Genomic DNA, 144,179 nt, shown 5'->3' on the forward strand with positions numbered 1-144,179 from the left:
CAAAAATATATATGCTTGAAGCAAAATATGTTTGGGAGTATATGTTACAGAAGCGATTTTTTGTGAGCGTGTACAAAGTGGTGCAGGGTATAAATTAGTCGGTCCTGCCCGACTTTAGACTTTCCTTACTTGTTTTTTTTTTTTGAACATTTGCTTTTTGCATCGATATACTTTTAACCACTTAACCTATTACAGATATAATTATACACGATTGTTCGTCATCTCAATAGCTTTCATTTAAGTATTAACAATAATATAATCGGACATTTCTAACCTGAGATATAATTTGTTTAGCGAAAAAGGAGCGAAAAACTAAAAATAAAAACTGTTCCATAAAAAAATTAAATTTTTTTAATTCAGCAGATCAAAATGCATAAGAAAAGTCACAGCTTATCAAATGTACATGAAAAAAATTTTATTTTGTAAACTAGTGTAACCTGTCTGTATAAGTGGGTGTTATCATATTACAGGTCTATGTGTGTGTGTATCGTTTTGTTGTTATCATTCATTACGCTTACTACAAAAGCTATGTTCTTACACTTGATTGTTGCTGTGTTCTACAGAGATTTGCAGATGCAAACACCCCATCAGGGCTGCCAATAAAATTTCAAGAATAATCGTCACCGTCAAAAAATCTGCAATGTTAATAATATTAAAACCAATCTAATTTTTCGGTTATTTATATATTTATCTCATATAAAGAACAGAAAATTAACACAACTATGCATTTCAACAAAACAATCATAATGAATTCAGTCTTGTATAAAAATAAAATTTAGAAAAAAAAACATTTTTATGCAATATTTTTTTAATATATAGTTTTACTTCAGTAAGATTTTTATTTAAAAATAAAAATAAAGATCTTTAGTATTTACATACGTGTTGCCCGATTTTCCAAAATTTGACATTTTACAAACATTTTATTAAAAATAAAATTTTTAAAAATTTTCTTAGAAATACAATTTTACACAAATGTTCGTAGAAATACATTTTTGCAAGAATTTACTATAGAAAAAATTGCCAAAAATGTTCTATAGAAATACATTTTCTATTTCATTTTCAAATTTTCTACAGATATAAAGGCTTGGGAAAGTTTTCTATAGAAATAAAATTTTGACAAAATTCTCTATAGAAATAAAATGTTGACAACATTTTTTAAAGAAATACAATTTTAACAAAATGTTTTATAAAAATACAATTTTGACCAAATTTTCTATAGAAATAAAATTGTGACAAAATTTTCTATAGAAATAACATTTTGACAAAATTTTCTATAGAAATAAAATTTGGACAAAATTTGCTATACAAATAAAATTTTAAAATATTTTCTATAGAAATAAAATTTTGCGATTTTCCATAAAGATTTAACAAAATTTTCTATAGAAGTAAAATTTTGACAAAATTTTCTATAGAAATAAAATTTTGCCGAAATTTTCCATAGAAATAAAATTTTGACAACTTTTTCTGTAGTAATAAAATTTTAGCAAAATGTTCTATAACTCCATAAAAAACTTTTCTTTCTAATAATTTAATTAATTTTCTTTCTATTAATTTAATTTTTATATATACTAACCACTAACGCAAAAACTTGCAATTTCTCTATCTGACTATTGTCAAATGTATTCTCTCTTTTGATGGCTCTAAATGTGTAGACGAACTGCTTCTATTCCAAATTGTTGAACTGAGCTAATATCGTCATTTTTGGGGCAAAAATCGGAAAATCGGCATTTGCTATTTTTTGAGTAAAAAATCGTCAAAATGCCGATAAATCGTCAAAATTGGCAGCCCTGCACCCCATACATATATCAGAAAAACAGTCACACACCTTCAAAACTCTCATCCACCACTGAAACCATAATCGTGTATTAAGGTCAGAGAATGAAAGAGAGAGAGATAGTGATTTGTGTGGTTTTTGTTTCTTTTTTTTTGTTTCTGTATTTTTCAGATTATGGAAGGGGACCAGTCCACCCAAGAGTATATGATAGGCGGACTAATGTTCGTAGACTAATTGTTGGATGTAAGTGATTTATACGAAACCAAATGTCCACCATGTACGCAGTTCGCGGCCATTCATTCAAGGATACTCTGCGATGACCCCCCCGCATAACACACGAATGCTTTTCGAAGCAATCACATAAGGCACTCGTCATTGCACTTGCATCCAGGCCATATGATCACAATATTAAAAAAATGAAACTGGTTCTGGGTATTTGATAGATCACGCTTCAATGATTGTCATTGGTTGTGGGCAATGGTGATGACATTAGTAGTGAAGGACATGACAACCAATATATAAAGTTCAGAGATGATTTATGGCCCTGGGGTCGATTTATATAAAACCAGATAAAAAAAAATAAAAAAAAAAAAAACAAAACAAAATCTGCTATAAGGCCATGTACACAACTGGAATTTTTAACGTTCTTTAGCAATTTTCATTACAGATTTCTGACGCTCAAATGTTTACTCAAATCTAAAGCTAACGCATAAGAAACCAATAGTTAGTTTTTTTAGTAATAAAAATCAGCTTAAAGGCGAGTATTAAGTTTGTGATTAGTAGCTAAAATCAAAAATAAATCTTTAAAAGTGGAATAAATCTATAACGTTTTTGGCAAATTTTATTATAACCTGATGGGGAATGATCCAAAGTAACAATTGAGAAAGTTTATATTTTTAAAAGTAGTTATTAAAAAAAGTACCCATGAAAAAAATAGCTACTATTTTAGGGCAATAAAGTGAACTGAGTATCTTCCCCCATTTTCATGCAGATCCGCTAATGCTACGTTAACTAACGAACTTTTAATCGGTACTATGGATACATCTGCCAAATTTTTATATATTCCATATGTCAGTTAGGAACTTAACTGCTGAAGACTTTTCAGTTAAAGTTAACCGGAGGGAAGATATTTTCAATTTCTCTTAACTGGCAGTTAAAGCCTTACGGAGCTACTTGTAAATGGCCATTAAACTAAAAAAAACTAAACTAGAAAAAAAATTGCATATGTTAATTATTTTTTTTTTTTTGTTTTTCTTTGTAAACTAAACAGCATTTCAATACGCCCATAAACGATAGAGGGTGATACGGTCAAAATTTGGTCAATATAAACTTGACGTATTTCTTTCAATTTTGCATTTAAAAAACCTGAACACCCCTCATTTTGAAGGTGTGTGTGTGTGTAGAATGTTGCTCCTATTTTGATTTTGGAATTCACTCTTCAGTTGTCAAAATACCGTCCAAGCAAGAAGAGCAGCGTATCAAAATTTTGCTCGCGCATCGTGAAAATCCGAGCTACTCGCACGCAAAGCTGGCAAAATCACTAAAAGTTGTCAAATCAACCGTTACAAATGTAATTAAAGTGTTTGGGGAACGTTTGTCGACAGCCAGGAAGTCTGGATCGGGGGAAATCGAAAACCGGAAGCCGCTGAGACGACAAAGAGAGTTGCCGGTAGTTTCAAGCGAAACCCTAACCTCTCTCTCCGAGATGCCGCAAATAAGCTGGGTGTATCGTCTACAACCGTGCATCGAGCCAAAAAACGAGCCGGACTATCGACTTACAAGAAGGTAGTGACTCCAAATCGCGATGATAAACAAAATACGACGGCCAAAGCGCGATCCCGGAGGCTGTACACGACGATGCTGACGAAGTTTGACTGCGTGGTAATGGACGACGAAACCTACGTCAAAGCCGACTACAAGCAGCTTCCGGGACAGGAGTTTTATACGGCAAAAGGAAGGGGAAAGGTAGCAGATATTTTCAAGCACATAAAACTGTCAAAGTTCGCAAAGAAATATCTGGTTCGGCAAGCCATCTGTACATGTGGCTTGAAAAGCAGCATTTTCATAGCTTCCGGGACTGTCAACCAAGAAATTTACGTGAAAGAGTGTTTGAATAAATGTCTGCTGCCTTTCCTGAAGAAACACGGTTGTTCCGTACTGTTTTGGCCGGATTTGGCATCTTGCCATTACGGTAAAAAGGCCATGGAGTGGTACGCCGCCAACAACGTGCAGGTGGTTCCCAAGGACAAGAACCCTCCCAACACGCCAGAGCTCCGCCCAATTGAGAAATACTGGGCTATTGCCAAGCGGAACCTTAAGAAGACCAAAAAACTGCTAAGGACGAGCAGCAGTTCAAGGCAAACTGGCTTTCTGCGGCGAAGAAGGTGGACAAGGTGGCTGTACAAAATCTGATGGCAGGTGTCAAGCGTGAGGCCCGGCAATTCGGATTTGGAAAAGCGAAAGCCTAACTGAATATTTTTCCTGAATTTTATACTAATTGAACTTGAAAAAGAAATTTAATTTGGTTTTTTAAATAAACGATTTCACCGATTTACACGCGTTTTCCCTTGACCAAATTTTGAGCGTATCACCCTTTACTCAATTTTTATCTGTATGAACATTTGAGATTTGTAATTGGATTTTAGTGCTAAAAATCAATATTTCTTACCTAGAGTGAACATAATAAAAGATTTATACTAACTGTCATTGGTGAAATTAAACTTTCTTGGTTTTGTTGCGTTTTACACAAGACATAATACAAATGCCACGAAAATGAATCTACTAATTGATGATTTTTGATGTTTGTGTGTTTCTCATCCATTTCTCAATAGCGCAAGAGGATACTGGCGAACAATCTTCAATGTATGGAACATTACTGATATTCCTGTCGGTGGCTTTGTTGATTGTGATCTTTCTATTTAGTCTATTTGTTTGCATGAAAGTGAGTATTTATGTGGCCAATATGTAATGCAACAAAGTAAAACGCCATATATATATTTTTTGTTTCATGTTTGTACCCTAAACCACACTATGTGGTCAGGGTATATATATATTTGAAATATGCCTAGTAGAAATATTAATTTTATACCCCATAAAATTTATACCGATCAACTCAGAATCAGCTCCTCAGCCGATCTAGTCCTTGATTTCCATCCAATCGTCTGTCTATGTATTCGTTGTTCATAAGCTCCGGTTGCTATTACAAAACGTTTTAGATGAATTTTGGATTGATTTTTTGTTTATCATTTATTGTTCGCAAGATCTGCATGCAATTATTAAAGGATTTTTATGATTTTTGATATATAGACGAACGCTATTGATGTTTTGTGTATCGCTTTATTTCAACAAATGGCGTTATATTGTGCGATAGTCTTCAAATTTGACACAAAGTAGTATCCCTACGGGAAAAGTATCAACCCGAGGGCCGGTATAGGGTTAGTCCCTGGTGTGTATGGACCAGTCACAGTTCTGGTCCAAGCGTATGGAATGGACCGGTCACTTTAACATGGGCTTATCATTGGCTGGGAAAATTTACACATTAGGACACGACTTGGACTCATCCCAAAGGACACGCCCTGGAACAACTTAACAGGTTGGCTGATAAGTCCCCGGTCTGACACATAGATGGCGTCGCTAGTATTAAATGCATATTATTTTTATATAGTACCAACATTCAAATGATTCGTGTCAAAATTTGACGTCTGTAAGTCAATTAGTTTGTGAGATAGAGCGTCTTTTGTGAAGCAACTTTTGTTATTGTGAAAATAATGGAAAAAAGGAATTTCGTGTTTTGATAAAATACTGTTTTCTGAAGGGAAAAAATACGGTGGAAGAATTTCACCACGACCCAGAATATATATACTTTATGGGGTCTTAGAGCAATATTTCGATGTGTTACAAACGGAATGACAAAGTTAATATACCCCCCATCCTATGGTGGAGGGTATAAAAAGTGTTTTTCCACCAAGACAACGCACCGTGCCACAAGTCATTGAGAACGATGGCAAAAATTAATGAATTGGGCTTCGAATTGCTTCCCCACCTACCGTATTCCCCAGATGTGGCCCCCAGCGACTTTTTCTTGTTCCCAGACCTCAAAAAGATGCTCGCAGGGAAAAATTTGACTGCAATGAAGAGGTGATCGCCGAAACTAAGGCCTATTTTGAGGCAAAACCGAAGGAGTACTACCAAAATGGTATCAAAAAATTGGAAGGTCGTTATAACGTTGTAAATATCGATATTGAAGGGAACTATGTTGAATAATAAAAACGAATTTTGACAAAAAAATATGTACTTCTTTGTTAGACCGGGGACTTATCAGCCAACCTGTTAGTATGCCTACCCCATAGACAACTACTCATGAAACAGTCTTGGACAAACTTTTAGGACCCTGTTTCCATTCCTATCGCACATATGGAACAATAAACAATTCTGATAGTTGTATTGTAGTAAAAGTGTGGATTCAAAAAGATGACAATTAAAAATGTTGATAAACTGGAGCACTAGTACCAGTCCTGTAATGGGTCCATTAGTGGCAATTTGCACTAATTTCCCGTAGAGATATGTCAGCATTCTTTAAATCTGTCAAATATCATCGAAATCGGTTCAGATTTAGATAGAACATTGTTTATGGTAAAGTTAAATATCGCTTGTCTAAAATTTCGTTACATCAAATTTAACATTTTCATATATTAGCCGATCTTATTTAGACTTACATAAATATATTGCCCGATGCTCATAATATATTACCCATACTAATTTCCTCTTTTTAATAATGCACTCAATATTAGTGGCATACTACACCCAAAAGAAAATATACTTTCCTCCGGAATGACATTTTAGACAAACGAAATTCCCTTTGTTTATAAAGTATTTTCCTTATGAGCAAATAAACCCATTTGTATGACCAACGATGCACCGTTTGTCTACAACCTTGTTTATTTTCTTTAATAGAAAAATGTTTTGGGTCAAAAGAAAACTTCGGTTGTCTACTGTAGGCACTTTGTATAATAAAAATATTTTAAATATTATTTGTGGAAAAACAAGCCAAGAGAATTATATTACAATTTATGAATGATTGTAGAAAAATAATAAATTCATTCTGTTACTGACATTTCAATTAAACGGAAGTTTTATTAAAATAATCCTTATACTATAATTTCGTTCCTCAGAAAAGAAAATCCAATAATGCAAAATCAAATATAGATGCTACTATCAGGCATTTCTGTTCAGATTGAAATAAAGCTTCTGTAACACTGTGACGCAATATTAAACTTTTTTTCACCACTTTTCTTGATCTATTGAAAATTTTAACAAACAATCAAAGGAAGAAATGAAGCCTATAAAATTTGTGAACAACATACCAACACCATATGACCACTCCTTGGCAAATATTTTTGCAATTTTATTTTGTTTTTCGTTTTTATATACGAAATAACTAAATAAATGCTTAAAATGTTCAATAGTTTAAGAGCTGTAATCGAAGAACGGAAAAAATCGGTGAAAAAGGTGCCATTTTTAATTTTTTTTAGGTTTTGAGCATGAAGATGCAATTTTTCCAACTTAATATATTCAACATTCATGTTGGTCGAGTCAAGCTACAACTTTGCTGAAGACTGCAAAAAAATCACAAAATTTTTCGACCTATGGCCATGCGGGAAATAGAAGAAAATTGCAAAAAAAGTGCTCAAAATCGAATTTGCCGAATAAACTATAGAGGCTCATAAAAACCGAACGGCGACGAATCTAGCAAAATCCAGCTATGACTTTTCTTCTTTCATATACTACTATCGGCTGGGATAAGTGATTTTTGTTTGGAATTTTTGTGTTGCACTGCCAAGATAGGTGGTCAATTGTGGGGTTTGTGACAATATTTGTCCCCTTCGATCCGGAGCCTCATAAAAACCGAACGGCTGAGACGACAAAGAGAGTTGCCGGTAGTTTCAAGCGAAACCCTAACCTCTCTCTCCGAGATGCCGCAAATAAGCTGGGTGTATCGTCTACAACCGTGCATCGAGCCAAAAAACGAGCCAGACTATCGACTTACAAGAAGGTAGTGACTCCAAATCGCGATGATAAACAAAATACGACGGCCAAAGCGCGATCCCGGAGGCTGTACACGACGATGCTGACGAAGTTTGACTGCGTGGTAAGGGACGACGAAACCTACGTCAAAGCAGCTTCCGGGACAGGAGTTTTATACGGCAAAAGGAAGGGGAAAGGTAGCAGATATTTTCAAGCACATAAAACTGTCAAAGTTCGCAAAGAAATATCTGGTTTGGCAAGCCATCTGTACCAGTGGCTTGAAAAGCAGCATTTTCATAGCTTCCGGGACTGTCAACCAAGAAATTTACGTGAAAGAGTGTTTGAAAAAACGTCTGCTGCCTTTCCTGAAGGAACACGGTTGTTCCGTACTGTTTTGGCCGGATTTGGCGGGATTTGTTTTTGCACTCACTAAATATTTAGATCTACGGAATTTTAAGAGGATCGATTAATAAACACGCCAATTATGGCTAGATCGGTGATAACTATATATGACAGCTATATATATAAATCTGAACAGATATAGCTGCCAAAATCCATAGCGATTGCCGGAAATAAGATACTATGCCAAATTTGAGGACAATCGGACCTAAACTGCAAGCTGTATTTTGCACACAAAAATACATCAATAGACGGACATCGCTAAATCGACTCAGAATTTAATTCTAAGATGATCGGTATAATAAACGATGCTCCTTCTTGGCGTTACATGCAAATGCACGAACTTATTATACCCTGTACCACAGTAGTGGTGAAGGGTGTAATGGATGTAATTTAATTTTAATGAAATAAAGCTATTAATTGTTCAAAATTTCAATAAAAACTTTCAATTTCGATTCAAAAAATATTTAACTTTTTTATTTTTATTTTCTTTAGCTAATTTTTTATGGCAAACAAGCTGTTTTTGGTGAAACAATCCTGACATCGCTACACTCAAAAGAATTGAACCCTCAATATCACTAAAGCCCATTTAACTTTAGTTTAGTTCGTGGAATTATTATGTTTGGAGAAAATTCCTTTACTCTAATAATTTTTTGAGTACGTTAGTTAAATGAACTTCGTATGGCACTAAAGATATTTTTGCAATTTTGAACTCCAATTTTTTCCTTTAAACTTCAAAATTTCCTTTAATAAGTGAAAAAAAGTGAATTATGTCTAATACATTTTCTGGAATTTGTCAAAAAAGATTTACTTATTTTTGTGATATTGGCGTGATGTTAGTGTTTCTAATACTGTTAAAATTTTCTACAAATAATAACATTTTTTTAAAATGACCAAAATTGTTCTTCCTGGTGGGTTCACTGTTTTTTCAGTGTAGGTGGAGGGTACATAAGATTCGGCCCGGCCGAACTTACTGCTGTATATACTTGTTTTTCCTACAGATCACGTTAAAATTTCTTTAATTATAATTTTAATATGCCCATTCTCTTCTTGCATTTCTCAATAGGTGGCACATGAATACGAGAGAGCAGTTATCTTTCGACTAGGACGTTTAATGCCAGGCAGAGCCAAAGGACCGGGTAAATATTAAGCAAAGCAACTTTTTTTCTTTTCTGCAAAACCACATAAAATAACTTTGCTTTGAATTCCATGCAACAAAACAAGCAAACAAAGACAAAACAACAAACAAAAATATTTTCTGTATTATATTATCTAGTAATAGTCATAATAATATATCTATGCTATTATTATTATTAAATACGTTTTCCCAAACAATTTCTTCCGACAAACTAACCAATCTACACCACCCTCCCAAACCCCCCCACCCCACACACACAAATAACATGACGAAATAAAACGAACATGTACTACGATTGAATACACGAATATAAACGAAACGAACATGAACTTAAACCCGAATGCAACAATGACGACGACAAATAAACATACCGACATGAAATAATGTGGACATTGACGACATGGCAATGACGAAAACTCTAACGATGATGACGAATTTTAGGTATATTCTTCATTCTGCCGTTCATTGATTCATATGCTCGTGTGGACCTACGTACACGTACTTATGATGTACCACCACAAGAGGTAAACTTTGTCTGTGGCTGTGTACATATCTGGGTGTGTGCGTTTCTGTGTGAGCTTGCTGTTCTCATTTTGGTTTGGTTGTGTGTGTGTTTTTTTTTTGGTTTAGCCCAGTGCTGCCACTAGTGAAAAATTGAGTGAAGTAGATTTTGGAAAAAAGTGGAGTAGATTGAATAAAATTAAAGTAGCATTCATTTTTGAAAACAAAGCAATAGAATTCATTTTATTATACCCTCCACAATAGGATGGGGGTATATTAACTTTGTTATTCCGTTTGTAACACATCGAAATATTAGAAATATTATAGAAATTTGGTATATGGTCTCTAACAACTATGCAAAAATTGGTCCACATCGGTTAATAATTTTATATAGCCCCCATATAAACCGATCCCCAGATTTGATCTCCGGAGCCCCTTGGAAGAGCAAAATTCATCTGATTCGGTTGAAATTTGGTACGTGGTGTTAATATATTGTATCCAACAACCATGCAGGAATTGGTTCATATCAGTCCATAATTATATATAGCTCCCTTATAAACCGATCCCCAGATTTGACCTCCGGTGCCTTATGGAGATGCAAAATTCATCCGATTCGGTTGAAATTTGTTACGTGGTGGTAGTATATGATATTTAACAGCCATGCCAAAAGTGGTCCATATCAGTTCATAATCATATGTAGCCCCCATATAAACCGATCCCGAGATTTGGTTTTGGAGCCTCTTGGAGGAGCAAATTTCATCCGAGTCAGTTGAAATTTGGTACATTGTGCTATTATATGGCCGTTAACAACCATGTCTAACTAGGTCAATATAGGTCTATAGTTATATATAGCCCTCAGATAAATCGATCCCCAATCACACAAAATTGGTCCATATCAAGTTCATAATTGTATATAGCCCTCATACTTACCGATTCATCTTGCACATCACATATCCACACGTTATTTACTCATAATTTCACAGTTCACGCATTGACACTTGTACAAAGCAAAAATAAAGGGTTGCCATTCCAGCGATGAAAAATAGGGTTTGCATATGTTCAATGATTAAAACCGCTATGTTCATCGTATATGAGGAAAAATTTTAAAATTTGAAGCAGAACAAAAAGTGAAGCAGATTTTTGGAAGAAGGAGTGACGAAGTAAATTTTGTGAAAATGAAGCAAAATACTTCGATTGAAGTAGTAGCGGAAGCACTGGTTTAGCCTGTTTTGTGTTTCTCTTTGTTTGCCTATGCTATCTGTCATCATTATCACATGCACACACACTCATGCATATAATATATATTACGGCCAGGGCTGCCAATTTTGCCGATTTATCGGGGTTTTGACGATTTTTTACTCAAAAACAAGTAAGTAAAGTCTAAAGTCGGGCGGGGCCGACTATATCATACCCTTCACCACTATGTAGACCAAAAATTTGTGTTACCATTTCGACTCCTTCAAATTTGTTGGGAGTTATTATGAAGGCTTTTATTAGAAATATTTATATAATTTATATACAATATGGAGACAATTTTTTGTATTTGTATAAAACCTCTAGAATTAAAATTTAAATCGGCTAACACTCTGGGATAAAACACAATGTTAGTTACAAAATATGGCAAATATAAAGCTAGAGCAATTTTAATGCAATTGTACGAAATAATATTTACGAATTATCGAGATAATGGAAAATTTAAGTAATATTTAAATTTTTGCTACAGTGGCGCTTTTACAAGGATAGTGGTTAAATCTCGGCATTATGTGTGGTCAATTGTGGGTTGTGATATATTATTTGGCCTAGTTTATTTAAAACTCGACCGTTTTGTGGAAAGTGTGGTATTACAGTTGAAATTGGGTCTAAAATATGAAACATTCTACTCAACTCTGGCGTATATATACAAAATTTGAAGCAAATCAGGCTTCAACTCTGGCTTTTGTGCAAATCGGATGAAATATATATATTGGAGCTATATCTAAATTTGAACCGAGTTCAAACAAATTTGGCACAGTCCACCATACTATTAAACGTACTCCTTTTGCAAAATTTGAAGCAAATCAGGGTTAAATTCTGGCTTTTGAGGCCATATAAGTGCAAATCGGACGAAAGGTATATATGGGAGATATATCTAAATCTGAACCGATTTCAGCCAAATTTGGCACAGTTAATCATATTATTAAACGTACACTTTGTGCAAAATTTGAAGCAATTCTGGGCAAAAGAGAGTGATAACCCAACAAATAAATTGTTGAGGAATTTTAATGCAAATAAAAAGAGTAAAAGAGCGATTTTTGGTGACCGAAATAACGATGAGTTGGAAGTCATAGCAAGCAAGAAGTGGGTACACATTTCGTCTTTTAAGCCTACTGTTACTAAAGATGACATTGTAAATTATGTTGAAAAATACGCGAAAGTAAGCAGACATGATATTGAATGTTATAGTTTAGTTAAAAGAGATGTTGATGTACATAGTCTTTATAAGATATCATTTAAGCTAGGTATATCAGCTAGGTTTTATAATGAACTTTTCAAGCCTTCGTTATGGCCCTCTAATGTTCGTGTACGTCCATTTGATTTTTTAAAGAAACAACAAATGGAAAACAGAATCACTTAAATTCTGTTGGCGTTTGTAATGATCGATGTAAATTTCGTGACATTACTGTTTACTACCAAAACATGGGTGGTATGCGTTCGAAGGTATTGGATGTTTATAATGAGTCATTAAAATCTATGTATGATGTAATTGTGCTAGTTGAGACGTGGCTTAATGAAGATTTTAAGAGTGAAGAAATATTCAATCAGGAATTATATTCAATATATCGTCGAGATAGAGATTTTGTGAATTGTAATTGTTCAAGGGGAGGTGGAATATTAGTTGCTGTTAAACGACATTTATCTTCTTCTCTTTGCATTTTGCCTAATACGGACACGTTAATTGAACAATTGTGTGTATCTGTTGTAGGTATTGATTGTTTGTTGTATATTGTAGTATCTTATATTCCACCTAATAGTTCTGACCATGTATACAATATTCATGTTCAGAATGTACTTGATTTGGCATCAGAACTTAATGAAGGTAAATTTTTAATTTTGGGGGATTTTAACCTCAATAAAGTTATTTGGACTGTAGATTGCTATTCTGAAGCTACTATTGCTTCCAATATCAATAAGGTACATGAGATTAATTTAATTGATGGATTTTATTCATTGAATTTGATTCAAATTAACCATATTCGTAATGAATTAGCTAGAATCTTAGATTTGGTATTTATGGATAAGGATTTAAAATTTCATATCAGTGAGTGTTTATACCCATTTTGTAGAGCTGATATGCATCATAAAGCTCTAGAGATATCTGTTGGATTTTATGTTTTTCCTGAATATAAAAATGTTAATATAGGGTTTGATTTTAAAAATTGTAATTATGAATTAATTAATAATTTACTAGTTTCAGTTAATTGGGATCTTATTTTTAATGATTGTAATTTGAGTGAATGCTACGATAAATTTTTGGATGAGATTAAATCAATTTGTACTAGAAATGTTCCTTTGTTAAAGCCTAAATTGCACAAATTGCCGTGGTATACGAAAGGATTAAAAAATTTAAAGAATAAAAGAAATAAATTTTTTAAACTTTTTAAAAAAACGGGTAATGATCAGCATAAATCAATGTACGAAAGATATGTTCGAGAATTCAATTTCTTAAACAAGTTTTTGTATAAGCAATATATTTCCAACTTTGAATTGAATATAAAAACTGATCCCAAAGCTTTTTGGAGTTTCATAAATTCCAAGAAAAAATGTCTTGATTATCCTACTAGAATGTATCTTGGTAATCGGTCGTCAAACTCGATATCTGAATCAGTCAATTTATTTGCTGATTTTTTCAAGGAAAATTTTATTTCCGATACGAACTGTAATTCTTCGTTTATGTTACCTGACCACAATTCAACGATTAATTTTGGGTGCTTAAGTCTTTCTAAGGATGACATATGCTATGGTTTGTCTAAGCTGAAGAATACTCATAGGATAGATAGTGACGGTCTCAGTGCTTTCTTCTTAAAGAAATGTTCTGAATCTTTAATCACCCCTTTGCTATATCTTTTTAATAGATCTCTTAGTAGTGGCTTATTTTTAGATAAGTGGAAGGTTACGTCAATCACTCCCGTATATAAGAGTGGGTCGAAGGATAATATAATGAATTACCGTGCTATTTCTAAGTTGTGTAATGTGTCAAAGATTTTTGAGCATATCATCTTTGAGAAAGTTTATTTTGAAGTGAAAAATATTATATCCCCTTACCAACATGGGTTCGTGCGTGGTCGTTCTACTGTGACAAATTTGTCCTGTTTTTCCCAGTACTGCATTTCCAATTTTGAATTGGGTTATTCTATTGATGTCATTTATACTGACTTCTCAAAGGCTTTTGATAAAGTTTTACACAGAATTTTAATTAGTAAACTTTCTATGTTAGGATTTCACTCAATTTTTTTGGATTGGATATCTTCTTACTTGAATAATAGATTATGTTCTGTTAGTATTGATTCGTATAAGTCATATGTTTATAAAGCGATGTCTGGTATACCACAAGGAAGTATTTTGGGTCCTTTATTATTCATTTTGTTTATTAATGATATATCGGATTATGTTAAATGGGCAAATTTATTGTTATATGCTGATGATATGAAAGTTTATCTGCGTGTAAATTCAATCTGTGATTGTATTAAATTGCAAGAAGATTTGCGAAATATTTTCCGCTGGTGTGTTTTGAATTGTCTTGAGATCAATGTGTCTAAATGTTTTAATATTACATTTAGTAAGTGTCAAAGTCCAGTGTGTTTCGATTATTATTTGGACTCTAAGGCGCTGAGAAAGGTAGATGAGATTAGAGACCTTGGTGTTGTATTTGACTGCAAATTTACTTTTGCTTCACATCTAGATTTTATTATTCCAAAGGCTTATGCATTGTTAGCTTTTGTCAAAAGAAATTGTAAAGAATTCTCTGATCCGTATACCGTTAAACTTGTTTATATGTCTATCGTGAGATCCAAACTTGAATATGCTAGCTTCATTTGGAATCCTTTTTATGAGAAGTACATAAATAGAATAGAGCGTGTTCAAAAAAAGGCTTTGAAATTCATGTTGCGGTCAATAAATTTTAGTGCTCCTGAACCTTCGTACATTGATAGATGCAGATTGATATCTCTAAAAACTCTTGAGAATAGAAGACTTTACTTATCTCAATTATTTATCTTTAAATTAGTTAATAACATTGTGGATTGTATTAATTTATTGGGTAATTTAAACTTTAATGTTCCATCTCGTATGCTACGTCAACATAAAAGTTTTTATATAGCTATACACAGAAGTAAATATTCTATTAATGAGCCAGTGGAAAGAGCTTTGATAGAATTCAATCGAATTTCAAGTACAGATTTAGATTTTTCGATTCCATTACGTAATTTCCTAATGAAATTAGATTTAATATATTTTTAGATTTAAGTCATAGTCTGTAAGGATTTTTTATATCCATAGACCGAAATAAATAAATGAAATGAAATAAATGAAATAAAAAACTCCGGCCCTGGGCAATATAAGTCCAAATCGGACGAAAGATATATATGGAAGCTATATCTAAATCTGAACCGATTTTAACCAAATTTGGCACACATAACGACACCGTTAAACGTACCTCTCGTGCAAAATTTGAAGCAAGTCAGGGCAAACCTCTAGCTTTTGAGGCCATATAAATGCAAATCGGACGAAAGCTATATATGTGAGCTATATCTAAATCTGAACCGATTTCAATCAAATTTAGCAAGCTTTGGTAGAATGTCAATTCTACTCTCTGTGCAAAATTTCACGAAAATCGGTAATAAACTTTGGTCTCTGTTGCCATATGAGTCTAAATCGGACGAAAGATATATATGGGAGCTATATCTAAATCTGAACCGATTTGGATAATATTTTGCAAGTTTTTCGAGATTCATAAAATATTAGTATGTACGGAATTTGAAGAACATTGGTTGATAAACACGCCAATTATAACCAGATCGGAGATAAATATATATGACAGCTATATCTAAATCTGAACCGATTTTTTCTAAAATCAATAGCGATCGTCTTTGTTCCCCGAAACGACCCTGTGCCAAATTTGAGGACGATCAGACTTAAACTGCGACCTGTACTTTGCGCACAAAAATATATGAACAGACAGACAGACAGACAGACGGACAGACAGACGGACATGGCTAAATCGACCCAGAATTTAATTCTAAGACGATCGGTATACTAAACGATGGGTCTCAGACTTTTCCTTCTTGGCGTTACATACAAATGCACAAACTTATTATACCCTGTACCACAGTAGTGGTGAAGGGTATAAATAGCACATGCCGATTTTCTGATTTTTGCCCCAAAAATGACGATATTAGCTGAGTTCAACAATTTGGATTAGAAGTAGTTCGTTTACACATTTAGAGCCACCAAAAGAGAGAATACATTTGACAATAGTCAGATAGAGATATTGCAAGTTTTTGCTAGATATTTCATACATGTGGGAGCTATACCTCACTTTACATCTACAGTATTAGTATCACGGTTGCCACTCGTGCCAAAGATAATCCACCAAAATTTCAAGAAAATTTTATCAAAAATCGACCAAAATACAAAAATATCTTGAAGTTGTTGATCAAATTTTTGTGGTTAGTATATATAAAAATTAAATTAATAGAAAGAAAATTAATTATATGCTTTTTTATGGAATTTATAGAAAATTTTATTAAAATTTTATTACTACGGAAAAAGTTGTCAAAATTTTATTTCTATGGAAAATTTCGGCATAATTTTATTTATATAGAAAATTTTGTCAAAAATTTACTTCTATAGAAAATTTTGTTAAATCATTTTGAAAAATCGCAAAATTTTTTTTCTATAGCAAATTTTGTCAAAAATTTATTTTTATAGAAAATTTTGTCAAAATTTTATTTCTATAGAAAATTTTGTGAAAATTGTATTTCTATAAACATTTTGTCAAAATTGTATTTCTATAAAAAAATGTTGTCAACATTTTATTTCTATAGAACATTTTGTCGAAATTGTATTTCTATTAAAAATTTTGTCAACATTTTATTTCTATAGAGAATTTTGTCAAAATTTTATTTCTATAGAAAACTTTCTCAAGCCTTTATATCTGTAGAAAATTTGAAAATGAATTAGAAAATGTGTTTCGATAGAAAATTTTTGGCAATTTTTTCTATAGTAAATTCTTGCAAAAATGTATTTCTATGAACATTTTTGCAAAATTGTATTTCTAAGAAATTTTTTAAAAATTTTATTTTTAATAAAATGTTTGCAAACTGTCAAATTTTGGAAAATCGGGCAACACATGTGTGTGTAGATATTAAAGATCTTTATTTTTATTTTTAAATAAAAAAACTTACTAAAGTAAAACTATATATTAAAAAAAAATATTGCTTAAAATTTTTTTTTGTTAATTTTATTTTTATACAAGACTGAATTCATTATGATTGTTTTGTTGAAATGCATAGTTGTGTTAATTTTCTGTTCTTTATATGAAATAAATATGTTTGTTTTTAATCGAAAAATTAGTTTGGTTTTAATATTATTAACATTGCAGATTTTTTAACGACGATTTGTAAAATGGAAGTGACGATTATGACGATTTTTTCGGAAAAAAGTGACGATTATTCTTGAAATTTTATTGGCAGCCCTGATTACTCTAACACTCTGTGTGCATGCTTGTGTAGGTTGAGTTAGGTTAAATTGGCAGCCCGATTAAGTTTCAGGCTCGCTTAGACTATTCAGTGCATTGTGATACCACATTTAACTAAAAGTACCTATTACATATGGACACTTCTAGTTTTAACCACTGAACCTCCTCGATTATTTTCTTTTGATGAATCAACCAGATTGTTCCAAAAACATAACAGACTGCTTAAGTTAACGTTTTCCAGGTCCGCCAGTAATCTAAAACTATATGACCCTAAAATTCGCTTACGCCTTACACAAAATGCAGGACACTCCCACAAGTGGTGTTTAATTGTTTCTTTTTCCTCCGCATCATGACAGCTCATACAGTAGTCATTATACTTCGCACCAATAGCTTTTGATATCAGGAGTGATATCTAACGTCTTGAGAACACTAGCATATGTAGTGTGCGGTTCAAGATTAAATGGGGCCATATTTGCTTGATGTCGTTACAACCCTTGTAATTCTCCCATCGGACTATATTTTTATATACTTCACCACTACTGTGGTACAGGGTATAATAAGTTTGTGCATTTGTATGTAACGCCAAGAAATAATTGTCATAGACCCATCTTTTAGTATACCGATCGGCTTAGAATTAAATTCTGAGTCGATTTAGCGATGTCCGTCTGTCTGTCCGTCCGTCTGTATATGTTTTGTGCACAAAGTACAGGTCGCAGTTTAAGTCCAATCGTCCTCAAATTTGACATAACGTCTTTCTTCGGGTAGAAAACAATCGCTATTGATTTTGGAAAAATCGGTTCAGATTTAGATATAGCTGCCATATATAGTTATCACCGATTTGATCATAATTCACGTACTTATGAACCGACGTTCTTCAAATTTTGTACATCTGAATGTTTTGTCAGTCCCGTCAAAACTGCCAAATATCAGCTAAATCGGTTCAGATTTATATATAGCTCCCATATATATCTTTCGTCCGATTTGGACTTATATGGCCCCAAAAGCGAGAGTTTTGCCCTGATTTGCTTCAAATTGTGCACAACGAGTACGTTTAATAGTATCGTTAATTGTGCCAAATTTAGTTGAAATCGGTTCAGATTTAGATATTGCTCCCCTATATATCTTTCGTCCGATTTTGACTTATATGGCCTCAAAAGCCAGAGTTTTGCCCTGAGTTGCTTGAAATTTTGCACAAGGAGTACGTTTTATAGTATCGTTAATTGTGCAAAATTTAGTTGAAGTCGGTTCAGATTTAGATATAGCTCCCATATATATCATTCGCCCGATTTTGACTAATATGCCCACAGAGGCAAAAGTGCTACTCTGATTTACGTGAAATTTTGCAGAGGAAGTAGAATTGAACTTGAAACTTTGCACAGGCAGTAGAATTAAGGTTCTGCATTTGCGTGTTTATTTTGGTTGAAATCGGTTCAGATTTTGATATAGCTCCCATATATATCTTTAGCCCGATTTTCCGTCATATGACCACAGAGGCCAAAGTTGTCATCCGATTTACGTGAAATTTTGCACAGACAGTAGATTCAACATAGTAACTATGCATGTCTGACTGCAATCGGTTCAGATTTCGATATAGATTCCATATATATGTTTTTCCTATTTAGGCAAAACTGGCCGAAATACCTACATTTTCCTTATCAAATCGCCACTGCTAAGTCGAAAACTAATCAAAATGACTCACATTTTCCTTCTACTCAATTACACATCTCATCGAAGTTGCCTCAAAATTGGTTCATATTTAAATGTTTCCTATATCTTTTTACTAACATTGTGTTCCACCTCAGCGCATTAGCCGACTTAAATGTAAAATCTATAAGTATTGCAGAACTCTGTACAGATCTGCTCAGATATACAGAATATATGTGTATGGATTCATATAGCATCCAACACATTGGACGGATTTGATATTGTATTGAAAATGTGGACTTACAAAGTGGTGAAAGGTATAAAATAGTCGGCCCCGCCCGACTTTAGACTTTCCTCACTTGTTACTTATCGCATGTGAATGCGTTGAAAAATTTTGTTCTTTGGTTTTTTTTATTTTGTTGAATTCTATGGTCTACATTTGCTTTGTTCTTTGTATGTGGCATTTTGTTGCCCATCATATGTTTTATAAATGTTAAATTTGCTCTCTCTCCCTCTTTTTTTTTTTTTTGCACCCTTTATGATTTTAACTGTGGTTCTTCGTTCTTGTTTGGATTAAAAACAATGTACCAAACTATTAAATTTAAACAAGTGAGAAAGGCATAAAATTGGGAAGGATTGAATATATACTTCTAAATTCTTAATAGATTACCAACAATTTAGGAAATCTACACAAATAGCAATGGGGGAGCAAAGAATTATCTCTGGAGATCTATGCCATCCACCGCGGGAGCCACCGTGGTGCAATAGTTAGCATGCCCGCCTTGCATACACAAGATCGTTGGTTCGTTTCCTACTTCGACCGAACACCAAAAAGTTTTCCAGAGTGGGTTATTCCACCTTAGTAATGCTGGTGACATTTCTGTTTCAAAGCATCTCTAAGTAGCACTGCAATGTGGAACGCCGTTCGGACTCGGCTATAAAAAGGAGGTCCCTTGCCATTGAGCTTAACATGGAATCGGGCAGAACTCAGTAATATCACAATGGACTGAAAGACTATTCAGTGAGCCTGATACATCGGGCTGCCACCTAACCTAACATATTCGGAACATCTGTTCGTGTACCTAAAATACCTATATATTTGCAATTTCTTGCAATTTCCTGCAAGTAAGACAAAAATTGCGGTATATAAAAGTCCAAAAATTCAAATCAGGTGATCGGTTTATATTGGGGTTATACCAAACCATGGACCGCTATACAACATATTCGCCACACCTATTTTTGGTCATAAAATATCTTAAATTTCGAAATTTCGAAGCCCAAGATCCAAAATCGCAGGCTATATAAAAAACCTAGGCCGATATAGCCCATCTTAGTACTTGTCCTGTATGCAGACAAACAACGAATGTGTGTATATTTGCTTGTTTCGTATATAAAACAAACACACACACAAACAAAAAAAAAATTGCAAAAATGTTTGTCAAGGAGTGTTGGTGGGGAGATGTTATGCACCAAAAGTTGTTCATAATTGTATAGGCTACATTTCTTCCCTTGGTTGTTTGGTAAAATTTTCAATACCCAGCAAAAAAATTTGGAAGTTATTCCAAAGGCACAACTTTAAAATCACTTCCAGAAAACGTACTCGCAATGATGTTCTTTATTTTAACTACCAAGAAGTTCTTTTAATTCATTTTTTTATAACTTGGTTTTTTCATACTTTTAATGGGCAATTTTAACTTTTTTTGATTCAAATAGCTTAAAAACAGATTAAGAATTCATAAAATGGTACAAATCATTTAAATTTTGTCGAAAAAAATGCTAAATCCCATCTGAAAAAATTGTGAATTTTTAAAATTATTTGAGGTCAAACATTTCCAATAAGCTTAAAAATCCATTAAAAATTATAAAATATTATAAAAATTATTTATTCGACAAAATATCACAGAATTTTTTAATTTACATCCAAAACATTGAATTCGGAGCACACCTCTAAAAGTGATGCAAATTCAGTGCAACGACTGACTGGAGGACTTCCGTCCTATGACAAGCCCATGTTAAATTCATCGCTTCTGCACCACTTCTGGATCCAAAAAGAACATTTTCATTACTTTTTTGGCGAAGCTTTTTTTGCTGGGTAGTTCAAAACCTGCAGTCGAAATACAAAAAAATCGGTAGATAAAGTTATAATTTTTTCGACAGATTTAGAGTTTTGAGTATGAAGATGAAAATTTTCCATCTTAATATATTCAGCATTTTTGTTGCCGAGTCACAAGCTACAACTTTGCTGAAGACTGCAAAAAAAATACAGAGCAGTTTTCCAGCTATGACCATGCGAAAAATAGAAGAAAATTGCAAAAAAAATAGTAAAAATCCAATTTTGAGGAAATAATATAGAGGCTCGTAAAAAACGAACGGCAACCAATTACTTTTCTTTTCGCAGTGTTAATAGTCCCTACGGTGTTTTATATACAGTTAATTTCAGCAAGTATACATTTATTGCGAAAACTGCATAAAACGAAGGATTTCGTTTATACTTGTGTGGTGAAAATTAAGTCAATCTCTACTTTTGGATGTTCACTAAAAGTAATGACTTGGGGAGAACTTCCAAATTTTTTGCTAGTAATAGTGGTATTATAAGTTTGCCATTCCGTTTGTAACCAGAGATGATCTGAATGTCTTTTTTGTAGGTTTTCGACAGTCAAAAAGTTATAAACGTTAAAAATGTCATATACATGTATAAAACATAAAAAATGTATTATATGTTAGAACTCATTAACCCTTTCACTACCGAATTAAAAGTAGCCATTGCAAAATTATTTTTTCTTTAGAACTAGTGTATTCTATTGATATAGAGTACAAAACAACAAATTGTGGAAGTACAATTATGTAAACATGGATGTAGCAAAATGTCCTCCTAAGTGGACATTGGTAGTCAAAGGAGTCAATTCACCTAAATATACTTAAACACATTTTAATATGTGACCTTCAATTCTGTTAAAAAATTTTGTTTTTTTTTTTGCATGTATTTTCGTATGATATATATTTTGGAAAATAATAGTATGTAGATATTGTTTGGAAAATAAGTAACATTGTCAAAAACAATATTTTTGGAAATATTTTTCAAAACCTGACTTCTAAAATGTATCCATGTTTCCCAAATTCTCATTTATAATAAACATTTTATGTTTTGTGCTATGTTATTCAGCATTGAGTCCCATCCCTTTAAGCGTGACTATAATACACGATCTGATATGTAACCATCGATAGAATTGCTTGTTTCCTGAATAATCGAAAGCTTAGTTTTGATAACTTTTTTATCCGAGTTCTGGTTTACGAATTCAAAAACGCAAATTGGGTATTAAATCCTTTATTAAAACTCCTTAAGGTTTGAATTTTGTATTTAGGATACACATAGGATGAATATCTTTTTATTTTACGACCCGGTTAGCTAGAAAATTTAGTCTTTTCAGTGTTTGAATTATTTTTACTAAAATTGTGTCGAGTTCCTTAAAATCTCAAAGTCGTGAAAATATTTTTCCAGCTGCTATGGGATTTACAGAGCCCCATGCAATCTCTTATTTTATAATAATTTCGAATTTTGTACATTTTTAGTATAATACTATTCAAACGGTTTTATAAATTTTGCAACCTTTAGCTACCGATGTCCACTATAGAGGATATGACTTAATCGACTTACCCTGTATATACCGTACACCCAATTTTCAATTTTTTATGTCCTTTTAGTTAAATAACAGTTCCTCTCATACAGAAAAAATCAACAATTGCATACTGTAAATAGGTCACCTTAATTGCTCAAGGCCAATGAATCAGAAATGACAAAAAATGCGGATTTCACTTTTTCCATAGAAAAAACTTGCATAAAATTTACGAAACACACGTTCGACTATATAAAACTGTTAATATTAGAAGGACCCCCTTAAGATACTCCAATAAAATTTTTAAATAAAGCATATAAGGATAATCTATAATCAACGCTCAAAGTCATGTCCTCCCAGGTGGACATCGGTAGTGAAAGGGTTAATAAATTCGGGTCTGTACAAAAATAGGTATGGCGAATATCTTGTGTAGCGGTCCATGGTTTAGTATAACCCCAATATATACAGATATATTTTCGCATTACTTGAAAGAAATTGCAAATATATAGTTATTTTAGGTACACGAACAGATGTTCCGAATATGTTAGGTTAGGTGACAGCCCGATGTATCAGGCTCTTTTAGACTATCCAGTCCATTGTGATACCACAGAGGTGAACTTCTTTCTTATCACTGAGTGCTGCCCGATTCCATGTTAAGCTCAATGACAAGATACCTCCTTTTTATAGCCGAGTCCGAACGGCATTCCACATTGCAGTGAAACCACTTAGAGAAGCTTTGAAACCCTCAGAATTCACCAGCATTACTGAGGTGGTATAATCCACCACTCAAAAACTTTTTGGAATCGAACCCACGACTTTGTGTATGAAAGGCGGGCCTGCTAACCATTGCACCACAGTGGCTCCCTGTTCCGAATATGGTGTATATCGGACCATGTTTTGGAAATCTGGAGGTATTTTAGGACAACATATGGTGTGTATCGTCACAGGTTTTGGTTTAACTCCCATATAGACCAATCTTCTGGTTTCAGTTCTTTGGGTTTCTAGTAACCGTAACATTTATCCGATTTGCCTAGAATTGGAAATGTGGAAATAGATGGGCCGAATGTGGTGTGTACCGGTCCACAGTTGCATGTCAATTTCGGTTGAAATCGGTTCAACCTTAGATAAAGTTCCCATGTATATTTTTCGTTCGATTTTCACTCATATGACCACGGAGGTCAAATTTGTAGCCTGATTTTAGTGAAATTTTGCACTAGGAGTAGAATTAATATTGAAGCTATGCATGCCAAATGGTTCAAATTTAGGTATAGCTCCCAAATATATGTTTTCCTGATTTCGAAAAAATGACCACAATGCCAACATTTTCCTCGTAAAGTCGCCACTGCTAAGTCGAAAACTTGTACAAATTACTTCGATTTTCCTATACATCTAATAAATATCTATCGATAGATCGAGGATCGGTCCCTGAGTCGATATAGCCATGTCCGTCTGTCCGTCTGTCTGTCTGTAATCAAAGACCAGGTCGCAGTTTTAGTCCAATCGACTTCAAATTTGGCACAAGTTTCTGTTTTGGGTCAGAATAGAATCCTATTGATTTCGGAAGATATCCGTTCAGATTAGGTATAGCTCCAAATACATATATCTTTCGTCCGATATGGACTTATATGGTCCCAAAAGCCAGAGTTTTACCATGATTTGCTTGCAATTTTGCAGAACAAGTACAATTACTAATATAGTTAAGTGTGCTAAATTTCAATGAAATCGGTTCAGATTTAGATATAGCTCCATATATATCTTTCGCCCTATTTACACTAATATGACCACAGAGGCCCAAGTTGTAATCTGCTTCACGTGAAAATTTGCATAGGAAGTAGAATTAACATAGTTACAAATTTAGTTGAAATCGGTTCAGATTTAGATATAGCTTCCATATATATGTTTTTGGATCTTCAAAGTAGTGCAGGGTATAGTATACTCGTAGTCGGCCCAACCGACTTAAGACTTATTTTAATTGTTCGTTTTTTCATTTATGAAAAATTTGCTAATTTGCCTTGTTCGAAAATATCCTTCCAAGCTTTTGTTGCTCCCAATGGACTTAATTGTGAGTCTAAGATAGCCTAAATTATCAGGCTGTCATTATACTAAACCTAAACTAAACCACGATCATGTTGCCTCGATTACCAATATTTGTTGTGAAGAAGCTTGATTTTAAACCTTTCACATTGACTTGTGGTTAAAGCTAAAAGGTGGGTTAATATTATAATTTAACCAACTGATTCTAAACTTACAACATTTCCCCAACCTTCTATTTTTTTTTGTTGTTTTCTCATAAACTAACACATTCGTTCTTATTTTGTGTCTTAATAAATTTTAATTTTATTAGTTTTTCTTAGTTATATTTCTGTAATATTTCATTTATTTCATATTTTCCTTTAAAATGGAATGATGAAGAAAATTCTAAATGAAATTAAAAGCAGTGGACCTACAATAACGAACTTCTACGCAAAAATACAACAGAAACTTTTTGTAAATGTTTTTCTTATCTTTCGTAACCAAAAGAAAAAACAAAAATTCCAAACACCCAAACACACCTGACATAGAGTATGTGTGTATTAATAAACGCTTAATTTTGTATGAATGCAAGTAAGTAGCTATAGCATAGTTTCTTTCATGACAAACAACTTTATCTCACAAATATTTATAGTTTCATCTATAGAGTAGGTGTTTGTACTTCTACTACTCCACCTCTCCCTAAATACTGACACACACACACACATTTTCTCTCTTTTGCACTCGTTAACATTACCATCTATCTTTTAGTATTGTAATGCATTGGGTCTTCTGGTATTTTTATAGGTATGTGCACTCATTTGTCTTCAATTAGTAGTTGTTTACTCTTTTTGACTTGATCTCTACAAGAGTCCATATAAAAATACCCATAATAATGGTAGCTAGGGTATCTGCACACACACATTTGTGTGCGTATGTAGCAACTGTTATTAATATATAATATATTGAACATATAATAAGAGCTATAGAAAATTAGATTTGGCAAAAATTGAGTCAGATCGGTTGATAAACAAGGGACTTATGGGCAAATTTGGGAAAATCGGGCGATACATATATATGGGAGCTATACCTAAATCTGGACCAATTTCAATGAAACTTGGCACACTTAAAGGGTGGTCAATTGGATTACTTTGTGGAAAATTTGATGCCAATCGGTTAGTAAATGAGCGCAATCTGACGCCATCGAAATTGCGACCGGAATCCTGCGAACAACAAATACATGGATGAACGGACGGACGGACACCAAGCGCTAGATGGACTCAGGAGGTGATTCTGAGTCGATCGGTATATATTTTATCTAAAATCAATATTTCTGTTAGGCAGATTTTTTGGCAGATCAAAGTTATTATACCCTGACCACTACGTGGTTTAGGGTATAATAATATTGGTAGGATGTCTTCATTAGGTCCATACACTGACTGATATAAACTGTATAAACATGTACCTTTCTGACTCAAAAATTTAGAATAATCCAGTGATAACAGCAACTTATATACAAGCTTCAGTTCATTTCAAATTCCACCAACAGAATTAATAGAAAATCTGTTAAAAAATTGGTTCATTCAGTCCATAATTATATAGCATTTTCACTTCAAATGAAACCTTTTTCAAATCGAATAAATCCTTTTTCAAATCAAATGAAACCTTTTTTAAATCAAATGAAACTTTTTTCAAATCAAATGAAAACTTAGATATAGCTTCCATATATATCGTTCGCCCGATTTACACTCATATGACCACAGTGGCCAATCTTTTACTACGATTTAATTGAAATTTTGCACATTGAGTAGAATTAGCATTGTAGCTATGCGTGCCAAATTTGGTTGAAATCGGTTCAGATTTAGATATAGCTCCCGATTTACACTCATATGACCACACAGGCCAATTTTTTGCTCCGACTTAGTTGAAATGTTGCACAGGGAGTAGAATTAGCATTGTAGCTATGCGTGCGAAATTTGGTTGAAATCGGTTCAGATTTAGATATAGCTCACATATATATGTTTTTCTGATTTCGACAAAAATGGTCAAAATACCAGTCGAAAGGTTGTAAAAATGACTCTAATTTTCCTAAAATTCTAATACATATATATCGAGCGATAAATCATAAATAAACTTTTGCAAAGTTTCCTTAAAGTTGCTTCATATTTAAAAGTTTCCCATATTTATACCCTGCGCCACACTGTGGAACAGGGTATTATAAGTTAGTGCATATGTTTGTAACACCCAGAAGGAGACGAGATAGACACATGGTGTCTTTGGCAATAATGCTCAGGGTGGGTCCCTGAGTCGATATAACCATGTCCGTCTGTGCGTCTGTCCGTCCGTCCGTCCGTCCGTCCGTCCGTTGGTCTGTGAACACATTTTTGTGATCAAAGTCTAGGTCGCAATTTAAGTCCAATCGCCTTCAAATTTGGCACATGTTCCTAATTTGGGTCAGAATAGAACCCTATTGATTTTGGAAGAAATCGGTTCAGATTTAGATATAGCTCCCATATATATATATATATATATCTTTCGCCCGATATGCACTAATATGGACCCAGCAGCCAGAGTTTTATACCGATTTGCTTGAAATTTTGTACAAACATAACACTTAGTCGTACAGTAAAGTGTGCAAAATTTTATTGAAATCGGTTAAGATTTAGATATAGCTCTCATATATATCTTTCTCCCGATATGGACTTATATGGCCCCAGAAGCCAGAGTTTTACCCCAATTTGGTTGAAATTTTGCACTAGGAGTACAATTAGTAGTGTAGTCAAGTGTGCCAAATTTTATTGAAATCGGTTCCGATTTAGATATAGCTCCCTTATATATCGTTCGCCCGATGTACACTCATATGACCACAGAGGCCAATTGTTTGCTCCGATTTAGTTGAAATTTTGCACAGGGAGTAGAAATAGCATTGTATCTATGCGTGCCCAATTTGGTTGAAATCGGTTTTTTTACAAACATTGTGTTCCACCCTAGTGCATTAGCCGACTTAAATTTTGAGTCTATAGATTTTGTAGAAGTCTATCAAATTCTGTCCAGATGGAGTGATATTTAAATGTATGTATTTGGGACAAACATTTATATATAGCCCCCAACACATTTGACGGATGTGATATGGTATCGAAAATATAGATCTACAAAGTGGTGCAGGGTATAATATAGTCGGCCCCGCCCGACTTTAGACTTTCCTTACTGTTTTTTTACTAACATTGTGTTCCACCCTAGTGCATTAGCCGACTTAAATTTTGAGTCAATAGATTTTGTAGAAGTCTATCAAATTCTGTCCACATCGAGTGATATTCAAATGTATGTATTTGGGACAAACATTTATATATAGCCCCTAAGAAATTTGACGGATGTGATATGGTATCGAAAATTTAGAGCTACAAAGTGGTGCAGGGTATAATATAGTCGGCCCCGCCCGGCTTTAGACTTTCCTTACTTGTTTTTTTTTTTTGTTTGGTAACGGTCCTTATCAATATATTCCATAATTTGAGAAAATTATGAATTAATGTCATTATTACAATGTGTAGGAGAAGTAAAGTTTGGCATTTTTACTTTTAGTCACGAAAATTTTCGTGACCCACGCTGACTCACGACGGCGTGAGTGTGCGTAAGCGTGATTAACCAACCAAATGTCGTGCGTGAGCGTGAGTTACGAAAATAATATCTTGTGTAACGAATTTGAGTGAGTGACGAATTTCGGAAAAACACGCTCACGAAATAATCCCGCCTACGAACATAAAATGCTTACGAGTTCAATTCATTTATAATTTTAGTGACATCCTAAGTCTTAAAATTTTTATAACGCTTTCGATTTTTATCATACTCATATTTTCAGTCAGGTTGTATAGGTAAATTACTCATAAAATTAGAGAGAGAAACCTCGTGACTCACGACATTTTTCGTGGGTCACGATATTTTTCGTAGATCACGATATTTTTCGTGAGTGACGATATTAAAAAGATTTTCCTGCGTGCGTGAGTACAAATTTTCTTTTCGTGAGCGTGCGTGAGCGTGTGTTCTACTAAAAAAATATAGTGCGTGAGTGTGCGTGAATAAGAGTTCTCCGTCATGAGTGTGCGTGAGCGTGAGTAAAATATTACTCACGTGCACACCTCTAGTCTGTATGGGGGCTATACGAAAACATGGACCGATGCGCATCACCTCCGGCACCCTTATTTGTAGTCCTAAAATACTACTAGATTTCTAATTTCAGGAAAATCGGATAAAAACTATGTTTTTTGAAGCCCAAAGAGTCAAATCTGTCTATATGGTGGCTATTCTGAAACATGGACTTATTCACACCATATTTGGCACAACAACTTGTGATCCCAAAACTTCCAGGAAAATCAGATGAAAATAGGGAATACTAGGAGCCCAAGATGTTAAATCGGGGTGTCGGTTTATATGGGGGCTATATCAAAGCCTGAACCGATATAAACAATCTTCACAATTTTAGGATGAAAGCGGTATTATTGAAAGCTCTTGCGTGATTACAACAGACAGACGGACATATTTATATCGTCTTAGAATTTCTTTTTGATTAAGAATATATATATTTTATATAGTCGAAAATCGATATTTTGATGTGTTACAAACGAAGTGGCAAACTTTCTATACAACCATCACCATTCTATGGTGGTGTTACTGATACCCCTTACTTTCAGTTCCGATAGATCATACAGCTATTCTTTGAGTTCCAGGGGAGACGAAAAAAGCCTCCCATGGTCTTAACCAACACACTTGTTAAATAGATATTTTAACGGTGACTTTCTCAATTGACCAACATTTAGAGATTTCTTCAAAGCACTGTATATTAACACCAGCTTATTTTACGAGTATTCCACTTTTTGCAGTCACTCTCAATTCTTTAGAACATTCGTGCCATCCATGGCTGAAATGTTGCAGTATGTGATTTGTTGTACAGTTCTGGCTGGCGACTTAATATCTTAATCGAAGGATTTAACACCAACACGTAACAATGGCCACCATTGAAAGTCCATGGAAGTCCATAGATGCACTTGTATGTGCACCTACAAAGTGCTTTTAAATTGCAATTTTTCTTATTAAATATTTGTAAAGTTATTTCCATGAATATGCACATATGAATTTGACATTGAAAGTATATCAATTTGATATGGGCATATTCAATTTATTTGTAACAATCTTTTTTGTTCTTTGCGAGAATTATGCATTTTTCCATTATGTTTTTCTGAAGTGCAGGTTGACTTTTGCCAATTTATTGTGCTTAATTCAAACTAAAGAGAAAATAAATGCCTTTGAAAACATGGCTTTTTTTATCGTTTATTATTCTCAATTTGTTTTGCAGGTAAATTTAGTTTAGAAAGAATCTTTAAATTGAGAAAAATATTACAAATATTTAGCCACGTATGCAAAGGTTTGCTCATGGTAGGAGAAACAACGTCAGATATAAAAGTTATAATAGTAAAACTTTTTTCGAAACTATTTGAAATTGATATTTAAACAAGTATATAAAGCAGTAATTTCGGCCGGGCCGAATCTTAAATACCCACCACCATGAATCAAATATAATAGTTTACTTTGAAAAATTTTCGTTGTAGCGGGTTTCTTGATAATATATAGAATTTTAGGGGGTTTGATAACAAATTTTCTCCCAAGCAAATCAGTTCAACCAGATTGTACCTATGAAGACTAGACCACATTCTGGATTTATGAGAACCAATTTTAATTGTGCTTTAGAGAAATCATAAACATATGGTGTACATGATGAAATAACGCCTTGATTTGAAATCTTAAATCTGTAGATTTTTTTCGCCATTATTTAAGTGAATCTGGAAAATCTGGAATTTTACTTTCAGTTTCAAGCAATTTTCATGATCATTGTATAAAATTTCATTCGGAGGAAAATATTTTTTTCTTTGGGTGCACCCTCAAGAAGAGAAATCAGTATATATCGATGCCTTAACAAACGGACCGGTAACAAGTATATACAGCAGTAAGTTCGGCCGGGCCGAATCTTAAATACCCACCACCATGAACCAAATATTAGGGTTTCCTTTGAAATTTCAGGAGGGCTTGAGGACTTGAGGACACTTCCCGAAGATAATTTAAAGATTTCATCCATGAGGACTATATCAGATTCTGGATTTATAAGAACCATTTTTGTTTGAGTTTTAGAGGAATCATTAACATCTCTTGTAAGTGTGCAAGAAAATTATAAAATAACGTCTTGATTTGAAATCTTAAATCTGTAGAAGTAAAATCTGGAAATTTTACATTGAGTTTCAAGCAATTTTCATCATCAGTGCGCCTTCTACACCCTCAAGAAGTGAAGTCGGTCTATATGGAGGCATTACCAAATGGATCTATAAAAACCTAATCCGATACACGTTTTTGTGAGCCTAAAATACCAGAATATTTACAATTTCAGGCAAATCAGATAAAAACTACGGTTTCTAGAAACCCAAGGAGTTAAATCGAGAGATCGTTCTTATGGGGTCTATACTAAAATATGGACCGATACTCACCGTTTTCGGCACACCTCTTTATGACCCGAAAATACCTCTAGATTTCCAATTTCAGGCAAATAGGATAAAAACTTCGGATTCTAGAAGCCCAAGAAGTAAAATCGGGAAATCGGTCTATATGGGGGCTATACCAAAATATGGACCGATCCTCACCATTTTCGGCACACTTCTTTATGGTCCTAAAATACCTCTAGATTTCCAATTTCAGACAAATTGGATAAAAAATAAGGTTTCTAGAAGCCCAAGACCCCAAATCGGGAGGTCGTTTTATATGGAGAACATACCAAAACAGGGACCGATACTCACAATTTTTGGCACACGTATTTGTGGTCCTACAATACCTCTAGATTTCCAATTTCCGGTAAATTGAATAAAAACTGCGATTTCTATAAGCCAAAGAAGTAAAATCGGGAGGTGGGTCTTTATGGGGGCTATACCAAAATATGGACCGATACTCACAATTTTTGGCACACGTATTTGTGGTCCTACAATACCTCTAGATTTCCATTTTCAGGTAAATTGAATAAAAACTGCGGTTTCTATAAGCCCAAGAAGTAAAATCGGGAGATCGGTTTATATGGGGGCTATACCAAAATATGGACCGATACTCACAATTTTTTGCACACGTATTTGTGGTCATACAATACCTCTAGATTTCCAATTTCAGGTAAATTGAATAAAAACTGCGGTTTCTATAAGCCCAAGAAGTAAAATCGGGAGATCGGTCTATATGGGGGCTATGCCAAAACGTGGACCGATACTCACCATTTTTGGCACACCTCTTTACGGTCACAAAATACCTCCAGATTTCAAATTTCAGGCAAATTGGATAAAAACTACGGTTTCTATAAGCCCAAGACCCCAAATCGGGAGGTCGGTTTATATGGGGACTATATCAAAACCTGGACCGATACAGCCCATCTTCGAACTTGACCTGCCTGCAGACAAAAGACGAGTTTGTGCAAAATTTCAGCACGATTGCTTCATTATTGAAGACTGTAGCGTGATTACAACAGACAGACAGACAGACAGACAGACGGACAGACGGACATCGTTATATCGTCTTAGAATTTCTCCCTGATCAAGAATATATATACTTTATATAGTCGGAAATCGATATTTCGATGCGTTACAAACGGAATGACAAACTTATTATACCCCCGTCACCATTCTATGGTGGTGGGTATAAAAATAAATGCGATACAGAGTTTTGAGAGTCTAAAGTTGAAGTATATTTACATTTTTATGCAAATCGGATAAAAACTACGGTTTCTAGAAGCCCTAGGAGTTAAATCTGGAGATCGGTCTATGTGGAGGCTATACTAAAACATGGGTCGACACAAACCATATTCGTCTGACCTATTTGTGGTCAGCCGGATTCCAGAAGCCCTAGAAATAAATTCGGAAGTTGGGTCTAAAAGGGGGCTATACCAAAACATGGATCAATACTCACCACTTCTTAATGTTCCTCAAATACCTCTAGAATTCCACTTTCAGACGAATTGGGTGAAAACTACGAATTCTAGAAGCCCAAGAAGTAAAATCTGGAGATCAGTCTATATAGGGCTATACCAAAACATGGACCGATACGGACCATTTTCGACACACCTATTTATGGTCCTAAAATACCTCTAGATTGCTAATTTCCGGCAAATTTGATAAAAACTACGAATTCTAGAAGCCCCAGAAATAAAGTCGGGAGATAGGTCTATATGGGGTCTATATTAAAACATGGGGGCTATACCAAAACATGGACCGATACGGACCATTTTCGACACACCTCTTTATGGTCCCAAAATACCTCTAGATTTCCAATTTCAGGCAAATCGGATAGTAAATACAGTTTCTAGAAGCCGAGGAAGCAAAATCGGGAGATCGGTCTATATGGGGGTTATACTAAAACACGGACCGATGGGCGCCATTTTATTGTCCTCTAGTGCTTTTAGATTTTAAATTTCAGGCAAATTGGATAAAAACTACGGTTTTTATAAGCCCAAGACCCCAAATCGGGAAATCGGTTTATATGGGGACTATATCAAAACTTGGACCGATAGAAATATCGGAAATCGATATTTCGATGTGTTACACACGGAATGACTATAAGTCATAAGAATAAGTTTTATTATACCCCCATCACCATTCTATGGTGGTGGTGGGCCATTGGCGGAGTTAAGAAATTTCTCTTGGAGGGTAGCTAAACCTTCCCCCATCGCATTGATATTTTCGAACCACAAATTTTAAATGACAACAGTTGAAGTGATTATTAGTTGTGTTCATTTACCAACTACTAGTTACTACTTTTACTAGTTTTTACTAGAAAACGTTTCTCAAACCCAAAAAGTAAAAGCATTAAATAGTTTTAAGAGAACAAGGCCATCTCCCTTTAACAATTTTTCTACTAGAAATTATTCGACAAAAATGAAAATAAACTCTATAAATTTTACAACTCAGAGTGGTTCCATATCGCTTTTTTCTTGAAATAATCCTGCAACTTTTGAACGGATAAAGATATCAGCATAGCTTTTGCTTTGTATTAAAATACATAATTTTCCTCTAAATTTGAAGGTTTGTGGTTCCTAGTAGGTCCATGGACAGGTGTATATGCGTTGAAAGTTTGATAACCTCGGATGTATAAAATTTTAATTCCGCAATTATGATCCACTGGATAGAACTGTAAGCGCCTATAAAAATGATCGCTATGTATGGGCCTTAATATTTATGGTATGTATTAGACAAAGATATGGGCCTTAATATTTATGGTATGTATTAGACAAAAAAGTCTATAAATTCTTACGAACTGATATGGACTTTTGCGTGGTACTTAGAAAGCCAGAATTGATATATGGGGGCTATATGCAATTATGATCCGATATGGACCAATTTTTGTGTGATTGGGGATCGATTTATCTGAGGGCTATATATAACTATAGACCGATATGGACCTAGTTAGGCATGGTTGTTAACGGCCATATACTAGCACAATGCACTACGGCTGAAACCGCGATTTTAGCAGCAAAAAGTCAAATTTTCAACTTTAGATTTTTTATATGGGGTTTATTAACGAACATATTGATAGTAAAAATCGGAATAAATTGTTACTGTTGGCAACCCTGTTTATGCACAAATAGCCGTTAATATTGAGAAAACTTTTAATAGGTGGTAACAAGAGTAAAGCAGCGCAATTTTCTTAAAATTAAAAACTGTTTTTTAGATAAATATTTTTATAAAAAATATAAATATTTAAATATTAGTTCTAATACTCAAGGAGAGTAGTTTAACTATATACTATATTAATTAACAAATTCATTGATACAATTAATTATTTAATCAAAATTAGAAGACCAAGTCAGTTAAAACAAATGATGGAAAAATTTTCATTAAAAATTAATTTGAAACCATAATTATTTTTATTCAAACTAAATCAGGTAAAAAATAATTGAAAATAGTTACGTGTTTAATTAAAAAATCAGTTGAGTTTTGTGATCAATGTCAGTTAAATTTTTTATTGTAACAACTAAAAAATTTTTTGAAATTTGTTAACGAAATCAATTAATTTTTTAATCAAATAAAAAATAGTTTCGTGATTGACGACATTTCAATTAAAAGATTTATTGTATTGGATCGTGATTGAATCAAAACAAAATTTTTTATAAGGGCTATATCAAACCATGAACGGTTATATGCCAAATTTGGCAAACCTAAACTACCTCCAGATTTCAAATTTCAAGCAAATCATATTAAAACTGCGGCTTCAATGCAATTAAAACTTGAAATTGATGTTTAAATAATTGATGTTTAAATAATTGAAATAATTTATTTAAATAATTTAATTGGTTCAACAGGATCTCTTAACTGAAACAAAAATCAAATAATTTTTTAATTGGCTTTGGTGATTGATACTATCATTTCTGTAATTGAAGAAATTTCCTTTAAAAATTTATTGAATCAATTAATTTTGTGATTTTGTTCTCAATTAGTCAAATCGAGAGATCGGTCCATGTGGGGTCTATGCTAAAACATAGACCGATATTAAAAAAAATTGGATAAACGTAGCGGCATCTATATGACCAAATTGTCAAATCGGGAGGTCGGTTTATATGGAGTCGGTTTATATAGACCGATTTAGTTCCTCTTTGTATTTGACTTGCCTGTTGCTTATTCAAAATTTCATCACGATAGTTTCACTATTACGGGCTATAGCGTGATTACAACAAGCAGATAGACAGACAGACGGTCTTCGTCGAATTTCTCCCCGACCAAGAAAATATATACTTTATTTAGTCGGAAATCGATATTTCGATTAGACACCAACAGAATGGCAAACTTAATATCATTTTTACCCCAACATCATCCTATGATGATGCATATAAAAAGACATATATTCAAGGGCAATTATTTATTTTTGTCAACCCGTATTTTAGGTGGATTGTTGTATCAGCTAAACGTGAAAAATGTAATGCTTGCAAAGAAAAAATGTTACAAATAAATTGAATTTGCATATGCCAAATTGATATACATTCAATGTCATGGAAATTATTGTTCATAAATTTAATAAAACAAAAAATTGCAATGTAAAAGCACTTTGTAGATTGAAGTACACATACAATTGCAACAATTCTTCTATGGACTTTCAATGATCCCATTTTACGTGTTGGTGTTACATCCTTCGGCTATTAAGACGTCAATCAGGACTGTGCAGAAAGTCTCATACTCGTACTTCAACATCATGCACTCAGCATGTATGTTTTTCACAAATGTATGTGTACCGATTACTTAATTAGTGATAATTCTTATGAAAAATGGAAAATGATTAATATAAGTGTTTCTCGGTATGCAGTGTATACCTGAAATATTCTGAAGAATATTTTCTACATGAAATTTTGTTCATAAAACGAAAAGGGAATTATTTAAAATCTTAAAACTGAGTAAAATATTTATACTAATTTTTATACTAATTTTAATAGAAAAACAAAATTGTCTGATTTTGAATTATACTAATTGGGCATTGCAATCAGAAACAAAGTAGACATTCGACTTATAGACTTTTATCAAAATTTTGAAAAGTTGGTTCTAGTTAACTGTATGTTGGAGGTATAAAGATCTAACGGTGTCAATCTGCCTGTCTGGTGTAATCACGATACAAAATTCACTAATAGAAGCATCATTTTGGAAATTGGTCCAAGGTCCAGGTCCATCTATAGCGATTCCCCCATTTACTTCCGATTTATCTGAAATTGAAATGAAATGTTATTGTTCTCGAAAATTATATATATATATATATATATATATATATATATATATATATATATATATATATATATATATATATATATATATATATATATATATATATATATATATATATATATATATATATATATATATATATATGTCAAGGCTGTTATGTTTGGTGAGAAAACAATATTAATGCCACAAACATGTTACATGGTCACCATCCAAAAACAATACTTATTATACCCTCCAAAAGTTTGTCATTCCGTTTGTAACACACCATAGTATAGATTCCCAACTACAGAAAGTTTACATATATACATGGTCAGGAAGAAATTCTAAGACGAAATAACAATATCGGTCTGTCTGTCTGTTATAATCAAGCTACAGCCTTCGCATTATCCTCCTGAAATTTGGTACATATTTGTTATACCCTGCGCCACACTGTGGAGCAGGGTATTATAAGTTAGTGCATATGTTTGCAACACCGAGAAGGAGACGAGATAGACACATGGTGTCTTTGACAAAAATGCTCAAATGCAAATATACAGAAGCCAGATTTTTAGCCGAATTTGGTTGAAATTTTGCACTAGGAGTACAATTAGTAGTATAGTCAAGTGTGCAAAATTAGATTGAAATCGGTTCAGATTTAGATATAGCTCCCATATATAGCTTTCGCCCGATTTACACTCATATGACCACCGAAGCCAATTTTTTGCTCCGATTTAGTTGAAATTTTGCACAGGGAGTAGAATTACCATTGTAGCTATGCGTGCCAAATTTGGTTGAAATCGGTTCAGATTTAGATATAGCTCCCATATATATGTTTTTCTGATTTCGACAAAAATGGTCAAAATATCAACATTTTCCTTGTAAAATCGCCACTGCTTAGTCGAAAAGTTGTAAAAATGATTCTAATTTTCCTAAACTTCTAATACATATATATCGAGCGATAAATCATAAATAAACTTTTGCGAAGTTTCCTTAAAATTGCTTCAGATTTAAATGTCTCCCATATTTATATGCTGCGCCACACTGTGGAACAGGGTATTATAAGTTAGTGCATATGTTTGTAACCCCCAGAAGGAGACGAGATAGACACATGGTGTCTTTGGCAATAATGCTCAGGGTGGGTCCCTGAGTCGATATAACCATGTCCGTCTGTCCGTCAGTCTGTCCGTCCATCCGTCCGTCCGTCTGTCTGTGGACACATTTTTGTGATCAAAGCCTAGGTCGCAATTTAAGTCCAATCGCCTTAAAATTTGGCACATGTTCCTAATTTGGGTCAGAATAGAACCCTATTGATTTTGGAGAAAATCGGTTCAGATTTAGATATAGCTCCCATATATATCTTTCGCCCGATATGCACTAATATGGACCTAGCAGCCAGAGTTTTATACCGATTTGCTTGAAATGTTGTACAAACATAACACTTAGTCGTATAGTCAAGTGTGCAAAATGTGATTGAAATCGGTTCAGATTTAGATGTAGCTCCCATATATATCTTTCGCCCGATATGGACTTATATGGCTCCAGAAGCCAGATTTTTGGCCGAATTTGGTTGAAATTTTACACTAGGAGTACAATTAGTAGTATAGTCAAGTTTGCAAAATTTGATTGAAATCGGTTCAGATTTAGATATAGCTCCCATATATATCTTTCGCCCGATATGGACTAATATGGTCCTAAAAACCAGGTTTTGGTTCAATTTGGTTGAAATTTTGCACAGGAAGTAGATTCAGCATTGTAGCTATGCGTGCCAAATTTGGTTGAAATAGATTCATATTTAGATATAGCTCCCATATATATCTTTCGCCCGATATGGACTGATATGATCCTAGATGACAGAGTTTTGGCCCAATTTGTTTGAAATTTTGCACTAGGAGTACAATTAGTAGTCCAGTTAAGTGTGCAAAATTTAATTGAAATCGGTTCAGATTTAGATATAGCTCCCATATATATCTTTCGCCCGATATGGACTAATATGGTTCTAATAGCCAGAGTTTTGGCCCAATTTGGTTGAAACTTTGCACAGGGAGTAGATTTAGGATTGTAGATGTGCGTACTTAATTTGATTGAAATCGGTTCAGATTTAGATATAGCTCCCATATATATCTTTCGCCCGATTTACACTCATATGACCACAGAGGCCAATTTTTGCTCCGATTTAGTTGAAATTTTGCACAGGGAGTAGAATTAGCATTGCAGCTATGCGTGCCAAATTTGGTTGAAATCGGTTCAGATTTAGATATATCTCCCATATATAGTTTTCGCCCGATTTACACTCATATGACCACAGAGGCCAATTTTTAACTCCCATTTAGTTGAAATTTTGCACAGGGGGTAGAATTAGCACTGTAGCTATTCAGATTCAGATATAGCTCCCATATATATGTTTTTCTGATTTCGGCACAAATGGTCAAAATACCATCTTTTTCCTTGTAAAATCGCCACTGTTTAGTCGAAAAGTTGTAAAAATGACTCTAATTTTCCCAAACTTCTAATACATATATATCGAGCGATAAATCATAAATAAACTTTTGCGAAGTTTCCTTAAAATTGCTTCAGATTTAAATGTTTCCCATATTTTTTACTAACATTGTGTTCCACCCTAGTGCATTAGCCGACTTAAATTTCGAGTCTATAGATTTTATAGAAGTCTATCAAATTCTGTCCAGATCGAGTGATATTTAAATGTATGTATTTAGGACAAATGTAGTGCGCATCAGAGAACGGCTGCGATCTACCGCAACCGACCAGTGTATTTAGTAAACACCAACATTTGCAATCTTAAAACACCAATTGGTAAAAAAAAAATTAACCACGAATATCCAATGCAACCGACGACTGTCGGTGTTTGTTAGTATGAGTGTTGGTCTTTCGAAAACACCGTAGTAAAGCAATTACACAAATTGGTTACCCATATCTCAGCAGTTTTGTGTTCTCTTATTTGGTACTCTCTCAATTCTCTTGAGCTTATGCCAATTGCTAGTAATTGTTGTTGTTGAGTGCAATCACACTTAAGTGCCAACTTCGTTTTTTGTTTACCGAGCGTTGTTACGATGTCGATTGGTTTAAGATTGCAAGACACTGCATACGAACATTGTTATATACTATTGGTGTTTATACCATTGATGCCCATTCAGTGCCGTTAGCGGCATTTTCAACTCACACGTATTCTTACGCTCTTTTATTTTGATCGTCAATCAACCAATAGGAAAGCAGAAATATGAGTGGGAGAGACAAGCTGCACTACACTTAAAAAATATTTCGTCTGGTCGAGATGTGGTGATTTGTTTAAACATTGATCATTTTCATATAAATTTTGTATATATTAAATGGGCAAATGAAAAATATTTTCTACCAAAATGTTTTGGGTTGACGTATATAATTTTGAAATTTATTTCATGAAAAAAACTATAATTTTCCAATTCTTTTTTGTTATAATTACGTATGTTTGTATTATAAACATATACATTCATCAAGAGTATTACTAAAATAAATGCTATTATCAAGAGTATTACTAAAATGTGTACATTCATTAATTTTACATTACCCAGAAACAGAAAAAAATGACGACACCCGCCACACATGTGCTTTCGTCGCTATCTCGTTGACGACTGAATAAAATGAATAGAAAAATCTTTTCTTCAAGTGTTATTTCGTCGCTCTCACCAATACTATTGCATTGGGCATCACTGGTTTATACCCTGCTCCACACTGTGGAACAGGGTATTATTTTATTCTCGCATTTGTATCAATGTAAAAGATCGCATGGTAATTGGTGTCTTACTCACTGCCACCGACATTTTGTGGGTAAGATTGTAAAACGAGCCACCGGTTGCAGTTCTCTGGTGCGCATCGGTCCATGATTTGATATAGCTCCCATATAGACCAATCTCCGATTTGATGTCTTCAAAACCAGTAATTGTTATCCAATTTTCCTGAAACTAGAAACCTAGAACAATTTTAGGACCACAAAGACCTGGGTCGATTTAATTTTTATCGGTTAAAAACCTGCATATAGACCAATATCTCGGTTTCAAATCTTGAGGAGATAAAAGGTCATCCAAATTATTCGAAACTGAAAGTAAAAATTCCACATTTTACTTTCCGTACTCAATCAAATAGTGTAGGTAAAAATCTACGGAATTTGTATTTCAAATCAAGGCGTTTTTTTCATTATTTTCTTGTACGCTGACACGAGATACTTATGATTCCTATAAAACTCAAACAACAATTTTTCTTATAAATTAAACTTCGAGAAGCATTTCATTTGAACCGATATTCTTATGGTAGTACGTTTCTTCAATCCACCCGAAATGTTCTACAGTAACCCGCTACGACGAGAAGACTTTCCGAGAAAACGATTACATTTGGATCATGGTGGTAGGTATTTAAGATTCGGCCCGGCTGATTTAACGCTTTATATACTTGTTCGTTATACCCTCTACCATAGGCTGCACAAACTCGCCTTTTGTCGGCAGGCAGGTCAAGTTCGTAGATGAGTTATAGCGGTCCATGTTTCCATCGATTTGACTTCTGGTGCTTATAGACGCCGTAGAATTTCAAATCTAGGGTTATTTTAGGTTCATAAAGAGTTGAGTTGACGTTTCTTTATATATCGGTTCATATTATGATATAGCTCCCATATGGACTGATTAAAATTATTTATTTCGATCTATTACCATCCTATCTATAAATCTACAGAATTATGATATTTTATCTTACGAAAGACGGAATTTTAATTCGATCTCCTTGAACGCTTAGACGGAAATTTAAGAAGAAAATTGTATCAAACAAATAAATGTATTGTGTCAAAATTTTATTTCTATAGAAAATGTCTTCAAAATGTTATTTCTATAGATTTTCTCAAAATTTTATTTCTATAGAAATTTTTCTCAAACTTTTTTATATATTTCGATGCGTTACAAAAGGAATTACAAACTTAGTATAACTCTACACCATCCTATATGGGTGGCTATAAAAAAGTGGGGGAATGCAAACAAAAGTGATAAACATCACAAGTAACATTGAAATGAAATCAATGGCATATACATCGATGTCGTGGAATACGCACATAAATTTAATTAAATTGAATGTTTACAACTGTCAGAAATTTCCCATTTTGATGTATGCACGTGTACTTGTGTCCATCCTCCTAAAGTTTTTTTTTTTTTTATAAATCCAATGAAACCAAGATTTTCCAGGTGAAGTATGGGTGTTATAAACTTCGCATATCGATTATACGCCACCAAGGACAACAAAATAAGCCAAATACTGGATATAGGTATCTATCGTGTATAATAAATATGACTGGAATTTTGAAAATAATATCAGGGCTATCGTGCTGCAATTTTGCACAAACTCGTTTTTGATATAGCCCCCATGTAAATACTTCACCCGATTTTCTCAAAATATTAAATCTAGAGCTATATTAGGCAAAGACAAAACAAAAACGAATTTTACCAATTTTTTTCCGAAAAGGCACCTACATTCATTTTGTGGTAACAATTTGGTTTTACAAAATTTTCCCCAATTTTTTGCTTGTTTATTATAGAATACCAAATAAGGATACGTTTTAAGCCCTTATCAAAGTGAAACTGTGGCTTCTGGGTCCATATAAGTGAAGTAACACGGCATTTTGTCAGAATCTAATATGGTCACAGTTTGATTTGTTCAAAATTTTGCGAGAAAAATTTGGTGGACATCGGTTCAGATTTAGATATAGCCCCATACAAATCTTTCGCCCGAGTTAGACTCATATGGCATCCGGATATCTTTATTCGTTCAAAATCATTTCCGAAAAAGCGCTTTGGAACGGCTGTGAGCCGTTGCACTGAATTTGCATTACTTCTTACGGTCAGATGGACCAATTCTGGCACGGTTGTTAAAGATCATATACTAACACCATGTTCCAAATTACAACCGGATTGGATGAAATTTGCTTCTCTTGGAGACTTCGCAAGCCAAATCTGGGGATCGGTTTATATGGGCGCTATATATAATTATTAACCGACGTGGACCAATTTTTGCACGGTTGTTAGAGACCATATACCAACATCATGTACCAAATTTCAGGCGGATCGGAAGAAATTTGCTTCTCTTTGAGGCTCCGCAACCCAAATCTGGGAATCGGTTTATATGGGGGCTATATGTAATTATGAACCGATGTAGACCAATTTTTGCACGGTTGTTAGAGACCATATACCAACACCATGTACCAAATTTCAGGCGGATCGGATGAAATTTGCTTCTCTTTTATGGGGTCTTAGAGCAATATTGCGATGTGTTACAAACGGAATGACAAAGTTAATATACCCCCATCCTATGGTGGAGGGTATAAAAATAGGAAAAAAGAGAGTTATTAAAAAAATAAATTGAAAGAACTTCCTGTGTAGTTAAAATAAAGAACATCATTGGGAGGGCATTCTTGGAAGTGGTTTTAAAGTTGTGCCTTTAGAACAACTTCAATTATTTTGCTGGCTACAGTATTTTGATGTAGCCCGCATATAGATCGATCTCCAAAAATCGATTCATTGATCTTTGATAGTGCCTTTGATCTTTTATAGTGACTAATCGAATTTTAGTGAAAAAATCGAAAATCCAAAAATCACGACGTCAAAAATCGATTTTTTTAATAATTACGAAAGTCGAAGTCGACGTTTTCAATCAACCTTTTGATTCTCATAACAACTCCTATTACTTTGAAAAAATACTTTCTTCCGGAACGAAATTTTAGACAAACGAAATTCTGCTCTCTTATAAAATATTTTCTTTAAGAGCTCATAACTCCTTATTTATGACAACAGAAGCAACGATAATCTCTCATCTTTTTACGTGTGTTTAAAGAAATTTTTTTTCAGTCAAAAGAAAACTTCGCTGGTCTTAAATTTCGTTCCTCAGTAAAGAAAACTCTTCTTTCAGGGTATAAACCAAATTTTGGATTTTATTTGCATACCCTCATCCATACAAATTTAATTGCCTCAAAACAAAAACCCATATAGGAAATTAAAATTGTGAGTTTTTCAGAGTCGTAAGAGACTCTGTATAGTACACGTGTATATGTGTGTATGTGGGAATTGTAGAATTTCCTTTAGTACTTGCCTTCAGCCCATAACACTTTTCTCATTCTCTGCCTCTCTCGCTCACTCGTACACACTGTATTTCCTTTTGTGCCGTTTTCAATAGAAATGTTTGCTTGTTTAAGTGTTGCACACAAAAAACGACCACTTCCTTTGGTGGTGATTTACAATAATAGCCATGATTACGATAATAGACTCTTTGTAGCGACACGAAACTACCTTTACATCACCTAACACAAAGCATGTCTTTCAATCTCAGTATGATTTTTATGGTTATTCTATTTGTTCTATGTGTTGTTGCTGTTGTAGTTACCCATGGTTGTGTATTAATATGTGTAAAAAATTCATTTTTTCTCACCTAATTCTATATTATTTATTTATTTATTTATCTATTTATTACAATTTTAAAAACTATAATAAACATTAAAGCACTAGCTACAAAGGCTATCGGCTTAATTCTATATTATTGTTGCACCTAAAACGAATTGTTTTTTTTTAGTAATAGCACCCAATAATTCGACACCCATAAAACACTTAAAACACTTAAACCGCCTAATAACGCAAATGTATACCCAATTAATACTCTATGAAAAGTTTATGATATTGATTATTTTATTACTAAATATTTCTATTTTAAAACTTTATTGATTTTTATAATAACCTAAATTAATTTAAACAAAACAAGTAAGGAAGGTCTTTGTAGATCAAAATTTTCGATACCATATCACATCCGTCAAAAGTCTTGGGGGCTATATATAAAGTTTTTTCCCAAATACAAACATTTAAATATCACTCGATCTGGACAGAATTTGATACACAAAAACTATAGACTCAAAATTTAAGTCGGCTAATGCATTAGGGTGGAACACAATGTTAGTAAAAAACAAGTGAGGAAAGTCTAAAGTCGGGCGGGGCCGACTATATTATACCCTGCACCACTTTGTAGATCTAAATTTTCGATACCATATCACATACGTCAAATACGTTGGGTGCTATACATAAAGGTTTGTCCCAAATACATACATTTAAATATCACTCGATTTGGACAGAATTTGATAGACTTTTACAAAATCTATAGACTCTAAATTTAAGTTGGCTAATGCACTAGGGTGGAACACAATTTTAGTAAAAAATATGGGAAACATTTAAATCTGAAGCAATTTTAAGGAAACTTCGCAAAAGTTTATTTATGATTTATCGTTCGATATATATGTATTAGAAGTTTAAGGAAATTAGAGCCATTTTTATAACTTTTCGACTAAACAGTGGCGATTTAACAAGGAAAATGTTGGTATTTTGACCATTTTTGTCGAAATCAGAAAAACATATATATGGGAGCTATATCTAAATCTGAACCGATTTCAATCAAATTTGGCACACATGACTATACTACCAATTGTACTCCTTGTGCAAAATTTCAAGCTAATCGGGATAAAACTCTGGCTTCTGGGTCCATATAAGTGCATATCAGTCGAAAGATATATATGGGAGCTATATCCAAATCTGAATTTAGATATAGCTCCCAAATTCTGGCTTCTGGGGCCATATAAGTCCATATCGGGCGAAAGATATATATGGGAGCTATATCTAAATCTGAACCGATTTCAATCAAATTTTGCACACTTGACTATACTACTAATTGTACTCCTAGTACAAAATTTCAACCAAATTCTGGCTTCTGGGGCCATATAAGTCCATATCGGCCGAAAGATATATATGGGAGCTATATCTAAATCTGAACCGATTTCAATCAAATTATGAACACTTGACTATACTACTAATTGTACTCCTAGTGCAAAATTTAGACCAAATTCGGCCAAAACTCTGGCTGCTGGGTCCATATTAGTGCATATCGGGCGAAAGATATATATGGGAGCTATATCTAAATCTGAACCGATATCTTCCAAGATCAATAGGGTTCTATTCTGACCCAAATTAGGAACGTGTGCCAAATTTGAAGGTGATTGGACTTCAATTGCGACCTAGACTTTGATCACAAAACAGTGTTCACAGACAGACGGACGGACGGACAGACGGACATGGTTATATCTACTCAGGGACCCACCCTGAGCATTATTGCCAAAGACACCATGTGTCTATCTCGTCTCCTTCTGGGTGTTACAAACATATGCACTAACTTACAATACCCTGTTCCACAGTCTGGCGCAGGGTATAACAAGTAAGAAAAGTCTAAAGTCGGGCGGGGCCGACTATATTATACCCTTCACCCCTGAACAAACTTGGAGTAATTTCTAAAATGGACTGTATGTTAATGATTTGGTAAACTCCCAGAGTTGTTAATATCAGCCAATATCAGTGAACCCAAGAAATATAAAAAACAGAAACAAAGACAGAATTCAGTATTAACCAGAAGTCAGATTTATTGCTGCTGCGATCAATAGGCTTCTTACCGTCTTCGATGAAGATGTACAAGTGAGTTTTAAAGGGTTCGCGCGCAGGCGTTATAAAATTGAGTGAAGTTATTTACATTGGAATATTAATTCAAATATGGTGACTATCTATATCTCTTGAGTAAAAGCAATTATCGATAGTTGGTAAGAATAGATGGTTGCCATATGGAAACAATTCAAATTCAAAGAATATTCAAGTTATTCTAAGGGAAATTCATAATAGATAATAGAAAAGATAATTCATAATATTTTACTTCATAATTCATTAAATAATTCATTAAACATTTTAAAAGGAAATATTTGTTTGTGGAACGGAGTTCAACATTCCGCCCCCTTTGCAGGATTGCAATTCAACGACGACAAGCACCTGAGATGACCCAACCGAATATGGAACTTTGTGCTATTGGCATTGATGACGTTGTCTGTATTAGGCCGGCCAGAAGAATTTTCGAAAGTTGGTCGTTTCCAATTATAACTTCGATGTTCACAGGGTTGTAAAAATGAGGGTCTGCTAAATCCAAATGTCCATATACAGATTGAAATTGTTTGTCCTCCGTAGTTTCTGGAAGAGTCACATTAAGTCGTCGTTGTACTACTCCGGTTATTTGAATTTTGGCCGACGAGTCATAAAATGATTGCAGGCTTAGAGTGCAATATTCGTCTCCGTTCAAACGAGTGGTTTGCAGATTGTAGCGGTGCACCAGCGATTCAAGAATATAAGTTCGCAAGCCAGCCGAGTTAAACATCAATCTTGTTTTACCAGGACCGTCCGGAGAAAGAAGTCGTGCCAAAGCAGTGGGAAGGAACACATGTATCTTTGTCCTTTGACTCAGACGTTCGTGTACAAGAGGTGGGGATCGCTGTGAGTGAGTTAGTTGACGGCGTGGCTTCTTTTGATGCTTGGAAGATGATCTTCTTGAGTTTCTGCGATTGATTTCCTTACGTCGGCTTTGAGAATTACGGTGAGAGTTAGAAGATGATGATTGCTGAGTGTGTCGAACTTGTTTGTGGTCGTCAATGTGTAACATTGTGTGGTGGTTGTGGTTGCAAACCATGCATGTTTTGCGGGAGCGACACCAATCACGTGTGTGGGACGAGCACAAGCATTTATAGCAAAACCGTTTCTCCTTAACTTCTTGTCTGCGTTTGTGTACATCCATATTATAAAATGCTGGACAGTCTTTCAATGTGTGCCACTTGTAGCAGATGCGACACTTTGGTGTAGATGTATGGCTAAAATACGTAAGACTTATTTAATGTGTGAACATCGAAGTTATAATTGGAAACGACCAACTTTCGAAAATTCTTCTGGCCGGCCTAATACAGACAACGTCATCAATGCCAATAGCACAAAGTTCCATATTCGGTTGCATGTTTTGCGGGAGCGACACCAATCACGTGTGTGGGACGAGCACAAGCATTTATAGCAAAACCGTTTCTCCTTAACTTCTTGTCTGCGTTTGTGTACATCCATATTATAAAATGCTGGACAGTCTTTCAATGTGTGCCACTTGTAGCAGATGCGACACTTTGGTGTAGATGTATGGCTAAAATACGTAAGACTTATTTAATGTGTGAACATCGAAGTTATAATTGGAAACGACCAACTTTCGAAAATTCTTCTGGCCGGCCTAATACAGACAACGTCATCAATGCCAATAGCACAAAGTTCCATATTCGGTTGGGTCATCTCAGGTGCTTGTCGTCGTTGAATTGCAATCCTGCAAAGGGGGCGGAATGTTGAACTCCGTTCCACAAACAAATATTTCCTTTTAAAATGTTTAATGAATTATTTAATGAATTATGAAGTAAAATATTATGAATTATCTTTTCTATTATCTATTATGAATTTCCCTTAGAATAACTTGAATATTCTTTGAATTTGAATTGTTTCCATATGGCAACCATCTATTCTTACCAACTATCGATAATTGCTTTTACTCAAGAGATATAGATAGTCACCATATTTGAATTAATATTCCAATGTAAATAACTTCACTCAATTTTATAACGCCTGCGCGCGAACCCTTTAAAACTCACTTGTACATCTTCATCGAAGACGGTAAGAAGCCTATTGATCGCAGCAGCAATAAATCTGACTTCTGGTTAATACTGAATTCTGTCTTTGTTTCTGTTTTTTATATTTCTTGGGTTCACTGATATATATAGGCCAAAATTTGTGTTACCATCTCAACTATTTCACATTTGCTGAAAGCTATATAAAGGAGACAATTGTATACCCTTCACCACTACTGTGGTACAGGGTATAATAAGTTTGTACATTAGTATGTAACGCCAAGAAATAGTGGTCATAGGCCCATCTTTTAGTATACCGATTGGCTTAGAATTAAATTCTGAGTCGATTTAGCGATGTCCGTCTGTCTGTCTGTCTGTATATGTAATTTTGTGCACAAAGTACAGCTCGCAATTTAAGTCCGATCGTCCTCAAATTTGGCATAGGGCCGTTTCTTGGGACAGAGACAATCGCTTTTGGAAAAAATCGGTTCAGATTTAGATATAGCTGCCATATATATTTATCCCCGATGTGGTCATAGTTAGCGTGTTTATCAACCGATTTTCTTGAAATACCGTACATCCAAATATTTTATGAGTCTCGAAATGAGTCTCCGATTTAGACTCATATGACCACAGAGGCCAAAGTTTACTACCGATCTTCGTGAAATTTTGCACAGAGAGTAGTATTGACATTCTACCAATGCTAGGTAAATTTGATTGAAATCGGTTCAAATTTAGATATAGCTCCCATATATATCTTTCGTCCGATTTGAACTTATATGGCCACAAAAGCCAGAGTTTTGCCGTGATTTGCTTCAAATTTTGCACAAGGGGCACGTTTAATAGTATCGTTAAGTGTGTTGTTAAAATCAGTTCAGATTTATATATAGCTCCCATATATATATTTCGTCCGATTTGAACTTATATGCCTCAAAATCCAGGGTTTTGCCGTGATTTACTTCAAATTTCGCACAAGGAGTACGTTAGTAGTATAGGTAATTGTGGCAAATTTGGTTGAAATCGATTCAGATTTAGATATGGCTCCCATATATATCTCCCGTCGATTTGCACTCATATGACCAGGGGGGCCAAAGTTATACTCCCATTTACGTGAAATTTCGCATAGATAGCAGAATTATTATTCTAACTATCCATGTCAAATTTAGTCAAAATTGGTTCAGATTGTATATAGCTCCCATATATACGTACACCAGAGTTAGGGAAATATGGTAGACTTTTTCATATTTTAGACCCATTTTCAATGGGATTTTCCTCCAATTGACTGGATAGCGTTAGCCGATTTAAATTTTAATTCTAGAGATTTTGTAGAAGTAAAACAAGTAAGTAAAATCTAAAGTCGGGTGGCAAAACTCTAGCTTTTGTGGCCATATAAGTTAAAATCGGACGAAAGATATATATGGGAGCTATATCTAAATTTGAACCGATTTCAATCAAATTTACCAAGCATTGGTAGAATGTCATTTCTACCCTCTGTGCAAAATTCCACGAAGATCGGCAGTAAATTTTGGCCTCTTTGGTCATATGAGTCTAAATCGGACGAAAGATATATATATGGGAGCTATATCTAAATCTGAACCGATTTGGCTGATATTTTGCAAGATTTTTGAGATTCATAAAATATTTGGATGTACGATATTTCAAGAAAATTGGTTGATAAACACGCTAACTATGACCAAATCGGGGATAAATATATATGGCAGCTATATCTAAATCTGAACCGATTTTTTCCAAAACCAATAGCGATTGTCTCTGTCCCAAGGAACGGCCCTATGCCAAATTTGAGGACAATCGGACTTAAATTGCGAGCTGTACTTTGTGCACAAAATTACATATACAGACAGACGGACAGACAGACAGACGGACATCGCTAAATCGACTCAGAATTTAATTCTAAGCCGATCGGTATACTAAAAGATGGGTCTATGACCACCATTTCTTGGCGTTACATACAAATGCACAAACTTATACCCTGTACCACAGTAGCGGTGAAGGGTATAAATATGGGAAACATTTAAATCTGAAGCAATGTTAAGGAAACTTCGCAAAAGTTTATTTATGATTTATCGCTCGATATATATGTATTAGAAGTTTAGGAAAATTAGAGTCATTTTTGCAACTTTTCGACTAAGCAGTGGCGATTTTACAAGGAAAATGTTGGTATTTTGACCATTTTTATCGAAATCACAAAAACATATATATGGGAGCTATATCTAAATCTGAATCAATTTCAACCAAATTTGGCACGCATAGCTACAATGCTAATTCTACTCCCTGTGCAAAATTTCAACTAAATCGGAGTTAAAAATTTGCCTCTGTGGTCATATGAGTGTAAATCGGGCGAACGATATATATGGGAGCTATTTCTAAATCTGAACCGATGTCAATAAAATTTAGCACACTTGACTACACTACTAATTGTACTTCTAGTGCAAAATTTCAACCAAATTGGGGTAAAACTCTGGCTTCTGGGACCGTCTTAGTCCATATCAGGCGAAAGCTATATATGGGAGATATATCTAAATCTGAACCAATTTCTTCCAAAATCAATAGGGTTCTATTCTGAGCCAAAACACATATTTGTGCCAAATTTGAAGTCGATTGGACTAAAAGTGCGACCTAGACTTTGATTACAAAAATGTGTTCTCGGACAGGCGGACGGACAGACGGACATGGTTATATCGACTCAGGAGCCCACCCTGAGCATTTTTGCCAAAGACACCATATGCACTAACTTATAATACCCTGTTCCACAGTGTGGCGCAGGGTATAAAAACTTGTACATAAAAGATGCAAATCCTTAAAATAAGTCTTAGACCATATTTGAAGCGTTTTTATATTAAATCTAAAGATTCAATATATCAGATGATTTAAAGACAATTTCTTAAAATTAAAAACGTTTTTCTTTATGTTAAAGAAAATTTGCCTTACTTCAAAGATCTCCGATTTTAACAGAGGGACGCATATATCCAAGATTTGTGAAAAAAAATTGGAAGCAAAAAATTATAAACATCATTTGCAATGACAATTACATTATTTTAAAGAAATTTTTCCTTAATATTATGTAAATTGCGTGTACTAAAATTTAAATTGCACAATCTCCATATTAGGTCAAAATTTTTTTCAGTTCAGGATAAAATTTAAATTTTCTTATTTATATTAAAGAAAATTGTTCATAATATTGTATAAAATTGTCCTTAGGTTAGGTTAGGTATAGTGACAGCCCATCACCACAGTAGTGAACTTCTTCTTATCACTGAGTGCTGCTCGATTCTATGTTAAACTCAATGACAATGGACCTCCCTTTTATAGCCGAGTCCAAACGGCATTCCACAATGCAGTGAATTCACTTAGAGAAGCTTTGAAACACTCAGAAATGTCACCAGCATTACTGTGGTGGGATAATCCACAGCTGAAAAATTTGTTGGTGTTTGGTCGAAACTGGGTTTGAACTCAAGACCCTGTGTATGGAAGGCGGACATGCTAACCATTGCACCACGGTGGCTCCCATAAAATTGTCCTTAATATTGTATAATATAAGGATTCCAAAATCTTTCATCGTAGGTCAACAAGAGGGTTTCAAAGGAAATTATTACATTTGATCCATAGTGGTGCACCCAGAAGAAAATTTGGGTTTATATAAGAAAATTTTAGCTTAAATATTTTAGTAATTTCAACACGATACAAAGTTAATAATTTTTGCCAAATTGAAAAAAATGTATTAAAAACAAGTAAGTAAAGTAGAAAGTCGGGCGGGGCCGACTATATCATACCCTAAACCACCATTACAGAATTAGTACTCATAAGCATTTGTGGGGTAACATAGAGGTCTGGGAGATAAACCGCAGTTGCATATTTAAGAAAATTAAGGGGTACATGTCTATGAGTGCTTTGTGTCAATCTGACTGTAGTTCATAGTCAATGTTGCCACGGAAAATGTTCGGTTTACCCTACAAGGACAAAAAAAGTTCCCTACATTCCCATACATTCCCAAACAATTTTCCCTACTATATTTTTCGTTAAATTTAAAAAAATTTACAAAACAAAAATGGTTCTAAGTACTTTATTATCTTAAAACATGAATATGCAACGTATATAACTTAGAATATAAATTTGTATTACCACCACGGTTGCCACAGTTGGTAGAATTCTACCCAAATTAGTAATCTTTTTTGTTAAATCTCTATAAAAATAAAATTTTCGAAAAAGTTTCTATAAACAAATTTTTGTGAGAATTTTTCTATAGAAATAAAATTTTGAGAAAAAATTCCACAGAAATAAAATTTTGAGAAAAATTTTTATAGAAATAATATTTTGAAAAAAATTTCTATAGAAATACAATTTTGACAAAATGTTTTATAGAAATAAAATGTTGACAAAATTTTCTACAGGAATAAAGTTTACCACACATTGTTAAAGATCAAGCCTTGTCGGCTTCTAATTTCATCCTCTAGAGCCACCAAAATGTAAAAATTATTACAAATTGTGTTGAGTGATAATGTCCTACATTGTGGCCCTACGTCCCTACAAGAGGCTAAATATTAGAAAAACTCTACATACACACAAAAAATTTTTTTTCTGATTCAATCACGAAATTAATTGATCCAATTAATTTTTTAATTGAAATGTCTTCAATCACAGAATTGATAGTATCAATTAAAAAATTAATTGACAGTCAATTAAAAAATTAATTGATCCAATTAAATATTTAATTGATACTATTAATTTGTGTGATTGATTTTTATTTCAATTAAAAAATTTGTTGAATCAATTAAATTTTTAATTGAATATTTTTTAAAACTCAATTAAGATTTTAATTGGAAAAATTTTCGTGAAATTTTTTTCTGTGTATAGGGAATTTCCCCTACTTCTAGTAACACTGGATGTGTTGATATTGCACCTACGGAGTTAGTATGCCACTAATATTGAGCCCATTATTAAAAAAGAGAAAATCGTTAAATTAGTATGGGTAATAAACACAAATTTGTAAAAATCAGGCAATATTCTAATGTAAGAGCTACAAGGACGTATAAGTACGATCGGCTAGTACATCAAAATTTGAAATTTGAGTAACATTGGTTAATAAATTAGAGTATTATGGCCAAATTTGGGAAAATCGTGCGATGCATATATATGGAAGCTATATATAAATCTGAACCTATTGGCATAATATTTTGCGGGTTTGATTAATACCACAAAAGGTTACCTTGTGCAAGATTTAAGTAAGATCAGTTACGAAATGAGGCCTGTATGGTCAAACATAAGGTTATAAGGGCGAATTTTTCAAAATCGGGCGATACATATATGGGAGCTATATCTAAATTTGAACCGATTTCGATGAAATTTTGCACACATAGTTAGTACTATAGAGGACTGGATCTAGCCAACTTTTAGTAAGATCGGTTAATAAATAAGGGTTCTATGGCCAAATTTGGGAAAATCGCGCTATACATATATATGGGAGCTATAGGTAAATCTGAACCGATTTCGATGATTTTTTGCACATATAGTTAGTGCTATAGAAGATTATATTTAGCCAACTTTGAGTAAGATCGGTTGATAAATAAAGGTTTTGTGGCCAAATTTGGGAAAATCGGGCGATACATATATATGAGAGCTATATCTAGAGCTAGCAAAATATAAATAAAAATTAATGTTATATTGGCTAAACTGTCTTTTTTTCTGGAGGTGGGTATTTAATATTCGGTCACACCAATTTATACAATTAAAATAAACATTTTCTACAATTGCTGTTGTAATTGGCTGATTAAAGCGGCTCATATTAAAAAATTAACACAAAATTATTGGAATAATTTGAAATAAACATTTTTTATGGATATTTTGCTTTTTTCTATTATTGATAATACTTTTTTCGTATTCTCCTATTTGTTAAATTGGCCTTAATTTATATTATTTATAACTAAATATATATGAATGATAAAATTATACAAAATTAATTAAAACGTATATACAAAAATTAAACAAAACTTAAACCAAAACCAATCATTCAAAAATGTTTTATATATATATAGAGATCGGGGATAAATATATATGACAGCTATATCTAAATGTGAACCGTTTTTTTCCAAAATCAATAGCGATCGTCTTTGTTCCCCAAAACTACCCTGTGCCAAATTTGAGGACGATCGGACTTAAACTGCGACCTGTACTTTGCGCACAAAAATACATGAACAGACAGACGGACGGACAGACAGACAGACAGACGGACATCGCAAAATCGACTCAGAATTTAATTCTAAGACGATCGGTATACTACACGATGGGTCTCAGACTTTTCATTATTGGCGTTACATACAAATGCACAAAATTATTATACCCTGTACCACAGTAGTGGTCAAGGGTATAATTACATTATATCTGTGTGCATGTTTTTGTTATTGACATTATTTCTTGTTTGTTTTTTTTTCTATATATATATATATATATATATATATATATATATATATATATATATATATATATATATATATATATATATATATATATATATATATATATATATATATATATATATATATATATATATATATATATATATATATATATATATATATATATATATATATATATATATATATATATATATATATATATATATATATAGAAAAAAAAACAAACAAGAAATAATGTCAATAACAAAAACATGCACACAGATATAATGTAATTATACCCTTGACCACTACTGTGGTACAGGGTATAATAATTTTGTGCATTTGTATGTAACGCCAATAATGAAAAGTCTGAGACCCATCGTGTAGTATACCGATCGTCTTAGAATTAAATTCTGAGTCGATTTTGCGATGTCCGTCTGTCTGTCTGTCCGTCCGTCTGTCTGTTCATGTATTTTTGTGCGCAAAGTACAGGTCGCAGTTTAAGTCCGATCGTCCTCAAATTTGGCACAGGGTAGTTTTGGGGAACAAAGACGATCGCTATTGATTTTGGAAAAAAACGGTTCACATTTAGATATAGCTGTCATATATATTTATCCCCGATCTGGTTATAATTGGCGTTTTTATCAACCCATGTTCTTCAAATTCCGTACATCCAAATATTTTATGAGTCTCGGAAAACTTGCAAAATATTATCCAAATCGGTTAAGATTTAGATATAGCTTCCATATATATCTCTCGTCCGATTTAGACTCATATGACCACAGAAGCCAAAGTTTACTACCGATTTACGTGAAATTTTGCACAGAGATTTGAATTGTCATTCTACCAATCCTTGGTAAATTTGATTGAAATCGGTTCAGATTTAGATATAGCTCCCATATATATCTTTCGTCCGATTTGCACTTATATGGCCTCAAAAGCTAGGGTTTTGCCGTGAATTGGTTCAAATTTTGCACAAGGAGTACGTTTAATAGTATGGGTAAGTGTACCAAATTTGGTTGAAATCGGTTCAAATTTAGATATAGCTCCCATATATATCTTTCGTCCGATTTGAACTTACATGGCCTCAAAAGCTAGAGTTTTGCCGTAAATTGGTTCAAATTGTGCACAAGGACTACGTTTAAAAGTATCGCTAAGTGTACTAAATTTGGTTGAAATCGGTTCACATTAAGATATAGCTCCCATATATATCTTTCGTCCGATTTACACTTATATGGCCTCAAAAGCCATAGTTTTGCCGTGATTTAGTTCAAATATTGCACAAGGAGTACGTTTAATAGTATGGGTAAGTGTACCAAATTTGGTTGAAATCGGTTCAGATTTAGATATAGGTCCCATATATATCTTTCGTCCGATTTGAACTTATATGGCCTCAAAAGCCAGAGTTTTGCCGTGATTTATCAAATTTTGCACAAGGAGTACGTTTAATAGTGTGGGTAAGTGTACCAAATTTGGTTGAAATCGGTTCAAATTTATATATAGATCCCATATATATCTTTCGCCCGATTTACACTCATATGACCACGGGGGCTAAAGTTATACTCCCATTTACGTGGAATTTAGCAGAGATTGCAGAATTATTATTCTAACTATGCAGTTCAAATTTAGTCAAAATCGGTTCAGATTATATATAGCTCCCATACATACGTACACCAGAGTTGGGGAAATATGGTAGACTTTTTCATATTTTAGACCCATTTTCAATGGGATTTTCCTCCAATTGACTGGATAGTTTACACAGAGAATATATTTAATATGATATTTAAGTGTGTCAAGTTTGTTCTAATTTGGTTCAGTTTTAGATAAAGCCTCCATATATTCGTTTCTCCGGTTTATACAAATATGGCCAAAATTCCCACACTTTACACAAAATTCTGTGATGATTTCCCCATATTTTAGTCATATCCTATACACTGTAATGCCAGAATTTTCACAGAACGGTTGAATTTTAAATAAGGCTCCAAGTCGCCCGACTTGACCAAATAGTATATCACAACCCACACTTGACCACATATCATGGCGAGAACTAACCAATATCCTTGTAAAATCGCCACTGATAAGTAGCAAAAATTGTAAATATTACTAAAATTGTCCTATATCTCGAATACATATGTATCACCTGATAAATCATAAATGCTCCTTGAAAAACTGTTCCCAACTTAGTCTTCTTGCATCGCTTCCCCTCTGATAACTCATTGTCTTGTAAGTTATAGTGTTGCTAAAATTATATTTAAATAAATTTGATATTCCAATCTGAGTCTTTCAAACCGTATGGCAATTGTGTCATACCAACAATGGAGTAATTACCAACACGATTAACTTTAACCAATTTTAAGTATTTTGTTAATAATGGTTGATAAAAATTATCAGCTTTATCCCATACCCCGGAAGGGTAAGGGAAAATAAAAAGAAATAGGAATTTGCAAAAAAAAATCGAAAACCGTATCAACACTATAACCAGAAAGCTGATTGAGTTTTACCTCCACGTATCGCTATAGCGCAATTGGTCGAAATCATCCAATAGGCCCCTCGACCCCCAACATTCATAATGTTCTGGTATTTAAGTTATTTTGTTTTGTTCTTGTGCAACACTCTCAGTAGGGAGTTATAAATTCCTTGTCATTTTCTAAAAAATAAATTTTCCAAATATATCAGCATCAACTCAACTCAAAAAAAAAAAAAACTCAATGAAAACCAACTACAAACCAAAAAACATAACTGTAAAAGACAAGACAAAAATAACTTTGACAAGGATAACCACAAGGATTATGATGAGCATTACTAAAGACCCTGCAGTGTGGTTGTAATCATACTTGAGACTACAACAGCAGACATATTTTTTAAATATAGATGACAATGTGTGTTGATGTCGAAATTTCAAAACGAATAACTTTGCCTTATAGGCTATAGGTATCCTATCACATCATATTTAATCTATATGTAAAGGGTGGCTGATATATATTGAAACCAACTTTAAACCGATCTCTAAACCGATCTTATGCCAGCTGACAGATTTATTTTATACTGCAAAAAAAAAGGCATATCAAGCTCCAAAGATTTTGTCTTTACACTAATGCTTTTGGTATTGATTCCGAGCCAAAGATGCGGAGAATTTTAGGACACAATTGTTTTTTTAAATATGAGTTTTTCGTACTTGAATCTAGGAAACAATGTTTAGTGTATTCGTGTTATCAGTTCATGGTTGCCACAGTTGGTAGAAATTTAACAGAAATGGTATTTTTTTTACTACTTTGGTAGAATTCTGATGCTTTGGTAAATTTTGCAAAGTATTTTTTCCAACTAGGAGGTACTTCACAAACTTTTATAGAAATAAAATGTTGTTTGAATTTTCTATAGAAAAACAAGTATGTTATATACGGCCGTAAGTTCGGCCAGGCCGAATCTTAAATACCCACCACCATGAATCAAATATTAGGGTTTCCTTTGAAATTTCAGGGGGGTTTGAGGACAAATCAAGCAGAGCAATTCAACCAGTACACTTCCCGAAGATAAATTTATAGATTTTACCTATGAAGACTATATCAGATTCTGGATTTGTAAGAACCATTATTTATTTATTTATTTATCTATTTATTACAATTTTAAAAACTATAATAAACATTAAAGCACTAGCTACAAAGGCTATCGGCTTACTTTCTATATACTAGTAACCAATGAGTATTAAAAATTATATATTGTTATGTAAGTTTAAAATCAGCAAAAAATTATATATCTTTGCAATATTTTCAGTTGTTGGTAATTTTAATAAGTCAAATGCATCTGAAGTATTTAGATAGGACATGCGAGTATTGTGTAGGACAGGGCAGGTCGAAAGGAGATGTAGTATAGATATGGAGTGGCTGTTGCAAAAAAAGCATTGAGGAGGTGAATACCTTTTTGAAAAGGTGTTCGTGTGTGAGTTTACAATGTAGAAGTCGTAGTCGTACGAAGCATTTATTTTGAAGCACAGTAGTCGATGTGGGCAGGACTAGTGAGATTCTGGTTGGATTCAAGGACTGGTATGGGTGCTTATATTTTTCCCAACGATTTTTGATTTTTTCGTTAACCATTTTGTTGGCTTCTTCAATTATGTATTTTTTAGAAGGAGGGATATATGTGTAGGTTGGAAACTTAGTATGAACATCTTTAGCGACATTGTCGGCGAGTTCGTTTCTAGCTATACCAACGTGGCTGGGCACCCACATAACTTTGACTTTATTTGTCATTTCGGCAATTAGTTGTTGTATGGATAAAATAATTTCATTGGTATTCCAACCGTTTAATGCTGCCTTAAATACAGAATGACTATCGGTGCAAATTAGCGTCTTTGTACGCCGACCTTTGCAGAACTCCAGTGACTTTAGTAGAGCTAACGCTTCAGCTTCAAATATAGATGATGATTCGGGCAATAGTCCAGTGTGGAGAATACTGCCAGTTTTGTTAACAACAGCAAAGGAAGTGTTTGAAGTAGTTTTTGATCCATCCGTGTATAGTGATTCCCATCCATCTTCTTCAAAAGAGTTGATAATGTTATAGGTTAGTGATTTATAAACCAATGGGCATGTTATCGACTTGTTTAAACAAGTTAAAGCAGTAACAAAAGACAACGGGTTAACTGACCAGGGTGGATACTTTACGATCGGAACCTTAAATGTAGGGACTTTTACTTTTTTTGATATTTTATATATGCTGTATAGTGCAGATTTGTGTTTCAAAGCGGTCTTTCTCTTCAACAATAGTGAAATTTCTTTAGAAAGGATATTCTTTTTGCGACACATTATTTTATGTATAAGACGAGCTTTTAATTTGTATATCTGATCTTGCATTGAATCGAATCCTCCTTCGGCGAGAAGGTTCTTTATTGGAGTTGTTTTGTATGCGCGAAGGCTAGATCTGATGGCATTATGGAGTGTACATTCAACAGGTTTTAATGTAGATTTAGCTGCTTTTCCGTAAATAACCAAGCCATATCTTATTTTAGATGATACAATAGCTCTTACAGCTGCCAAAAGAAAGTTCGAATGCATTTGACTTTTGAACGAAGCTAAATATTTAATAACGTTAACTCTACTAGTGAGATATTTTTTAAGATATTTACAATGTTCTTTAAAATTATACTTAGAATCTATATATATAACAAGAGTTTTACAAACTTTTGTATTTTCAATGTTTTTATTTTCAAAAGTAATGTTTATTGGTTTGCAATTCCTTTTATGACAAATGTGCAAATGTTTTGTTTTTTCAAACGAAATATTTGCCCCTGATATCTTAGACCATTTATCTATACACCGAATACAATGTTCAAATGCGTTTGAAATATCGCTGTTATTCTGTTTCGTGGCTGCTATATACAAATCATCGGCGTATAGACAATGTTCGATTTTATTATTTTCAGCCAGCATTCGACTTAGATCATCAAAGGCGATTATAAATAAGGTGACAGACAATGGTGATCCCTGTGGGATGCCATTGTGAAGTGGAACTATTTCCGACTGTGAGTTGTTAAATCTAATTGTGAACTGCCTATTTGTCAAAAAAGATTTAATAAAATTGAACATTTTCGGACCGACCTTCCAGTCTATTAGTTTACGTAATACAATATGTATTCCAACCCGGTCGAAAGCTTTAATGAAGTCAATTGACAGAATAGATGTGTGTCTCCTTTTTGATCGGTTGTTGCAGATTATATGGTCCAAGTACAAGAGAGCATCTTCTGTACTAAAACCAACTTGAAATCCCACCTGACTATGAGAGAGGAGGTTGTGTCTACGAATGAACCACATTAAGCGTCTAGACATCATTTTCTCCAGAACTTTGCTCATGCAAGCGAGCAAGGAGATAGGTCGATAAGAGTCTAGATCTTCTTTCAGTTTTCCTGGTTTGACAATGGGGCTAACAGATGCGATCTTAAAAAATTGAGGTATCATTCCTGACTCGAGTATTTTATTAAAGTGGTCAAGTATTCTTCGAGCAAAAGATTCAGGTAGATTTCTTAGCATTGGGGATTTACCCTTGGAAGAGCGTAGGCTACAAGAAAATTCTTCAAATGTGAACTCTTTTTCAAGATATTTTGATTTAGCACAACCAGTGATGGAATCTGGCAAAACCGAGTGAACTTCGGACTTTTCTTGTTAAACTCATAGGAAAAGCAATCATCTTTTGAATTGTTAGACAAATGTTTGGCAAACAGATTTGATATCTCTTGGGGATCAGTATATAGAGTGTCGTTATGATCTATAGCGCAAGAAGCGGGTCTTGTGTAATTTCCAGTAAAAAGGCGGAGTTTTTGCCATATCTGGGCAGAAGAACATAATGGGTTTAAAGTCGAAGTGAATTTCGAAAAAGAATTCACTTTAGCTGTCTTTTTGGCTCTGTTAAATAAACTGTTTCTCCTCTTGTAATCAATCAAGTTTTCTTGAGTCATGTTTCTACAAGAACCATTTTTGTTTGAATTTTAGAGGAATTCTTAACATCTCTTTTAAGTGTGCAAGAAAATTATAAAATAACGTCTTGATTTGAAATCTTAAATCTGCAGATTTTCACCCGAGGAGCAATTTTCATTATCGGTGCGCCTTCTATACCCTCAAGAAGTGAAATTTCAGGCAAATCGCATAAAAACTACGGTTTCTAGAAACCCAAAGAGTTAAATCGGGAAATCGTTCTTATGGGGGCTATACTAAAATATGGACCGATACTCAGCATTTTCAGCACACCTCTTTATGGTCCTAAAATAATTCTAGATTTCAAATTTCATGCAAATTGGATAAAAACCAGCGGTGCCAACTCTGACGATTTTTCGTCATTTTGACGATTTTTGATGGTAAATTTTGCCTATGACGATTTGACGACGATTTTAAACAACGTAGTTATGAGTTGACGATTTTTTAAAATGCTCGACACAAATGTTTCTTTTTACCGTTTTTTATGACGATTTGACGATTTTTCAAAGTGATGTAGTTATAAATTGACAAATTTCATAAGGTGTAATGTAAACAAGCTGTTTAAATCTCAAAATATGACAATTTATATGTAGCGTGCTCCCAACCGTCTCCAATGTAGAAAGAAATTTCAAAGCAATCAATATAAATAAACTTAAAATGCGGAATTCCTTTGAAACTTAAACATTGCAATGTATTCTTTTGTCTTGGTTTAGTTAAATTCACTTTATTCATTACCGATAATAAAAATAAAAATTATACTCGAGCCAGTAATAAGGATTTAAATTCGCTTGGAGAATAGGACATTTTTCTGTCAAGAAAATTTTGTTAAACAATGTAGTACATGTAGTCACAATCAGAAATATTACTTTTAATTAATTAAAAATTTAATTTAATTAATCTTCGTTTAAAAAACTGGAAACTAAATGACTTATTTAGAGGGTTAAACGGAATTATTAATGTTTTTTTAATAAAACTTTTAATTTGTTCCTTTTTCAGCTATTTTATGGTTGACGAATTTTTTGGGACAAATTGACGATTTTGACGAAAAATATTTTAAAAATTGACGATTTTCAGCCCAAAACAGTTGGCACCACTGATAAAAACTACGATTTCTATAAGCCCAAGACCCCAAATCGGGAGGTCGGTTTATATGGGGACTATATCAAAACATGGACCGATACTCACCATTTTCGGCACGCCTATTTATGGTCCTAAAATACCTCTAGGTTTCCAATTTCTGGTAAATTGAATAAAAACTGCGGATTCTATAAGTTCAAGAAGTAAAATCGGGAGATCGGTCTATATGGGGACTATATCAAAACATGGACCGATACTCACCATTTTCATCACGCCTATTTATGGTCATAAAATACCTCTAGATTTCAAATTTCAGGCAAATTGGATAACAACTACGATTTCTATAAGCCCAAGACCCCAAATCGGGAGGTCGGTTTATATGGGGACTATATCAAAACCTGGACCGATATAGCCCATCTTCGAACTTGACCTGTCTGCAGACAAAAGACGAGCTTGTGCCAAATTTCAGCTTGATTGTTTCATTATTGAAGACTGTAGCGTGATTACAACAGACAGACGGACAGACAGACATGGTTATATCGTCTTAGAATTTCTCCCTGATCAAGAATATATATACTTTATATAGTCGGAAATCGATATTTCGATGTGTTACAAACGGAATGACAAACTTATTATACCCCAGTTACCATGGTGGTGGGTATAAAAATATGACAAAATTTTCTATAGAAATAAAATGTTGACAATATTTTCTATAGAAATAAAATTTTGACAAAATTTTCTATAGAAATAAAATTGTGACATAATTTCCTATAGATATAAAATTTTGACAAAATTTTTTATAAAAATAAAACTTTTACAAAATGTTATATAGAAATAAAATCTTGAAAAAAGTTTGCAGAGAAAAAAGAAATAAGAAATTTTCTAACGAAATAAAAAGTTGACAAAATTTTCTACAGAAATAAAAATTTGACAAAATTTTCTATAGATATAAAATTTTGACAAAATTTTCTATAGATATAAAATTTTGACAAAATTTTCTATAAAAATAAAATTTTGACAAAATTTTCTATGGAAATAAAATTTTGACAAAATTTTCTACAGAAATAAAATTTTGGCAATATTTTCTATAGAAATAAAATTTTGACAAAATTTTCTATAGAAATAAAATTGTGACATAATTATCTATATATATAAAATTCAAATTATGTTTGTTTATTTGTTTGTTTGTTTATTTGTATGTTCGATCGTGGGGGGCACTCATGTGCTGAAAATAGGGTACCTCATTTTTTGACATATGGTCGCGGAGAGGAACCTCCCCTTTGTCCGACTTTTTGAAAATTAGACCAAAGTTGACCGATTTGCTTGAAATTTTCATTGAAGATTGGGGTTGACATCTAGACAAAGATCCGCTACTTTTTATTTCGATATTTGGCGGCGGAGGGGGCCTCCCCTTTGTTCGACTTTTTTAAAGTACAGTGAAAAAACTAAAATTCTCTAAATTATCTGAGATTTACAGAAAACATGTGGTGAGGTTATGGAATTAATATGGGGTACCTGATGATTTCATATGTGGATGGGGAGGGGGACCTCCCCTTTGCCCTACTTTTTGAAACTTGGAACAAAATTATGCGATTTGCTTGAAATTTTCATTGAATGTTGGGGTTGGCATCTAGACAAAAACCCGCTACATTATTTTTCGGTATTTGGTCGGGGAGGGGGACCACCCCTTTGCCAATTTTTTTTTTTTTTTTGAAAGTACAAACAAAACTAAACTCCCCCGACTGAAATTTTACGGAAAAAAACGGGTTATGAAATTTATATCAGGTTCCTGATTTTTTAATAAAAATAAAAGGGCATAGGGAGACATCCGCTTCTCTTAAGTACATACAGAGAAACAATTAAACTTTACCGAGTTACTTGTGGACTGGGGAGAGGTTACGATATTAATAGTTGATACCTGATTTTGTGATATTTGGACGGAAGAGAGGCCGCCCCTTTAGGCTTATAATTTGTTTGACATTTTCCGGGACGTTTACAAAAGATACGCTACATCACTTTTCGATATTTGGTTGGGGAGGAGATCCTCCTCTAAAACTGCAAAAAAAAAATTAAGTTTTCTTGAAATTTACAAAAGCAGTGGGGGAAGGTTATGAACGAAGAGGCAACCTTCCTTGCCGCACACTTGAAGGAAAGTTTTAAGAATTTTCAGGGAAGGTTAGGGGTGCTATTCACTGTTTGTCGATATTGCATCGGGGAAAGTGACGTCCCTTTAAAACAATAGAGCAAAATTTAAACATCGCCGATCTACTTGAAATTTACAGGGAACGTGGGAGGAGGTGATAAATTTATACATGATTTTTAAATTGGTATATGATTTTTCGATATCTGGTTGGGGAAGGGGAAAATTGAAATAAACTTTATCGATTTACTTCGATAGAATTTATAGGGACCATTGAGTAGTTGCGAAAAGAATATAAGGTACGTGATAGTCCGATATCAGGTCGGAGTGGTGCGAAGGTGGGGAGGGTGCCCTTTTGTCCGTTTTTTTTTTTTCTTAAATTGAAAGTAGAGGGTTGTCCATAAATGGGAACTCGGTACATAATTTTATGATTTTTGCACAGGCTTCTGCCACACTTCTTTTTAGTAAAGAACTTAAATTTACATGAAATTGGTAGCCAAGGTATAGGGTACATCATTTTCCAACATTTTAGCAAATGTTAATGTGATAAAATTTTTTACTACGTTTGCTTTTTCCGATTTATTGGATAATATAGTGCTTAATTTTCAGATTTGTTGAGGAAAAGGATATCTTTCCTTGACAAACCACACTTAAAATTCACAAGAAATATAGAAGATTGTCCAAATACTTGAATACAGAACATTATTAAAAAAATTTGGAGGAAAGGGTACACCCTCTCCCGCCGTATTTATACCTATAAACGAAAAATCAAGTAGTCCGATTTGTTTAAAAGAATTCAAATCTTTTCGAATTTGTTTTCAGCACGAAGGATACAGTTGACTAAGTTAACGCAAAATGTTCCTCCAAATACGCTTCGGAAGGCGCAGCGAAGCGGGCCGGGTTACGCTAGTCTATAGAAATAAAAATTTGACAAAATTTTCTTTAGAAATAAAATATATCGTCACCATGCTTATTCCACTGTGAAAATTAATTTCCAATATAACTGAGTACTTAAACAATCCTAAAGTAATTCTGATTACCTTTTGCTGTCCATGAAAGAACATTATTTTGGTTTTCTTTCAGGGAATTATGGTAAATTCCATCATTTCTTATATGCCAGTGAAGCTCGTAGGTCAACAAAGTGGCAGTGGTAGTTGTTTTGCTCTTCTCTGAAAATGCCTATTTAGCTTCTTGTTGGTTTGGTGATTTCCACCTTGTGATGGTTTCTTGTCAAATGTACTAAATAGCAACTATCAGGCGTAGTAGTTGACCGTATGGACACCATGGAAAAGTATTGATTGTGTGCTAGGAGGATTTAAAAATGCATGGTCTTTCCAGGACATACATAATTGTAAATATCCTTGACAGAAAGTGTGTTCTTTACTGATAAAAAAAAGCATATTGATAAAAGAGAGAAAATTTTGGCAAAATTTTCTATAGAAATAAAATTTTGACAAAAATTTTCTATAGAAATAAAATTTTGACAAAAATTTTCTATAGAAATAAAATTTTGACAACATTTTCTACAGAAAGAAAATTTTGAAAAGATCCAATAGAAATAAAATTTGGAAAAATAAGATTTTTGTTTGGTAGTTTTTTGGTAAAATTTTCTCCAAATTTTGGTAGATTATTTTTGGCTCGAGTGGCAACCGTATATCAGTAAATCCTTTAAAGTCGTGTTAACGACTTGACTACAAGTAGAAACTAAGCTTTAATTCAAGTCCAAAAGCCCTTAAGATGAAGTGTTGGAAATTTTCATTAATTTATAAGAATTTTCGCAGATCATTAAAGCCAACTTGATTTTAGACAAACCAAATCTTCCTTCATTTTAACCCGAATCACTTAACCATAAGAACAAAACGACAAAGTTTATGGTCTTTTGGACAGGGATAAAAACTTTATATCAGCGTAATGCCTCTTCTATGCTAAGCAAAATAGGGATTCGTATTTTAAGGTCTTTGGACTCACGACAATATTTTTTTCAGTGCAGTGACAGTTAATTTTATTGTCTGCAAGCATACAAACATATTTTGCTTAGGATGTCCAAAACCGATACCGGTTAACAGATTAACCAAACCGGAATAGTGAAAACAGTGGAATTTTCGGTTAACTGCGAAACCCGGTTTTTGATCATCGGTTTTCGGGTATTTCAATGCAATTTCTATATGTCATATGTTTTTTCCGAAGGTAGATTTTTGTTAGAGCGATATAGAAGATGAAAACTCAATGACTACTTACAAATGTTTGCACTAAGTTGCACAAAATAATCTTTGACTATCTTGACCGCTCAACGATTTCACATATTTGCCTTCGAAACGAAATTTTAGTCAAACGAAATTTCGCTTTGTTGTGAATTCCTTTCCTTTCCGAATTTTAGTCCGACATATACTATCAGTAAACGAGTATTTTGATTGATATGTTTCGAAAAAAAACGATCGGTTTAGAATTTTGGATAAAACAAACATACAGTTAAACAAGTAAGGAAAGTCTAAAGTCGGGCGGGGCCGACTATATTATACGCTGCACCACTTTATATATCAAAATTTTCGATACCATATCACATCTGTCAAATGTGTTGGGTGCTATATATAAGGTATGTCCGAAATACATACATTTAAATATCACTCGATTTGGACAGAATTTGATAGACTTTTACAAAATCTATAGATTCCAAATTTAAGTCGGCTAATGGACTAGGGTGGAACACAATGTTAGTAAAAAAATATGGGAAACATTTAAATCTGAAGCAATCTTAAGGAAACTTCGCAAAAGTTTATTTATGATTTATCGCTCGATATATATGTATTAGAAGTTTAGGAAAATTAGAGTCATTTTTACAACTTTTCGACTAAGCAGTGGCGATTTTACAAGGAAAATGTTGGTATTTTGACCATTTTTGTCGAAATCAGAAAAACATATATATGGGAGCTATATCTAAATCTGAACCGATTTCAAATTTGGCACGCATAGCAACAATGCTTATTCTACTCCCTGTACAAAATTTCAACTAAATCGGAGTTAAAAATTGGCCTCTGTGGTCATATGAGTGTAAATCGGGCGAAAGATTTATATGGGAGCTATATCTAAATCTGAACCGATTTCAACCAAATTTGACACGCATAGCAATAATGCTAATTCAACTGCCTGTGCAAAATTTCAACTAAATCGGAGTAACAGATTGGCCTCTGTGGTCATATGAGTGTAAATCGGGCGAAAGCTATATATGGGAGCTATATCTAAATTTGAACCGATTTGGATGATATTTTGCAAGTTTTTCGAGACTCATAAAATATTGGGATGTTCGGAATTTGAGGAAGATCGGTTGATATACACGCCAATTATGACCAGATCGGTGAAAAATATATATGGCAACTATATCTAAATCTGAACCTATTTTTTCCAAAATCAATAGGGATCGTCTTTGAGCCGGAGCAGGACCCCATACCAAATTTTAGGACAATCGGACTAAAACTGCGAGTTGTACTTTGCACACAAAAATACATCAACAGACAGACAGACAGACGGACATCGCTAAATCGACTCAGAATTTAATTCTAAGACGATCGGTATACTAAACGATGGGTCTCAGACTTCTCCTTCTTGGCGTTACATACAAATGCACAAACTTATTATACCCTGACCACTATGTGGTTTAGGGTATAAAAACACGGCTATTTGAACTCCCTATTTTTGATCCATTAGAATTCAAGTGTGATTGTTTCATATTTGGCTGAAAAACCACAAGTGGCTATCGTTTAAATGTGATTAATTTTGTTGTTTTTCCTACCATTGGTCATCGCCGTGCCACTAGCACTATTGCATCGCGTCCAAAATTGGTTAAAAAATAACGCTAACAACTCCAGAAATTATCCAAATGAACAAGATTTCATCGATTTTGTCAGTGTCATCTACTAAGTTTAAATAGTTTAAAAAGCAAATTCCTCACCTAATTACGGCACTATGGTCACGGCCGATATCAATCGGTAACACTTTTGCAACAGACGTATTTCGGACAGTAAAGTTGACACTAAAACATACCAAAGTGTCGATCATCTCAAGATGGTACATTGCTGGAAATGGGCCAACAGAGCCTCTTTCGTTTAGCATGTGATGACTCTAACAGCCGTTTGAAATCCATAATTCGTGCCAAAAGTAGTCAATTCAAAAATATCAAAACTGATACTAAAATTGGGTGGTGGGTAATGCTGGTTTGCTGTTGACCAAAAGAAAATCGAATGAAGCATTTTACTTTGTTGCATTACGTATCAGCCATCCACCTTTTATATGCCTTAGCAAGAAATTACCTTACCAAGCCTACCATCCCTTTGTATTTACGGCTTTCATTTTGACATTTATCAGTAAAGAGCACACTTTCTGTCAAGGATAATTGTAAATTATCCTTGTCCTGGAAATACCATACATTTTTAAATCCTCCTAGTTACCTTGATGTCCATAAGGTCATCTACTACCAACGATAGTTGCCAGTTAGTGCATTTGACAAGAAACCATCAAAAGGTGCAAATCAACAAACAATCAAGAAGCTAACTAGGCATTTTCAGAGAAGAACCAAACCATTCCCACTGCTATATATATATACACATATATATACTCTGGGTCGTTGGGAAATTCTATGTCGATCCAGCGACGTCCGTCCGTCTGTTGAAATCTCAAACACAAAATCACACAATTGGCACAATTACATCCTATTGATGTAGGCCAGATGGTAATAAATATGGGTCATATCGGAGTTTTTTTAGGTAAAGCCGCCATATAAACTGAACCCCACATTTGGGTTGCGAACACCCCTGGAAGAGCTAATTTCATCCAAGCCGGTTGAAAAATTAAAAGGTTTATTCATGTTAAAAACATAATCAATTGTTTGATGAACCTTTTATTTAAATCTAACAAACTACACTGAAAAAAAATGTTGTCGTGAGGCCAAGGATTGCATGTTCTTGAAATAGGAATGCGAATTTTGCTTAGCATACAAGACGCATCTTCACGCAGAGAAGAAACATGATTGTCACAATCATATTCGAAGAGCAAAATAATATGATAGGAGCTATTTTTGCGGAGACCATGTAACATTTTAAACTGCAACCATGTTGGCTCAGTGAACATGGTTCTAAGAAAAATATAATTGTCCTCATCTAAAATGTTATTATATTGATAAAAAGAATTTCGTTTGAATGAAAAGACAATGGTCACGATTTAAAATGTTATGGTATTCATTAAAAATGTTTTACTCCTAGTTAAAAGAACATGGTCACAACCTAAAATGTTTTGATCTTTATGAAAAAACTTTTTTCATCGTCGAAAAAGGACGCCACTTGAGAAATGAAAACACAAAATTAACTTTATTTGTTTGTTTTTATTTATTTATAAACTAATTAATTGTTTATTTGTATTTATAATGCCGTTCAAGCTAACATCATATATTTTTACACACTCTATTTTATTTCAATTTCAACAATAAGTAATTATTTCATATTTACACCGTGCCCATCAAATGTACAAACGCAGGCATCATGGAACTGCAAATAAAAATAAATGATACCATATAGCAAAATGCAGGACAAACAAGTATGTACGGCCGTAAGTTCGGCCAGGCCGAAGCTTATGTACCCTCCATCATGGATTGCGTAGAGACTTCTTCTAAACACTGCCATCCACAATCGAATTACTTAAGTTGCGGTAACGTTTGCCGATGGCAAGGTATCTTAAAACCTCCTAACACCGTCTTCTAAATTGTGTGTAAGTCCATACGTGGTATATACTAAATCAAAAAAAAGATCGATCCAATACGTATATAATTCAGTTTGACAAAGTAGACATAAAATTTTGACAAAATTTTCTACAGAAATAAAATTTTAACAAAATTTTCTATAGAAATAAAATTTTCACAAAATTTTCTATAGAAATAAAAATTTTCACAAAATTTTCTATAGAAAGAAAATTTTGACAAAAATGTCTACAGAAATAAAATTTTAAGAAAATTTTCTATAGAAATAAACTTTTGACAAATTTTTCTATAGAAATAAAATCTTGGTAGATTATTTTTGGCTCGAGTGGCAACCATGATTATGAACCGAATAAAATTTGAGCAAAATTTTCTATAGAAATAAAATTTTGACAATGATGAAAATTTTATTATGAACCGAATAAAATTTTAACAAAATTTTCTCTAGAAATAAAATTTTGGTATATTATTTTTGGCTCAGTGGCAAACATGATTATGAACCGATATGGACCAATTTTTGTGTGATTGGACCAATTTTGGTATGGTTGTTAGCGACCATATACTAACACCACGTTCCTAATTTTAACCGTATCGGATGAATTTTGCTCCTCCAAGAGGCTCCGGAGGTCAAATCTGGAGAACGTTTTATATGGGGGCTATATATAATTATAGACCGATATGGACCAATTTTTGCACGGTTGCTAGAGACCATATACCAATACCATGTACCAAATTTCAGCCGGATCGGATGCAATTTGCTTCTCTTTGAGACTTCGCAAGCCAAATGTGGAGATCGGTTTATATAGGGGCTATATATAATTATGGACCGATGTGGACCACTTTTTGCATGATTGTTAGAGACCATATACCAACACCATGTAGCAAATTTCAGCCGGATCGGATGAAATATGCTTCTCTTAGAGGCTCCACAAGCCAAATCTGGGGATCGGTTTATATGGGGGCTATATATAATTATGGACCGATGTGGACCAATTTTTGCATGGTTGTTAGAGACCATATACCAACATCATGTACCAAATTTCAGCCGGATCGGATGAAATTTGCTTCTCTTTGAGGCTCCGCAAGCCAAATCTGGGGATCGGTTTATATGGGGGCTATATATAATTATGGACCGATGTGGACCAATTTTGGCATGATTGTTAGAGACCATATACCAACACCACGAACCAAATTTCAGCCGGATCGGATGAAATATGCTTCTCTTTGAGGCTCCACAAGCCAAATCTGGGGATTGGTTTATATGGGGGCTATATATAATTATGGACCGATGTGGACCAATTTTTGCTTGATTGTTAGAGACCATATACTAACACCATGTACCAAATTTCAGGCGGATCGGATGAAATTTGCTTCTCTTAGAGGCCTCGCAAGCCAAATCGGGGGATCGGTTTATATGGGGGCTATATATAATTATAGACCGATGTGGACCAATTTTTGCATGGTTGTTAGAGACCACAGACCAACATCATGTACCAAATTTCAGCTGGATCGGATGAAATATGCTTCTGTTAGAGGCTCCACAAGCCAAATATGAGGGCCCCTTTATATGGGGGCTATACGTAAAAGTGGACCGATATGGCCCATTTTCAATACCATCCGACCTACATCGATAACAACTACTTGTGCCAAGTTTCAAGTCGATAGCTTGTTTCGTTCGGAAGTTAGCGTGATTTCAACAGACGGACGGACGGACGGACGGACATGCTTAGATCGACTCAGAATTTCACCACGACCCAGAATATATATACTTTATGGGGTCTTAGAGCAATATTTCGATGTGTTACAAACGGAATGACAAAGTTAATATACCCCCATCCTATGATGGAGGGTATAAAAATTATTAATATAAATAATTGATTGCTTTCTATAAATATCGCCCGATTTCGCCAAATATTTTCCAAAAAGAAACCATTCACTACGTATCTTTGCGAGATCCATCCCATTCTCTTGTCAAATCGCCACTCCTAAGTCAGAAAAAATTATAAAAATGCCCCATTTTAAAATTTGTTGGCCTTCTATGTTAATTAACCAGCAGTTGTAAAGTTATGAAGTTTTTCCTGTACACTCAACTGGCATTGACTATTACCATACCTGTGATAAGGACATTTTCATTAGGTTGGATAAATCTTGGAAAAATATTGTTGTAAAATACAACTAAATCGGAGTATATTGTTTGCAATACATTGAAAATCACCTCAGTAATGCTGGTGACATATCTGAGGGTTTCAAAGCTTCTCTAAGTGGAGGTTTCAAAGCTTCTAAAAAGGAGGTCCCTTGTCTTTGAGCTTAACATGGAATCGGGCAGCACTCAGTGATAAGAGAGAAGTTCACCACTGTTGTATCACAATGGACTGAATAGTCTAAGTGAGCCTGCTCCATTGGGCTGCCACATAACCTAACCTAACCGTCACTACCGAAATAAACCTAATGTTAAAAACTTTTATTTTTCTTCTGTTTTTACTTGTACTAACAGCATGTAGAACAAAAATGGTAATTTTGAAAACCTTCCTCAAATACTTAAAGAGCTATATGAGCTTCTTCTGAAAATTTGATTCTTGAATTGTGACCAACTGGCCATAAAAAAATAAGCGCTATTTGGCCTATAATATCTTTCAAAGTGTGAGAAAAAATACAAAAAAGAACCCGAAAAAGTATCAGCTATAGTTTTTGCATAAATGTCCATTTACCAGAAATATACAGTAGAAAAATTGTCTCAAATTTGCGTATTTTTCGTTTATTGTTAAAGAAGTTAAAAAATGTATTTTAGACCTCACCAATATGGACAATATTTATAGCTTACTTAGACTAAAGTCTCTACTTTAAAATAAATCGAAACTAGGTGGGAAAATAGAATTTGGTGTCTTTTTCGAATGTCCTTCTAAGTGGACATAGTGAAAGGGTTAACAGTATTTGTATCTGGAAATGCAAACCTTTATATTGCTCCCATCAAATTTGAAGTAGTTGAGATGGTAACACAAATGTTTGTCTACATAGTGGTGAAGGGTATAATATAGTCGGCTCCGCCCGACTTTAGACTTTACTTACTTGTTTAATCTGCATATGTGGACATAATTAGGTTGGGTAAATATTCGAGAAAAAATGAAAAATTCTAAAAAAGAAAGATTTTTTTTCAAATACAGATAATTTCAAATTTTACATCACTAATACGATTTTTCTTTTCTATGTATAGAGGCTTTTCAGGTCCAACGAAAAAAAAAACAATAAACAGACAATTGATGGCGACAGAAACATTCCATATGAAAATCAAAATTGCATCCAAAACCCAATATTTTGAATGTGTTTTTCTCTCTTTTAATTTAATTGGACTTTATATCAATGTCCTTTTTCTCTGTGTGTATATGTGTTACTATATAAATGCATATGTATGCTTGTATCATAAATGTCATTGAAGAAATAGCCCCTGTACGAATGACACTATCAGGAGTTTAGATTCACATTTATACAAATTAATAAAAATGATCTCTCTCTAAATGTCTATGCATTGAGATAGAGAGCGCGAAAATGAGAATGTGAGAAACAAATGTACAAATGCATTTATACCACATACTTGAGTGTATTCGTACAAATCAACTCAAAAAGAGACAGCCAATATGATTCTATTAACAAACACAAAATTCCTCCCAAAAAAAAAATGCCACTGCGGTGCATTTTATAGGTTTTGACCAAGGATAACGTAACAGTATCAGTGGATGCAGTGGTTTACTATCGCGTTTCAAATGCGACAATTTCTATAACGAAGGTGGATAATGTTCATCACTCGACACAATTATTGGCGCAGACTACTCTACAAAACACAATGGCAACTCGGCATTTGCATGAAATACTAAGTGAGCGTGTATCTATATCTGGCTCAATGCAGGTAAGCTCAACCAAACCCAGTACCATCACAATCACATATCATACATATCTATCACATTGTTATATTTCATTGCCACATATCACTTGTAAACACCTTTGGCTACATATCACATACGAGTATTTGCTACACGGACGAAAAATACTGTTTTTCATATGTTTGGGTGTAAAAATTATATGTTTGAACTCAAATTTTTAAAAACAATATTTTTAAGTGCAAGCATATAATGTTCATAAACTAGCATAATATGTTTGGGACATATATGTTAATATGTTAGAACATATTATGTTTGGGACATAAAATGTTTGTAAATATAATATGCTTGGATGCAAACATATATTAATTTAGAAACATACTATAAACATATATGTGTTTAGAAAGAGAGACATAAAGTGTATGCTGGAAGTAAAATAATGAAAGTAACCAATTGGATTGGAAAAATACTATGTGTGAATATAAACAAGTATAAATTTACAAATTTGGAGTAAACATATATATGTTGTGATATAAGACCGCCAAAAATTGAATATGCTCATTCGGAACCAAGAGAAAAGACATTTAAAAAAAGCATGAGTTTTGTTTATCATTTTCGTATTACGGGCACTTTTTTTTGTTTCGTCAAAACAAATCGGAACGTAGACTGAAAAAACAGTGAACCCACCAGGAAGAAAACTTTCGGTTAATTTTAGAAAATTTTGAATATTTGTAGAAAATTTTAACTAAACAGTATTACAAACGTTGGCATCACGCCGATGTCATAAAAATAAGTAAATATTTTTCGACAAATACAAGAAAATTTATTAGACATAACTAAGTTTTTTCACTTGTTAAAGAAAATTTTGTAGTTTGAAGAAAAAACTTGGAGTTCAAAATTGCAAGAATGTCTTTAGTGACATACGAAGTTCACGATGGACGCATTTTTGGTAAAATTTACAAATTTAAAGAAATTCTGAACTATTTTGTTAAAGACACGAATTTAGTTAATCTTTATGCTTCATTTGAGTATACTTTTTTCCTCGGGTTTAGTTAATTTAACTAACGTACACAAAAAAGTATTAGAGTAAAGAAAACTTTCTCCAAACATAATATTTCTAAATATGTTTTAAGTAAAAACGTCTTTAAAATAAAGTGTTGAAAAACATGTCCTATTTTTTAACGATTTTTGCTTTGTAGTCAAGATGCAAAAATGCAACAAATTTAAAGACAATTTCATTTGTTTTAAAGATTTTTTCTGAATTATTAAGTCAAGTTGACCTTAGTTCAAAATTTTTTCTTTCATGTTATGATACCCATTTTCAAGTCAAATCACTTAATTATAAGGACATCACGACTTCATTGAAAAGTTTATCGACTTTTGAACATGGAAAAAACTTTATGTTAGAGAAATGCGTCGTCTAAGCTAAGCAAAATTTGTATTCTTATTTTAAGGACATCAAATCTTTGGCCACACGACAATATTTCATTCAGTGTACTTGTTACAGTAAAATGAAAACATTGGGAAACAGTGAAACAGTGAAACAGTAAGATCTATAAAAACAAGGTTTAGTTCCTCTTTATTATACCCTCCATCATAGGATGGGGGTATATTAACTTTGTCATTCCGTTTGTAACACATCGAAATATTGCTCTAAGACCCCATAAAGTATATATATTCTGGGTCGTGGTGAAATTCTGAGTCGATCTGAGCGTGTCCGTCCGTCCGTCCGTCTGTTGAAATCACGGTAACACGGAACGAAACAAGCTATCGACTTGAAACTTGACAAAAGTAGTTGTTATTGATGTAGGTCGGATGGTACTGCAAATGGGCCATATCGGTCCACTTTTACGTATAGTCCCCATATAAACGGACCCCCAAAATTTGGTTTTCGATTGCTCTAAGAGAAGCAAATTTCATCCGATCCGGTTGAAATTTGGTACATGATGTTAGTATATGGTCTCTAAAAACCATGCAAAAATTGGTCCACATCGGTCCATAATTACATATAGCCCCCATATAAACCGATCGCCCGATTTGGCTTGCGGAGCCTCTAAGAGAAGCAAATTTCATCCGATCCGGCTGATATATGGTACATGATATTAGTATATGGTCTTTAACAACCACGCAAAAATTGGTCCTCATCGGTCATTAATTGTATATAGCCCCCATATACACCGATCCCCCGATTTGGCTTGCGGAGCCTCTAAGAGAAACAAATTTTATCCGATCTGGTTGAAATTTGCAGCGAAAATAATTTTATAAAAACATTGAGCAGGTACACACGATTTTCATTTTGCGCGTCAGTCGTGTGTTGACTGTTTCTTGGAATGGACGGAGAATACGGAATTATTGTGTTAATTTATTTATTCAGAAGTGGCACGTGGTTTTATGTGAACACAAAAAGGAAAGTGTACCCTCCACCATGGATTGCGTAGAAACTTCTACCAAAGAATTTCATCCACAATCGAATTACTTGAGTTGTGGTATCTTAAAACTTCTTAACATCGTTTTCTAAATTGTGAGTTAGTCCATACGTGTTATATATTAGACAAAAAAGTTATGCATAGGTCAGTCTACAAATAATTACGAATCGACATAGACTTTTGCACGGTACGTAGAGACCCAGAATTGAAATATCGGGGTCGCTTATATGGGGGCTATATAGAATTATGAACTTGATATGGACCAATTTTTGTGTGATTGGGGATCGATTTATCTAAGGGCTATATATAACTATAGACCGATATGGACCTAGTTAGGCATGGTTGTTAACGGCCATATACTAGCACAATGTACCAAATTTATACTGACTCGGATGAAATTTGCTCCTCCAAGAGGCTCCAAAACCAAATCTCGGGATCGGTTTATATGGGGGCTATATGTGATTATGGACTGATATGGACCACTTTTGGCATGGTTGTTAAATATCATATACTACCACCACGTACCAAATTTCACCCAGATCGGATGAATTTTGCTTCTCAAAAGGCACCGGAGGTCAAATCTGGGGATCGGTTTATATGGGGGATCTATATAATTATGGACTGATATGAACCAATTCCTGCATGGTTATTGGATCCCATATACTAACATCACGTACCAAATTTCAACCGAATCGGATGAATTTTGCTCTTCCAAGAGGCTGCGGAGGTCAATTCTGGTGATCGATTTATATGGGGGCTATATATAATTATGGAACGATGTGGACCAATTTTTGCACGGTCATTAAAGACCATATACTAACACCATGTACCAAATTTCAGCCGGATCGGAAGAAATTTGCATCTCTTAGAGGCTCCGCAAGCCAAATCGGAGGATGGGTTTATCCGATTTGCGTGAAGTTGGAAATTTACCATCTCGTATTTAATTTCAACGTTCATCATCCATATTATCATTCATATATGCACTGAAAAAAATATTGTCGTGAAGTCAAAGATTTCATGTCATTAAAATACGAATGCAAATTTTGCTTAGCATAGAAGACGCATTTCTCTGATATAAAGTTTTTTTCCTTGTCCAAAAGTCGATCAACTTTTCAATGAAGTCGTATTGTCCTTATAATTAAATGATTTCACTTAAAAATGGGTATCATAACATAAAAGAAAAACTGTTTGGGCTAAGGTCGACTTGACTGTAATAATTCAGAAAAATTATTTTATATGGATGCTCCATATATGGTTTATATGGATCCTCCATATAATTATGAACCAATTTTTTCGACGTTGTTAGAAGACAACTACGTTCCAAATATCAATCAGATAGGATGAAATTTGCTCCTCAAAGAAGTTTAGGAAGTCAATGTGGGGATCGGTTATATGGAGACTCTATATAATTACAGACGGACAGACAGACGCTAGATCGACTCAGAATATCAGCACGACCCGGAATTTATATATACTTAATAGAGCCTGAAATAATTCAATGCATTGCATTTGGAATGACAAAGTTAGTATACCCCCACTCCATCCTATGTTAAGGGCATAAAAACTAATACTAAGAATAAAAGTAATTATTATATTTATCTAAAAACATAGAATTATTTTGATGGCAGAAAAAAAATTCAATACAAAACATATAAGGATATTTTGACCTTAAATTGTTCGAACAATTCATTTTTATACCCTCCACCATAGGATGGGGGATATATTAACTTTGTCATTCCGTTTGTAACACATCGAAATATTGCTCTAAGACCCCATAAAGTATATATATTCTGGGTCGTGGTGAAATTCTGAGTCGATCTGAGCATGTCCGTCCGTCCGTCCGTCTGTTGAAATCACGCTAACTTCCGAACGAATCAAGCTATCGACTTGAAACTTGGCACAAGTAGTTGTTATTGATGTAGGTCGGATGGTATTGCAAATGGGCCACATCGGTCCACTTTTACGTATAGCCCCCATATAAAGGGACCCTCAGATTTGGCTTGTGGAGCCTCTGACAGAAGCATATTTCATCCGATCTGGCTGAAATTTGGTACATGGTGTTGGTATATGGTCTCTAACAATCATGCAAAAATTGGTCCACATCGGTTCATAATTATATATAGCCCCCATATAAACCGATCCCCCGATTTGGCTTGCGGATCCTCTAAGAGAAGCAAATTTCATCCGATCCGGCTGAAATTTGGTACATAGTGTTAGTGTATGGTCTCTAACAACCATGCAAAAATTGGTCCATAGCGGTCCATAATTATATATAGCCCCCATATAAACCGATCACCAGATTTGACCTCCGGAGCCTCTTAGAAGACCCAAATTCATCTGATTCAGTTGAAATTTGGTACGTGATGTTAATATATGGCCTCAAACACCCATGCAAAAATTGGTCGATATCGGTCCATAATTATATATAGGCCCCATACAAACCGATCCCCAGATTTGACCTACGGAGCACCTTGGAAGAGCACATTCGGTTGAAATTTGGTACGTGATGTTAGTATAGGGTATCACACAACCATGCAGGAATTGGTTCCTATCAGTCCATAATAATATATAGCTCCCATATAAACCGATCCCCAGATTTGACCTCCGGTGCCTTTTGGAGAAGCAAAATTCATCCGATCTGGTTGAAATTTGGTACGTGGTGGTAGCATATGATATTTAACAACCATGTGAGTTGAAATTTGTGGATGACAGTCTTTCGTAGAAATTTCTACGCAATCCATGGTGGAGGGTACATAAGATTCGGCCTGGCCGAACTTACGGCCGTATATACTTGTTGAATTTCCTTTTTCGATGCATGGGCTAATTGTTTCGTTTCTCCTTAATTTGTATTCACCTAAAATGGCCTTGGTTTGACAATTAATGGGATACCACATGAATGACTTAGAAACATTTCCTAATAGAATATCATACAATCATCAATACCACATTTCTGCAAAACTGGGGGCTGCTATCACTAACTACATGGTTTTGCTAATTGGAATATGATATTGGTTTTTACTGTGAGTTTGGTAAATAGCCAAGGGGGTTTTTGATGACATTTCACATGTCATTCCGAATTTATATGAAATATGTCAAGTATAAATGAGGGACGGCTAATATATCTGATTTGCATTGATAATAATTTGCAGATTTTTTTTTTTGATTTTCCTTAATCTTATTGTTTCCAATACACTGAAAAAAACGATGGAGTTACACTAAATATTATGCAATCTAAAGTTTACGGCTCTAAATTTATAAAAAAACATTACGCTATTGAACTAAATTGTAGTCCACTTTTCTAGATTTCCATAAAGCATTGTTAAAATAGGAAAAATTGTATGCACCGGTGCATATTTTAACTGCAGTTCTCGAAATTACACCCTCTCAAAGAAGAAAAAATTAACTACAATTAAAGAAAAAATTGGCTCATTCTCGTACGAAAATTTTCTTCTGCTTTAGTTCACATTGAACTGATGTGTATGGCAATTGAACTCTATACCCTCTATAATAGAGGTGTGCACGTGAGTAATATATTACTCACGCTCACGCACGATATTTTTTGGTAGGTCTCACTCTCACGCACGCTCACGAAAATAAAATTTGTACTCACGCACGAAAATCTTTTAAATGTCGTGACTCACGCGTGTCACGTGCATACCTCTACTCTATAATTCCTACAATGTTTGATAAGGAAAATTTCGAATAAATATAATACAATTTAACTACAAACAAATACTAGTTTACAATAAAAATAAGTTCATTTTAGCGTTAGTATAACTACGGACTTTTTTCTGTGTAGCGTAGTCCTGATGGCATCCATGAAGTCTTTCCTGTATATCAGTTCTTTCCTTTTTTATACCCTGTGCCACACAGTGGATCAGGGTATTATAAGTTAGTGCATATGTTTGCAAAACCCAGAAGGAGACGAAATAGACATATGGTGTCTTTGGCAATATTGCTCAGGATCGGTCCCTGAGTCGATATAGCCATGTCCGTCTGTCTGTGAACACATTTTTGTAATCAAAGTCCAGATCGCAGTTTCAGTCCAATCAACTTCAAATTTGGCACAAGTTTCTGTTTTGGGTCAGAATAGAACCCTATTGATTTTGGAAAGAATCGGTTTAGATTTAGATATAGCTCCCATACATATCTTTCGTCCGATATTCACTTATATGGCTCCAGAAGCCAAAGTTTTACCCCGATTTACTTGAAATTTTGTACAAGGAGTACAATTAGTAGTATATTCATTGAAATCGGTTCAGATATGGATATATCTCCCATATACATCTTTCGCCCGATATGGACTTAAATGGGCCCAGAAGCCAGAGTTTTACCTTGATTTGCGTGAAATTTTGCACAAGGAGTACAATTAGTAGTATCGTCAAGTGTGCTAAATTAGATTGCAATCGCTTCAGATTTAGATATAGCTCCCATATATATCTTACGTCCGATTTACACTCATATGACCAATGAGATCAAATTTGTAATTCGATTTAAGGGAAATTTTGCATAGGGAGTAGAATTAACATTGTAACTATGGATGCCAAATTTGGTTGAAATCGATTCAAATTTAGATATAGCTTCCATGTATATATTTTTCAGATTGCGGCAAAAATGGGCAAAACACCAACATTTTGTTTGTAAAATCGAAATGACTCCAATTTTCCCACACTTCAATAGATATCGACCGATAAATCATAAATACACTTTTGCGAAGTTGCCTAAAAATTGCTCGAAATTTAAATGTTTCCCATATTTTTTACTAACATAGTGTTCCACCCAAAGACATTAGCCGACTTAAATTTTAAGTCTATAGATTCAGTAGAAGTCTAAGAAATTTTGTCCAGATCGAGTCAGATTTAAATGTATGTATATGGGAACAAAAACCTTTATGGACATCACGCAGCACCCTTGACGGATTTTTTCTGGTATCGAAAATGTCGATCTAACAAGTGGTGCAGGATATAATATAGTCGGTTCCGCCCGACCTTAGGCTTTCCTTACTTGTTATTGCATGTTTTAGTCTCATCACTTAACTAACAGAAAATTCGTTATATTAACGAAAAAATTCGTTATACCAACGAAGCAATGTCCTTGACAGAATATTAATGACACATTTCGTTATTACAATAAAGATTTTTTCTATTTTCCTAATTCCAAAAAAAATATCCTCATAACAAGGCCCAGCCTATATTTGAGGCGTTTCTATCTTTAATCCAAAGAATATATAAAACAAGTATATACGGCCGTAAGTTCGGCCAGGCCGAATCTTATGTACCCTGCACCATGCATTGCGTAGAAACTTCTACGGAAGACTGTCATATATCGGATGAATTTTGCTTCTCGAAAAGGCACCGGAGGTCAAATCTGGGGATGGGTTTATATGGGAGCTATATATAATTATGGACTGATAGGAGCCAATTCCTGAATGGTTGTTGGATACCCTATACTAACATCACGTACCAAATTTCAACCGAATGTGAAGAATTTTGCTCTTCCAAGGTGCTCCGGGGCCTATATATAATTACGGGCCGATATCGACCAATTTTTGCATGGGTGTTTGAGGCCATATATTATCATCACGTAACAAAGTTCAACTGAATCAGATGAATTTTGGGCTTCCAAGGGGCTCCGGAGGTCAAATCTGGTTTGTATGGGGGCTATATATAATTATGGACCGATATGGAGCAATTTTTGCATGGTTGTTAGAGACTATATACTAACACCATGTACCAAATTTCAGCCGGATCGGCTTCTCTTAGAGGCTCCGCAAGCCAAATCGGCGAATTGGTTTATATGAGGGCTATATATAATTATAGACTGATGTGAACCAATTTTTGCATGGTTGTTAGAGACCATATTCTAACACCATGTACCAAATTTGAACTGGATCGGATGAAATTTGCTTCTCTTAGAGGCCTCGCAAGCCAAATTTGGGGGTCCGTTTATATGGGGGCTTACGTAAAAGTGGACCGATATGGCCCATTTGCAATACCATCCGACCTACATCAATAACAACTACTTATGCCAAGTTTCAAGTCGATAGCTTGTTTCGTTCGGAAGTTAGCGTGATTTCAACAGGCGGACGGACGGACATACTTAGATCGACTCAGAATTTCACCACGACCCAGAATATATAAACTTTATGGGGTCTAAGAGCAATATTTCGATGTGTTACAAACGGAATGACATAGTTAATATACCCCCATCCAATGGTGGAGGGTATAAAAATATCAAAACTGATTCTAAAATTCGGGTAATTACCAGCATATTTTGCTTTTGACCAAGAAAATCGCATTTTACTTTGTTGCATTACATATCAGCCATGCACCTTTCATATGCCTTAGCAAGAAATTACCTTACCATTCTTTTGTATTTACGTCTTTCATATTGTCTTTTATCAGTAAAGAGCACACTTTCTTTCAAGGATAATTGTAAATTATCCTTGTCCTGGAAAGACCATACATTTTTAAATCCTCCTAGTCACCTTGATGTCCATAAGGTCATCTACTACCGAGGATAGTTGCCAGTTAGTGCATTTGACAAGAAACCATCAAAAGGTGCTAATCAACAAACAACCAAGAAGCTAACTAGGCATTTTTAGAGAAGAACAAAACAATTCTCACTGCTACTGTGATGCCCTAGATGATTCAATGACATATAAGAAACGATGCAATTTACCATAATTCCCTGAACTATAATGGGTGTTCTTGTCATAATAATGCCAACTCCCTCCCAATGTTCTTTCATGGAAAAAGGTAAAAGGTAATCGGAATTACTATAGGTTTGCTGAAGTACTAACTTATATTGGAAATTATTTCTTTACGGTCAGGTAAGCATCTTGACGATATTCCATGGCGATATAGTCATGAATATTAGACCGGATCTTGTATAGATTTGTTGAACTTCACAGTTATGAAAACAAAAATTTTAAATGATTTGTGTGGACATAATAGCAAAAAAAAACAAGTAAGGAAAGTCTAAAGTCGGGCGGTGCCGACTATATTATACCCTGCACTACTTTGTAGATGTAAATTTTCGATACCATATCACATCCGTCAAATGTGTTGGGTGCTATATATAAAGGTTTGTCCCAAATACATTCATTTAAATATCACTCGATTTGGACAGAATTTGATAGTCTTTTACAAAATCTATAGACTCAAAATTTAAGTTGGCTAATGCACTAGGGCGGAATACAATTTTAGTAAAAAAAAGTATGGGAAATATTTAAATCTTAAGCAATTTTGAGTAAACTTCGCAAAAGTTTATTTATGATTTATCGCTCGATATATATGTATTAGAAGTTTAGGAAAATTAGAGACATTTTTACAACTTTTCGACTAAGCAGTGGCGATTTAACAAGGAAAATGTTGGTATTTTGATCATTTTTGTCGAAATCAGAAAAACATATATATGGGAGCTATATCTAAAGCTGAACCGATTTCAACCATATTTGGCACGCATAGGTAACATACAATGCTGTGCAAAATTTCAACTAAATCGGAGCAAAAAATTGGCCTCTGTGGGCAAATGAGTGTGGGCAATGAGTGTAAAAACAAAGGATTATACGCTTTTTATACCCTTCACCACTACTGTGGTACAGGGTATATAAGTTTGTGCATTTGTATGTAACGCCAATAAGGAGTAATCATAGACCAACCTTTTAGTATACGGATCGGCTTAGAATTAAATTCTGAGTCGATTTAGCGATGTTCGTCTGTCTGTCTGTCTGTCCGTCTGTCTGTTGATGTATTTTTGTGTGCAAAGTACAGCTCGCAGTTTTAGTACGATTGTCCTAAAATTTGGTATAGGGTCCTGTTTCGGCTCAAAGACGATCCCTATTGATTTTGGAAAAAATCGGTTCAGATTTAGATATAGCTGCCATATATATTTTTCACCGATCTGGTCATAATTGGCATGTATATCAACCGATCTTCCTCAAATTCCGTACATCCGAATATTTTATGAGTCTCGAAAAACTTGCAAAATATCAGCAAAATCGGATCAGATTTAGATATAGCTCCCATATATACCTTTCGCCCGATTTACACTCATTTGCCCACAGAGGCCAATTTGTTGCTCCGATTTAGTTGAAATTTTGCATAGGGAGTAGAATTAGCACTGTAACTATGCGTGCCAAATTTGGTTGAAATCGGTTCAGATTTGGATATATCTCCCATATATAGCTTTCGCCCGATTTACACTCAATTTTTAACTCCGATTTAGTTGAAATTTTGCACAGGGAGTAGAATAGCAGAAGGAGACGAGGTAGACACATGGTGCCTTTGGCAAAAATGCTAAGGGTGGGCTCCTGAGTCGATATAGCGATGTCCGTCTGTCCGTGAACACATTTTTGTAATCAAAGTCTAGGTCGCAGTTTTAGTCCAATCGACCTCAAATTTGGCACAAGTATGTGTTTTGGCTCAGAATAGATCCCTATTGATTTTGGAAGAAATCGGTTCAGATTTAGATATAGCTCCCACATATATCTTTCGCCCGATATGGACTAATACGGTCCCAGAAGCCAGAGTTTTACCCCAATTTGGTTGAAATTTTGCAGAGGGAGTAGAATTAGCATTGTAGCTGTGCGTGCTAAATTTTGTTGAAATCGGTTCAGATTTAGATATAGCTCCCATATATAGCTTTCGCCCGATTTACACTCATATGGTCACAGAGGCCAATTTTTTGGTCCGATTTAGTTGAAATTTTGCACATGAAGTAGAATTAGCAATGTAGCTATGCGTGCCAAATTTGGTGGAAATCGGTTCAGATTTAGATATAGCTCCCATATATATGTTTTTCTGATTTCGACAAAAATGGTCAAAATACCAACATTTTCCTTGTAAAATCGCCACTGCTTAGTCGAAAAGTTGTAAAAATTACTCTAATTTTCCTAAACTTCTAATACATATATATCGAGCGATAAATCATAAATAAACTTTTTCGAAGTTTCCTTAAAATTGCTTCAGATTTAAACGTTTCCCATATTTTTTTACTAACATTGTGTTCCACCCTTGTGCATTAGCCGACTTAAATTTTGAGTCTATAGATTTTGTAGAAGTCTATCAAATTCTGTCCAGATCGAGTGATACTTAAATGTATGTATTTGGGACAAACCTTTATGTATAGCCCCCAACACATTTGACGGATGTGATATGGTATCGAAAATTTAGATCTACAAAGTGGTGCAGGGTATAATATAGTCGGCCCCTCCCGACTTTAGACTTTCCTTACTTGTTTAATTCAAATTTCGTTATTTTAAAGAAATTCGTCCTTAATCTTGTGTAAATTGCTTATCTTTAAAATTTAAGTGGCATAATTCTCCATATTAGGCCAATATTTTTTATTTCAGTATTAGAGATTTATAGTCGGCCAGCCTACACAGAAAAAAAAGTAAACTACATTATTGGAAAAATGAACTATCTCGTGCGAAAATTGAACTAAATTGTATTCGAAATTTTGAGATTCATTAAACTGATGAAAAGTTTCCGACATTTTTTGGATTTTTAATTACCATTTACAAAATACGAAAAGAAAAATTTACTAAAAATAAAGAAAAAATCTTATGCGCCAGATCACTCCCATTTTAACAACGCTGTAGTTCATTCTTACTATTTGTGAGAAGTGTACGAAAAACTTCTTCTGTTTTTTTAGAATTGAACTAATTTATATATCGTTGAAATTTTACTGCCATTTAGTTCATAACATTTTTGAGACATAGTTGGAATAAAGCAAAAGTCGTTGGGCTGGGGAAAATTTCTTACAAAATTTTAAAAATAAACTAAAACAAAATAACATTTGTGCAGTAAACATTAGTTCATTTTAGCATCAGTTTTACAACAAATTTTTTTCTGTGTATATTTGAATTTTTAAAATTAATCGTTAATCCAAGTTTCCATTGCAGAAATTACAGGTACAGATCCATTTCAACCAAAATTTTCATTTCGCCTGATGTTCTATGATCCATTAATATTTAATATACAATTTTTTATCACAATCAAATAATCTAAAATGGATGGTATGTCCACCTTACGCGTAGAGATTGTTTTCGAACAGCCCAAGAAGTTTCACTACCGAAATAAACCTAATGTTAAAAACTTTAATTTTTCTTCTGATTTTACTCATGTAGAACAGAAATTGTACCTTTGAGGACCTACTTCAGTTACTTCAAGAGATTGTTCTAAAAATTTGATTCTTGAATTGTAACCACATTTCCTTACGAATATCAGCGCTATTTGGCCTATAATATGTTTCGAGGTATGAGAAAAAATTCAACAAGTATATACGGCCGTAAGTTCGGCCAGGCCGAAGCTTATGTACCCTCCACAATGGATTGCGTACAAACTTCTACTGAAGACTGTCATCCACAATCGAATTACTTGGGTTGCGGTAACACTTGCCGATGGCAAGGTATCTTAAAACTTCCTAACACCGTAATATCTACCACATAGCCCATACGTGGTATATATTAAACTAAAAAATACGTATATAATTAAGTTTAAAGTTTCTATAGAAATAAAATTTTGACAACATTTTCTATAGAAGTAAAATTTGGAAAAAAAATTATATAGATATAAAATTTGGAAAAAATTTTCTATAGAAATAAAATTTTGACAAAATTTTCTATAGAAATAAAATTTTGACAAAAGTTTCTATAGAAACAAAATTTTAACAAAATTTTCTATAGAAATAAAATTTTGACAATGTTTTCCATAAAAATAAAATTTTGTTAAATTATTTTTGGCTCGAGTGGCAACCATGATTATGAACCGATATCATATGCTGACACCACGTACCAAATTTCAACTGGATCGGATGATATTTGCTTCTCTTAGAGGCTCCGCAAGCCAAATCTGGGGATCGATTTATATGGGGGCTATATATAATTATGAACCGATATGGACCAATTTTTGCATCGTTGTTAGAGACCATATACTAACACCATGTACCAAATTTCAGCCGGATCGGATGAAATTTGGTTTTCTTAGAGGCTCCGCAAGCCAAATCGGGGGATCGGTTTATATGGGGGCTATATGTAATTGTGGACCGATGTGGACCAATTTCTGCATGGTTATTAGAGACCATATACTAACAGCATGTACCAAATTTCAGCCGGATCGGAAGAAATTTGCATCTCTTAGAGCAATCGCAAGCCAAATTTGGGGGTCCGTTTATATGGGGGCTATACGTAAGAGTGGACCGATATGGACCAATTTTTGCATGGTTGTTAGAGACTATATACTAACACCATATACAAAATTTCAGCCGGGTCGGATGAGATTTGCTTCTCTTAGAGCAGTCGCAAGCCAAATTTTTGGGTCCGTTTATATGGGGACTATACGTAAAAGTGGACCGATATGGCCCATTTGCAATACCATCCGACCTACATCAATAGCAACTACTTTTGCCAAGTTTCAAGTCGATAGCTTGTTTCGTTCGGAAGTTAGCGTGATTTCAACAGACGGACGGACGGACGGACATGCTCAGGTCGACCCAGAATTTCACCACGACCAAGAATATATATACTTTATGGGGTCTTAGAGCAATATTTCGATGTGTTACAAACGGAATGACAAAGTTAATATACCCCCATCCAATGGTGGAGGGTATAAAAACGAACCCGAAACAATATCAATTATAGTTTTTGTATGAATGTTAATTTGTTTGTTAATTTGTTTGTTTTTTTTTATTTTATCATGCACAACAAGATTTAGATCTAATAAATTAAAGTACATGAATTATATGATACAATTACGATACTCTACATCTTAATATAAATAACAAGTAAGGAAAGTCTAAAGTCGGGCGGGGCCGACTATATTATACCCTGCACCACTTTGTAGATCTAAATTTTCGATACCATATCACATCCGTCAAATGTGTTGGATGCTATATATAAAGGTCTCTCCCAAATACATACATTTAAATATCACTCGATCTGGACAGAATTTGATAGACTGCTACAGATCTATAGACTCAAAATTTAAGTCGGCTAATGTACTAGGGTGGAACACAATGTTAGTAAAAAATATGGGAAACATTTAAATCTGAAGCAATCTTAAAGAAACTTCGCAAAAGTTTATTTATGATTTATCGCTCGATATATATGTATTAGAAGTTTAGGAAAATTAGAGTCATTTTTTCAACTATTCAACTAAGCAGTGGCGATTTTACAAGGAAAATGTTGGTATTTTGACCATTTTTGTCGAAATCAGAAAAACATATATATGGGAGCTATATCTAAATCTGAACCGATTTCAACCAAATTTGGCACGCATAGCATCAATGCTAATTCTACTCCCTGTGCAAAATTTCAACTAAATCGGAGCTAAAAATTAGCCTCTGTTGTCATATGAGTGTAAATCGGGCGAAAGCTATATATGGGAGCTATATCTAAATCTGAACCGATTTCAACCAAATTTTGCACGCATAGCTATAATGCTAATTCTACTCCCTGTGCAAAATTTCAACTAAATCGGAGCAAAAAATTGGCCTCTGTGGACAAAGGAGTGTAAATCGGGCGAAAGCTATATATGGGAGCTATATCTATTTTTGGATGATATTTTGCAAGTTTTTCGAGACCCCTAAAATATTCGGATGTACGGAATTTGGGGAATATCGGTTGATATACACGCCAATTATGACCAGATCGGTGAAAAATATATATGGCAGCTATATCTAAATCTGAACCGATTTTTTCCAAAATCAATAGAGATCGTCTTTGAGCCGAAACAGGACCCTATACCAAATTTTAGGACAATCGGACTAAAACTGCGAGCTGTACTTTGCACACAAAAATACATCAACAGACAGACAGACAGACGGACATCGCTAAATCGACTCAGAATTTAATTCTAAGACGATTGGTATACTAAACGATGGGTCTCAGACTTTTCCTTCTTGGCGTTACATACAAATGCACAAACTTATTATACCCTGTACCACAGTAGTGGTGAAGTGTATAAATATGGGAAACATTTAAATCTGAAGCAATTTTAAGGAAACTTCGCAAAAGTTTATTTATGATTTATCGCTCGATATATATATGTATTAGAAGTTTAGGAAAATTAGAGTCATTTTTACAACTTTTGGACTAAGCAGTGGCGATTTTACAAGGCAAATGTTGGTACTTTGACCATTTTTGTCGAAATCAGAAAAACATATATATGGGAGCTATATCTAAATCTGAACCGATTTCAACCAAATTTGGCACGCATAGCAACAATGCTAATTCTACTTTCTGTGCAAAATTTAAACTAAATCGGAGTTAAAATTTGGCCTCTGTGGTCATATGAGTGTAAATCGGGCGAAAGCTATATATGGGAGATATATCCAAATCTGAACCGATTTCAACCAAATTTGGCACGCATAGTTACAATGCTAATTCTACTCCCTATGCAAAATTTCAACTAAATCGGCGCAAAAAATTGGCCTCTGTGGGCAAATGAGTGTAAATCGGGCGAAAGCTATATATGGGAGCTTTATCTAAATCTGAACCGATTTGTCTGATATTTTGCAAGTTTTTCAAGACCCCTAAAATATTCGGATGTACGGAATTTGGGGAATATCGGTTGATATACACGCCAATTATGACCAGATCGGTGAAAAATATATATGGCAGCTATATCTAAATCTGAACCGATTTTTTCCAAAATCAATAAGGATCGTCTTTGAGCCGAAACAGGACCCTATACCAAATTTTAGGACAATCGGACTAAAACTGCGAGCTGTACTTTGCACACAAAAATACATCAACAGACAGACAGACAGACAAACAGACAGACAGACAGACGGACATCGCTAAATCGACTCAGAATTGAATTCTAAGCCGATCCGTATACTAAAAGGTTGGTCTATGATTACTCCTTCTTGGCGTTACATACAAATGCACAAACTTATTATACCCTGTACCACAGTAGTGGTGAAGGGTATAAACATGTATAAGTATTAAAAAGATTCCAAATAATATAAAAAGGTAATTAATACAATTAAATTAAATTAATGGAATAAATAAAAAAGAAAAAAAAAATAATAAAACATAAATAAATAATTAAATAAACAAAGTTTAATTAAAATAAAATTTTGAATAGAGATATAAAATTATGATAATTATTATGTATAAAATAATAAGTAAAAAAAAAATAAACATAAGTAAAAGTTAGAATAGACCTGTATATTATATTAGATCTGGTTTAGATAAGTAATAAGTTTTTCCTTAAACACATTTGCGTTGCTGTTAAGCTGTAGACTATGTGGAAGAACATTCCAGAGTCGCACTGCATTTAAAAAGAAGTGTCATTCCGAAAACATGGATCGATACCGAAATGGAGTCAATGTCTTGCCCCGATTGAATCTCCCAAACTGAAGCCTCTCGTAGAGATAAGGAGGTTTCCGAGTATATATAATTTTATGAAGAAACAAAATATTCCTGTATGTAAGCAGATTTTCCAAAGACATTCCGTAGAGCAAGCTACTGTACCGGGAGATATGTTCGAAACGATTGTCCATTTACTAGAGACCGTAAGGTAAAATAGCGGTCTCAAAATTTCGTATTTTCGTTTATTTTTAAAGAAATTTATAAAAATGCAGTAGCTTATTAGGTTAAAGACTCTACGAGTACTTTAAAATAACATTGAGAAATAGATCGAAACTAAGTGGGTGTTGTTTTCGAACGTCTTCCTTAGTGGAAATTGGAGTCAAAGGGTTAATGCCAAAAATATTTCGGGCTTTTCAGCTTTGTGGAACTTTAAAATAATTGATTCTATGATATTCGGACTTGATTATAAAACGGATTAAATTTAATTCGATTGAATTCGATTTAACTCAATTGAATGTTCAATTCAATAAACTTTGAATTTGCACCACAAAATTTTTAAGTTCGTGAATTTGTCGTAAATAGTGGAAATTAAATGCAATTCAACTCGACTAAATTCTATGCATTTCAATTCGTTTCAACTCGATTCAATTAAATTTCAATTCAATTCCATTCAGTTCAAGTCAATTCGATTCGAGTTAATTCAGTAAACGTAGAATTAAGAATACCAAATTTTGTGGATTTGCCGGGAATAGTAGAATTGTAGTGGATTAAACTAAATTTAATTCGATTTAATTCGATCCAATACAATTCAATTCCATTCAGTTCAATAACGTGGACCAAAAAATTTTTACGTTCGTAAATTTATCGCTATTAGTGGAAATTGTAGTGTATTAAATTAAATTCAATTCGATTCAATTCTGTTCGTTGCAATTCATGTCGATTCGATTGAAATCTATTCAATTTAATTTAAAAAAATAAATCAATTCATTTCAATTCAATTCAATCAATCCATCAATAAATTCAACAAACGTGGAATTTAGAACAACAAGTTCTTTAATTTGTCGTAAATAGTGGAAATTAGTCGTTTCAATTCTATTCAACTCAATTTAATTTGGAATTTTGAATACCAAATGTTTATGTTCGTAGATTTGCCGGGAATTGTAGAAATTCCTTTCAATTCAACTACATTCAGTTCAATTCAATAACTGTGGAACGTTCGTGGATTTGTCGTGAATAATGGAAATTGTAGTGAATCAAATTAAAATCAATTCATTAATATCCGATTTAATTAAAACAAGTATATACGGCCGTAAGTTCGGCCAGGCCGAATTTTATGTACCCTCCACCATGGATTGCATAGAAACTTGTACTAAAGACTGTCATCCACAATCGAAATACTTGGGTTGCGGTAACACTTGCCGACAAGGTATCTTAAAACTTCTTAACTCCGTCTTCTCAATTGTAAGTTAGTCCACACGAGGTATATATTAAACAAAAAAGGCCGATTAAATACGTAAATAATTCAGTTTGACAAAATTTTCTATAGAAATAAAATTTCGACAAAATTTTCTATAGAAATAAAATTTCGACAAAATTTTCTATAGAAATAAAATTTCGACAAAATTTTCTATAGAAATAAAATATTGACAAAATTTTCTATAGAAATAAAATCTTGACAAAATTTTCTATAGCAATAAAATTTTGACAAAATTTTCTATAGTAATAAAATTTTGACAAGATTTTCTATGGAAATAAAATTTTGACAAAATTTTCTATAGAAATAAAATTTTGACAAAATTTTGTATAGTGATAAAATTTTGGTAGATTACACTAGCCAACAACCATTTTGTGAATTGTTTCTAGCATATTTTTTCTTATTGATTATGACCTACTAAACACGAAAATGATTTTTAAAAAATTTTCTGTCGGTTGGTTTTCGAGATATAATTTTTTTAATTTTTTTTTTTAATTTTTGGAGGTACACCTACAATTTTGAGCATATCTTTCGGCTTCTTTGACCTTTTTGATCCTAATACTACTCAAATTAAAGAAAATTGAGCCGTCTACAACTCATTCTCAGAAAATTTTCATGGTACATGGTCGGATCGGATAAAATTTGCTTCTCTTAGAGGCTCTGCAAGCCAAATCGGAGATCGGTTTATATGGGGGTATATATAATTATGGACCGATGTGAACCAATTTTTGCATGTTTGTTAAAAACCATTTCAGTCGGATGGGTTAAAATTTGCTTCTTTTAGAGGCTCCGCAAGCCAATTCTGGAGATCGGTTTATATGGGGGCTATACGTAAAAGTGGTCCGATATGGCCCATTTTCAATACCAACCGACCTACATCAATAACAACTACTAGTGCCAAGTTTCAAGTCGATAGCTTGTTTCGTTCGGAAGTTAGCGTGATTTCAACAGACGGACGGACATGCTTAGTTCGACTCAGAATTTCACCATGACCAAGAATATATATACTATATATATATATATACTATATATATTCAAAGTATGGCTTTATTATATCCTGAATAAAGCCATACTTTTAATTCTTAGTCATAAAACTTGTCTTTTGCTTTCTTTTTTTTTTTCGTTACAAAAAACCTTTACATTTCTGAGAGCTAATCTTTATATACAGTCCACTAAAGGAAACACCTCAAGGATTTGTACTAATTTTAATTCAATAATCGAGGAACGTGCGTGGATATGTCGCGAATAGTGGAAATTGTAGTGGTTTAAATGAAATTCAATTCGATTCAATTCACTTCAATTTAAAAAATAATAATCAGTTCGATTGGACTCAATTCAATTCGAGCAGCTTTCTTGGTCTATGTACCCATATTGTATACAATGTAAATATTCAGTTTGTTTTTCTAGCCCATACTCACACTCTCCCAAGTAAATTTCAATGCACCCACGGATAGACTCGTCTCAATCAAAAAAAAAAAAAAAAAAAACAAATGTACAAAAGCAATGAAATAAAACACAAACTTAAATTTCTCCTCTGCACAAATGTCTCATGGCCAATTTCACATAAAATGAAAACAATTGCACTTTAATTTCAACCATCTTGTATTGATGCAAATGTTTGGCCAGAAACGGATGTTGATTTCTTAACCGTTAACCGCCATCGCTTAACCATGATGGTTGGTCAAACATTTGCATCCTTTGCAAAAGGTACTAAAACCAAACACTTGCTATTTTTCTTTAACAAAAAATCTACAAATCAGGTGCAACTGGATGAAGCAACCGATGCCTGGGGTATTAAAGTTGAACGTGTTGAAATGTAAGAGAAATTGAAACCCAATCTCATTTGTCCTTAGAATTGCAAGTTCTAAATGAAATGTTATCTATTTCAATTGCTACACAACTCGTATCACATTGACAAAACCACCACACACACAAACATACTCAAACTTAAACGACCGCAACTACCATGACAATTGCCATTTGGGCAATGACATGGACGAGAACTAATTTTGACCATTATCACAAAACCTACTCCCTTCACAAAACACCACACCATACCATACCCAAATCAAATGACAAACCACAGCAAGAATGTCCGTTTGCCAGTTGAATTGCAAAGAGCCATGGCAGCGGTAGCAGAGGCCGAACGAGAGGCCAGGGCCAAAGTTATAGCTGCAGAGGGAGAACAGAAAGCCTCGATAGCTTTAAGAGAAGCATCTGAAGTCATTGGTGGTTCACCGGCCGCATTACAATTGAGATATTTACAGGTACGTATATGAAAACAAAAAATTTGTATTGTGCGCCAATTGCCTACATTCATGTGTCAGAGGTAATTTTATAACAGCCTAGCCGAACCCACTTCATTGCGTCTATTTCTTGAAAAATATCACATTTACTTTGATGTAAATTTTTAAGGAACATTTTGAGTTTACTTCCTCATGATCCTCACGTGAAGTTATCAAACCAAAAAGAATGGAGAACTCTTTTAACGATTATAGCCAGGGGAAGTACCCTTATTGGTACAAAAAAAATTAAATACTCCTATCTTACCCCATTGTTTCCTTACAGGTGTCCTTTACATTAAAACTAAATCGGAAATTTTCCTTTTTCATTTTTTTAAGGGATGCGTTTGAGCTAAAAAAAAATGGAAATATTTTTATTAATATATTCTTAACAGACAGTCGGGAAGAGAGTCGTTGCTACCCACACTGAAAAACATATTGTCGTGAGGACAAAGATATCATGCCCTTAAAATACGAATGCGAATTTTGCATAGCGTAGACGACAATAAACTTATCAATAAAGTTGTTTTGTCCTCATGTTAAGAGATTCTTTATATGAAAGAAATTTTTGTTTAACTAAGGTCAACTTGACTTTAATAATTCTGAAAAATAATTCAAAATTAATGAAGTTGTCTTCAAATTTGTTGTCTTTGTGCATTTTGACTACAAAGAAAAATCCTTAGATTATGTTTTCCAACACTTTATTTCAAAGACAATTTTTACCTGAAACATAGCATAATTTCTACTTGAAATTGAGTTTGAATTTAGAAAAATTAAGTAGTCGTTAACACACTTTTAAAAGATTTTGACAGTATATGAAGAAGAAACAAGTATATACGGCCGTAAGTTCGGCCAGGCCGAAGCTTATGTACCCTCCACCATGGATTGCGTAGAAACTTCTTCTAAACACTGCCATCCACAATCGAATTACTTAAGTTGCGGTAACGCTTGCCGATGGCAAGGTATCTTAAAACCTCCTAACACCGTCTTCTAAATTGTATGTAAGTCCATACGTAGTATATATTAAATCAAAAAAGATCTATCAAATACGTATATAATTCAGATTGACAAAATTTTCTATAGATATAAAATTTTGACAAAATTTTCTATGGAAATAAAATTTTAACAAAATTTTCTATACAAATAAAATTTTGGTAGATTATTTTTGGCTCGAGTGGCAGCCATGATTATGAACTGATATGGACCAATTTTTGTGTGATTGGAGATCGGCTATATATGACTATAGACCGATAAGGACCAATTTTGGTATGGTTGTTAGCGGCCATATACCAGCACGACGTTCCAAATTCGGATCGGATGAATTTTGCTCCTCCAAGACGCTCCGGAGGTCAAATCTGGAGAACGGTTTATATGGGGGCTATATATAATTATGGACCGATGTGGACCAATTTTTGCATGGTTTTTAGAGACCATATACCAACACCATGTACCAAATTTCAGCCAGATCGGATGATATATGCTTCTGTTAGAGGCTCCACAAGCCAAATCTGAGGGTCCCTTTATATGGGGGCTATACGTAAAAGTGGACCGATATGGCCCATTTGTAATACCCTCCGACCTACATTAATAACAACTACTTGTGCCAAGTTTCAAGTCGATAGCTTGTTTCGTTCGGAAGTTAGCGTGATTTCAACAGACGGACGGACGGACATGCTTAGATCGACTTAGAATTTCACCACGACCCAGAATATATATACTTTATGGGGTCTTAGAGCAATATTTCGATGTGTTACAAACGGAATGACAAAGTTAATATACCCCCATCCTATGGTGGAGGGTATAAAAAAGCAGCAAAAAGCTACTAAATTAAAACTTATTTTCTAAAATCAAGTACGTAAAATTCAAATTTAAACCAGTAAGGAAAGTCTAAAGTCGGGCGGGGACGACTATATTATACCCTGCACCACTTTGTAGATCTAAATTTTCGATACCATATCACATCCGTCAAATGTGTTGAGTGCTATATATAAAGGTTTGTCCCAAATACATACATTTAAATATCACTCGATCTGGAAGAATTTGATAGACTTCTACAAAATCTCTAGACTCAAAATTTAAGTCGGCTAATGCACTAGGGTGGAACACAATGTTAGTAAAAAACTATGGGAAACGTTTAAATCTGAAGCAATTTTAAGGAAACTTCGAAAAAGTTTATTTATGATTTATCGCTCGATATATATGTATTAGAAGTTTAGGAAAATTAGAGTCATTTTTACAACTTTTCGACTAAGCAGTGGCGATTTTACAAGGAAAATGTTGGTATTTTGACCATTTTTGTCGAAATCAGAAAAACATATATATGGGAGCTATATCTAAATCTGAACCGATTTCAACCAAATTTGGCACGCATAGCAACAATGCTAATTCTACTCCCTGTGCAAAATTTCAACTAAATCGAAGTTAAAAATTGGCGTCCGTGGTCATATGAGTGTAAATCGGGCGAAAGCTATATATGGGAGCTATATCTAAATCTGAACCGATTTCAACCAAATTTGGCAACAATGCTAATTCTACTCCCTGTGCAAAATTTCAACTAAATCGGAGTTAAAAATTGGCCTCTGTGGCCATATGAGTGTAAATTGGGCGAAAGCTATATATGGGAGCTATATCTAAATCTGAACCGATTTCCACCAAATTTGGCACGCATAGCAACAATATATGGGAGCTATATCTAAATCTGAACCGATTTCCACCAAATTTGGCACGCATAGCAACAATATTAATTCTACTCCCTGTGCAAAATTTCAACTAAATCGGACCAAAAAATTGGCCTCTGTGGCCATATGAGTGTAAATCGGGCGAAAGCTATATATGGGAGCTATATCTAAATCTGAACCGATTTCAACAAAATTTGGCACGGACAGCTACAATGCTAATTCTACTCCGTCTGCAAAATTTCAACCAAATTGGGGTAAAACTCTGGCTTCTGGGACCGTATTAGTCCATATCGGGCGAAAGATATATGTGGGAGCTATATCTAAATCTGAACCGATTTCTTCCAAAATCAATAGGGATCTATTCTGAGCCAAAACACATACTTGTGCCAAATTTGAAGTCGATTGGACTAAAACTGCGACCTAGACTTTGATTACAAAAATGTGTTCACGGACAGACGGACATCGCTATATCGACTCAGGAGCCCACTCTTAGCATTTTTGCCAAAGACACCATGTGTCTATCTCGTCTCCTTCTGGGTGTTGCAAACATATGCACTAACTAATAATACCCTGTTCCACAGTGTGGAGCAGGGTAAAAAAATTAATGTGGAAAGAAAAATTCCTTTTGCAGTATGTACATACACAACACGATCAGCCTTCGATTGGCCACCAGAACTCAAGCGCCGTCGATAGTATTGTTTGTGGGACGCCGTAACGGCCGATGGTTGCCCCCGCTAATATTCATCGATCGTTGTTCAAAATAAATGCCGAATATTATCGGGAAAATGTCCTAAAGACAGTAATGAAGCCCTGGGCAGACGAATATATAAAAAGTCAGCAAATATAAAGACGATTAATATTTGCAAAATATCAAAATCCTTAAAGGAAGGTCAAAGTCTTTGGATCCAAATAAACTTTTTTTTTTTAGTGTAGCTAGATCGACTCAGAGACCGGCCCTGAGCAATATTGCCAAAGACACCCTATGTCTACCTCGTCTCCTTCAGGGTGCAAACATATGCACTAACTTATAATACCCTGTTCCACAGTGTGGCGCAGGGTATAAAAATCCAAATTATATTATAAATTCCAAAATTTGACCTCCGTGGTCATATGAGTGCAAATCGGACGAAAGATATATATGGGAACTTTATCTAAATTTGAAACCATTTCAATCAAAATTGACATGCATTGGGAGATTGGTATATATAAGGGCTATACCCAACTGTGGACCGTTACATATCACATTCGGCCCACCTATTTCCACATTTCCAATTCTAGGCAAATTGGATAAAAGCTACGGTTTTTGGAAACCCATAGAACTGAAACCAGAAGATTGGTCTATATGGGGGTTAAACCAGAACCTGGGCCGATACACATCATATTCGACCGACCTAATTGTTGTCCTAAAATGCCTCCAGATTTCCAAAACATGGACCGATAGACACCATATTCGGAACAAGGAGCCACCGCGGTGCAATGGTTAGCATGCCCGCCTTGCATACACAAGGTCGTGGGTTCGATTCCAAAAAGTTTTTGAGTGGTGGATTTTCCCACCTCAGTAATGCTGGTGAATTCTGAGTGTTTCAACGCTTCTCTAAGTGGTTTCACTGCAATGTGGATCGCCGTTCGGACTCGGTTATAAACAGGAGGTCTCTTGTCATTGAGCTTAACATGGAATCGGGCAGCACTCAGTGATAAGAAAGAAGTTCACCACTGTGGTATCACAATGGACTGAATAGTCTAAGAGAGTCTTATACATCGGGCTGTCACCTAACCTAACATATTCGGAACATTTGTTCGTGTACCTAAAATAACTATATATTTGCAATTTCTTTCAAGTAATACAAAAATATATTGGGGTTATACCAAACCATGGACCGCTACACAAGTTATTCGCCATACCTATTTTTGTACAGACCCGACTTTATTGAGGAGTTCAGACATTTAATACAGTTTTTATCTTTTATACAGGTGTGTGCCATTTTTGACGTTTATAACTTTTTGACTGTCGAAAACCTACAAAAAGGACATTCAGACCATCTCTGGTTACAAACGGAATGGCAAACTTATTACAAGGGCAGTTCGGAAACTTCTTAGCCTAGCACAAAAAGCGCGGTATAAACAAAAAAAAGTTAAGTGTTTTGGAAACTTCCATATCTGTTATGAACACATGTTACATATAGAAACAGGTATTCAAAAAATACGCATCCGCAATTTTTTTACAATGGAAAAATTAGAAATGCGTGCTGTCATTAAATATTTACATAAAAAAAGGTTTATCGGTACAAGAAATTCATAATGATATGGTGAATGTGTTAGGTGAAAGTGCTCTTTCATATGCAACAGTAAAAAATTGGGTTGCTGAATTTAAACGTGGTCGTACAAGCATTGAAGATGAACCACGTAGTGGACGTCCAAAAACAGCAACAACAACAGAAATTGTAGCCAAAGTGCATGATATGGTATTAAATATTCGACGAATAAAAGTGCGTGAAATCGCTAATATCATGGGCATCTCAAATGATCGAATCCATTTAATTTTGGACTGAAGCTGGAGGAAGTGCCCCAAAGAAGGCAAAAACAATTCAATCGGCTGATAAGGTTATGGCAACGATTTTTTGGGACTTCAAAGGTATTTTATTGATTGACTATCTGCAAAAGGGTAAAACAATAAATTCAGAGTAATATTGCAAGCTTTTGGATCAATTAAATATACAAATTCGAGAAAAACGTCCTGCCTTACAACACAAAAAATAATTTTTCATCAAGACAACGCACTACCGCACAAGAGTGTTTTAACAATGGCTAAAATCAACGAATTAAAGTACGAGTTGCTTGACCACCCACCTTATTCTCCTGATTTAGCTCCCAGTGACTTTTACTTGTTCCCAAATCTAAAAAAAAAAAAAACCCTTGCTAGCAAGCGTTTTACCTCAAATGAAGATGCAATTACAGTTGTAAACCACTATTTCGAAGACCTTGAGGAAAACTATTTTAATCAAGGGATAGAATTGCTAGAAAAGCGTTGGACTAAGTGTACTGAAGTTTCAGGAGATTATATTGAAAAATAAAAATATTTTTGAAAAACTAACCATTCTCTTTCATTGATAGGCTAAGAAGTTTCCGAACCGCCCTCGTATACACGATTGTTTGTCATCTCAATACCTTTCATTTAAGTATCAATAACGATATTATCGGACATTTCTAACTCGAGATACTAAATTCGATTTGTTTAGTAAAAAAAGAGCGAAAAACTACAAATAACGGGATATCTCAAAAACTGTTCCATAAAACAAATTTTTCGAATTCAGCAGATCAAAATATATAAGAAAAGTCACATCTCATCAAGTGTACATGAAAAAAAAATATATTTTGTAAATTAGTTATACTTCTTGATATGGATCAATAAAGAAAGAAAGAAAAGCAAAAAAAAAAAAACAAATATTTTTTCCAACAAAAAAAGTTATATTTAGTTATATTTAATTACGGAAGAAGAAAGCTTTGGCCTCACGACCAGTGATGCCAGGAAGTTTTTTGAAAATTCCCTTTTTTCCCTACGCCCAAAAATTTTTTCCCCACATTTTTCCCTACGCAACTAAATTCAAACAATTTTGGCAAGAAAATGACAAATATTTTATATTGAATTCAATTTCTTTAAAATTAATAGTCCGGGATTATATCCTTCAATAAAGGGACCAAATGTTCAATAATATGAATATTCACATTTTTATTCGGATTTCGAACATTGCAACATCATTGCTCATTTTTAACACTTCCAACATTTTTCTTGTGGACTTTAATGCAGGGCTGTGGAGTCGAGCCAATTTTGCTCGACTCCGACTCCGACTCCAGCATTTTGCATCAGCTCGACTCCGGAGTCGACTCCGGGTAATATAACTAAATCTCATTTTATTACCACTAATTTGTAGTTCTATTGTGGGGGTACCGTAAGTGGATCGATATAAAGTATCGTATTTATTTATGTGTGCAAAAAAATGTCTTAATTTCACATTAGATGCCAATTGAACTCTATATTTCAAATTTAGGGCAATGTTTAATAAATAAAATAATGACATAAATACCCATCATAATATGAGAAGATACCAACAGTATATGTATTTGTGGACCAAAATTATTGATACTATCTCAAATCCTTTAAATTTGTTGCGGGCTATATAAAGGTTTATATTCCCATATGCATGAATTTGAATCTGAATCGATTTAGACAAAATTGTATATACTTCTACAAAATCTATGTACTTAAAATTTAAATCTAACGTTATGGGACCTAACACAATTTTAACTAAAAATAAAAATGCAAGGAAAGTCTAAAGTCGGACGGGCCGATTATAATATACTCTGCACAACTTTGTATTTAGATCTACATTTTGATAAAATCTCAAATCAGACTTCTACAAAATCTCGGGCAATATTTGGGAAATATTTATAATTGTTTAGACAATTTCGCATAAATGCATTTATGATTCATTCATTGAAAAATTTTGAAAATTTGAGTCATTTCTACAAGTTTTCGACTTAGCAGTGAGTATCAGTGAGCATACAATTTTGGAAAAATTTTTGTCTAGTAAATAAAAATGTTGACTAAATTTTCTATAGAAATAAAATTTTGAAAAAATTTTCTATAGAAATCAAATTTTGACCAAATATATAGAAATAAAATTTTGAATAAAATTTTTATAGAAATAAAATTTGGCAAAATTTTTGATAGAAATAAAAGTTTGAAAAAATTATCAACAGAAATACAATTTAAAAAAAATTGTGTAACAAACAAAATTTTGCAAAATTTTCTATAGAAATAAAATTTTGCAAACTATTCTATAGAGACAAAATTTTCTATAGAAATACAATTTTGACTAAATTTTATATAGAAAAAATTATCTCTACAGTAATAAAATTTTGAATACATTTTTTATAGCAGTGGGTATCAATGAGCATCAGTAAGAAAAAAAATGTTGAGAAAATTTGCTATAGAAATAAAATTTGACAATTTTTTCTTATAGAAATAAAATTTTGAAAAAATTATCAATAAAAAAACAATTTTAGAAAAATTTTTGTGTAGTAAATAAAATTCTGCAAAATATTCTACAGAAACAAAATTTTGACCAAATTTTTTAATAAAAAAATCTATTACTATAAAATTTTGGCAAAATTTTCTAAAGAAATTAAATTTTGACTTTAATTTTTATAGAAATAAAATTTTGAAAAAATTTTTGTGTAACAAACAAAATTTTGCAAAATTTTCTATAGAAATAAAATTTTGACTAAAATTTCTATAGTAACAACATTTTGAAAAAATTTTTTATAGAAATAAAATTTTGACAAAATTTGCTATAGAAATAAAATGTTGACAAAATTTTTTGTAGAAATAACATTTTGCAAAATTTTCTATAAAAAACAATAAAAAAACAAAATTTTCTATAGAAATACAATTTTGACTCAATTTTATATAGAAAAAATTATCTCTACAGTAATAAAATTTTGAATACATTTTTTATAGCAGTGGGTATCAATGAGCATCAGTAAGAAAAAAAATGTTGAGAAAATTTGCTATAGAAATAAAATTTGACAATTTTTTCTTATAGAAATAAAATTTTGAAAAAATTATCAATAAAAAAACAATTTTAGAAAAATTTTTGTGTAGTAAATAAAATTCTGCAAAATATTCTACAGAAACAAAATTTTGACCAAATTTTCTAATAAAAAAATCTATTACTATAAAATTTTGGCAAAATTTTCTAAAGAAATTAAATTTTGACTTAAATTTTTATAGAAATAAAATTTTGAAAAAATGTTTGTGTAACAAACAAAATTTTGCAAAATTTTCTATAGAAATAAAATTTTGACTAAAATTTCTATAGAAAAAAATATTTCTATAGTAACAACATTTTGAATAAATTTTTTATAGAAATAAAATTTTGACAAAATTTGCTATAGAAATAAAATGTTGACAAAATTTTTTATAGAAATAACATTTTGACAAAATTTTCTATAAAAAACAACTTTGAAAAAAATTTCTGTCAATATTCCACATATGTATATGCCCTTAAAATAAAATTTAAAAAAAAAATAATTTCGATTGTTCGAAATATTTCAAATAAATTGATATGGGCATTAAAATGGATCGATCCAGCCCATCTGCTAGTCTAACATTCTAGGAAACATAATAAGATAGCCGTAATTGGAAGTTGATTTTCATTTACAATCATGCTGTACATTGATCGAATGAATAACGCAATGGAAACTAATTTGCGTAAAAACTTGCTTAGTTACAAAAATGTGAAGTGTTTTAAAAAAATTGGTTTAGCCGCAGTCGGAGTCGAGCAAAATTTTTACGACTCCGACTCCAGCAAAATCTTCAGACTCCGACTCCGGCTCCGGCTCCACAGCCCTGCTTTAATGGCCGCGTGTTTCTTCAGGTCAGATTTCTACAATTTACGAACTTTCCACAAGCAATGCATTGGTATTTAAAATCGTCATTTTCGACCGCCTCTAGCCACCGCTTTAATTCAACAATGAGCCAATTTGGTCAAAAGGGCTATTTTCTAAATTTTGTTGGAATGGTTTTATTTTCTTCACTAGACGAGATTTTTCTAAAACATTAAAAACTGTTGTGAAGGTAACAGTTGTAAAACATTTTTTGAAGATATTCCGGAATAAACATCCTACATTTACTATTTTTATGTTAGCCTGACACCAATGCAGGCCGGTTTAATGTCCAAGTCATTTAAACTATATATTATTACAATACTTATTCGAGCTTATTGGACAAGTTCTTTTCAGTAATAGTACTAATTCCCTTAATCTTCTTGCCCAATAGGCTCAAATCAGTATTGTAATAATATTTAATCCTACATTTATGTACACGAATCCGCGTATGCACTGCAAGTGATCTTTGTATTAGATAATATTGAGAGACACCAAGTTGAGGAAGCCATCACCTGTTTATGAACCTTAATGGAAGCCTTCATTCCTGGAAATGAAATCTATTTACGCATTTGTAATTAAATACCAATGCAAAACATCTTTTAACGTTACCGCTGAACTTTTCTAAATAAAATCATAAAATCATAGCATCGTTAACGGTGAATTGCGTATTCCATTCGTTGAAGCTTTAACTACCATATATTTTGGATCTTCAAATATCTGGAATATTAAGGAAAAGTGTTCTTCTTGTTGCAAAATGTAGTAAACTCTGGAAATTGGAAAAATTCCCTACATTTGTAGAAAAAATGAAAAATCTGTCCTTTTTTTCCTACAGATGTAATTTTAGGAAAAAAATCCCTACAAAAAAGGATATTCCCTACGCATGGCATCACTGCTCACGACAATATTTTTTTGCAGAGTGGGTAATACCATTATGTTAAAAATGTTTTTATTTGTTTTTGCTTTCTCATTTACAGATCTTAAGCACAATATCAGCAGAGAAAAACTCAACAATTATTTTCCCATTACCCATCGATTTGATAACATATTTTCTGAAGACAAACGATGAGAATACCAAACAGCAGGCTAAGGCAGCTGCCGCAGCAATAGCAAGATCAACTGTGGAAGCTATAGCTCAACAGCAACAGTCTACAGCCATGTGAATCCATCCCCACTCAGCTGATGGGGTGAGACTGCCAATAGAAAATAAAAACTATATTGGTTGTTCGTCTGCCCCCATCATAACCATTTTGTAAAGTTTTAGAGGCGGAATATTATATCCTCGTAAAAGGAAACTGAAAATTCAGTTAAAAAAAACACAAAAACAAGAACCCAATGAACAAAAAAATTTATTAAAACAAAAAAAAACAATGTTGTTGGTGTATGAAGACAAATGAAAAATTATTTTTTCTAAATGTGAATAAATGTTTACTTTAAAGAATAAAGTTTAAAAAATATATATTATATGTATATCTATATCAAAAATTAAAAACAATACAAAAAAAACCAAATCCTCACAAACCTAAATGGTTTAAAAGTAATGTAACAATTAAAAAAAATCTTTACAAACACATAAAGGTTGTAATTAATTGGTATTCTTTTTAAATGGTATATATTCAATTCTAGGCTAGGATCTATTAACAAGAACTAATTGAAAACAAAACACACACATATACAAAACACTTATATAGAAATTCCAAAGAATCATAGGATGTAGCTATATAAAAGTAATTAAGGAAATTCCACAGAGATAAGGTGAAAGGGTCAAAAAATCCAGATTAAAATACAGGGAGGTCTCATAAACATCTTGAGTCACTCGATTACCCATTATCCATCGATTTTCTGAAGACAAATGATGAGAATACCAACCAGCTGGCTAAGGCGGCTGCCGCAGCAATAGCAAGATCAATTGTGGAAGCTATAGCTTAACAGCAACAGTCTACAGCCATGTAAATCCATTCTCACTCAGCTGATGGGTTGAGACTGCCAAGAAAAACTATAGTGGTTGTTCGTCTGCCCCCATCATAACCATTTTGTAAAGTTTTAGAGGCAGAATATTATATCCTCGTAAGAGGAAACTGAAAATTCAGTTAAAAAACACACACAAAAACCCAATGAACAAAAAATTTATTAAAACAAAAAAAATGTTGTTGGTAGATGAAGACAAATGAAAAATTATCCTTTTCTAAATGTGAATAAATGTTTACTTTAAAAAATAAAGTTTAAAAAATATATATTATATGTATATCTATATCAAAAATTAAAAACAATACAAAAAAAACCCAAATCCTCACAAACCTACATGGTTTAAAAGCCATGTGACTTTACAAAATGGTTATGATGCCCCCATCATAACCATTTTGTAAAGTTTTAGAGGCAGAATATTATATCCTCGTAAGAGGAAACTGAAAATTCAGTTAAAAAAACACACAAAAACAAAAACCAAATGAACAAAAAATTTATTAAAACAAAAAAAATGTTGTTGGTGGATGAAGACAAATGAAAAATTATTTTTTTTAACTGTGAATAAATGTTTACTTTATCCACTTAAAAAATAAAATTTAAAAAATCTATATTATATGTATATCTATATCAAAAATTAAAAACAATACAAAAAACTCAAATCCTCACATACCTAAATGGTTTAAAAGTCATGTGACAATTGGAAAAAAAAAACTTTACAAAAACATAAAAGTTGTAATTAATTGGTATTCTTTTTAAATGGTATATATTCAATTCTAGGCTTGGATCTATTTACAAAAACTACCCTTCAGTTTTTTTGGTGCCAATTGACCCCTTTTTCCAAGCAATTGGAATTTTAAACCGGTCATGGGACTGGTTGTATTTAGCCAATTGGTAGCCACTTCATGCATTTTTCTCTAGACCACTATGAACCCAACCCCTAACCGGTTCAAATGTCACAGGGTTAATTAACACATTTCTGGCCCTTTTGCATCTATAACAGGGACAGTTCTATTTTTAGATTTTTTTTTTCAGTTATATTTTCCCTACATTTGTTCATTTTCTACCAATATCACAAACATTTAAATTGACGTTTCAACGCTGTGTGTTCAATGGCGTTTGTGGCTGAATGCGTTAAGGCGTTCTGTTATGCTGCCAGTAAACCCAGGTTCAAAACCTGGTCGGAGAGAAAAAGTTTTTCAAATTGTAAAAATTAGATAATAAGACAAATAAAAGTAAAAAACAACATTGATAGAAATAAGAAGTAAAATTGGTGGAAAAATTTATTTTTTTAGAACTGTCTCTCTAACATGTCTATTTGAACTGGTTAATTGATGGGTTGAAAACAACCGGTTAAAGGATTGGTTTGTAGGTATCTATGTGGGGGTCAATTGACCCTTCCTATGACAACCCCATGTTAATTTCACCGGTCACCTAACCAGTTAAAGGACCTGTACCGGCTATAAAGGACAGGTGAATCGACCGGTTTGGGACCAGTCCCAAGAACTGAAGGGTAATGGAAAAGAAAACACACACATATACAAAACACTTATACAGAAATTCCAAAAAATCATAGGATGTAACTATATAAAAGTAATTAAGGAAATTCCACAGAGATAAGGTGAAAGGGTCGAAAAATCCTGATTAAAATAGAGGAAGGTCTCATAAATATCTTGAGTCACTCGATTACCCATCGATTACCCATTACCCATCGATTTGATAACATATTTTCTGAAGACAAACGATGAGAATACCAAACAGCAGACTAAGGCAGCTGCCGCAGCAATAGCAAGATCAACTGTGGAAGCTATAGCTCAACAGCAACAGTCTACAGCCATGTACATCCATCCTCACTCAGCTGATGGGATGAGTCTGGCAAGAAAAACTATATTGGTTGTTCGTCTGCCCCCATCATAACCATTTTGTAAAGTTTTAAAGGCGGAATATTATATCCTCGTAAAAGGAAACTGAAAATTCAGTTAAAAAAAAAAAACACAAAAACAAAAACCCAATGAACAAAAAATTTATTAAAACAAAAAATAAATGTTTTTGGTAGATGAAGACAAATGAAAAATTATCTTTTTCTAAATGTGAATAAATGTTTACTTTAAAAAATAAAGTTTAAAAAATATATATTATATGTATATCTATATCAAAAATTAAAAACAATACAAAAAACCCAAATCCTCACAGACCTAAATGGTTTAAAAGTCATGTGACTTTAGAAAATGGTTATGATGCCCCCATCATAACCATTTTGTAAAGTTTTAGAGCCAGAATATTATATCCTCGTAAGAGGAAACTGAAAATTCAGTTAAAAAACACACAAAAACTAAAACCAAATGAACAAAAAATTTATTAAAACAAAAAAAATGTTGTTGGTGGATGAAGACAAATGAAAAATTATTTTTTTTAACTGTGAATAAATGTTTACTTTATCCACTTAAAAAATAAAATTTAAAAAATCTATATTATATGTATATCTATATCAAAAATTAAAAACAATACAAAAAAACCCAAATCCTCACATACCTAAATGGTTTAAAAGTCATGTGACAATTGGAAAAAAAAAAACTTTACAAAAACATAAAAGTTGTAATTAATTGTTATTCTTTTTAAATGGTATATATTCAATTCTAGGCTTGGATCTATTTACAATAACTATTGGAAAAGAAAACACACACATATACAAAGTACGTATATAGAAATTCCAAAAAATCATACGATGTTGCTATATAAAAGTAATTAAGGAAATTCCACAGAGATAAGGTGAAAGGGTCGAAAAATCCAGATTAAAATAGAGGGAGGTCTCATAAACATCTTGAGTCACTCGATCGACATGGATCGGTTTCTCATCCTCTGATTAGTACTTAACCGGAAAATATACCACCGGTTAGTAGAAACTTTTTATGCGGTCAACTGTTTAATAGACACGAAAACTAATAGTAAAACATTGAGAAAATGACGTCAATACTACGTTGACTTTAGGAATCTTAATGTGGATTTGGGTCGAAAACCACATACAGTGGGGAGCAAAACCGAGTGCATGTTTTCACTTTTTGTAATCTTTACTAACCCTCTAATGCCCCATTTTCTTCTAACAGCTGATAAAATAATCAAGGTATATGGTACAAAAGCAAGAAAATGAAACAAACAAAATCAAAAGGGTAAAATCACGTATATGCTGCAAGGTTTCTTGGAAAGTTTTGACTAAGTTTTATTTTTATTTTGTCGAACTTGTCCCCGTTAGGTTCACAAACAAAAAAAAAATCTGATGCAATCACGAAATTAATTGATCCAATTAATTCTTTAATTGAAATGTCTCAATCACGAAAATAGTGTGTCAATCATAGTTTTAATTGGACATTAAAAATTAATTGATTTCATTAGCAAATTTCAATTAATTTTTATACCCTCTACCATAGGTATATTAACTTTGTCATTCCGTTTGTAACACATCGAAATGTTGCTCTAAGACCCCATAAAGTATATATATTCTGGGTCGTGGTGAAATTCTGAGTCGACCTGAGCATGTCCGTCCGTCCGTCTGTTGAAATCACGCAAACTTCCGAACGAAACAAGCTATCGACTTGAAACTTTGCACAAGTAGTTGTTATTGATGTAAGTCGGATGGTATTGCAAATGGGCCATATCGGTCCACTTTTACGTATAGCCCCCATATAAACGGAACCTCAAATTTGGCTTGCGAGGCCTCAAAAAGAAGCAAATTTCATCCGATCCGGCTGAAATTTGGTACATGGTGTTAGTATATGGTCTATAACAACCATGCAAAAATTGGTCCACATCGATCCATAATTATATATAGCCCCCTGTTTGTAATCGAAACAAACGTGTTGAGTAGTTTTTTCATACTAAGATTCCAAATGAATACTAATTACTTTATTGACTAAAACTTATATCTAGAATATTGAAAATCTTAACCTACTCTAGAACAAGATAACAACAATCTGTTATCATTCTTCTAGCTCTCTTCATAAACACACATATGCCGCTGCGTTTCATTAGGATCTTCTTATGAAATAAGATCATAAAACACAACACAGGCAAGGCACTGATAATAGACCACGCTAAGACAACTAGATGCACTTAACATACGTTATCTCAAGTGGATAATGGCTAAAGTGCCCTTCATATCATTTTAGGGACATATTTTATTATCAGGAATATTAGCGATAGTGATATTCCATGTTCAAAGCATATTTGTTTTGAACATTCTGCCGGGGGCTTAGTGGACTGTATTATTATAATCTTACTTTGTATATCTAATGAAATATAAATCTACATAATTTCAGTTGGGAGTTACTTCGTAAATTACTTGGTACATTTGTTTTCTTTCTTTGCATAGGCTTACATTGTATTTCAAGTGTTACTGAATCTAGATTTTTAATTAAAACATATAATCTTAATTAAACCATACAATCATCTTAGATTGTTGATCAAATTGTACTTTACACATCTTGTCGGGCTCTTTCGGAGGCTTCTGCTTTTTGCCACTGCTTCTTGCTGGTAGGATTCTCGATTTCTTTTGTGTTTCTTCTGCAGTGTATCTAAGCCCATACTTCCATTTACCGTTTGTGTTTGGTGAATTTGATGGATTATGTGTTTTCCAGCTCGGTCGCAATCTCCTCAATAACTTCGTCGGCTGCGGTAGCGTAAGCAAGTATGTTATCCTCTGCTTTGTCGTCTTTTATGATGAGAATATCGGAACCATTTTTAGCAGGAAATTCTTCTTCGGCAATTGTTTTGACTTTTGCGATATCTTCAATTCTCGTTTCTGCTTCAACATATTCAACATCAACATTTATTAGGACACCAACGTCAAGCTGTTCATCCTTTTGTGTATATGTTTCTTCATAACCTACTACATCATTTTCAACTGATTGTAGATTGTTAATTGTGGCGTCTTCATCTGATATTTCCTTCTTGCCTTCGTCCTCTGTATCCTTCTTAGCTTCGACTTCAAACTGTTTCGTGAATTTCTCCCAATTAGAGGAAGTTATATGAGGCGTTGATTCCTTTTTATCTGCAACTTTAAACTGCTTCATGAATTCCTCCCAATTCGAGGAAATTCCATTAGGCGTTGCTTTTTCGGATGTATACGATTGGGCTGACACACTCGACCCATTTCCTCCGAAGTGAGGAGCTGCCGGCGCAAATGAGATTGATGCGCTTTCCAAAATTTCAGCTACATTGTGCTCTTCGGTTGCTTTCAACATCTCTCTTATTCTTCCAAACTGAGCAGTTTCATTTGTTGCCTCTCCCAAGTCAAGTTTCAACAATAGAGCGTATCTATTCTCTTCGTATAGCTCTTCCACCTCATCGAATACTCTGATTAGATTAACGAGGGGTCCATCGTGATCAAAAATAAGCTGACAGTACAGATTATCTAACTCCTTCATCCATACTTCCAAATATGTTTTTGCATTTTGGAGCAAAGCTTGGTCATCTTGTGTCTCCCATTGCAGCATTTTTGTTAATGCCTTACGAATAAGATATTTTATTCTCTCCATCTTTGTTTTTAATCTGATATGGAGACTGTGTTTTTTTTTTTAAGTTTGAATTACGAATTACGCTTTTACACTAGATATTTCTATTTTAAGTGAGCTGTTTTTATATTAAAATATTATTTAATATATTTTTTATTTTATTTTGTCGCTGTCTAAGCCGCGACATACGCTTTTAATTAAATTCCAATATTTGGCCTTGGAATACGCCTTATTCACTGTTTGGCCGTGAAAACGCCTTTCCCCTTGAATTGTATTCCTCAAGGATTAATTTTTAATTTTTGGTTCAACTGAGTTTCTTGCCTCTTATGGGAGAAATCTCAGTTTGTAATATGAACCAAAGTGAGTTCCATTTGAAATCTCAAATCAATCTTTTCTCGTTGAGTTCCAAATGAATACTAATTACTTTATTGACTAAAACTTATATCTAGAATATTGAAAATCTTAACCTACTCTAGAACAAGATAACAACAATCTGTTATCATTCTTCTAGCTCTCTTCATAAACACACATATGCCGCTGCGTTTCGTTAGGATCTTCTTATGAAATAAGATCATAAAACACAACACACGCAAGGCACTGATAATAGACCACGCTAAGACAACTAGATGCACTTAACATACGTTATCTCAAGTGGATAATGGCTAAAGTGCCCTTCATATCATTTTAGGGACATATTTTATTATCAGGAATATTAGCGATAGTGATATTCCATGTTCAAAGCATATTTGTTTTGAACACCCCCAATAAAACCGATCCCACGATTTGGCTTGCGGAGCCTCTAAGAGAAACAAATTTCATCCGATCCGACTGAAATTTGGTACATGGTGTCAGTATATGGTCTCCAATGACCATGCACAAATTCGTCCACATCGGTCCATAATTACATATAGTCCCCATATAAACCGATCACCAGATTTGAACTCCGGAGCCTCTTCGAAGACCAAAATTCATCTGATTCAGTGACAGTCTTTCGTAGAAGTTTCTACGCAATCCATGGTGGAGGGTACATAAGATTCTGCCTGGCCGAACTTACGGCCGTTATACTTGTTTTTTATTTCAGTCTTTGGATATAACTTAAAATATATAATATCTAATGATTTACAAAAATCAAATAATGTACAAGACAAATATTTGTAAATTACTTTTTGTTAACTCCCAGTTAAAGCCTAACGGTCGTAAGTCAGTTAAGAAAGCAATTGGAAATAGTTACGCTTTTAATTAAAAAATTACTTGAAATTTGCTAATGAAATCAATTAATGTTTTAATCAAGTATTTTTTGTATGCCCAATTAAAACTGTGATACTACCATTTTCGCAATAGGAGACCTTGCAATTAAAAAATTAATTGGATAAATTAATTTCGTGATTGAATCAGAAAAATTGTTGTGTGTGTATATATTTAAATGTACCATGAGGCAAAGGGTGTAATATAGTCGGCCCCGCTCTACTTTCGACGCTGTTTGGTGTAGGTTTAGGGCCCATAAAATGCATAAATCCATATCGACTCCAATTACCTGTCCCCCAAAGACATTTGAGAAAAATGCCTACTCTTGAGAAAATTTCATTAAATTTTTTTAATACACAGGCTCATTTTAAAACAAATAGCTTTGGAAGAAAACAAAACATAAAAAAACACACAATAACTATATAATCCTAAAGGAAAAATATCCACACTGCTAGTCTCACCGTAGCTACAACCTAAAAAAAAAAAATAATAATAATAATAATAATAATAATAATAATAATAATAATAATAATAATAATAATAATAATAATAATAATAATAATAATAATAATAATTGTATAGATGTTTTTATGTGTATTCAAATAAAATATATACAAAATTTACAATTATAAAAACAATTGGAAAATCAAACATGTAAAAAGGCAAGGGAATGTTAAAATCTCTTTTGTAAGTCCAAAATTTGAATGTGGAGATGAAAAATAATCACCAAGTTTAAATAATGAGATTTCAGAAAACATAAAGAAGCCTACCTTAGTTAATTAAAAAATTCCCCAATAGTATCAATAATACTTGTATTAACCAATCATTCTTCCTTAAACATACTACGAATTTATAACTAGAAATTAAAGATAATCCTAATAAATAGATGAAAAAAAAAACATTAAAACAACCTATTTCAAGAAATACACTCAGAATCCTGTAACTGTTATAACCCCATTGAAAACTTAACACACCGCCAACAAAAGAAATAGAAATTGTTGATATATTCGAAATGATGCTGATATTAAGGAAATTGTAAGTATGAAAACAAAATTACCGCAAATCATAAAATTCCATGTAAATCCTTGTTGGAATGTTCCATTAAGCAGTATCTATATCCCTTTCCGACCTATAGCCGATCCACGTGGTAGATTTTCCTAAATTTTTGAATTCTGTTATTTATGTGTACATAGAACATTTTAAATTATTAAGTTTGTTCAGTTTGATCCTGTATCCTGTTTTTTCAGGATACGCACTATTGTTGCAGTCCGGCAAATTCCGGTAAAACCCCGGACGTAAAAATATCAAAAAACACAAAATAATCACGAAGTTACTGTTTGCATACAATATTTAATATGCTTTCTTATTGAAAACACTTGTTTGATGAAATATTCCACAACTTAAATAATTTTAATTTATTTGCAAACTTACTTCTTCCACTCATTTTTACAAATGCGCAAAGTACACTGCTGAAACTACAAAATTAATATGAAAAGAAAATATTTATAACGGTTCTTCACATTCTTAGACAAAGAGAGAGCATACACAATTAGTTTTTTGCCGCTCTTATCGCAGTATGTCATATATTAAAGAAATTATAGAGACTTAAACTTACCCGCACAATTGTGCGTATACGGTCGGAAAGGGATATATAAACAGTGTGTGACAAAACTTAATTCGATAGATAGTTAATAATTAAGAAACCTTATGTGGATTATTTTTGTTTCGTTATTCATCAAAATAATAATTATCTAAATTGAATTAAGCGAAACGATAATAACCCTCTTTATCTATAACAATTAAGGAATTCATATTTTAGGTATTTTTTTGTATGCGATAAAACAATTGCACATAATTTATTAACTATATAAAAACAGTTATCATTACAGAAAAAATACCAAAATATTTCCAATTAAAAAGTTAATTGAAAAAACTTTTTCAATTAAAAAATTAATTGTTACAATTAGCTTTTTAATCAAAGAAGAAACATTAACTCAACTAGGTTATTGATTGAATATTTTAAAATTTTTAATAAAAAAAAACAAGTATATCCAACAGTAAGTTCGGCCGGGTCGAATCTTAAATACACCCAACCATGAATCTAATATTATAGTTTCCTTTGAAATTTCCGGAGGGGTTTTATGGCAGATATTCTCCTAAGCAGAGCAGTACACTTCCCGAAGATAAATTTAAAGATTTTTCCTATCAGATTCTGCATTTATAAGAACCATTTTTGTTTGAGTTTTAGAAATATCATTAATATCTCTTTTAAGTGTGCAACAAAACGATGAAATAACGCCTTGATTTGAAATCTAAAATCTGCAGTTTTTTACCCCCATTATTTAAATGATTACGAGAAGTAAAACCTGGAAATTTTACATTCAGTTTGTGAGGACCAGAAGTCGTGCCTCGTTTCTGGTCACACGTATAGTTTTGTCTGTTTTTTTTTTTCTTACCTGAATTCTTGTTTGAGTTATTTGTTTTGTTTATTGAATTGTTGTTTTATTGAATTTAATATACATCCAATAATGAACTTGAAATTTTTCACAAGACCCTCGTATGGTTTTTTTTAACTCCCGCATCGACCCTCGTAGTTTTTTACAACATTCGAAATGTATCAAAACAACATACTGTTTGTTTGTAGCAACAAACACCAACAACTATGCTGGGAGTCGCAGTTGTTTACAACATTTTCATCAAAACCAAAGACAATAAACTTGAGGAAGATAGGAAATTGACTTGCGTCATACCAAATGTTGCATTTACCATGTTAGTTCCATACATGTTTGTAATTTTTTTATTTGTTTTTCGTTTTTATTTTTTAAATGAAAAACTTAATTTTCTTAATGAAACAATGTTAAATTTTAGGCTACAACAAAAAAATTACATTTTCCCCTTTATGGAAATTTATTTCGTGCACTTAATTTATTTTTATTTGCATTTTAATGCTATGTCAATACTTGTCGTATACGCGTTTGGTTCGAGTATGAAACTAACACGGTAAATGGTTTGATCTCCTCAGTAGCCAATTTCCTATCTTCCTAGAGTTTATTGTCTTTGATCAAAACATCCAATAACACGCAACAAGCCTGATATAAAAGGATGGTGAAGCCATGAAAGGGGGACAGTCAGTGGAGATAATTTGACAGCGTAACATCGGCAAGTGAGTCGGAGGAGTGGACAAGGATCATAGCCAAGTTTAAGTCAAGGTGAGTAGAGTGAACACTGTAAGTGCCAGTGATAGTGACAATCGTGACAGTGACAACCGTGATTATTTTCCGTGGTTATATCGATTCGCCGTGTACCCTACATGCATGCACTACGGTAGGCACCGTACATTTTGTTACATACATCGACTCGCCGTACACCCTACATAGATACGCTCTGGTAGGCATCATAAAATTTTCTTCCATTTTATACACCGACTCGCCACGCACCCTACATAGATACGCTTTGGTAGGTTTCATAACAATTTTCATTTCATACACCGACTCGCCGTGCACCCTACATAGATACGCTCTGGTAGGCATCATACCATTTTTCATTTCATACACCGACTCGCCGCGCACCCTACATAGATCCGCTCTGGTAGGCATCATAACAATTTTCATTGCATACACCGACTCGCCGCGCACCCTACATAGATACGCTCTGGTAGGCATCATACCATTTTTTTTCCATTTTTATACATATACACAGTCTCACATAAGTTTACATACCCTTGAGGTTTTTACCTTATAACTAAACATGTTTCTTGTTGTTGTTTATAATCCAGACTAAAAACATCTTCTTGGAAATGGACAAATACTTTGTTTTTCAAATTAATTTACAAAATCTAAAGCATATATATGCATATTTTATTATATTTTAATAATTAAAGAAAATACAATTTCTTAAACCGTATGTAAACTTGTGTAAGACTGTGTATATACGCCGTGCACCCTACATAGATACGCTCTGGTAGGCATCATAACATTTTTTTCCATTTTATGCACCGACTCGCCACGCACCCTAAATAGATACGCTCTGGTAGGTTTCATAACAATTTTCATTTCATACACCGACTCGCCGTGCACCCTACATAGATACGCTCTGGTAGGCATCATACCATTTTTCATTTCATACACCGACTCGCCGCGCACCCTACATAGATCCGCTCTGGTAGGCATCATAACAATTTTCATTTCTTACACCGACTGGCCGCGCACCCCACATAGATACGCTCTGGTAGGCATCATACCATTTCTCATTTCATACAGCGACTCGCCGCGCACCCTACATAGATCCGCTCTGGTAGGCATCATAACAATTTTCATTTCATACACCGACTCGCCGTGCACCCTACATAGATACGCTCTTGTAGGCATCATAACATTTTTTTCCATTTTTATACACCGACTCGCCGTGCACCCTACATAGATCCGCTCTGGTAGGCATCATAACATTTTTCATTTTATACACCGACTCGCCATGCACCCTACATAGATACGCTCTGGTAGGTTTCATAACAATTTTCATTTCATACACCGACTCGCCGTGCTCCCTACATAGATACGCTCTGGTAGGTTTCATAACAATTTTCATTTCATACACCGACTCGCCGTGCACCCTACATAGATACGCTTTGATTAGCATCATAGCATTTGTTTTTTGCTTGTTTTTTTTTTTTACATACACCGACTCGCCGTGCACCCTACATAGATACGCTCTTGTAGGCATCATAACATTTTTTTCCATTTTTATACACCGACTCGCCGTGCACCCTACATAGATCCGCTCTGGTAGGCATCATAACATTTTTCATTTTATATACCGACTCGCCATGCACCCTACATAGATCCGCTCTGGTAGGCATCATAACATTTTTCATTTTATACACCGACTCGCCATGCACCCTACATAGATACGCTCTGGTAGGTTTCATAACAATTTTCATTTCATACACCGACTCGCCGTGCACCCTACATAGATACGCTCTGGTAGGCATCATACCATTTTTCATTTCATACACCGACTCGCCGCACACCTTACATAGATCCGCTCTGGTAGGCATCATAACAATTTTCATTTCATACACCGACTCGCCGTGCACCCTACATAGATACGCTTTGATTAGCATCATAGCATTTGTTTTTTGCTTGTTTTTTTTTTTACATACACCGACTCGCCGTGCACCCTACATAGATACGCTCTTGTAGGCATCATAACATTTTTTCCATTTTTATACACCGACCCGCCGTGCACCCTACATAGATACGCTCTGGTAGGCATCTTAACATTTTCATTTCATATTCCGACCCGTCGTGCACCCTACATGATGCCGGTAGGCATCATAGCATATGTTTTTTTGTTACATACACCGACTCGCCGTGCACCCTACATAGATACGCTCTTGTAGGCATCATAACATTTTTTTCCATTTTTATACACCGACTCGCCGTGCACCCTACATAGATCCGCTCTTGTAGGCATCATAACATTTTCATTTCACACACCGACTCGCCGTGCACCTTACATAGATACGCTCTGGTAGGAATCGTAACATTTTCATTTCATATTCCGACCCGTCGTGCACCCTACATGAATGCGCTCCGGTAGGCACCGTACCTTCTCATTTCATACACCGACTCGCCGCGCACCCTACATAGATACGCTCTGGTAGGCATCGTAACATTTTCATTTCACACACCGACTCGTCATGCACCCTACATGGATACGCTCTGGTAGGCATCGTGGCGTTTTTTTTTTCATTTCATACACCAACTCGCCGAGCACCCTACGCGGAACCACGCCAGTAGGTAACTTAGATTTACCTCCACGTCGCTAGTTCGCCGGACGCACACTTTCACGCGGACATATCGGGCAGCCGCCTTCGACGACACGACCGGTTGCCCCCAAAACTGACGTCGGACGGAGGCCCTACAAAGCACCTGTACCCCGAGCCAGAAGTCGAAGCGACCCCAGACCACTCGCCGCAACTCAGCCAGCTATCCCTGACACAACGAACACGACCGCAGAGCCGAGGACATCGCCGGTGGACTCAGTGCTGCTCCAGTTCACGCCCGCGACGCCGCTACCTCCAACCTATCACCTATAGTTAGTCAAATTGGATTGTTACCGAATTCTCCTGAACTCGTCAATAAAGAATATAAAGAAACGAAATCCACATCTCTTATCTACTCGGGTCTAGCGAATATAAATTGTCTGTGACGAACCCTGTCCCCCGCGAGTATACCCCAGCATACCAAGGGAAAACCTGTCGTTACAAGTTTCAAGCTATTTTCATGATCAGTGCGCCTTCTATACCCTCAAGAAGCGAAATCTGTCTATATGGAGGCCAATACACGTTTTTTGTGAGTCTAAAATACCAGTATATTTACAATTGCAGACAAATCGGATAAAAAGTCGGTTTCTAGAAACCAAAGGAGTTAATTCGGGAGATTGGTCTTATGGAGGCTATACTAAAACATGGACCGATAGTCACCGTTTTCGGCACACCTCTCTATGGTCCAAAAATACTTCTACATTTCACATTACAGGCAAATTGGATAAGAACTACGGTTTCTAGAATGCCCAACAATAAAATCATTTCTTGCACATCTAATTAAAGTCCTAAAAATCCTCCAGATTTTCAATTTCAGGCAAATTGGATAACAACAACTAGCCCAAAAAGTGAAATCGGGAGATCGGTCTATATATCTACTAAAACATTGACCCATACTCACCATTGTTGGCACACCTCTTTAGATCCTAAAATACCTCTAGATTTCCAATTTCAGGCAAATTGCACAAAAACTGCCGTTTCTTTAAGCCCAAGAAGTAAAATTAGGAGATCGATCTATATGAGGGTTAGAGCAAACCATGGACCAATATTCACCATTTTTGGCACACTTCTTTACGGTCCTAAAATACCTCTAGATTTCCAATTTCAGGCAAATTGGATGAAAACTACGGTTTCTATAAGCCCAAGTAGTAAACTCGGGAGATCGGTCTATATGGCTATACCAAAACATGGACCGATACTCACGATTTTTGGCACACCTCTTTATGGCCCTAAAATACCTCTAGATTTCCAATTTCAGGCAAATTGGATGAAAACTCCGTCTGTCTGCCTGGATGACTGTTGTAGTCACGCTACAGCCTTCAATAATAAAGCTATCTTGCTTAATTTTTGCACAAACTCGTTTTTTGTCTCCAAGCAGGTCAAGTTCGAAGATGGGCTATATCGGTCCATGTTTTGGTATATCCCCCATATAAACCGAACCCTCCGATTTGGGGTCTTGGGCTTCTAGAAACCGTATTTTCTATCCGATGTACCTGATATTGGAAACCTAGACGTATTTTAGGACCATGAATAAGTGTGTCGAAAATGGTGCCTATCGGTCCATGTTTTGGTATAGCCCCCATATAGACCGATCTCCCAATTTTACTTCTTGGGCTCTTAGAGACCGTATTTTCTATCCGATTTTCCTGAAATTGGAAATCTATACATATTTTAAGTCCAAAAATGGGTGTGTCGAAAATGAGGTGTATCAGTTCAGGTTTTGGTGTAGCCCCCACATAAACCGATCCCCCGATTTGTGGTCTTGGGATTCTAGAAACCTCATTTTCTATCCAATTTTCCTAAAATTCGAAATCTAGAGGTATTTTAGGACCATAAATAAGTGTGTCGAAAATGGTGCCTATCGGTCCATGTTTTGGTATAGCCCCCATATAGACCGATCTCCTGAGTTTACTTCTTGGACTTCTAAAAACCGTATTTTCAATTCGATTTTCCTGAAATTAGAAATCTAAAGGTATGTTAGGACCACAAACAGGTGTGGTGAATATGGTGTATATTGGTCTATGGTTTGCTATAGTCCTCATATAGCCCGATTTTCCGATTTTACTTCTTGAGCTTCTAGAAACCGTAATTTTTATTCAATTTGCTTGAAATTGGAAATCTAGAGGTTTTTGAGGACCATAAATAGGTGTTCCGTATAAATTGTGTATCGGTATAAGTTTTGATATATCCCCCTTATAAACCAGCCCTCCGATTTGGGGTCTAAATTCTGTAGGGTTTTCAGAACCACAACTACACCCTCAAAAATTGCTTCTGTAACATATGTCCCAAATACATTTTGCTTCAAGCATATATATTTTCAGGATTGGTTCAAACAAAATATTGTTTGTATTGTTAAAACATATTATGTTTCACCTCAGGCATACACTGGTAGAAAAAAAATTTAATGAAATTTTCTTTGTGTATATATATTTTTAGGTCGCCAATTGGTTACTTCCATTGGTTTACTTGCAGCATACTCTCTAGGTCTCTCCTTCTAAATACATATATATATTTTTAGGCTATTTCTAAATTAATATATGTTGCAAAATATGTCGCAAACATAATATGTTCTAACATATTAAAATATATGTCCCAAACATGTTATGCTAGTTTATGAACATTATATGCTTGGACTTAAAAATATTGTGTTAAAAAATTTAAATGCCAAACATATAATTTTTACACTCAAGCATATGAAAAACAGTCTTTTTCGTCCGGGTAGGTGTGCTGAATTTTGTGTATCGGTGCATATTTTCGGCATAACACCCTTATAGACTGATTTCCTGATTTAACTCCTTGGGCTTATATAAATCGTAGTTTTTATCCGATTTGCCTGAAATTGTAACGGATTTAGTTTTTATCGCTCCATTTGGTAAGGCCTCCATTTAGACCGGTTTCATTTCTTGAGGGTATAGAAAGCGCACTGATCATGAGTTCCTTGAAACTGAAAGTAAAATTTCCAAATCTATAGATTTCAAATCAAGGCGTTATTTAATCTTTTCTATATAATATCATTCTATACATTATCAAGTAACCCACTGTATATTATCAAGTAACACGCTACGTACTGAAAAAAAAGCATGCCCGGTTCCAAAGAGTTTGTCTTTACTTTAAAAAATTTGGTATTGATTCCGAGCCAAAGAAGCGGAGAATACAACTAAGGATACTTTTAAGACAAAATTCTCTTCTAAATTTGGGTTTTGTATAATTGCTTCTAAGAAGCAAATTTTAATTTTTCGCTTTCTCATCTTGTTTTCTTCATTGCATTCTTATCCCAGCAAAAAAAGCGTCGCCAAAAAAGTGATGAAAATGTTCTCTTTGGATCCGGAAGTGGTGCAAAATTGACGCAGAAGCGATGAATTTAACATGGGATTGTCATAGGACGGAAGTCCTCCATTTCAACAGCCGTTGCACTGAATTTGCATCACTCTTTAGGTGTGATCCGAATTCAATATTTTGGGTGTAAATTAAAAAATTCGGTGATATTTTGTCAAATAAATAATTTTTATAATTTTTTATAATTTTTAATGGATTCTAACGCTTGTCGGAAACGTTTGACCTGAAATATTTTCAAAAATTCACAATTTTTTCATATTGGATTTAGCATTTTTTTCGACAAAATTTAAATGATTTGTACCATTTTATGAATTCTTACTCTGTTTTTAACCTATTTGAAATAAAAAAAATTAAAATTATCTATTAAAAGTATGGAAACCCCTAGTTATAAAAAATTGAATTAAAATAACTTCCTGGGTAGTTAAAATAAAGAACATCATTGGGAGTGCATCTTCTGGAAGTGCTTTTAAAGTTGTGCCTTTGGAAGAACTTCCAAATTTTTTTGCTGGGATTTTAAAAACATGAAATCTTTTACCTGACGACAATATTTTTTTCAGTGCGACGAAGAGTTTTCAATGGTAACTATTTGATTCATGGTGGTGGGTATTTAAGATTTGGCCTGGCCGAACTTACTGCTGTATATACTTGTTGTTTTTTTTTTTTAATTTTTAATAAAAAACAATTAATAAAAATTAAAATTAAAAAAATTTCACGAGAAATTTTCCAATTAAAATTTTAACTGAGTTTTGAAAATTTAATTGATTCAACAAACTTTTTAATTGAGACAAAAATCAATCACAAAAATTAATAGTATTAATTAATTTATTAATTGGATCAATTAATTTTTTAATTAATACTATTATTTCTGTGATTGAAGACAGTTCGGTTAAAAAATTAATTGGATTAATTAGTTTCGTGATTGAATCAGAAAAAAATTTTTTGTGTGTACGTCTTTAATTAAAAAATTAATTGGTACAATCATTTTTTTAACAAACTAAGAACACAAAGTTAATTAAGAAAATGAGTGCAAATTTTCGTGGTTTTTATTAAACAATTAATTGTTGCTATTAACAATTTAATTAAAAAATTTCATCGATATCGATTGCAAAACTCAATTAATTGTTTAACTTATTTGATTAAAAAGTTAATTTAAAATTGGCTTGAAGTTTAACTAACTATTTGTTTGAATTAATTAAAAAACTGTACAGAAAAAAATATCATCAAAATATTTCCAATTAAAAAGTTGGTTAAGTTGAAAAGTTTTTTAATTAATAAATTAATTCATAAATTAAATTTTTAATCAAGATACAAACATTAAGTTAATTAAGTCAATGATTGAAAATTTAAAAGTTTTCAATCAAAAAATTAATTGATGCAATTAACTGTTTAATTAATCTCGGAAGACTAGTCAATTATTCTCCAAACAATCAATTTTTTAATAAAACTAAAAACACTAAGTCAGTTAAAAAAGTAATTGAAAATAGTTACGTTTTTAATAAAAGAAATAATTGAGATTTTTAAATTGAATGAATTAAAAAGTTAATTGACATTTGCTAATGAATTCAATTAATTGTTTAATAAAGTTTTTTTTTTGTAATATTGAAATGGTTGAAGACATTTCAATTTAAAAATTAATTGGTTCAATAAATTTCGTGATTGAATTAGAAAAAAAAACTTTTTTGTGATTGAGTTTTCAAACTTAATTAATTTTTTTTAATTAATTAAATGAATTTGTTTAATTGAATCTATTAGAAAATTAATTGTTTCTTTTTCCAATAAACATCAATTAAATTTTTAATTGAATCAATTGAAAAATTAACTGAAATTTTCAAATCAAATCCAATCCAATATTTTTGTTATGTTCAATTGAAACTGTGATTGATACTATCATTTCGTGAACGAAGATATTTCAATTAAAAAATCACTTGAATCAATTAATTTCGTGATTGAATCATATTGTATGTTCACTTATACAATTCTTTAAAAGAACAATTATAAATAATATTCACTTTCAGACGATTTGTTTTATATTTGCGACTATATACACCCTCACAAAAAATCGCTTCTGTAACATATACTCCCAAACATATTTTGCTTCAAGCATATACATTTTTGGGTATTGCCCAAACATTTATATGTTTGATCTCTTCCAATATATAGTATGTTTGAAAGCATATTGGTCTAAACAATATATGTTTGGGTAGTCTAAGTTCCAAACATTTTGTATTTTTGCATCCAAATTCAATAATGTTGTCTTCCAAAAAACAATATGTTATTATGTGAACATATAATATGTTTGGAAGCATTTTGCACCCAAAAATATTATATGCTTAAAAAAATTCTCCCAAACAATATTGTGCTCAAAATTTTATTTCTTTATTTATATATTTTCAATCATAATGAATTATGAAAATAAACAGGTAATATAGGTGCTAACAACATAGGTTTTCGACCTGAATGCTCAAAATTTTGTTTCTGCCCAATTGTATATTCCCCGACATCTTTCTCACTTCCACGAGATTTTTTAGTTCTTAGCACCTTTTTCTGTAATACAAACATTGTAGAAGAAATTATTCAATTTTATGATTTTTTTTTTTTAATTTTACCTTTTGCCGGACGGGGATTCGAACAGCGGACCACACAGTTTGTAAGGATCAAAGAAGTAGCTGATCAATTGCCCAAGGAAAAATAAAATGTTAATTTTGTAATAACAAGCAACAACCACCAACTTAATTCAATATCGCTCCCTGTTAAATAGCGCTCCAAGCTACTAAACACATATATGTTTATAGGCTATTTCTAAATTAATATATGTTTTCATTCAAGCATATTATATTTACAAACATTTTATGTCCCAAACATAATATGTTCTAACATATATGTCCCAAACATGTTATGCTAGTTTATGAACATTATATGCTTGCACTCAAAAATATTGTGTTTAAAAATTTGTGTTCCAAACATATAATGTTTATAGCCAAACATATGAAAAACAGTCTTTTTCAACCGTGTAGATAATTTACTAGTTTATTCCAGTATTCTTAGTCATTTCAATAAAGTAGTTTTATAGCTTCCTCTATGTACACAGTGGGTCTCCCAAATATCACAGTTCTATATTCTCGGATGACAGAAAATATTCTCAAAAAATGTTGAAGAGTCTCAATCTCACGCATATTGCATAGCTTATTTGAATTTTGTAAGTCCCATTTTCCACGAATAGACTAAAACACGTTCGCGCAGTTTGAATTCATTTATTGAACTGACTAAATATGCACCATATGATCAGTTACATCATCATATATAAACGAAATGTCAAAAAGGAATGCAATTGGTTTGCGGAGTTACCATATCCAACAAATTAAAAAAAAAATATTCGATTAAAAATTTAATTGTTTCCACGAAATTTTTAATAGAAACAAAAATCAATCAAGTGTATTATTGAAGACAAAAAATATTTCTATGTTGGTTATATCCAAAATGAATATTTCAACTTCGAGCCTTAAAATTCTACTCAACCTTTTCGTATGAATACCCACCAGTTTTTCAGTGGTAGATTATCCCACCTTAGTAATGCTAGTGTCATTTCAGAGTGTTTTAAAGCTTCTCTAAGTGGTTTCACTGCAATGTGGAACGCGGTTAGAACTCAGTGACAAGAGACAAGTTCACCACTGTGGTTTCAAAATGGACTGAACAGTGTAAGTGAGTCTGATACATCGAGCTGCACCTAACCTAACCTAGTGAGTCAGAGGGAGTTGTACCTACTTTTGTAATGACGCGCACTGAATGGAAGTGGCATTCGTCAGGGAAGTCCAAAAGGCTTAAGTGTATTTTACCAATATCTTCGTCCTCAAACAGCCATTTAACACTTTTATTCGAAGTTTCCATTTATTCCTTCACTGATAATGATGGGTTCTAGTGGAAATAAGGAAAGTTTAATTATTAAATTGCGTTTGAATTATGTATTTCTATGCTACTTACCGCTAATCGTGACAAAACATTACAAAAGTTCTCTGAAAATAGAAGCTAAATTGAAACAAATATAAAAAGCCAAATCCAAATTGACAGTTATAGAAGTCAATACATATTTTTTGTTTGTTTATTTGAATTGTTTCCATGACTTTACTTCACTTAAATATGCACCCAGAAAAAAGTGACCCCTTCTTTAAGTTAAAATGAACTTACTGTGAAGAAAGTTGAACTTCGTATAGCGCCAAAGACATTTTTATTTGTTTGAACGATGTGATTTTCGTAGAAATTAGGTATAATGCATTCCATATATTAGTTAACATTTTCCTATATTTATTTACCACTACGCTACAGAATGAAAAAATTTAACTGATTTGAATTCATATATGGAATGAGTTTATTGAAATTTTTTCATTCATTTGGACAAATCTTACATATTTGTGGTAAAACTTTTACTTCATAATTAGAACTGCTTACCTTCGTTTTTAAATACAATTTTATTTATTTATATTAGCAATTTTATATTCAATAAAAGACATGTTTTATTAATATATTGAATATATTTATTAAGAATCAACAACATCGACTGGCCTTGAAATATTAGTTTATTATTCCACTATTTCCAATTTCCATGTAATGTCATCAACTGCAAAACGCATTTTTTCTTCTTCTTGTACCTTTCACTTTTAATAAGTTGCTGCGTAAAGATTTTGTCCTCCTTTTACAATTTCAATACCTACAAATATAAAAAATCATAAACCATTTTTGTTACAAAAGGTTAGCGTCACTGAATATTACCTGATAATTGAAGATTCCAAAATGAAGACAAATGAAAGGGTTGTTATTTTGTTGGTGTTTTCTTTCTTTATACACCATCACGAACATTGATAGATTTATTTTCAAAAAACGAACATTTTTCTCACTAATTTAAAATAATAAATCTTTTATATATTTTATTTGTTACTTATTATATTATTTTACCATATTATTTTTTAACAATCTCTCCGTATACCACAACAACACGATTCCAACTAAAAAACAACCCACGCGCAAACATATCGATTACACCCACGCGCAAACACATCGATTACGATGACAGGTATCGATTACAGGTAGACAATAGAAATATAGGAAAATTTCCTATATTCTAACAAGTGTGTTTCCTTAAGTTTTGAAAGGATTGCATACTTCTTAGTACGAATGAACTAAAATATTTTTCTATGCCAAGTGTTGTTCGTATGTATGAAAAACTTTCTATTATAAAGGATGTCGCAATTATCATTTTATAAGAAATTTTACTAATTTTGAGGAAACTTGGTTTTAGTTCGGATTTTGTTTATTTTTACGAATGCTTTGTTATCGGTGAATAAAATTTTCTTGTTCAGTAGTAAATTCTTATACCCAGCGAAGAAAACAGTATTAGTAAAATTCCATGCCTTATTCTAGTTAATGAACTATTCCTAACTGCTTACAGTTTAGGATTTTTTTACTGAAACGAGTAAATTTTATTATTTCTCACAAAAATTTACCTTAATGGAAATAAAATGGATAAACTATATTGATGAAGAATTTTTCCTTTAGTTTCGAAGGCACTTTTTTCTGGGTGTGCATTAGCTTAGAGTGAGTAAAAAGGTAACTCATTGCTGATCGAGAAAAAGTGAGTTTGGGAAAAATTCTACTGACTCAAGACTGCATAAATAATGAGTTAGCTTAAAGTCGCCTCATATTAGTTAGTAAGAAGTGAGTTTGATTTTGAGTGAGTTCGAGACATTCCTACAGGGTAATATCTTACCAATACACAAACATACAGTGACTCACACGTCTAACCGAACACTACCAACGCCACGTTTAATTTTATCAAATCTCTGTGAAAAATATATATGTATGAGTAAAATGATACACCAAAATAAAGGATTTTTTTTATTATTCTATTATAAAGCAAAGAGGCACAAAACGGCCACTCTTAATATATGAATTATATATGCACTGAAAAAAAAAGCATGCCCGGTTCCAAAGATTTTGTCTTTACTTTAAAAAATTTGGTATTGATTCCGAGCCAAAGAAGCGGAGAATACAAGTAAGGATACTTTTAAGACACAATTCTCTTTTAAATTTGGGTTTTGTGTACTTGCTTCTAGGAAGCAAATTTTAATTTTTCGCTTTCTCATCTTGTTTTCTTCATATGCTATCAAAGTCCTTTAAAAACGAGTTAACGACAACTTTATTTTCCAAATTAAGACTCGACTTCTAGTAGAAATTATGCTATGTTTCAAGTAAAAAACTTCTTTAAAATAAAGTTTTGAAAAACATGTCCTATATTTGAACGATTTTTTGCTTTGTAGTCAAGATACAAAAAGACAACTAATTTAAAGACAATTTCATAAAATTTAAAGAATATTTCTGAATTGTTAAAGTCAAGTTGACCTTAGCCCAAGCATTTTTTCTTTCATGTTATGATACCCATTTTTAATTCAAATCACTTAATTATAAGGACAATATGGCTTCATTGAAAAGTTTATCGACTTTTGGACAAGGAAAAAAACTTTATATTAGAGAAATGCGTCTTCTATGCTAAGTAAAATTTGCATTCGTATTTTAAAGACACGAAATCTTTGACCTCACGACAATATTTTTTTCAGTGTGTACTTAAGTGTGTTTTGAGAAATAATCATTGGTCAAGGATAAATTTACAAAGTGACAAAATGTTAGCAGATATCCATTAATGAAAAATCCACAAGCCAACCCATTTAAATTCATATTTCATATCCTCGTAAATGAATACTTATGTGTCAATCCCTCAATTTTTAAGAAGAATTTTTGATGTAATTTACAAAATGAAAAACCAAAATAAACAAGAAAAATACATATCCTATGAAATATTAGTTCTTTATATGTAAACAATGAAAATGGATCTTGTTGTAATGATATTAATGTCTTACCAATACACTGTTGTCAAGGATAAATTTACAAAGTGACAAAATGTTAGCAGATATCAATTAATGAAAAAATCCACAAGCCAACCCATTTAAATTCATACTTCATATACTCGTAAATGAATACTTATGTGTCAATCTCTCAATTTTTAAGAAGAATTTTTGATGTAATTTACAAAATGAAAAACCAAAATAAACAAGAAAAATATACACGAACATATTCTATGAAATATTTGTCCTTCATATGTAAACAATAAAAATGGATCTTGTTGTAATGATATTACCCTGTAGGAAATTGAGGTGACTTTAAGTTAATAAATTGTTAGTCATAACTGAGTCACAGGTGACTCAAATCCTAACTCATTTCCCATGTAAAATCCTATTCAGTTTTAACACGTGTTGTCATTGGAACGAGTCAGTCCTCACTCAGCCCTGCATAAGCTTCAGCTAACCAAAAGTTAGCTCAAAGTGAGTTAGCTTTAGGCTGATAATATATGAGCATACTATGAGTTAGCTCCTAACTGATTAGTTTATGGTGAGCTCTTTGTGGATAATAAAATATATATATTTTTTTTTGTTTTATTATTTTTGATTCATTTTATTTTGAATTAATTAAAAAATAATAACAATTCAGATTTTTTAAATTATGTTACAATAAATAAAATATAACATAAATAAAAATTCGGGTAATATTAGTTTAGGTCATCTTGTCTTGAGTTTGAGTGTTGTCTTAATTTTCTCGTTTAACTCAGAGGGAGTTGCACCTACACAGATAAAAATAAGTTTGAGAACCAATAACTTTTGTTGGAAATCCAATAACAAAATTTGTTAATTTTCCTGCAACAAACTAATTTGTACTTTTAATAACCATTATTACAAAAAAGTTGTTAGCAATCGTTACCATCAGAAGGCAACAAATAATTTGTGTTCTCAATAACATAATTTGTAAGTAATTTGTTGAGTACAAAATATTTGTTGCTGAACGTTACGTTTAATCCTCAACAAATATTTTTGAATTTGAACGAACAAATTTGTATGTGCACCCAGAGAAGGAATATGATCACCTCAAACATGTTTTAAGAGCAAAATGTTATTTTTGGGTGGTGACCATGTAACATGGTTTTCGCAACCATGTTATTTTCTCGAAAATCATGTATCTGATTTCGGCAAGCAGGTTATATTTGACTAGAAAATAACATTTTAGTGACAAACATGTTACATGGTCACCATACAAAAATAACATTTTGCTCTTGAAACATGTTTGAGGTGATCATATTCCTTCTCTGCGTGTGGTTTGTTGGAGTCTATCAATGACCTGTAACAAATTTGTTGGTGTATTGACAAAAAATTAAATTGAAATTAAAATTGGCCAAATTATGCTATGAATTGTACCAAAATTGCAAAATTGCCGGAACAATTTTGGATATATTTTGTTAAGTACACACAGAGAAGAAATATGACCAAAATGTTATTTTTGGACGGGGAACATGTAAATGTATGACGATTTTAAATTTGAGTAGTCCAGGGTCTAGCAAGCATTTTGACAACTTCTTGCCCAGTGCTAAATATTCTAGTTAATTAGAATTGTAATAACTCTAATCCCGATATTAATATGGGTTTATCAATTATCTCATACAATAAAACATCAAACTGAAAAATATAAATTTTTCACAGACATTTATAAATGCTGTATTCTCTGTATTCTCTGATGAGTGAGCTCTTTGCTTGCTATAATACACGTGCATGTGCTCATACTCATTTTGTTCTAACGGTATTCTTCGCATACTTCTTTTAGCTTTCGTACATGTTCTCAGCGTTGTGCGCGTAACCAGTCTTGTATTTTTGTTTTTGTTTTCATATCGATAGCAGTCAACTATTTTCGCAACAAAACAATTTGTTGAAAATTCAGAAGATTTCTATTATTTCCTCTGTCAAGCATCTACAAACACATTTCAACAACAAATGCCTCATATTCAATAGACAAATTTGTTGAGCATCAGCAGATTTTACATACAAATAAAGTTGTTAATATTTATATGCAGTTATTTTTTTGTGTGTACTTTTGTAATGACGCGCACTGAATGGAAGTGGCATTCGTCAGGGAAGTCTAAAAGGCTTAAGTGTATTTTACCAATATCTTCGTCCTCAAACAGCCATTTAACACTTTTATTCGAAGTTTCCATTTATTCCTTCACTGATAATGATATGCACCATATGATCAGTTACATCATAATATATAAACGAAATGTCAAAAAGGAATGCAATTGGTTTGCGGAGTTACCATATCCAACAAATTAAAAAAAAAATATTCGATTAAAAATTTAATTGTTTCCACGAAATTTTTAATAGAAACAAAAATCAATCAAGTGTATTATTGAAGACAAAAACTATTTCTATGTTGGTTATATCCAAAATGAATATTTGAACTTCGAGCCTTAAAATTCTACTCAACTCTTTTGTATGAATACCCACCAGTTTTTCAGCGGTAGATTATCACACCTTAGTAATGCTAGTGTCATTTCAGAGTGTTTTAAAGCTTCTCTAAGTGGTTTCACTGCAATGTGGAAAGCCGTTTAGACTCGGCTAAGCATAACAGTGACAAGAGACAAGTTCACCACTGTGGTTTCAAAATGGACTGAACAGTGTAAGTGAGTCTGATACATCGAGCTGCACCTAACCTAACCTAGTGAGTCAGAGGGAGTTGTACCTACTTTTGTAATGACGCGAACTGAATGGAAGTGGCATTCGTCAGGGAAGTCCAAAAGGCTTAAGTGTATTTTACCAATATCTTCGTCCTCAAACAGCCATTTAACACTTTTATTCGAAGTTTCCATTTATTCCTTCACTGATAATGATGGGTTCTAGTGGAAATAAGGAAAGTTTAATTATTAAATTGCGTTTGAATTATGTATTTCTATGCTACATACCGCTAATCGTGACAAAAAATTACAAAAGTTCTCTGAAAATAGAAGCTAAATTGAAACAAATATAAAAAGCCAAATCCAAATTGACAGTTATAGAAGTCAATACATATTTTTTGTTTGTTTATTTGAATTGTTTCCATGACTTTACTTCACTTAAATATGCATTAGCTTAGAGTGAGTAAAAAGGTAACTCATTGCTGATCGAGAAAAAGTGAGTTTGGGAAAAATTCAACTGACTCAAGACTGCATAAATAATCCCAGCAAAAACTAGGTAACCACATCTCATTACAATTGACATTACCAGGAGTAAAGCTGTCATTACACGTTGCATTACATTGCGGCGAGATATAATGACTAACTAGTAATGACAAAAATAAATACTTCTCGGTAATTTTCGAATTGTTATTCTCAAAATTTATGCAGTTGTAGTTAACGAATTAATAAAATAGAATAAATGATGGTACCATAAGGTATAATTATTCACATAATCGAGCACTTACATAAAAAATCAAAAATAATATGTAATGTAACGGTTATTCTGAAAATTTTTCCGTTAAGAAATTTTTATCACAAATATTTCATAATAATTGTGTTTAATGACATTGTCATATTATGTTTTAAATAAATGCTTTCTTATACCTCATTCACATTACACTTCCAAAATGTGCTTAAACTAAATTTCAAATGCCATTAGCCTTATAAAAAAGAGACTTAAAATCCACTTTTAGTAGATTTTGAACCTTATGTGAATTGGCTATTGGATATATTATAACGTAATTCACGAATACAACTCCCTTAAACAACCTACATTTATTTCTATTTTAAGTGTGAAATTAATTTGCATCTTATTTAGATTATTTATTAGATTTTTTGTTTATTTATACAATATTCGTTTCTATTCAAGTAGTTCTCCTATTACAGCATCACTCGCCATATTTTGATCCATTGTAATCGGCGATAGAAATCAATATTTTCGAGATTTGGTTGCCTGAGACAATAAGTGGCTATTTTGCAAGCTTTGGTGTATCTACGAATAAGTCATTACATATTAGATGATTATATGCTTTAAATGCACTACTTATTTTATGGCCGAAAGTATGCCTGGGGAGAAGTACTTTCCTTCTAGGACATGCGTATGTAAATGTAATCCGAAGCGATGCCAATTAATAAGTGGTTATTAATTTTTAAATAGGCTTACCTACAAGATTACCGGGTAATGAGAGTTTTTGCTGGGAATGAGTTAGCTTAAAGTCGCCTCATATTAGTTAGTAAGAAGTGAGTTTGATTTTGAGTGAGTTCGAGACATTCCTACAGGGTAATATCTTACCAATACACAAACATACAGTGACTCACACGTCTAACCGAACACTACCAACGCCACGTTTAATTTTATCAAAGCTCTGTGAAAAATATAGATGTATGAGTAAAATGATACACCAAAATAAAGGATTTTTTTTTATTATTCTATTATAAAGCAAAGAGGCACAAAACGGCCACTCTTAATATATGAATTATATATGCACTGAAAAAAAAGCATGCCCGGTTCCAAAGATTTTGTCTTTACTTTAAAAAATTTGGTATTGATTCCGAGCCAAAGAAGCGGAGAATACAAGTAAGGATACTTTTAAGACACAATTCTCTTTTAAATTTGGGTTTTGTGTACTTGCTTCTAGGAAGCAAATTTTAATTTTTCGCTTTCTCATCTTGTTTTCTTCATATGCTATCAAAGTCCTTTAAAAACGAGTTAACGACAACTTTATTTTCCAAATTAAGACTCGACTTCTAGTAGAAATTATGCTATGTTTCAAGTAAAAAACTTCTTTAAAATAAAGTTTTGAAAAACATGTCCTATATTTGAAGAATTTTTTGCTTTGTAGTCAAGATACAAAAAGACAACTAATTTAAAGACAATTTCATTAAATTTAAAGAATATTTCTGAATTGTTAAAGTCAAGTTGACCTTAGCCCAAACATTTTTTCTTTCATGTTATGATACCCATAATTCAAATCACTTAATTATAAGGACAATATGACTTCATTGAAAAGTTTATCGACTTTTGGACAAGGAAAAAAACTTTATATTAGAGAAATGCGTCTTCTATGCTAAGCAAAATTTGCATTCGTATTTTAAAGACACGAAATCTTTGACCTCACGACAATATTTTTTTCAGTGTGTACTTAAGTGTGTTTTGAGAAATAATCATTGGTATCATGACTTTTGCTGCCCACTGTATGCCAAGGATAAATTTACAAAGTGACAAAATGTTAGCAGATATCCATTAATGAAAAATCCACAAGCCAACCCATTTAAATGCATACTTCATATACTCGAAAATTAATACTTATGTGTCAATCCCTCAATTTTTAAGAAGAATTTTTGATGTAATTTACAAAATGAAAACCCAAAATAAACAAGAAAAATACATATTCTATGAAATATTTGTCCTTTATATGTAAACAATGAAAATGGATCTTGTTGTAATGATATTTATGTCTTACCAATACACAAACATACAGTGACTCACACGTCTAACCGGACACTACCAACGTCACGTTTAATTTTATCAAATCTCTGTGAAAAATATAAATGTATGAGTAAAATGATACACTAAATAAAACATATGAAATTCATTCCACACATCTAACCGGATTATTCAAAAAAACGTATTATTATTATCAATATTTTGCCGCATATCCTTTAGCAGATATTACAGCTTCTAGCCTCTTTGGTATTGAAGACACAAGATTTTTGCAAATTTGAGGATCCATTTGATCCATGCTTCCAAAATATATGACTTGAGCTTCTGGACGTTGGAATGCCTCTTTTGGTAAATTTTTCGTCCAATTTCGTGCCAAACGTGCTCGATAATATTGAGATTGTGTATAATAATAAATTATCACTATTTTTCTTATAACATATAACATAAATTTTAATTTGAAGTTGCACGCGTCCGGTTAGACGTGTGAGTCACTGTACATACATACCACCATATACTTATATATGTAAAATCATGTAATTTTTTTTTCTTTTATTTATTTTTGAAATTCAAACACTATATAAGAAACTAATTAAATAAATGTCAATTTCATTGCATCAAAAAATATTTTTTAATTCCGGTACAAAGAGGGTAAGTCACATGTATTTCATTCCAATTAATAATGTATTGCCTACAACGAAAAAATATCCGCAATTAAACTAACGCTAAATTTAAGTTCAATTTTATTATTTTTTATGAAATGTTCCCAACCCACCATGGGCTAAATCATGATTTTAGCGGCAAAAAATATTTCCCACCAAGAGAGCTTCACAAAATTTGGTGCGTAGATTTGTAGTTATAAAAAATGGATTTTAGAAAAAATGGGCGGGCCACGCCCCCTTTTTAGAGAAAATGCTATAAATACCTGAAAAATAGTGTTATTTGTTGCATCCTTCAGCAAAGTTGTAGCTCTTGACTAGGCAAACAAAAATGCTGAATATATTAAGTAGGAAAATTTTCATCTTAATACTCAAAACGCCAAAAATGACCCACAAATTTCAATGTTACAAATTTTTCACCGATTTTTTCGGTTTTCCTACTACAACAGCTCATGAACTATTTAAAATTTTACCAAACAATCAAATGTAGCAAATGTAGCCTATACACCCTCAAAAAAAATCGCTTCTCTAATATATGTTCCAAAACATATTTTGTAGGAAGCACATATATTATTGGATACTGACGAAACATTAGTATGTTTGTTTTATGTGAACATATTATATGTTTGGAAGCATTTTGAGCCCAAAAATATTATATGCTTGTAAGAATTTTCCCCAAAGAACATTGTGCTCATTCCCTCTAATAATTTTCACTTTCACGAAATTTTTTAGTACTTGGCATCATTTTCTGTAATACAAATAATGAAGAAATTATTCACTTTTATAAATTTTTTAAATTTTACCTTTCGCCTGGACGGAGAATCGAACCGAGAACCATACAGTTTGTAAGCCCTTTCGTTATTTTTATGAAGATCCCTTTGTAATTTTTGTATATTTTCCACCGTTTTTTATACCCTCCACCATAGGATGGGGGTATATTAACTTTGTCATTCCGTTTGTAACACATCGAAATATTGCTCTAAGACCCCATAAAATATATATATTCTGGGTCGTGGTGAAATTCTGAGTCGATCTAAGCATGTCCGTCCGTCTGTCCGTCTGTCCGTCCGTCCGTCTGTCCGGCTGTCCGTCCGTCTGTGGAAATCACGCTAACTCCCGAACGAAACAAGCTATCGACTTGAAACTTGGCACAAGTAGTTGTTATTGATGTAGGTCGGATGGTATTGAAAATGGGCCATATCGGACCACGTTTACGTATAGCCCCCATATAAACCGATCCCCAAATTTGGCTTGGGGAGCCTCCCGGAGCAGCAAAATTCATCCGCTCCTGTTGAAATTTGGTACGTGGTCTTAGTATACGGTCTCTAACAACCATGCAAAAATTGGTCCATATCGGTCCATAATTATATATAGCCCCCATATAAACCGATCCCCAGATTTGACCTCCGGAGCCTCTTGGAGGGGCAAAATTCATCCGATTCGGTTGAAATTTGCTACCTGATGTTAGTATACGGCCTCTAACAACCATGCAAAAATTGGTCCATATCGGTCCATAATTATATATAGCTCCCATATAAACCGATCTCCAGATTTGACCACCGGAGCCTCTTGGAGGAGCAAAATTCATCCGATCCGGTTGAAATTTAGTACGTGGTCTTAGTATACGGTTTTTAACAACCATGCAAAAATTGGTCCATATCGGTCCATAATTATATATAGCCCCCATATAAACCGATCCCCAGATTTGACCTCCAGAGCCTCTTGGAGGGGCAAAATTCATCTGATCCGGTTGAAATTTGGTACCTGATGTTAGTTTACGGCCTCTAATAGCCATGCAAAAATTGGTTCATATCGGTCCATAATTATATATAGCCCCCATATAAACCGATCCCCAGATTTGACCTCCGGAGCCTCTTGGAAGAGCAAAATTCATCCGATATGGTTGAAATTTGGTACATTTTGTCAATATATGGCCTCTAACAGCCATGTAAAAATTGGTCCATATCGGTCTTTAGTTATATATAGCCGATGACTTATTACACAAAAATTGGTCCATATCGCCAAAAATAATCTACCAAAACTTTATTTCCATAGAAAATTTTGTCAAATTTTATTACTATAGAAAGTTTTGTCAAAAGTTTATTTCTATACAAATGTTTGTCAAAATTTTATTTCCATAGAAAATTTTGTCAAAATTTTATTTCTATAGAAAATTTTTGTAATCTACCAAAACTTTATTTCCATAGAAAATTTTGTCAAATTTTATTACTATAGAAAGTTTTGTTAAAATGTCATTTCTATAGAAAGTTTTGTCAAAAGTTTATTTCTATAGAAATGTTTGTCAAAAGTTTATTTCTATAGAAAATTTTGTAAAAAATTTATTTCTGTAGAAAATTTTGTCAACATTTTATTTCTATACAAAATTTTGTCAAAATTTTATTTCTATACAAAATTTTGTCAACATTTTATTTCTATAGAAATTTTTGTCAAAACTGTATTGCTATAGAAAATTTTGTCAACATTTCCATAGAAAATTTTGTCAAGTTTTTATTTCTATAGAAAATTTTGTCAAATTTTTATTTCTATAGAAAATTTTGTCAAAATTTTATTTCTATAGAAAATTTTGCCAAGGTTTCATTTCTATAGAAAATTTTGTCAAAATTTTATTTCTATAGAAAATTTTGTCAAACTAGATTATATACGTATTTAATCGGCCTTTTTTTGTTTAATATATATATACCCCGTATGGGCTAACTTACAATTTAGAAGACAGTGTTAAAAAGTTTTACGATACCTTGCCATTGGCAAGTGTTATCGCAACCCAAGTAATTCGATTGTGGATGACAGCCTTTAGTAGAAGTTCCTACGCAATACATGGCGGAGGGTACATAAGATTCGGCCTGGCCGAACTTACGGCCGTATATACTTGTTTTTTTTTTTAATTTCCTTTGCCTGAATATTTTGACTTATTCCTCGTATGTTCCGATTTCTTTTAACGAACCAAGAAAAAAAATTGTGCCCATAATGCCAAAATGATAAACAAAACACATGTTCACACATACATAAAATGCTGCTCTCAAGGTGTTTTTTATACCCTAAACCACATAGTGGTCAGGGTATAATAAGTTTGATCGGCCAAAAAATGTGCCTACCAGAAATATTGATTTTAGACCCCATAAAATATATACCGATCGACTCAGAATCACCTCCTGCGTCGATCTAGCGCTTGGTGTCCGTCCGTCTGTCCATGTATTTGTTGTTCACAGGATTCCGGTCGCAATTATTAACCGATTTTGATGAAATTTGGTACAGGGAGTTTTTTGGGCACAAGGACGAACGCTATTGAATTTGGAAGAAATCGGATCAAATTTAGATATAGCTCCCATATATATGTATCGCCCGATTTCGACAAATGGGGCCACGTTGCTCGTTTTTTCGAACAGATCGTCACCAAATTTGGCTAAAGGTAATCTTTTCTATCGCCCTTCAAATCTGCAAAATTTCATCCAAATCGGTTCAGATTTAGATATAGCTCTCATATATATGTATCGCCCGATTTTCCCACATTTGGCCACAAAACCTTTATTTATCAACCGATCTTACCCAAATTTGGCTAAATGTAGTCTTCTATAGCACTAACTATATGTGCAAAAAATCATCGAAATCGGTTCAGATTTAGATATAGCTCCCATATATATGTATAGCGCGATTTTCCCAAATTTGGCCATAGAACACTTATTTATTAACCGATCTTACTAAAAGTTGGCTAGATCCAGTCCTCTATAGTACTAACTATATGTGCAAAATTTCATCGAAATCGGTTCAGATGTAGATATAGCTCCCATATATGTATCACCCGATTTTGAAAAATTCGCCGTATAACCTTATGTTTGACCATACAGGTCTCATTTCGTAACTGATCTTACTTAAATCTTGCACAAGGTAACCTTTTGTGGTATTAATCAAACCCGCAAGATAATATGCCAATAGGTTCAGATTTAGATATAGCTTCCATATATATGCATCGCTCGATTTTCCCAAATTTGGCCATAATACTCTTATTTATTAACCAATGTTACTCAAATTTCAAATTTTGATGTACTAGCCGATCGTACTTATACGTACTTGTAGCTCTTACATAAGAATATTGCCCGATTTTTACAAATTTGTATTTATTACCCATACTAATTTAACGATTTTCTCTTTTTTAATAATGGGCTCAATATTAGTGGCATACTAACTCCGTAGGTGCAATATCAACACAGCCAGTGTTGCTAGAAGTAGGGGAAATTCCCTATATGTAGGGTTTTTCTAATATTTAGCCTCTTATAGGGACGTAGGGCCACAATGTAGGACATTATCGCTCAACACAATTTGTAATAATTTTTACATTTTGGTGGCTCTAGAGGATGAAATTAGAAGCCGGCAAGGCTTGATCTTTAACAATGTGTGGTAAACTTTATTCCTGTAGAAAATTTTGTCAACATTTTATTTCTATAAAACATTTTGTCAAAATTGTATTTCTATAGAAATTTTTTTCAAAATATTATTTCTATAAAAATTTTTCTCAAAATTTTATTTCTGTGGAATTTTTTCTCAAAATTTTATTTCTATAGAATTTATTGTCAAAATTTTATTTCTATAGAAAAATTTCTCACAAAAATTTGTTTATAGGAACTTTTTCCACAATTTTATTTTTATAGAGATTTAACAAATAAGATTACTAATTTGGGTAAAGTTTTACCAGCTGTGGCAACCGTGGTGGTAATACAAATTTATATTCTAAGTTTTATACGTTGCATATTCATGTTTTAAGATAATAAAGTACTTAGAACCATTTTTGGTTTGTAAAATTTTTTAAATTTAACGAAAAATATAGTAGGGAAAATTGTTTGGGAATGTATGGGAAGGTAGGGAACTTTTTTTGTCCTTGTAGGGTAAACCGAACATTTTCCCTGGCAACATTGACTATGAGCTATAGTCAGATTGACACAGATTTTTGGCCTAATCATAAAACAGTTTTCCGAAACAACATACAAGCGGTTTCACAGAAATTGCTCTCTTTTCATTCTCTCTCTGTGTTATGTTGATATCTTTCGTCAACCCTCGCGATTTCAATCTCTATTTCTTTCTCTATACTCTCTCTCTCTGTCGCTCTCTGAATAAAATATCACAACATATATATGTTAACTCGAAATTTGTAAGTTTATATATGTTTACATACACACATATTATTTTTATGAAACATTCATGTCCCAAACATAATATATTCTAACATATTAACATATGTGTCCCAAACATTTGGTGTTAAAGTTTACTACCGATTTTCGTGAAATTTTGCACAGAGGGTAGAATTGACATTCTACCAATGCTTGGTTAATTTGATTGAAATCGTTTCAAATTTAGATATAGCTCCCATATATATCTTTCGTCCGATTTGAACTTATATGGCCACAAAAGCCAGAGTTTTGCAGTGATTTGTTTCAAATTTTGTACAAGGGGTACGTTTAATAGTATCGTTAAGTGTGTCAAATTTTGTTAAAATCGGTTCAGATTTAGATATAGCTCACATATATACCTTTCGCCCGATTTGGACTTATTTGGTCTCAAAAGCCAGAGTTTTGCCCTGACTTACTACAAATTTTGCACAAGCGGTACATTTAACGATACTATTGTATGTGCCAAATATGGTCAAAATCGATTCAGATTTAGATATAGCTCCCATATATATCTTTCGTCCGATTTGAACTTATATGGCCTCAAAATCCAGGGTTTTGTCGCGACTTGCTTCAAATTTCGCACAAGGAGTACGTTTAGTAGTATCGGTAATTGTGCCAAATTTGGTTGAAATCGGTTCAGATGTAGATATGGCTCCCATATATATCTTCCGTCCGATTTGCACTCATATGACCAGGGGGGCCAAAGTTATACTCCCATTTACGTGAAATTCCGCATAGACAGCAGAATTATTATTCTAACTATACATGTCAAATTTAATCAAAATCGGTTCAGATTATATATAGCTCCCATATATACGTACACCAGAGTTGGGGAAATATGGTAGACTGTTACACGTTTTAGACCCATTTTCAATGGAAGTTTCCTCCAATTAACTGGATAGCGTTAGCCGATTTAAATTTTAATTCTAGAGATTTTGTAGAAGTAAAAAAATTATTTCCTTTATATAGCTTCCAGCAAATATGAAGTAGTTGAGATGGTAACACAAATTTTGGTCTACATAGGGGTAAAGGGTATAATATAGTCGGCCCCGCCCGACTTTAGACTTTACTTTCTTGTTATACCCACCACCATAGAATGGTGACGGGGTATAATAAGTTTGTCATTCCGTTTGTAACACATCGAAATATCGATTTCCGACTATAGAAAGTTTATATATTCTTGATCAGGGAGAAATTCTAAGACGATATAACAATGTCCGTCTGTCTGTCTGTCTGTTGTAATCACGCTACAGTCTTCACTAATGAAGCAATCGTGCTGAAATTTTGCACAAACTCGTCTTTTGTCTGCAGGCAGGTCAATTTCGTAGATGGGTTATATCGGTCCAGGTTTTGATATAGTCCCCATATAAACCGACCTCCAGATTTGGGGTCTTGGGCTTATAGAAATCGTAGTTTTTATCCAATTTGCCTGAAATTTGAAATCTAGAGGTATTTTATGACCATAAAGAGGTGTGCCAAAAATGGTGAGTATCGGTCCATGTTTTGGTATAGCCCCCATATAGACCGATTTTACCATTTCACTTCTTGGGCTTATAGAAACCGCAGTTTTTATTCAATTTACCTGAAATTGGAAATCTAGAGGTATTGTAGGACCACAAATACGTGAGACAAAAATTGTGAGTATCGGTCCATGTTTTGGTATGGTCCCCATATAAAACGATCTCCCGATTTGGCGTCTTGGGCTTATAGAAACCGTAGTTTTTATCCAATTTGTCTGAAATTGGAAATCTAGAGGTATTTTAGGACCATAAAGAGGTGTGCCGAAAATGGTGAGTATCGGTCCATATTTTGGTATAGCCCCCATATAGACCGATTTCCTGATTTTACTTCTTGGGCTTCTAGAATCCGAAGTTTTTATCCTATTTGGCTGAAATTGGAAATCTAGAGGTATTTTCGGGTCATAAAGAGGTGTGCCGAAAACGGTGAGTATCGGGCCATATTTTAGTATAGCCCCTATCAGAACGATCTCCCGATTTAACTCCTTGGGTGTCTAGAAACCGTAGTTTTTATCTGATTTGCCTGAAATTGTAATAACTCTGGTATTTTAGGCTCACAAAAACGTGTATCGGATTAAGTTTTTATCGGTCCATTTGGTAATGCCTCCATATAGACCGACTTCACTTCTTGAGAGTGTAGAAGGCGCACTGATCATGAAAATTGCTTGAAACTCAATGTAAAATTTCCAGATTTTACTTCTACAGATTTAAGATTTCAAATCAAGACGTTATTCTATAATTTTCTTGCACACTTACAAGATATGTTAATGATTCCTCTAAAACTCAAACAAAAATGGTACTTATAAATCCAGAATCTTTAAATTTATTTTCGGGAAGTGTCCTCAAGCCCTCCTGAAATTTCAAAGAAAACCCTAATATTTGGTTCATGGTGGTGGGTATTTAAGATTCGGCCCGGCCGAACTTAGTGCTGTATATACTTGTTATACCCTGCACCACACTGTGGAACAGGGTATTATAAGTTAGTGCATATGTTTGTAACACCCAGAAGGAGACGAGATAGACACATGGTGTCTTTGGCAATAATGCTCAGGGTGGGTCCCTGAGTCGATATAACCATGTCCGTCTGTCCGTCCGTCTGTCTGTGAACACATTTTTGTGATCAAAGTCTAGGTCGCAATTTAAGTCCAATCGCCTTCAAATTTGGCACATGTTCCTAATTTGGGTCAAAATAGAACCTTATTGATTTTGGAAGAAATCGGTTCAGATTTAGATATAGCTCACATATATATCTTTCGCCCTATATGCACTAATATGGCCCCAGCAGCCAGAGTTTTATACCGATTTGCTTGAAATTTTGTACAAACATAACACTTACGGCCATTTTCATGTAGCTCCGTTAGGCTTTAACTGCCAGTTAACAAAAAGTAAATAACAAATATCTTCTCTCCGGATAAATTTAACAGAAAAATTTTCAGCAGCTAAGTTCCTAACTGACGTATGGAATATATAGGCAAGGTGACAGAAATGTTCATAGTATGGTTTAAAAGTTCGTTAGCTAACGTAGCACTAACGGTGCTTCATGAAAATGGGGGTTAGTCGTATAGCCAAGTGTGCATAATTTGATTGAAATCGGTTCAGATTTAGATATAGCTCCCATATATATATTTCGTCCGATATGGACATATATGGTCCCAGAAGCCAGATTTTTAGCCGAATTTGGTTGAAATTCTGCACTAGTAGTACAATTAGTAGTATAGTCAAGTGTGCCAAATTTTATTGAAATCGGTTCAGATTTAGATATAGCTCCCATATATATCTTTCGCCCGATATGGATTAATATGGTCCTAAAAGCTAGAGTTTTGGCCCAATTTGGTTGAAATTTTGCACAGGGAGTAGATTTAGCATTATAGCTATGCTTGCAATTGGGTTGAAATCGATTCAGATTTAGATATAGCTCCCATATATATTTTTCGCCCGATATTGACTTATATGGCCCCAGAAATTTTGCACTAGCAGTACAATTAGTAGTATAGTCAAGTGTGCCAAATTTTATTGAAATCGGTTCAGATTTAGATATAGCTCCCATATATATGTTTTTCTGATTTCGACAAAAATGGTCAAAATACCAACATTTTCCTTGTTAAATCGCCACTGCTTAGTCGAAAAGTTTTAAATATAAACTTTTGCGAAAAATTGCTTCCGATTTAAATGTTTCCCCTATTTTTTTATACCCACCACCATAAAATGGTGACGGGGGTATAATAAGTTTGTCATTCCGTTTGTAACACATCGAAATATCGATTTCCGACTATATAAAGTATATATATTCTTGATCAGGGAGAAATTCTAAGACGGTATAAGCATGTCCGTCTGTCCGTCTGTCTGTCTGTTGTAATCACGCTACAGCCTTCAATAATGGCGCTATCGTCCCGAAATTTGGCACAGATTAGTTCTTTGTTTGCAGGCAGGTCAAGTTCGAAGATGGGCTATATCGGTCCAAGTTTTGATATAGTCCCCATATAAACCGACCTCCCGATTTGGGGTCTTGGGCCTATAAAAACCGTAGTTTTTACCAGATTTGCCTGAAATTGGAAATCTAGAGGTATTTTGGGACCATAAAGAGGTGTGTCGAAAATGGTCCGTATCGGTCCATGTTTTAGTATAGCCCCCATATAGACCGATCTCCCGATTTTGCTTCTTAGGCGTCTAGAAACAGTATTTTCTATCCGATTTGTCTGAAATTGAAAATCTAGAGGTATTTTAGGACCATAAGGAGGTGTGTCGAAAATCGTTCGTATCGGTCCATGTTTTGATATAGCCCCCATATAGACCGATCTCCCGATTTTGCTTCTTGGACGTCTAGAAACTATATTTACCATCCGATTTGCCTGAAATTGGAAATCTAGAGGTATTGTGGGACTATAAAGAGGTGTGTCGAAAATGGTCCATATCGGTCCATGTTTTGGTATAGCCCCCATATAGACCAATCTCCCGATTTTGCTTCTTACGCGTCTAGAAACAGTATTTTCTATCCGATTTGTATGAAATTGAAAATCTAAAGGTATTTTGGGACAATAAAGAGGTGTGTCGAATATGGTCCGCATAGATCCACGTTTTGATATATCCCCCATATAAACCAACCTCCCTATTTGGAGTCTTGGGCCTATAAAAACCGTAGTTTTTATCCAATTTGCCTGAAATTGGAAATCTAGAGGTATTTGAGGACCACAAAAAGGTGTGCCGAAAATGGTGCTC

At 33.5% G+C, this 144,179-nt stretch overlaps 1 protein-coding gene across 1 annotated transcript; it reads left to right on the top strand.

Annotated features, from left to right (window-relative positions):
• Positions 1-1,878: 1,878 nt before the first annotated feature.
• On the top strand, positions 1,879-104,785 carry LOC142235855 (band 7 protein AGAP004871-like). Its single transcript, XM_075307109.1, has 9 exons — positions 1,879-1,903; positions 1,946-2,017; positions 4,606-4,715; positions 9,264-9,336; positions 9,777-9,859; positions 73,636-73,839; positions 93,791-93,846; positions 94,117-94,297; positions 104,412-104,785. The coding sequence occupies exons 1-9, from the start codon at positions 1,879-1,881 to the stop codon at positions 104,595-104,597; spliced, it is 990 nt and encodes a 329-aa protein (XP_075163224.1). The 3' UTR covers positions 104,598-104,785.
• The last annotated feature ends 39,394 nt before the right edge of the window (positions 104,786-144,179 follow it).

This window comes from Haematobia irritans, chromosome 4 (genome assembly GCF_050003625.1).
Source record: "Haematobia irritans isolate KBUSLIRL chromosome 4, ASM5000362v1, whole genome shotgun sequence".
Taxonomy (NCBI): Eukaryota; Metazoa; Arthropoda; class Insecta; order Diptera; family Muscidae; genus Haematobia; species Haematobia irritans.

Excerpts from the sequence above, each read along its gene's own strand:
- LOC142235855 (XM_075307109.1), top strand. The coding sequence starts at position 1,879 with ATGAAAGAGAGAGAGATAGTGATTT. Across the intron at positions 1,904-1,945 it reads AGAGAGAGAGATAGTGATTT|ATTATGGAAGGGGACCAGTC; the intron begins GTGTGGTTTTTG and ends TGTATTTTTCAG. Across the intron at positions 93,847-94,116 it reads AAAGTTGAACGTGTTGAAAT|CAAGAATGTCCGTTTGCCAG; the intron begins GTAAGAGAAATT and ends GACAAACCACAG.